Here is a 144,179-nt window from a genome sequence, read left to right on the forward strand (position 1 = left end):
AATCACTCAAAGGAAACGGCTAAAGGGTAAACTATTTTATTTGCCCTGCCATTGCCAACAAAATGCATATTGGCCATCGGCAACGGCAGGGCAAACAAAATAGTTTACCCTTTAGCCGTTTCCCAGAAATTAGAAGGTATCTATGAAAACTGTCACAATTTTTGAACCCCTTGTCAATTATTAGATCTCTTCCCCTGACCCAACATAAATGATGATGCTCACAAAAGAGTTTCTTAGAGTTAATAAAAACTTCAAACTTTGGTGTAAGCTAAAGTTATCCCATATAAATTGAGTGACATGACAACATAAATATTGGCGCAAGTTTCTTGTGTGCAAAGTGGCATCACAGCTGTAGAATGTCAAAACCCTAGCAGATAAGGCCATACTTCGATCAATCTGTATTTGTTTGTAGAGCAATGTTGAAATATCTGATTCTGCAATTGAAAATACAAAAGTAATTAGTTCAACAGCAATTGATGGGGATTTGACGTGTACTTTTTCAGGTGCTGAAAATGGTAGAAAGAAATGTCAGAGTTAATTTATGTCTTATTCCCTGTGATTTAGGCAGTTTGTTCCCTTTCTTTTGAGTTCCTTCCTTTACTAATGACCAGTCCATGAGTCGAGTAAATATGGGCACTTAGGAAAAACCTTGTTTGTCCTTTCATTCACTCTCTGCCAAATGCCAATTAGGTCTGATAGGACAACCAATGTCTTATGATTTTAGCCTGCCAACCACGTGTCCCTGAACACATACAATAAACTCCATTCCTACAGTAAGGGATAACTTAAGCCATTATAGTTGTTGTGAGCATGCAATAAAGAAGAAAAAACCACAAGCTTCAGGGACCCACAAACCCTAAAGAACAAAGTAACAGTGGCTTTCACTACAATCAATGTAGTGAGAATCTTAAACCCAATTCATTTTTATTTGATGCTGTTGAAGCAATCTGGTGATGAAGCTCCATATATATCATATTTTAGGTCCCTGGTCAGTGAGTTAACAGGTTCATTTCTGAGAAAGTAAGTTCTCTGGAGGAGGAAATAACATTGGATTCAGACTGCACAACTTCCCAAATGGTGTTGTCATCAGCTGCAAGTCTTCAACTACCATTGAGATACCACATTTGTCCACTGGGAAAGCTGTCTTCAATCTACAATGCCTCTCAATTCCAATTCTTTTTATTTATTTCTGTGCGTGACAGACACACTTTTTCTTGTGAATCCTTAATATACTATGCAAACAAAATAGAGTTTTTTGTTTATCAAAACCCTTTTCTTGTTCACGTGCCATGGGAAGACCTCATTTATTAGTAGTCTTTAATGTTTTCTCAGTTACAATATTGATAGTCTTTTAACTCTCTCAAGGAGGAGGCGTTCATCATTGGGAACTCACTCGAAGTTAGATGACAAGGTAGGGTAAAAGAGCTAGTAGTTGTTCACGTTAATTTTGGGCACCTACAACTTCTAAAGCTTAAGTTAGATTTTACCGATACCTTCGTAGGTAAGTGAACAACTTAAAGCTAAGGTTTCAACTTTTGGGTATTCACAAATCTCTAGTAGGGATTGTAGAGTGCAAGGTGGTCAAAACATGTCATTTCAAAACACTTGCCCTATACCTAATATGTGCATGCACCAATAGTTCCTCATTCAAAGAACACTAGTGGTTAAATGTCCCTGTAGTCATTATGAAATGTCCCAATAGTGGTACACAAATTGGTCTATCACCAACCAAAAAAGCTAAAAAATGATCGACTATCAGTACATGTGTTTTCATTTTTGGGCTCTTTTAAGAGCAGTAATTGGAGGGTATCTATGACAAAACTATCACAATTATTGGGACCCCTATCGGTTTTACATTATAATATTTTTGTTGTGTCATCGAATTATTAATCTAGGGTGAGGTTGAATAGTTTTTATGAATTAACTTATAATATTCTTCATATGTCTTCAGAATATTAATCTAGGGTGAGGTTGAATGGTTCTTATTAACTTATAATACACTGGTTTGTTACCAGTCTCCACCAAAAAAGTTGTAATTTATCCAATACAAAACATAAAACTCAACAAATATAGACAAATCTAAGCTCGCATACATTATTTTGTTACCAACGAACTTCATTGTACTAAGTCCACTCGAAAAGCCTTGCATGGTGGGAAGTTGTCTTCAATCTATAATGCCTTTTTAAATTTATTTCTAAGCATGACAATCACAATTTTTCTTGTGAGTGCTTAATATAGAATGCAAACAAAATACAAAGTTTTTTGTTTTTTTTTTTTGGGTTTAAAACCCTTTTCTTGTTTGCATGTCATGAGAAGACATATTTGTTTCAGTTATAATGTTGATCTATTCCTAACTCTCTCAACAAGGAGGCATTCACCACTAGGAACGAACTTGATATTACATTGCAAGGTAGTCACATTATAATACTCTTGATGTGTCATTGTGTCATTTGGTTATTAATTTAGAGTGAGGTTGAATGGTTCTTATTGAATTAATTTATAATATTCTTGATGTGTCATCCAATTATTAATCTAGAGTGAGGTTGAATGGTTCATTAGGTTATTAATCTAGGATGAGGTGAATGATTCTTATTGAATTAATTTATATTATTATTAATGTGTTATCATGTGATTAATCTAGGATGAGGTTAAATGGTTCTTATTGAATCTATCTAATTTAACAAATACCTAAAATGAAATAAAAAATCTTTTTTCTAGTAGTAGATAAACATAGGCCTAGTGGGACATTGTATCCCTATATATTTACCTCATTGCATTGTTTGAATAAATAGAATAGGGGTTCTAAATTTTGGGATTTTGGGACAATTTAATTGAATTTGTTTGAATCATTGCCACTTACCCTGTCCTTAATTTCTTTACAAACTATTATCGTTTATGTAAGAAAGATATGGAATACATCATTTGGGTATGGATGTGATTGGAGACACAAATATGTGTTTGGGTGATATGTATGTTATTTGAATATGGATGTGATTAGAGTAACAAATTTTTGATGGAGCAATATTTGTGTTATTCGGGTATGAAAGTGATTTGTGTTATAAATTTGTGATTAGGTAATGTGCATGTTATTCAGGTTTGAATGTGAATAATATGTATGGTATTCAACATGTTTGATTAGTGTACATGGTAGGAATGTGTAATATCAGTTGGAAATTTGGGAAAGTGAGATATTTTGAATGTAATTATCTAAATTTAATACAGTTGTTTGAAAATTGACATTTTAATATTTTATCTTCATTTTCATATAAAATGTATTCACTTTTGTAAAATAGTATCTTCAATATAAAAAAAAAGTTTCATCTCATATTTATCTATATTTGAAAATAAATCAAATAATTTATTTTCATAAATATTTAGAATAATACAAACATTTTTCAACAATAATATAGTGTAACCTAGATAAAAGAGTTTAGATAGTAACACTACAAAACATTTTTTTTAAATCACAAAAAGGAAATAAGGGCCTAGCTTCAAATGCAACAATGGAATAGTTTATTATAAATTATGCTTAGTGGTCCAATTTGGAATGTTTGACTTATATCATTTTGAATTGGGATTTGATTTTTTGTTAGAGTTTTAGATTATTGAATTAGTAGGGGAATTTTTTTACTTTGGGACTGTAAAATAGAGTGGGACTAATGATCTTGCCTACCATCATGGATCTTAGAGCTAGGGTTGGGATTTGTAATGGTTCTAAAAGTGGTGCACACATATTATGTGAGAATGTGATTATTTTAATATTTTATTGTAGTTTGATTTAAACTTTCATTTTGAGATTTTATTTTATTTGGATATTTTGTTTCTCTTTATTTTAAGATCTAATTTATTTTTTCCTTTCATGTATAGATTTATATTATTCTTTGTATTTATTTATTATTAGATTACTATGGTGCTCTTTGGATTCTTTTGAATGCATTGCTTCATATGCACATGCATCTAGTTTATTTTCAAAGTCTTTATGATTACCCCTTATAAATATTATCTCGATATTCTCTGACTTTATCACTATTCCATTATTTGCAAATAGTTCAATATATGTGTGATTTCATTGGGTTTTAATCAAGGATTACATGATAATGAGGTCAAGATTGCTAACAAATATTGTTGTATCACTTAATAGATCTATAGTAGCAAGAACATCATAAAGGATATGGATGAACTTTATTTTGATATCTTCTTCGAGTGAGGTTCCATTAGAAATCATAGAAGTGTCATTGTCATCATTAGGAAACAAGTATCATAGTTCTCAAGTGCCAAGGATTTAATGCATGTGTGTGTGTGTGTGTGTGTGTGTGTGTGTGTGTGTGTGTGTGTGTGTGTCTACACACACACACACACACACACACACACACACACACACACACACACACACACACACACACACACACACACATATATATGTATGTATATATATGTAAGCAAAGAATTATAGTTGGACAAGTAAGGTGTGCACGCGCGCGCACATATACATATATATTTATGTGTGTGTGTGTGTGTGTGTGTGTGTGTGTGTGTGTGTGTGTGTGTGTGTGTGTGTGTGTGTGTGTGTTACTTGTCCAACTATAATTCTTTGCTTTGATAATGCATGGTTATAAATGTTATTTGAGTTTATCAAATTGATTTTTTATCCTTTTAAAATATTTTCATAATTACTTTAGTAATAAGGAACTTTTAATTTGTGCATTTTAAAATGATCTTGTCAAAATTGTTAATGTAATGTACTAGTAAATAGAAGGTTATTTCATGATTTGAGTTGATGATGAACATGTAGATAAATTATATTTTGAGTATGAGCTAAAAAATTCTACTTAGAAGGCTTATCCATCATCTAAGGAAAGATAATAAGTTTTCTCCATTTCATTATCACAAAAAAAAATGGCAAGACACATTTATTTGAACAAAGTATTAGTGTTTAGATAAATCACAATAAAAAATAGCAAGATACAAGAAAAACATGTGGTTGACACAAAAAGTAGTTGTTAAAAAGTAACCTTAAACATCCTACGAGGGAAGGCTAATGCAATGAGTTTGCGCAAATACTAAACACTAAAAAGGATGAAAAAAAGTATAGGTGAAATTGCAAGGGTACATAATGTTTTACTATATAGATGTGATGACAAGTTTGCATCTTGCATTGATTTCTTATCTAAAATTTATGAGATTTTGTGGCTTGGTCATGGTTATAGTGGGATGAATTGATGTGGACTATTTGTATCCATGGGTCTTTTAGTTTTTATCCAAATATATTAGTTGATCTTGTCTTTGGAAACAAATTAATTGTTATATGTACATTGTGGTGAGAGGATGGATAATGAGTTAGAATACATGAATAATCAATTATTGGGAATTGCAATTTGTTGTTTATCACAATTTTGTCTATAGAATTTTTCAAAAAAAACAGTAGGACCTTATAAAAGTGGTGTTAAATGGTTGTGTGGGATTAATTCTTAATATTTTGGTGGTGGTTATACCTTCTTGGTTTGAGTATTTTCGGTCTACTTCTCTAGAGTTGTTGGGGTTATAGTTGAGTGTGTAAGCACCATGAGATATCTTCATTTAAGAGATGGCTTTCACAATATTAAGGAGAGATCATAATCACATTTCATTGGGAGCTTTGGTAGTGGTATGGATTTGAATCATTTGATGATGGATGATCTTTTGTAGTGAGCTTTGGTTTCATAGAGGAGCACTTGGACCTTGTTTGTTATAGTGAGATTTTATTAACGTCTTGGGTTTGACCATGGTTATCTTCATGTGATTAGAGGTGTAAACATCTTGGTATTGTGGATGAATCTTAGAGTCCTTGATTGGGTTTTGGTTATGGTTTTTCAATTTTAACATGTGATCTTTTTTAATAAGATGACTTGGTTGTTTCTTACTCTACTCTTGATTATCAGTTAGAATCCCGATGTGGTATACATGTTCTTGAGAGAAAATTCGTTCTTCATAGCATGTGATCTTATTTTGAGGAGATATTAGATCATGATGTCGTAATGAATTTTTAACTCCCGAGATTGGATCTTTAATACTAGTCCTATTGGTCTTGAGTATGATGGTCATGTATGAGGGAGCTTTGTGAAAATGTTGTGTTGCATTTATAGATTCTCAACTTGTGGATCAATTGGTTATAAGTGTTAATGGATACTTATATATTTCAGTGAGGCCAAGATATCTTTTATTTTTTAGATCATGTGTTGATGTGATTAATGTTTCGTGAGGTTTCAGTAGCATGTCCAGGGGGCTTCACCTTGTATGGATGTGAGTTCATGACATATGGAGGATATTGTTCTTGGAGAGAGTTATTGTGACTTGGTGTAGGATAGAGGAGAATTCTCATTCCACACTCTTAGTTTTCTAGGTAGATTATCTTATGAGAGTTTTTGTTCATTCATTTTTTTAGTTGCATTATATTTTCTACATTGTCTTCTAAAGGATATAGATATTGAGCTATGGTTGTTTATGTTCAGATATTTCATTTGAGGCTTTGTATGATATGTTTTTCTCTTTAATATATATGGTTTCATTTATGATGTATTTCATTAATGAGAATTCCATGAGATATTATTATGATAAATTCTAATTTCGATATGTAATTAAGTTTGATATTCCTTGGTTAGAGAGGTTTACATCCATGTTGGTTATTTAAGATTTGTAAGTTTTGTTTAATCTTATAGATTCAATGGTTGGGTGTTGAATTGAGTTTTCCATTAGGAGTTATGAAGGAGATCTTACTTGACATAGTTTGGTATTTATAAGTTTTGTTGAAGAATATGCTATATCCTTGATTTGTAGATTTTTTATTCGGTCTTTTTCTTCTTCTCACATGTTTACATTTGTGTGACATTGGATTTGAGTTTTGTAAGAAGATACAATAATCAATATGTTTATATTCAAGGGTTTCTCATTATTCTCTAGAGATAGTATAGAGGTTCATTTATCTCTTTCTTTTTCTAAGTGTAAAATTGTTGGGAGAGCTATGGATACTAGTTATAGGAGTATTATTACAATATAAGTTTTTGTAGGTTTTGCATATATTTGTGGATTTTCCTTGGAACTACATAACATTATATACATCTCCTATGTGATGCTACTAGTAGATTTGGATGCCAAGTCATCATTTTTAGACTTGATATTGCTCATGTACTAAGAGTACTTGTATGTGTATGATCTTCATTGACAATTTTGACATGTGCAACTTGCAATTATGCTTTATGGGTTAAACGCATTCTTATTTAAGAGTTATATTAATGTTTGGATACCTTTGAGGTATAGATGATTAGGGCATTAACATTTTTGTGGATTTTATTTCTATTAATGTAATTTTCCTTTTTTGAGAAACCCCTTGGATTTGATGTTTGTTTTCTTTGGGTTGGCACATATTTACCTGGATTTTATTTTCATTAATGTAATTTTCCTTTTTTTGAGAAACCCCTTGGATTTGATGCTTGTGTTATTTGGGTTGGCACATATTTACCTTTCATAGTTCCTTTCCTCCAAAGGTGACATATTTTAGGGTGATAGGTGTATGTGTTTGATATGGTGGATCCCTTGGCCATTTGTGGGTATCTTAATGGAGTATGAAATCGTGCATGAGATTTATGTAGGTTCATGATGGCTACAATTTTGCATTTTTATTGGTCTTCATGTAATATATAATACACCAATTAGGAGGGTTTTTTGAGCATGTATTGTACAATTTACACAACATTATTATTTAAACCATTTGCGATATATCATTAGATGGGTTAAGTCAAAATAAATATTTACTAGGATCCAGTTTTAAATGTGCATGTTAACATTGGATTAAATATTTAAAGTTTAGGTTTCTAATATAAAAATATTATTGTTTTGGAAACTTTAGTGCCACAAGATAAGAATGAGGTCATTGATTTTTCATACTCATGGTTTTACCTTATCACTTAGTTATGTTAATGTGTGCTTGGTTCTATAAGAGAAAGAATACATTTTAGATTGTCTAGTTGGTGTTTTCTCTTGATTGTTATTTATTGTTCTTCTTCTTCTAAAGAGTGCACATGTGAAGAATACCATAAGATGTATAGATACACACTTGGAAACATGGATGATTCATTGGAAAATGTTAATATTTTGGAAGTATTCATAGAAAATATAGTAGAACTATAATATAGTATTTTAATTATTGAATAATACATTGAGTGTGTATTTTTAACAATTGTGATTTCTCCCTCTTGAGGGTTATCCTAGGGTTAAAAATGTGTTATCTTGTGGTGCATCTATCAATCTTTGCATATGGTTATTATGTAAGCTTAACTATATTTTTTTCTTATCCCAACTTGTATAATAATCTTAACACATATAGTCGCAATACAAATATTCAAATTACATAATCAAACACCTCAATAGAACTATTATACCTCAAAAAAAGCTTAATATATGTGTTATATAACAAATGTAGCTCATAATACATTGTCAAAAATATTCAATAGTAGATACATCGTATAGTATATAAATTGAATAACATAAAACACACACGCACTCTCTCTCTCTCTCTCTCTCTCTCTCTCTCTCTCTCTCTCTCTCTCTCTCTCTCTCTCTCTCTCTCTCTCTCTCTCTCTCTCTCTCTCTCTCTCTCTCTCTCTCTAGAGTAAAAATTATATTTATACTATCTAATATTAGTATTGGCATGTTGAAAAGAAAATAAGTGACAGGATAGATGAATCAAATATTTCAAAATACTTTCTCAAAAGTTTATTAATCTGATATATTCAAAAGCCATTCAAATGAATAAACACACACACATGCACATGCACATGCACACACACAAGCACATGTGTGCGTACATACACTTCAAACATTCTTATAACATGAGAAACACAAAACATCAACGCGACGAATATCAACATTTGCACAAAAAATAAAACAAGGAAAAACCATGAAGATACTAATTCTCATCAAATAAACACTAGTTAAAGTGATTTTGTTCAAATGGCTCACTATTAGTTTTCTCAATATAATATGGCTCACTAGTAGTCAAGATAACTACCTGTTGATGTTAGTTTTGTACCACTACATAACATATAGAGATTGAATACTTAATATGGAATATCAAACACTCAATCCCTCTCTTGAAAAGTAAATACTCATGAAGACATGAGAAAAATTCCAATGTTACTTACAGTTGTGGATACTAACTCAGTTATATTAATGTGATTTGCTGGTTAATCACATAGGCGGCCTTACGTTGTTCATTCAAGGATTGTCAAACTCTTGTTGTGATGGTGATGATGTCTGGCTTTGCAAAGTATATGAGCGCCAAATAATGTTGATGGTGATGATGATGGAGGGTATGTCTGCCAATGATGCTTCTCCTTTCTAACTTTCTTCTTCAAAACTCCAACTACTAAACTACTTGTTGCTCTACTCCTACTCCTATGAAAGGAAAGATTAGCAAATGGATAGGGATCAAATCTGATGAAAGCTTACTAGCGGCTCTACCCCCATAGATGCAATGATTCAAGGGAAAAAATACTAGATTACCACACAAGGCTTCCTAACCAGTCGCTAGGATGCTAGTGGCCTAGTTTATAGATCCTTATCAAACATCCACTAATATCACCATGCAACTATCCATCTATTCTTAGTCTTAACAACTTTCTTGAAATAAAATCTACTTTAACAACTTCAATGAAATATAACTTTAACTATTGGAAGTAGAAACCATGCAATAACACCAAATGTTCTTAATCACCATGCAAGTCACAACAATGATAAAGAGATGCAATTTGGGTATTATCTTAAGCAACAATTTTCTTCAACCTTTTCTAATTTTAACTATTGGAAGTAGAAACCATGAAATTACACCAAGTGTTCTTATCACCATGCAAGTCACAACAATGATAAGAGAAGCAATTTTGGTATTATCTTAAGCAACAATTTTCTTCAACCCTTTACAAATGAGAGCAAATGGCCATATATAGGGGCCAAAATTACAACCAACGATAGAGATTAAGAGGAAAAATCAATGATCTAGATTGAATCCCAAAAACCCTAATTAGGGTTTCCACCCCATCGACCAATGAGAAGATGCCACCTCATCAATGGACCAATGAAAAAAAGTTGCAACCAATGAGAAGGCACCAAAATGGTAGCCAATCAAAATCAGACACCTATCCTACCTAAGAAGAAGGAGAATTTGCCACTTGGGCTTACATCAAATGATCTTCTAATATAATTCTACCATTTTCTTTCATCTTTTTAGCCAAGGCAATGAACTTGGCTAGCCCTTCATTGATTTCCTTCATGGGAGGGCAAAGCAGTGTCTTCTCATGATCCTTCTCATATTCTTTCACATATCTAATAAAGGCATTGAGGGAGGCAAGGGTTCCCAAATGTTTCTTCTTGATGGAAACCTTTCCCAACTCATCCAATCTTGATCCAAATTTTGTCTCATTGATGTCCTCCTCTTGCTCTTAACTGCTCTTTATTCCTAGCTATTGCCTTCACCTTTCTATCTGATTAACTCTGCTAGACCTTCCTTTGGTTTCAACTTCTCATAAGTAAGGCACACCTTTTGACTTTGTAATTGCCTTAACTTCTCATTGTACCATGACTCAATTCTAGATAAATTGTCCTTGTAACAGTCTCTAAGGAAGGATCATGATGATCATCCTAATCCACTGGACCCAATTCTATTCTATCCACTATATCATAATCTTCTCTTAGCACTTTTCCATCATCTTCTAGTTAATTGGGAATATCAAGGCCTCTCCATCTGATTGCCCTCATCATGCCCACTAACAATCTTGAGAAAGCTAGCTTTCTCACATGAAAGGTATCATGTGCATTGCCCAGAAATCTTCTATAGTAGGAATATGATTGAATGTGTTTTCGTGAGATGCCTTGATAAGACCATTAGGATCGAATCCTTGTCTTTCTCTATACCATCCTAGATGATACCATTCTAAGTCCTTCTCCCTAGCTGCAAAGGTGACATGATTGGGGCAAGTGTCATTGCTTATTCCAAATGAGAAGGTAATCTTTGTCTCACCTTTAAGTTTCATCATCTTGTCGTAATGCTCAAGTTGCCTAGCCAACTCCATCAAAACTATCTTATTGGGTGGGTACCTTAGAAGTCTCTTGGGACAAATTGTACTTACTGCTACTCTGATATATGCAAATTTGCAAAAATTGGATGAACCAACTTCCATACTTCTTAACTTTTGCTTCTGCTTCCAATGAGAGCCTTCTAGCAGGTGTCCCTTGCAATATCCTTACCATCTTCATGGTAAAGGCATCATAAAACATCTTATAGTCTTTGGTGTTGTGAAAATGAAGCTGTGGATAGCACTATGCACCAAACATTGCCTTGACCCATTGTCAATCACTCCTAAGGCCACAAGTCTAGGATTTTCATATAGTCTCACAATCAAATAGAAAAGATAGGAGCCCATGTAGAATTTCTTTCGATTTTGCACTATCCTAAGTTGCAACTTTAAATTTTGACTTATAATCCTAGCCTAATCAAATTTTCTCTTTCAATGTTCAATTTTATCAATAAAATAATACATCCAATTCTCGAATTGCATACCTTAAGCCACACCCATGATTCAGCTAAGAAGCACAATAAGATCATTTTATTCTGATTTGAAATTGGACCCAGTGAGCTTTGATGACCCAGTGACTCCCTTCTTGCCCTTGCGTAACCAATTTTGCTTTAGATGAATAAATTAAGCCTCCTAATTATCCTAAAATAACTTTGTCGCCTGATCCATCATTACCGCTATCATGCTTTTATACTAGGGAATATTAAATACTTCTTCGACCACTTGTCCACCAATGTTGGCTAACACTCTCTTCCCTTCATAAAAAATGATGGACTTTGTAACAATATAAAACCAGGATGCACATTCCATTACCAACTCTAGACAAGGCAAGGTAGGATAGAAAGTTGCCACGTGTATAATTTCGCTCTTGTAGATCTTATTTACCATGGGGGATCATCCTTCCTTCAATCTATCCTTCAAATGTATCATGTTCACTGTACCGATATTGGTATCACTTATTCGCCTCACTTTCAAGAAGAAGGTGGTCTTAGGCATCATGTCTTCCTTGTCTTTTTGGTATTTGTTCCCTTTAGGTTCTTGCTTGCACTAACATCTACCATTCTAAACACTTATTTTTGCCCCTTCGTTCTAAATGATATGGACTACACTTATCAATCTCCAACCTTCTTTCTATCGATGGAATCTAGCTTATTTCTACCTCTCCAAGTCCTGTCTCTACACTTATCAATCTCCAAACTTCAACCTAGGGTTGGGACTACCACTTATTTCTACCTCTTTGTTACCTTAGGATGGACTACACTTATATCTCCCAACTTCAATCCTAGGTTGGTCTAGCTTATTTTTGCCCTCCAAATGTTCTATCATGAAATCTACACTTATATCTCCCAACTTTAGCCTATCAATGGAATGATGAAGTGGTGGATGATGAGTGTAAGAAGAAAATAAGGGAAACGAACCAAGCAAGAACAAAGAACAAAATCCACCTTTAAAACCAATCTTCACCTCTAAAAATGAATAGAATTTTACCTTAAATCTGTCTTTACTAATAATCGGGCCCTCTACAAATTCGGATCAGATCTTGAAAATTTCAAGCTTCCTTGCAAATAATGATGCACTAGAAAAAATCAAAATTTTGACTTCCTTGAAATTGCCCACACTTGCCAAAAATCAAACCTTGAATCACATAGCGTCTTCACCAAATAAAATCGCCTAAATTTGGAAGGAGAAATCATAGCCAAAGATGGAGAAATCAGACTCAACAAAAATCACCCAAGCTAGAAAAAATTAGATCTGCTCCAAAATCGCCCTAGGGTAGAAATTTGCCTCCCTTAGAAGAAAATTGCACATCCAAGGAGGAGGAAGAAAGAATGAGAAAATAAGCGGAGGGGAAGCCCCTCTTATACCACACTTTTTGCCTTTCCAACTGGGCCGACCTGCCTAGAGGGAAAACAAAATTAAATTAGTCCCTTAATTAATGCATAGATTTAAATGCAACATTAAAATTACTTAGCCCATAGTGAAATTGGCCTATTTAATTGCTAGTTTTGATCAAAAATTGCAAAATAGAAACAAGGTAAGCTTAGGAGATGTCAAAATTTTCATTTAATAATGTTTTGGCAATTAATATATCATTAAAATAGAATTTAACAAGCCAAAATCAATTTTTAATTCCAAATTACCAATTTCGTTTAATATTTCTAAAATCCTCTAGGCTAAATTTCAACCAATTTAATGAGATTTTGCAATTTAATCCAACTTCAATTTTGCAATACACTTTCAATTTATTTATTTTTACAAAAATAATCCTTTTCCTAGCAGTCAAAATTTAAACTCCAATTTCAATTTCACTATCAAAAATTTCCTTTTCCACCAAAAATTTCAAGATTTTTAGAAATGAATAAATCTAACAAATTTATTTTCAAAATGCTCAAGCTAATATAATTATTTCAAATTTTCAAAATCTGTCTAAGTCCAAAAATTTGCAATTTTATCCTGCCAAGAATTGTTCTAACCATCAAAAAAGATATTTTTATTGAATTATGTTTGGCCTAAGGATAAAATTACATGTTTTGAAAAATCAAGTTTCACACTGGGTGAAAAATAAACCAAATCAAATCCCTCCTAGCCCGAAGGCGTCCAAGGTATAAAATTTTCAAATAAAAAACCTTTGGACAACTATAAAATTTTTGCTAAGGCTATTGAAAAAAAAGGGGGTCCCCAAAATTTTTGGGGTGATGGTGTGAAAACCTCACAACACTACCCTTATACAATAGTTGTATAACAACAAAAATGTTCTATAAACAAGATATGAATTGATAAGATTGCATCTAACTATGCATGAAATAGTTTTACTATTTATCTTAATTACCACATTCAATAGTAGGTTCAATTTTTTATCTTCTCATTGTACATCTCTTTTAGATCCATTGTAACTTTGTATGAAAATATTTCCTTGATCTCTCAATAACCTTCCACACTTATCTTCATCTCACATACATCACCTCTAAGTACTTTCTCACAATCTTGCACCATGTCACCTTCAATAGCTCTCTCATATCACTCCATAAAGTCTCATACAATACTATACTATATTTTATATACAAAAAGGTTTTCTTTATTTATATATGTATGTGATCATGCATATGTTGGTCATGTACCAAAGAGAGTATTGGCCATAATTTAAAAAGATATTACGTCAATTGTATTCAATGCACTACCATAGATCCTAAATCTAGGTCATACTTAAGAGTTCTTTATAAAATGTCACCACATGACTTGAATATAAGTCACTCTTAAAATGTACAAAATAGAATTTACACTCAATGTTCAACTATTGGAACAACACAACAAAGTCAAAGAATAGATCCCAAAAAATTGTGAACCCATCAATAGATGGAACTAGATAGAACATAATATAAATGTTCTATCAAAACTATCCAATGAACTACAAGATTATCTAGATATCAAGAACACTTGGAAATACATTGTAAGTGTAGAAGTCAAAAGGTATCGACAAAAACTCTATGCAATTCTAACCACCAAAAGCATGCAAGTGTACCATAAGATGTAATCTATGAGTAGAATCAAATACTCCTACCACCATGCATCAAAATTGCATATACTAAACATGTTCTGAATAAATCAAAATCATTGATATTTTACTAACAACCGACATACATCCAACCAATAATGCCAACAACCAATCTTACCTCCAAGGAGTTGATATGAAGGTTTTGACATTAATGCCAACAACATCTCAATAAGACTAACATAGCAATGCTTATTTGATAATATTCGTAATATACTATAATATTTATAATGTTGTTAATTTTATGAATAATTCTAGAGTAAACTATATATCCTTATACTTGTCACTTCTCATTTTGCACCACTTTTATACCAATGACGTTAATACATAATTTTAGCATATTTAGAGTCTTCTAACACATTGATTAACCTAAGACCTATTTCAACATTGTTTCATGCCACATCACTAGTTTTCTTAGAAATGTGGGTACAAGGATGAAGTCCCATAATTTATTTTACTAGACTATAAAATTCTAGTTAGATTGCCAAACATCAAATTCATCTCTCAAATGCACATGTAGGCATGGCTATAGTAGTAATTTAGTGATACAAGGTATACCATGATAATCCTAACAAATAAAAGTCATCAATTAGATATCAAAGGCCCTTTAGGGCCAAACACATCAGACTTTGTATATCTGCTAATCTCAAAATTAATGGATACATTGTTGCCCTACTAGATAATTTTGGGATAAAAATATGGGTGCAAGGATGAAATCCCATCCTTAATTGTACTAGAATATGAAATTCTAGTTAGATTAGCAGAGATCAAATCCATCTCCCAAATGTATGTGTAGGCATGGCTACAATAGTAATTCAGTGATACAAGGTATACCCATGATAATCCTAACAAATAAAAATCAGCAGTTAGATATCAAAGGCCCTTTAGGGCCAAACACAACAGACTCCATATACCTACTAATCTCAAAACTAATGGACACATTGTTGCCCTACTAGATAATTTTGGGATAAAAATATGGGTGCAAGGATGAAATCCCATCCTTGATTGTACTAGAATATGAAATTCTAGTTAGATTAGCAAACATCAAATCCATCTCCCAAATGTATGTGTAGGCATGACTACAATAGTAATTCAGTGATACAAGGTATACCCATGATAATCCTAACAAATAAAAATCATCAATTAGATATTAAAGGCCCTTTAGGACCAAACACACCAGACTCCATATACCTGCTAATCTCAAAACCAGTGAATACATTGTTGCCCTCCTAGATAATTTTGGAATGAAAATATAGGTACAAGAATGAAATCCCATCCTTGATTGTACTAGAATATGAAATTCTAGTCAAATTAGGAGACATCAAATCCATCTCTAAAATGGGTAATGCAAGGTAACCCCTAATGGTCCTAACAAATAACAATTATTGATTAGATATCAGACTCTTTTAGACCAAACAAACAACTTAAGTTATACCTCTTAATGGTCCTAACAAATAACAATCATCAATTAGATATCAAAGCCCATTTTAAATGAAGCAAACAATTGCAAGTTATGTCCCTTAATGGTCCTAACTAATATCAATCATCATAGATATTAAGGACCATTCTAGACAAGGAGAGTGATGCAAGTTATATCCCTTATGGTCCTAACAATATCAATCATTATAGGTATGAAAGGCCCTCCAAGCCAAGGCTCCATAGACATGCCAATCTCAAAACTAATGGGTACATTGCTGCCTCACATAGGGTTTTGGGGTAAGAAGTCCCAATCCAACAACCTTTCGAAGAGTATGAAGGAATGGCCCTACTAGGCCTTACACCACCAAAAAAAACCAATAATTTTTTTTCACAAGAGTATGTACGACACAAGACATATTTCCACTCAAATAAAACAATGGCAAGAGCGTCCGATGCTTTTGTGCACATGTTTACTTTAGATCCCACGTGGCAAGTTAGGCAACACGTGATTCTCTGCCAGAAGCCACGTGGCAATGGGCCGAGTGAGTTTCTGCCAAAAAAATCTGCCCAGGCCACGTGGCGATTTGCCTGACCCATTTAAAACAAAAAAATGGTACTAAACGGACCGCGTGGCTGGCAAAAGATCACGATGACTCAGCATGCCCAGTTGTCCAGCTGTCGCGTGGCAACTTTTTCTCTGTCCGCTAACAAACAATGGGTAAGAATAGATTGGAATTTCTAGTACAAAGTACTGGTGTAGAATTGACAAACTGTAAGAAAGATAAAATAAAGATTTTTATTCATTTTCTAATTGAATACATTGATAAATATATTAGTGTTGTCCTTATTCCTCATAGTTGGTATATAATTCAAAATGTACTTTGGTTTTGGTTATATTCATTTTAAGGAATCACATCTGCTTCATGTGAAAAAAAAAATACTATTGTTCTTAATCTCTTTTGGTGAATAAAATTGCACTTATCCTTTTTTCCTAATTAGATCTAAAGTTGACCTAATGTTTTTTTTTTTAAGATTTCAATTCCTCTTTCTAGATCATATTCTTTGTAATCAAGAGATGCCAATGGTTTCTATTAATGCTAATTGTTCTGAAAAATCTAATTTTGATTGTGATATTTATGTGATCACATTCAAACGTTGTCATCTTTTAAGATTTTCTTTATAATTTATTGATTGATATACTATTTGATTGTACAATTATTTAGAGATTTAATGTCATCCAATTCTCTCACTCAATCAGAGTCTCAACTTTTTATCTTTCTTATATTGTTTGTACACTCCCTCTACCACTTTCTCCTTACACGTTGTTTTACATCCCCTTCATTATCTTGCATGTCCCTATCACTAGAATTCCTACGACTGCACATGATACACTTATACAATAGTTAGGATAAGGTTGAGATAAAATTTGATTACATATCTAGTGACAAGATTCTATTATATCTAGGAACGTGTTGTGATCCTTTAGTATTTGAGTCTAAGGCATATTCATTACTTGCAGATTTCTCACACCTTTTTTTGAGTTATATTGTGTTCACTTGTAAGCTTTTGAAGTATATTTTTGGATTAAGCTTATGATGATAAAATTTTGGCTTATCTATTCCTTCACACTTATTGGTTATTCCCACTTAGTGGTTTTTCTTATTAGCTCATGTCTTCATCCATTGTTTTGATCTAATAGTTGAAGATTTCTTTTATTTTCAAGTGTACATTTCATTGCAAAGTACCAAAATAGATTTATTTGAGTTTGTATTATAATTTGATGAGAAATTTAATGACTATGTCATGTGATTTTAGGCTCTTTATACTAAAATGAAAGATATCCTTCTTCGTTTTTTATGGAGGTCATCCACAAACAAGTTTTAGGTACCCGATACAGTCCCACACATGCCTAAAACCTCTTCAGCTAAGAGCCAAGGACTAAGGAGCATCCACACTACCAAATTCACCCAGGCCATGATCTTGGTCTCATCCCTTATGATGTCTTCGGGCCTTGCACTCAGCAAGACTTGATCCCTTGTGGGCTCTTTGTGAGCCATTCAACTTCACCAATAGACCAAGGGCCCATTGACAAAGATATCCTTCTTGATAATGGATTGGAACACATTTTTGTCAAAGATTTATTATCTTGAGATTTTTCTTTATGGAAACATCTCAACATACATAGATATCAACATATTTGCCTTTATCCAGTGGATCACAATGTTATGAGTAAGCATATACTTAAACTAGGAGCTTCCTTCGGCCAATGGATCTATGTGCTCATATAAAGAATACAAATGTCAAACCATTTGCTTATAATAGATTGAAATATGAATCTTCTCATTAAAATTCTACATCTTCTATTGACAAAAAAAAGTACAAAACTAAAATTATAGATTATGTCATAAAGTTAACCCAAGTTGACATAATAAGATTAAAACTAAAATGCTTGTACTAGATAAACATATACATAACAAAAAGATTACAAAAGATTTTACATTCTCATATACACCATACTACTATTCTATTCATATATCCACATCATTTGTTCTATTTATAATGTACACTCCATATCACAAACATACAAATATCCATCAAATATGCTTGGACAATATTTTATCTAGATTACATTCATATATATTTTAATTTTTTTTCCTATTTATACTATTTATCCCATCTATTACATATTCCTCTATTTCCCTTGCATTATATTCAGATAATATGTGTCCTATCTTTTTTTAACTTTCTCATCATCTCTCAAAAGATATTGTATACTATCAAATATTATTGTACCGTGTCTAATTTATTATGCAATTCCATAAAGTTTGAACAATAATAGAATGAAGTTTTCTCAAGTTTGAGTGATGCATGAAAGGGTATGGATGACAAAATAATTCCCTGTAGTATATACACATGCAAGCACAAGTTTAGGGAAGTAAAGATAAAATTAAAGGACCATTGAAGAAGTCAGATTTAAGAATTAATTAATCAGCCGTTACGTCTTCATGCGCCCTGCGGTTATCTTGAGATGATTAGATTGTGAGTTAGCTTAACATGCACGCGTAAGGGAGCCAAGTTAGGTTACTATCTTTTTAGACCAGGAGTTATAGACAACTCGCTAAAAGTGACCGACTATAAAGTTTTTTTTAAAAAAAAATTTACTCCACTTTTAACTCTTGTTTTGATATTTATTAATTGTTATCTCCACTTTTAACTATTGTTTTTCTTTTTCTATTTATTTTTTAAAAATGAGTTGTGATCTCACTTCATATTAGCTCATGTTGTGATCTCTATTTATTTAACTTTTGATTTTTAATATTGATTTAGACTTTAATTTTTAAATTATTAAAAAAAAAATTTATTAATTTAGTTTTTCTTTTAAATTTTTTTTTAGTTTCTATAATAGAATATTTGTTGGAGACATCTTTTTTTAATATTATTTTTTTTGTATTTCTCTTATTAATTTTTCATTATAGATTTTTTAATAGGTTTTTTGAAATAATTTTTTTGTATTTCATAAATTGAATTTAAATAAATAATATTTATTAATATATTTAAAAGATTTTGATAAATATTATGTTATTTAAATTGAAAATTATTAATAATCTAATTTGTTCACATAAGATTATATTTTCAATCTCCACTTTTAGCTATTGCTTTTATTTTCTTATTTATTTAAAAAAAAATTACTTTCCACATTAGCTCATGTTGTCATATCTATTTACTTAACTTTTGATTTTTAAAATTGATTTAGGTTTTAGTTTTTAATTATTTTAATATTAGTATAGTTTTTTCTTTAAATGTGGTTTTTTATTTTCTATAATTTATTTAGTCAATAGATTATTTGTTAGAGATGTCATTTTAAAAAAAAATTCTCTTATTAATTTTTCACAATAGATTTTTCGATGAGTTTTTTTAAATGATTTTTTTCATATTTGATAAATTGAATTTAAATAAATAATATTTATTAATCTATTTTTAAAAATTAGTAAATATTGTATTATTTAAATTAAAAATTATTAATAATCTAATTTGTTCACATAAGATTTTTTTAATTTTTTTTTAAAATTATCGAGTAGCTATCAACGTATCGTTGCAAGTACAAAAGTGTACAACTGCTGATTCAAGTTTATTTCAAAATCTAGTATTTATTCCATTTCCTTGCAACAATATTTAAATAAATAATATATTAAGGAAATTAACAATCTCTCGAGATTTATTCCTCCTTATAGATCACCCACAATCTATGAGTGTTTTCCTTTCTTTAGGAAGGAGAATTAGTTCCATTAATCTTGCATACTTGTATTCCAAGTGACAACACTACCAAATCCTCCCATGACCTAAACCATTTTCTTGTCCACAAGACAACTCACTTCTACTGAAATGGATTTTTTGTTGTCAAAACATTTGTGACGGTCTATCCTTTACCATCTATCCCAAAAAAAAATTGCAACATGTAAAGAGATCCTTGATTGGAGTAGTAGATGTCTACGTTTTCTTGGTTTGCTCCTCAAATTAGTGTAGATTTTTTTATTACTTGGAATAATAGATGTCTAAGTGTTCTTGATTTTCTCCTCAAATTAGTATAATTTTTTTATTACAGTGTAGCCATAGTGCAATATTATTGTAGAGTTTTTTTGTAGAGGTAATACATAAAACTTCATATTACATGTGTATGTAAGAATTGAATTTTAGTTGCCATCACCTAAACTCGATGTTTTCACTAAATAAGATCATCCCCTCAAACATTTATTTATTTATTTAATAAAATGTATTTGATTAATTAAGACATGGTGAATAATACTACAAATAGGAACCTCTTCCTACTTATATATGAAAAAAGACTCATTCAAAACATTGACCAGCATTTTTTTTTTCATTTAACTAGATATTCTTTAACATTCAAATTTAGTTCTCCATAATGATAATTAGATTTTAACCAATTAACCTCATTAACCCTTCAAACATTTATTTATTATTTAATAAATTATACTTAAATACAACATAACTAATAGTCTAACCAATAGGAAAGAAACTTTTTAAAACATAAAAACACAATCTATTCAACTACAATTCAAAACCTATAAAAAGACCAAGAGTCATAATTAATTTTTTTAATTTTTTTTTAATATGTATTTAAATTAGAAATAACCAATAATACCACTTTTTCTCATATTAAAAAAAATAAAAAATAAAAAAACTATTCAAAACATTCAATAATTTACAATTTTAAATTTACAAAAAACTAGTAGTAAATTTTTTTTTTATCTCCCCCTCTTTCTCTCTCCCTAAGCCTTACAGAAATGATGCACCCTTATTATTAGTTCCTCCCACACTATCTTAACAAGTGATTAAATTTGTTAGTTTTAGCCAATCGAGGAGTAGTATTTTTGCAATAATATTATATAATAGTATTTTATAAAGTAAAAATATTTAACTTAGTTAGATAGTCCTTATTCTCCTCTTTTTGTTATGTTATACAACTGATACTCTTCTTCCTTAGTGAGACTTGGCCTCCTTGTTGATTTCCGTAGTGATACTTTGGTTGCTTTGTATTTTCTAATACTCTTATATCTAATAGAAAATATTTAAATTTTAAATTTTTTTAAATTACTTTGATTTTGAATCATAAGAGTATATATATATATATATAGCCGATAGATTATTTGTTCCCAAAAAATGAATTTTGGACAGAAAAGTTGGGAGTTGGCCAAAAAAGTTGTCATTGGCTAGAAAATTGTAAATCTTTAATGTATTATAATTATTTACTGGCAGCTTTTATCTCACTCCACATTTAACTCTTGTTTTGATATTTATTAGTTGTTATCTCCACTTTAACTATTATTTTTATTTTTCTATTTTTTTTTAAAATATACTTATGATCTCTATTTATTTAATTTTGATTTTTAAAATTGATTTAGATTTTAGTTTTTTCAAAAGAAAATTATTAGTTTATTTTTTTAACATTATTTTTGAGATTCTATAATTTATTTAGTCAATAGAATATTTGTTAGAGTTTTTTTTTTGTATTTCTTTATTAATTTTTCATAATAGATTTTTTGATTGAATCATTTCAAATGATTATTTTTTTCATATTTGATAAATTAAATTCAAACAAATAATATTTATTAATCTATTTAAAATATTTTAGTAAATACTATTTTATTTAAATTGGAAATTATTAATAATCTAACTCTTCACATAAGGTTATATTTTAGATCTCCACTTTTAACTATTGTTTTTATTTTACTATTTATTTAAAAAATAATTACTTGTGATCATCACATTTAGCTATCTCTATTTATTTAACTTTTGATTTTTAAAATTGATTTAGGTTTTAATTTTAAAATTATTTAAATTTATTTTTTATATTATTTTAGTTTTTCTTTAAAAAATTATTATTTTTAGTTTTTATAATTTATTTAGTCAATAGAATATTTGTTAGAGATAGTTGTTGTTTTTCATATTATTTTTTTATATTTCTCTTATTAATTTTTCATAAAAGATTTTTTTATGAAGTTTTTAAAAATGATTTTCTTTCATATTTGATAAATTGAATTTAAATAAATAATATTTATTAATATATGTAAAAGATTTTAGTTAAATATTGTGTTATCTAAATTGAAAATTATTAATACTCTAATTTATTCACATAAGATTATATTTATTTTTAAAAAATTGGACTTATGACAAGCACAAAAACGTGTAACTCCTAGTTATATTTTATTTTAAACTCAATACATACATTATTTTATTCAAAGTTAAGAGAATAAAAAGATAGTACTAAGTTCTAACCTTTAGTCCACTCATTATTTTCCTTTCACGTAATGCATATTTTAATCTTTTTAGATTATTATAATGTATTTTTTATATATTTATATTTATATAATTTAATACAATTTTTTAATATTATTATATTATGGTAAATTAAATTATACTTATTATAACTAATTATATTCATTTGTGCATTATTCTATTAAAATAATTTATATGTATAATTTATAATACTAAGATTTTCAAAGTTTCTAATTATTTGTTAAGCAAATTACATAGTTTAGCTAATAGGTTATATTGTGGGAACTTTATTCCCGTCAAATTACTCTTTTGACCATAAAATTGTCAACCTTTGACCGAAAAACTGTTAGCCCTTGCGTTAATTTTGTCCTAACTAGTTTTATCTCACTCAAACTTTAACTCTTATTTTTTCCTATTTATTTAATCTAATTAGCTATTATCTACACTATTAACTCTTGATTTTTTCTTATTTATTTATTTATCTCTATTTTTAACTCGTGTATGTAATTTATAAATTAATTTTCTATACTTTTAACTCTTATTTTTTCCATTTATTTAAAAAATTACATAGTTTAGCTAATAGGTTATATTGTGGGAACTTTATTCCCGTCAAATTACTCTTTTGGCCTAAAATTGTCAACCTTTGACCGGAAAACTGTCAACCCTTGCGTTAATTTTGTCCTAACTAGTTTTATCTCACTCAAACTTTAACTCTTATTTTTTCCTATTTATTTAATCTAATTAGCTATTATCTACACTATTAACTCTTGATTTTTTCTTATTTATTTATTTATCTCTATTTTTAACTCTTGTATTTAATTTATAAATTAATTTTCTATACTTTTAGCTCTTATTTTTTCCATTTATTTAAAAAATTAATTAATTGTTGTCTCCACTTTTAACTCATGTTTTTCTTTCCTTCTTATTTAATTTTGATTTTTAAAATTGATTGAAGTTTCAGTTTTTAAATTATTTATATTAGTTTTTATTTTATTTTAAATATTAATTTTTAGTTTAGCCAATAAGATATTTGTTGGAGGAGTTCCTTTTTTACTTTAAAAAAAAAAATATATTTCTCATATTAATTTTATATATTAATTTTTAGAGATTTTTTAAAATAAATAATTTATTTATATATTTAAGCAAATAGACTTTGAATTAGTTAAGTTCTTCATTTTTATAATTATTTTTAAAGTTTTAGTTTTTAATTTATTTTTTAAATTAGTTTAGTTTTACACTTTAAAATTTGATTTTGAGTTTGGCAATTAGGACTAGATTAGGATATTTGTACGATTGAAGTTTTAGTTTTTAAATTGTTTAAACTTATTATTTAAATTAGCATAGTTTTTCATTTAAATATTGATTTTTAGTTTAACTAATATTATATTTGTGGGAGTTGTTATTTTTTAATATATTTTTAAAATATTTCTCATATTAACTTTTCATAATAATTTTTTTTTACAAAGATTGTTTTTAAATGGTTTTTTTTTTTTTCATATATTTAAGTTGATGGATTTTAAATTAGTTTAGCTTCTTCTTTTTTAAATGATTTTATTCATATATTTAAGCTAATAGATTTTAAATTAATAAGAAGTTGATATTTTTTCATAACAAGTTAAATTGTGATATTGTTATTAGGGTTTAACTATGTAGTGTTTGAATCAAACTCATTGACTCGTGTTTAATGAGTGGTAATTTACAAGAATCCATCTCTCATGATAATAAATAGAACACTTAGCAGTCATTGGATCTAGGCGATGCTCACGCGAGGTTTTTTTAATTATTTCTGTTTATACTTTTGCTCCACTTTATGTGTGTTATTTTTTTTTCATATTTTTTTCTTGTTAGTTTTTCATAATAGATTTTTATGAGAATATTTTTTAGATGCTAATTTATTAGTATATAATAAATTAAATAAATAAATATTATCTATTTGATTTATTACAAAATTAAGTTTTATTTTACTTAAAGTAAACACTTATCGACTCATGTTGCAAGCATAAAAGCTTGCAACTACCAATATAATTATGTGTTACTCTTGAAAATTAAAATTAAAATCTAAAAAAATTGAAATCAATTCCAAAATAAAGTTTGAATTTATAACAAGATTTAAAAAATCCCACAATATTTCGATAAGAATTTTGTTGCTTCATAGTCTTGTTATTTTTTTATCTTTCCTTCTAATTGTTGTGTCTTCTCGCTACATCAAAAATACATCAAAGTTAGAAGTGAATTTGAATTGAAAAAATTTGCAAATAGTCTCACAAAAAACAAAGGAATTCCTTAAGATAAAGAAAGTTGAAAATCCAATAGTTACTACTTAAAAGTCTAATTATTTAATAAATTATGGTTTTTAAAACTTATATAAAATCAAGACCTCCAATTAAAAAATATATTTATTTAATAAATTATATTTGATTAAATAAGACATAATTAATCATACATTTTTTATTTATATAATACAATATAACATATATGTAAAAATATCTTAAAAAATAGATACTCTATTTGATCGAATTACAATATTTTAAATATGACAAGTAATAATATAAAAAAGCTACCTATTCAAAGCATTGACCAGACATTATCCGCCCGTAAAGGCAACGCCAACCTGGCAATTCCAAAGCTGACGTGGCAAATCCCAGGCCGAACCGTTTTAACCGTCCACCGAACCCAGGCAGGTTAAATTCCGACCACACATCCAACCCTACAGTTAACCCTAACATTATCTGCTTACCATGTGACCAGCCAACGCTGACCTCAACGGCGCATTGAATTCTGCCGTAGACTTTTCTCTCTTTGCCAAGAAGCGGGACCCACCGAAAGCCTGCACTGCCGTTACGCGGGGGGTCACGTGAGCTGGCCCACGTGACCGACGGCTTAATCTCCCGCGCTAATCTCATTGTCCCCCGTGACACGCGCAGGCCGGCGTGAAGCTAACGCCCAACTGTCCGTCACTACACGTCAAATCGCCGCCGTCAATTCCGCCGTTGACGTGACGGAGGACTCTGGTCTGAGAAATTTTCCCCGTCAATTAATACCGATACGTAGGATAATATATTCATTTTTTGGCAAGACGACACCGAGCGGGTGGTCGTATGGGGGGCGTTTGCATGTGACCGCTGTGGGGGGCCGCTTAGGGGTCGTATACGAACAAGGACGGCTTGCAGTGTACGTTTCAATGGTTGTTTTTTATGATGTTGTGGACTCCTATTGTTGACAACGTTTTTACAATGTTTATTAGTTTCTGCCATGGGCAGGTTGCATTCATGGATGTAATAGTAACTTCTAAATAGTCAATCAAAATCAAGAATTTTTAAAACATGTATCTACTCGCATATATATAAAGTCGAGATATATCCTTTTGAGGTGCCTTTGCACTGAGTGAGATTATGAAAATAGACACCTCGAGAAGGATATCTCTCGACTTATTTTATATATATATACATATATATATATATATATATATATATATATATATATATATATATATATATATATATATAAGCTAATAGCACTCGTGATGCAAAATGAAAGACATAATTTTTTAAAGTATAATTCGTTATAGTTAATATATTATGAAAATTTATAATTAATAAATATTTAATATTATTATGATTTAGTATACATTTTATATATTAATTTTAAAAATTTGCATAGAGAATAAAAAAATAGTAATTTAAAAAGATATTTTAAAATCATATAGATAATTATCTAATGTTATAAAAATTGAAGAAATGTTATACATTCTATTGCTAAACAATTCGAGCACATTGAAGCTTGTTAATCTACTCGAATTAATAATAATTATCAAATATATTTTATAATACATTATATAATTTATATGTTCACTTATAAAATATGCTTAATGTAATAGATTCCCTATGAAAAAAATAAAAAATAAAAAATCACCACATATATAATAATTAGTATGAACAAAATGTATATAGTTTATTCAGGTAATTAGAATTAAACTTTGGATCACCACATTTATAATAATTAGCATGAACAAAATTTATATTTTTTATTCAAGTAATTAGAATTAAACTTTGGATTGAAATTAGAGTTTTCATTTGCATTATGTTAGCATAAGTTTTGTCCTTAAAGCTAGATAATTATTTGCAATAGAGCAAAGGTTGTAGTGGAACTTCTTTAAGGAAATCAAGAGTTAGAAAGTTATTAAGGCTTCAACTTTTATAATACATAGTTTTCTTATTAATCATTAAATTAAAGTCTCAACAACTCTCTCATGTTTCTTTACCTTTCATCCTTCACACTATGTATACCTCACGCCTTACTATCATCCCCTTCTCTCTCTCTCTCTCTCTCTCTCTCTCTCTCTCTCTCTCTCTCTCTCTCTCCCCTGCTCTATTTTCGGCCTAAATTTTCCTCTTTCTATACCTCTCCCCCTCCCCCTTCTACCTTTCTTCCATCTCCCTTTCCCTCTAGCCATTGTTTCCCCCTAAATAGCTGATATATCTTTACATCATGTCTCTTTCTCTCTCACATCTCTCTTTCTTGAACATATACATACATATATCTCCCCCCATAATTACTCTCTTTCCCTCTCTCCCGACCCTCCTCTCAGCATGTGTTCTCCTACTTAACCCCCACCTTCCCTCCCCCCCACACTTATCACTATTATCCTCTCTTCCTTCCTTCATTACCATGTCCATCTATCCTATGCCCTAATTATTATATTAATCCCATCTATGCCCTATTCCCTCTCCTATTCCCTCTTTCTCTTATATCTCTCCCCCTCTCACCATCTATTCCTCTTCATTACCATATATCCCTAGCCCATTTCTCTCACCCTCTGGGCCCTCTTCTCTCTCTTTCTCCCTCATATGTGTCACATGCTAATTACTCTATTACAAAGTATCCTCTCTCTCTCTCTCTCTCTCTCTCTCTCTCTCTCTCTCTCTCTCTCTCTCTCTCTCTCTCTCTCTCATGTTATTACTGTCTACTCTATCTATCTCATTTACCTTTATCTCTTACTCTCTCTCAAAATGTTTACTTCATGTATCACCCACATCCCCCCTCTCTCCCTCTCTCCTTATCACATCTAAATTTATTTTTTGGACCCTAGTTACCTCATCTTTCTCCACCCCTTTTTCCATCTCTCCCTCCTCCTAAAATTGTCATCTCTCTTGTAATGCCCTGCCTAAAGATCCTTGGAAACAAGGATGAAATGCAAGCCAAGAATTTTTTTTTTTTACAAGTATGAATGCACATGACAACATCATACAGGGATCAAAACAATCACAACGGAAGACTTCACCACAATCCCGGCAACCAACGAATCTCCAAACGAAAACTACCAAACTGAGACACACAAACAAGGCCAACAACGACAACGCACATGATGAGGGCCCAAGAAACAACCACTCATCAATAAAACACCAAATTGGGGTAATATGAAAAATCCTAAAATTTGGCTAAGCCATAAATCCTGAAGCCCTAAAAATTGGCTAAGTTTGGATTTTTGAAGCCCTGAAATTTCCTATAATCTTTAACTTACCTTCGAGAGGTCTGAAACCTATCTCAAAAGATTCGTCGCATATATTAAAATATATCTTAAGTATAAGAAATTATTTTAAACCCCAAGAGACGAACTACAGAAACACGAAAAATTGCATTTGAAGGGAAACCACCAGAAAATAAAATGCAACAACATAGGGTCGAACAACGCCCAAAAGGGTATCCGAAACAACTCTCAGAAAGTTCGGATCATGATGACAAGTGCTCGCTGTCGGCCTGCACAAGTTTTTTTTTTTAAAACCATGCAATACTTTAATGCAACATTAAAAGTACCGCACAACATTTCTTACTATAGGAGGGCGACACTTTCAGAAGTTGTGCAATACTTCTCCTTAAGGCGTGCAACACTTCAATAGTGTCGTATGACATTTCTCAAAAGGGCGTGCGATACTGGAAAGTGTCGCGCGACATTTCTCAAGAAGGCGTGGGATACTCTTCCAGTGTTGTACAACATTGTTTGCATGGGCGTGTGATACTTTTTAAATGTTGCACCATGTTGAACAAATATTGCCCAAAGAACAAAATACACTACAAGAAACTCAGAAAGGCCAACAACTAACCCAAACAGAACAAAGAACCTCCACACCAGGAAGTACTGGATCCACATCTCAAGGCATGAACACTTGAGTGCAAGAACAACACAGAATGATGAACATCTATCCATCTAAACTCCAGCAGCAAAGAGCATACTGAAATAAACATCGCAGTAACTAAACAACCAAACTAAGTATTCGGATCCTCCTAACCGTCAATAGCATCATAAGACCATCGTGGGTCCTAGCCATCCTCCCCCCGCGTTAACATCCCAAACTACCAACCAAATCGTCAGTACTGTTGTAATAGGGACGTCACTACTAAAACATGCAACAATATAAGCATAAGGAAATCTAACATGCTAGTAGAAAAGCATAAGATAATCCTACAGTAGATAACATCACTTATCACATGCTAAACATCAATAAGCAATAGATAAGCTACTACAACATTTCACATCATCTAATCATATGCTAAACATCAATATATGGGAATGCGTCAAGTAAACTAACATCATCTAAACATGATATCTGAGCATTCCAATGAAAGCATAAATCACAAGAAAGCATACTCCGAAATCCAAAATACCAAGTGAAAACATCCAGCAACGGTTGCACTAGGACAAAACCGTCTCTCTACATCGGTCCCTAGCAGTGGTGTAGGTAGCTACACCTCCCAATCATGTGGCACCCATAGGTCCACACCCATCGTGCTGATGGAGATAATGATCCAACCACAAACACACAAAAGAACATCCATGACTAACACTCACGCCAAACAGTATGATGGCTGCAACCAAGAACCTAAGACAATGCAAGGAGTACAGGTCTTGGTTAGACACTCAAAAGGCTACTAAGTAGGGGCTGACATCATGGAGAGTCGCTTGGTATCGACAAGCCCAAGTTTGGATCGTGCGTTTCAACTCCTCAACAGAGGGCCCCACACACACATTTTATTATCTTAAGTTTTATTACCAGTCACACATTTTCTTTAATTATCACTTATTTACAACTTCCTATCCTCTGCCAACCCTATGGGACTAACGTCACCAGGGTGCGAGATAGAAGCCCCCTCCATATGCTACCCTACCCTACCAATGCTCATCCTATGACAAGTGCCCATGGGTATGCATACTCCCATCCCAACCCCAATGATCATAACTTTTGGCAAATCCACGAAAGATCAAGCTTCGCAAGTCACCCAACAAATGTACTCGCACGTACTCATGTGTGGCGCACCACCATCACAAAGATCATAACACAAGGACAAGAATGAGAACACAATGCAAAGAAAAACACCCAACTAAAAGAAAAATAGGAAGGACGGATTCTACACAAATCAAAAAGCCAATAAAATCATACATCATGAAATCACTCAACCAGCTTCAATCCGAGAGTATGGATTCTACACGAATCCCAATGATGTAACAAGACCAAGCATCATGAACTCACTCAACTGGTCTCAATCCGAGAGTATGGATTCTACACGAATCCTAGCATTCACAAAACAAAAGCAAAGGTCTAAAAGAAACAATAACACCACGTATAAAATCACTCAACCGAACACAACGTCAAGAGTACAGATGCAACACGCATCCCAATGCAATCATAAAAGTCAAGAAGTGGTCTGACTGATATCCAAATAGATGATCCAAGTCCATGACCCACATTGTGCTAAGAAAACTCGAGAAAATAGGGTGGCACGCAAAATGAGGTAAAATTTCAAATTTTTAAAAAAATTCAAAATTAAAACCCATTTGGCCTTTGGGTTCAAAAATCCCAAAAATCCAAAAATAAATGGAATCGAACACTGTATGCAAAAACGGATAGCATAACGGTGCAAAATCCCAAACCCTCATCCCAAAAAATAGGGAAATGTTTGTACCCACCCAACCGGGTAGAACTAACATTCAGAAATGGAGGGGAACACTAGTTCTTAGCCTCCAAACAAACGGCTACCAAAAACAAAAGCAAAAACGGAGCAGAAACAATAAAACAGGAAAGCCCTACCTCACAGCCAAAAGGGCAAAACGAGAATCTGAACTAGAAAATAAAACGCTCGCAAAAGTGGCTAAAAATCGCAGCAATCCAAGATTTTCCCAAGCTAGATCCAACGAGCCCAACCTCACGACGATCCCACGCTCGTAGCTCCCACAAAGAACAAAACAATAAATCCTCATGAAGAGGATTTTGGGTTTTACTCTCCAACTTTCTAATTCAAAAGTGAGAAGTGAGGAATTAAATTCCTCTTTGGATATTTATTCACTTTTTGAGTGAATAATCAATTAGGGCAAATAACCAGCCAACCTAGTTAAACCCCGAATTGAACCAAATGAAAACAAGCTATTCCTATAAATAGGAATTCATCTATGGCAAAGCTGCCAGAAATTAAAATAAATCAATTAAAAAGCTTGAACACCCAAAAACACATAAATCTCCTTAATGACTTTCGCGACAATGCAAATGTCTAAATGCACAGACACGCTTACTGGTCTAATCACATAATGCAAATGAGTTCGGATTTAATAATCACCGAAAAGTTTAAATTAAATATTTAATTAAGGATACATCGACCATAAAAGGACGATATTGGTAAAATATGAAAGGTTGAATCCCTAACTCCATGTGTCATTGCCAGGGATATAAATCATGCACACTAAACACCATGATCAAGTGCAACTGCATATAATAACATAGCCAAAGCAATAAATGCATTAAATCACCTAATTTAACGATTTATTTAATTATATTACAATAATCTATTTACATCATTCACGTTCGCATAAAGCATAACAACACAGGAATGAAGTAAATAACCATAGCATTAAATCCATCTCCTAACATAATCATAGGTATGTTCAAATACCAGATAACCAGATATTATAAAAAAAAACACTGTCATCTCAAAATGGCATCATCATGCAATATGATCAATTGAACAACATAGTAGTCTAATATATATGATACTGGAATCAAGTTGTAACATCCGACCCTCGGTTCATCTCAAATGTAAACATAACATGAGAACATATATCTCTCTAATAAGAAATATAACAAGGTAAATGTCTGCAGCACAAAACCAAAGGATCCAAGATGAACAATCCATTTCTAATTACTTAAGTGTTTGATAATGATTGATTGCTCTACATTAAAAAGGCATTTAAAACACATAAACAACCATAATCATAAACATGACTAACCACTGCTACAGGAACCTAGTCCAGTGTAGCATGGTAATAGTACATAGTGAAATCTCTGCACACATCTCAAGGTAATCACGAAACAACCTCGTGATACGACATCGATCCTGGTAACCACTGGCACAAACCTCAGTGAACCATAAATCACATCATAATCTCATAGATCAGTCAAAAGCATAATCAAAGTAACTGATACAGAAACATAAATCCAAACACCTTGACGGTGTAGACCACTCAGGGTCACAATCATGATCCATCACAACAAAAGATCAACAAGGTTTCATCCATCAAGATGACTTACAGATGTCAAATGGGAGAGGCACTACATCTCTCTCTCTCTCTCTCTCTCCAAAATTCCTCCCCCCATCATCGTTTACATCCAATTGATGCCCTAATTATTCTCTTTCTCTCTACCTCATATGTCCCTCCTTCGATGTTGTCTCTTTCTACCTTATTCCTTCCCTTCTTTCTCCCTTTCCTCTATTTCCACCTCTACTTACCACATCCTATCCTTTATTACCATTTATCTCTACATCATCTCTCTCCCTCCCTGCATCATTAATCTTTTTAAATCTATCCTCTCCCTCCTCTCACAATCTCTTCCCCCTATTTACCCTCTATATCTACCCCATATCTCTCACTCATGTATCTTTATCTCTTAGCATATTTCCTCTTATCTCACTCTCATGTCCCATCCTCATATCTCTTTATCTCTCACATTCTTTCTATGTCTACCTCGTGACTCTCATGCCCCACCCCCCCACATACCCTCTATCATGTCCACTCTTATTAGTACTATATGCTCTCTTTGTCTTGTGTATCTTTATCTCCCACTCTCTTATATAGTGTTTACTTCATGCCTCAACCTCATCCCCTTGTTACACTCTCTCTCACATGTCCCATTCTATAATTATCCCACCCTTCGCCCCCCTCCCCCCTGTTATAATGTAGACCCTCCCCACTCTCTCTCTCTCTCTCTCTCTCTCTCTCTCTCTCCATCCATAATTACTCTCATTGTCCATCACTATCCATCATACTCTTGCTATCCCCATCATTGTCTACATCTATTTTGGGCCTTATTTATTCTTTTTCTTATTTAGCTCATCTCTTGAGCTACTCCCCTTCTACATATCTACATCTCTTGCCCCCCCCTCTCTCTCTCTCTCACACACACACACACACACGTGCGCGCTTTATGTCGCTTTATCTCTAAAATGTTGTATCTATGCCTACCCTCTCTCTCTCTCTCTCTCACACACACACACACACACACACACACACACACACACACACACACAATCTCTCCATCTCCATCTCCATCTATTTTGGACCCTTCTTATCCTTTTTCTCTCCATGGCTCATCTTTCCCCCTCTCCCCTTTAACCATCTCTCTCTCTCTCTCTCTCTCTCTCTCTCTCTCTCTCTCCTTATTTTTCACTACATCTCTCTATGTCTACCTCATGTCTCACCCTCTTTTCTCTTGTCTCACTCTTTCTTCTATCACATCACCTCGTCTCTCTCATCTCTCTATCTCTCTCTCTCTCTCTCATTCTCAAATAATCCTATTTTTTCTCTACCTCATATCTCTCCCCCTCCATGTTGTCTCTTTCTATGTCCCCACTATTCTGTTTCTCCCATTTTCCACCACATCTTACTCCATCTCCTCCCCCTAATTACCATCTCTCTCTCTCTCTCTCTCTCTCTCTCTCTCTCACACACACACACACACACACACACACACACACACACACACACACACACACACATGCACACATGGCCTCTTCCTCTCCACCATCCCCATCTCCATCTATTTTAGACCCTTCTTATCATTTTTCTCTCCATAGATCATCTCTCCAAGGGCTCTCCCCTTTTCCTTCTCCCCCCTCTAACCATATTTTACCCCTAATCTCTCTCTCTCTCTCTCTCTCTCTCTCTCTCTCTCACACACACACACACACACACACACACACACACACATGCTTGATTTTATTTCAAAGGTTTTAATTCACATGTTAAATTTGACTTCATTTCTAAAGTTTGTCCCAATTTATAAATTTCATTTGTATTTCTAAAATATAAAATCAAGTATATTTAATAGAACTTACTTATCTTTAATAGTTTTTTATATGATTAATAAATTTAGGTAAAATTTTATAATTTTTATATTTGATTTAAGTAACAATTTTATTATATTTTCTTTCTCTAATACAAATATTATGTTAAAATTCATTTGTAAAATCTAAAATACTTTCTAAACTTCAATATTTTACAACCCTAGAATATTATTATTTTAATTATAAAATAAACTTACATATATAAAAATCTTAATTTTTAAGATTTGAAAAAATAATAAACATTCATATAAAAAAGAAAACTACAAGTGAAACAATAACCATAAGATGTACAAAAAAATATTTCCTTTATGCTTTACAATTCATCGCCACATATTCATGTCTCCACCATATAATCTAAACAAATTCTTGATAACATAACACACTTATACCAAGTCCAAAGAAAATTAGAATCAAGCAATGAAGACATGTTTTATGTCATGAAGACATGTTTTATGTCCTGCCATGGGGTACTACAAGATAAATTAAGGAAGTGTGTCAAAATGTAAAGCATGAAAGTGTTGATGTAAGTTGGAAAGAATCTACATGCATCAGAGATTCAAAAATGATTGTTTAGCATATGATCTGTGCATATATAGGTTCATGATCAATATATTATTGAGATCAATGCACTCTAAAACCTGCTCAAGTTGAAAAAATTTCAATGAGAATCAAGAGTGTTGTTAATGATTATAATTCATTCTATCACTATTATAGCAAGTCTTTATGCTAAACTTTAATGCAAATCTCTCAAACTTAAAGAGAAAGCACAATGTCTCTCTAGATCTGACCCAAGCAAATTCTTGATAACAGTTTCCATAAAACCAAGTCCAAAAAATGTAGACGATACCATCATTAGAGCCAATTAACACATTTGGTTTAAATAAACCTAGTTTCATATACGATGCAATATAGATCAAGAGTTCTCTCAATGACTATTATAGCTTATAATCTCACAAATTAAGCAAATGTAAAATATGCACTTTTTTGGAAGTTTTAAACAAAAATAAACAAATCACAATGAATCCCATATAGGCATGTCCATTTTACCACACTACAATTGTTTTCTATTAAATTCTGCAATTAAGAAAGCTTGAGCTAGAAAAAAAAGCTAAGTCCTAGAATGTCTAATTTTTTGGTACCACAAGATCCAGTGATTACAACTGAAGCTATTCCACCAAAGATCCCAAATAAGAATGACATCTATTAAAATTGCACTACAAAAAATCCTCATAAAGATAATATACAAAAAAGAGAATTGAAATCTAATAACTTTCATTGTTCATAACATATAACTGGAATGCAAGTTCCAAAAATGAGAGTATAAGAGATGCGGCTGAAACATAGTGATTCTAGATACACGTTCTAAAAATGTATGTACAAATTATCTCAAATATCTGATATCGCCAAAAACTCTGATATGCATGAAAAGGGAAATCAAATGGGAATTAGCTTACTTGTTTATTGTAACCTATCAAAAGATCAGCCAATTGACGAAATATATCGTATAGAATATCAAGTATGCTTTAGTTAACATGATTACCTCGTCAAACATTTGCAGCAATTTAAAAACATTGAAACTTAAAACAAAGAGATCGCGATACAAAATAATCAAAGGTGATAATAGTGAAATACCTGGATCATAGGTTTTCCTCGAATAGGAACCAAGGGTCTTCCTTTGAAACGAGAAGATCGATAGCAAGTAGGGATAATTCCCACAACTCTGCTATGGCCACGGTTTGACTTGACAACCATGTACAATCCAATTATATGCCACCATTTTAGCACAATTTCCTTTCTATTACCTGCATTCATTTGTATTGCACGTAACCGTCAAATGAAGTGATTTCTTTGTTCTTGTGAATGAACATTTTTTGTCGAGTCAAATTTGTAACTATAGAGATATATAATAATTTTTTAACAATAATGTTAATTTGAACAACCAACTGCATGCCAATTTTTATAAAAAGTTGCAAAAGTTTACATTGATGAATGCTTCCACTGAAGAAAGCCTCTCAACTTAATAAACTATGGTTTTAAATTTTCCATCTATTTAAATGATTTAAACAAAATAATTTATCTCCCCTCTAATTGGCTTAGAAGTAAAATTAATTTTCTTCAATCAAAATTCATATATTTTGTACACTCTATTTTTAATGCATTAATTATAGTTTATGTCATATTTTCTATAAATCTTCTTTTACCATGGAAAATTATTTTTAAAACTATTTTAAAAATAAAGATCAAATAGTAATTATATCAATGACATAACATGTTGACTATTTTCTTTACATAAGAAATAAAACTTAAATCTTAATAATTTTCAATATAGTTTTATTTTATTTTTAGTATTTTATATTATTATGTTCAATTTTCTATTTTACTTTTTCAATTATTATGTCATGTCTCCATTTTGGAGGTAATTTGATTTAATTAATTAAATTAATTAAGTTGTCCAAAATAATGAATATTTTATGAGGATGACTAATTAATTATTTTAATTAAATAAATAAGTGGTGTTAAGTCAATTATTTATAAAGTTATCAAATAAATAAATATTAAAAGATAAATTTATATTTAATTAATTTAATAAAGTGACTTGAATTATAAAATATTTTATAAAGTCACTTAATAGATAAAATAAAATAATGTTTTAAAAGTTTTTGGAGAAAGTGGAGAAAAAGAATATATAGGCATGGAGGGCTCATTGTCTATCATCCAAGTTTATTTTCTCTATTGTGCCTACTTGAGCATTTGTGGAGCTTGAAGGCCTACAAGTATTCAACTTAATCATTGGGATGATACCTCCCAAGTGATTGCATAACTGAGGGGGTGAAAGATCCTCTAAAGGGTTGCCCTTTAGAAATGGCACTTAGCCATTTCAAGTTGAGCTTAATTTGTATACTTAGACTTGAGGGTTTGAGTTTTTGGTTGCAAGAGGAAAAAAAAAATTAAAAAAGTTGATCCAAAAAAGTAGTCTAAAAAAGCAGATTTGAAAAAGCAATCCGAAAAATAAGATCCAAAAAAGTAAAGCAAAAAAGAAGATTCGAAAAAGAAAAGAGAAAAAGCAGATCCGAAAAAGTAAAGTGAAAAGGCAGCATTAGTAAAAATTATTACAACCATCTATAATCAGGTTCCTTTGGATATTTCATGCATTTTTCTTATCATTTAGATGCATATTAGAAGGTAAGGTTGTAGGTGAAAGTTTGTATCAGATTTAAGCATTATTCTTGCAGATGTAAGCCAAGAGTCTTGGCCATTTCATACTAGCATTGTAGTTGACATTATCTGTGCAATAAAGGAGACATAAGTTGCTGGTCTGATATTGTTGTAATTGAATATGTATTTATCATTCATGATCAACTTATTAGTTTGCATGTCAATTGGCTGTAGGTTCTCTTTTTGGCATAAATAATGTTATAATTTTGCATACCAAGTGTTTGTATTAATGCCACTTGGCTATAAGTGCATTAACACCATCATAGGTTGCATCCAAAGTGTTTGTCATAATTACTATTTGTTGTAGCAGCATATTGCAAGTAGTTTTAGTTACATATTTGCATTGAATATTGTCAAAATAAGTTGCACATTCATGTTAGGTCATTGTTTAGTCAATTTTGAGCCTTCTTGCGAAAAATTCTCATTAAAGAAAGAGTCATTAAAGCAAACTGAAATACTATATCAATCACATGACCCTTGTATGTGAAGTGTTTGACAAAATTTCTCAGTTCAACATTAGAGGTTTTTAGTGGCCTATTGGTAGGGGTCATTACAGTGGTATCAAAGCAGTTTCCTGCTAGCCTGACAAGGTTTATGCAGCCACCATTCAATTTAGTTAACAAGAGAAAAAACAAAAAGGCTCTATTTACACAAGGAACCAACATAGCTGAGAACATGGCTGAAAGACATTCTAAAAGCCCACCCAGAATTATGAGAGATGATGAGGCTTTACATCATCAGGATAGGCTTCTACAGCCAATAGAGGCAAGTACATAGGCAATGATGGCTATGGTGGAACATTTGATTGGGGAAACTAGGAGAAATAATCATAATAATGACTAGGATGATAGGCGCATAGTAGGATCACAACATGGGAAAAGGACATAGTCTGGGATAGCTGACAGACCCACACGTCCTACATTAAGGGAAGAATCTCTAGCACTCACACATGATCCTATGGTAATAGATATTGCAGATGAACTTTGACAAGCGAGAAATGAGTGGACTTCATTACCAACATATGTATAGGACAGATGGACATTTGACAGGTACCTGAACTATAGAGCTGCCATGCAGAAGCAGGCAGATAAACATAGTGAGTTGCAACAAGTCACCAACAAGTTGACTAGATTTTATTTGGCAGATCTTCTCATAGGGCAGATGACACAATTACCAAGAACTTGCATGAAGAGTTTGAAAATTTAGCTTACAACCAAGCTGAGGTCTCAAATTCTACTCCACCACAGGAGGAAGTGGTGAAGGATATTACGCAGATTGATAGTAACTATCAACTTGATACTTAAGTGGAGACAGTTGTATACAGGTCGCTAGAGGGTGATATCATAGGTACTCAAGATGGTTTGGTTACGACAAGCAAGGACTACAGTGTAGAGGGTTCAGATGATGATTTTGAGGATGTTTTTGTGCATGATGGTGAGATACCTGGTAGAGATGAGCAGAGATTGAGTATTCATGACTTTGCTAAGAGGGAGTACTAGGCACATTTGGATGCTTCATCACATGAGGTTGAGGCTAGTAGTACTTTGCATGATTTGTCTAGCCAACTGAAGCTGAGCGAAGACAATATTGTGACTTCATTATCTCATCATGATAGGATGTGGGATATGATAGAGGATCACATCTAGGTGATTCAATTATAGGGCATACATAAGGGAGTTCAAGCTGAGTCTTCTTGTGTTGACTTATAGGCGATTAGGGAAGGCATGGGAATGATGAAGTTGAGTTATTTACATCTTCTATTAGATCGTGACCATCTTCTTAGCCTTGCTGAAGACTACTCAGATGCCTTGAGGAGGAAGGAGGAGGAAGTTGATAGGCTTTCTCGTGAGCTTGAGGACACTCGAGCTTCTTTGGTGAATACTACATTGGCATTATAGGACTTGGAGAGACATGGGGATGGGCATGGCATAGAGTTGAGTTTAGTTTCATCTTGCACACCTGATACTCAACTTTCTAGGGCAAGCAAATCATATGTGGTCGTTGATAATGTTGTGAGTTTGTCTTGCATTCACATCCAAGATACAAGGATAGTATCAGACATGTATGTGGAGTTAGTTGGTATTAGTCATATTACTCAAGTGAGGAGTTTGCTTGACTTACCAGCTGATCCAGTTTACAGATATGGACTCGAGATTTTTATATGGCATTTGGGAATCAATTGCCTAGAGATCTTTATCACTTTTTGGTAGTAGTGATTGTTTGCGTGCTATCATGGATTTGATTAGCAAATTGTATGGTGTTGTTTTTTCTTGTGCCAGCAGCTTGTCTGATGTTGGTATTAGTTTTTATACACCGGTGTTGGGGTTTGTTCATATATCTAGTTGACCATTCTTGTTGGAATGTGTTGATGATCTTTCATATTTGGCAATATGTACAGATGAGTCCCAGGATCATATTGGCATTGATGACATCTAGGAGGATGCAATGGGCAATTTTGAGGACTTAGTTTCCTCGACAATTTCTTTTGGTACAAAGGAGTTGGACAACAGTGCTACAGTTTATGATACTTCGTATTTTGATATGAGCTTTGGATTTGATTCGTAGGATATGAATGGTAATACTCTAGAGACCAGTAACTATGAGCATACTCTTTTGGATAGTGCATTAAAGGAGGATTGTAGGAGACAATCTAGCTAGTGCCATCATGTGTCTAGTCAGCTAAGAGTTAGTGAATGAGACATTGCTAGCAGTTGCCAAAATTTCGATGTTACTTGTCAATTGTTAGCATTTTATGGATGGGGTTCTCCTTCTAGTGATGGGAAAGGAGGCAGTTATCTTTCCTTGACAGAGATCCACTCTTTATGGGAGGCTATCCATATTTTGAGACAGAATTATATGCAGTTGGTAGCCGACAAAGATTATCTTATGGAGTGGGGCAATATAGCATATGACACAGTTTTGGTCAAGGAAGATGAGGCAAGTGAGCTTACTCAGCAGCTCATGTGACTTCTGAGATTCTTAAGAGTACACTTTTGGTTCTCGAGGAGTCATAGTTTCATTTGGCTAAGGTGACCACGGAGTTAGAGCGACTGCAATCTTTACCACATTCTATACAATCACAAGTTGTGATGTCTGGCGATTCGAGGATGTCCATGGTCGAGATTGTCAGAGGCAGTAGAGATGGGTATGCATCCATCCTTAATACTAGCATTAGCATATCAGGTTCTCTTCCACAGGGTTCAGGTTCAATTGAATTGGGTGTTGCAGAAGATTGTTGTGGTATGCCTGACATGGTGGTGGTCTCTACTACTGATGGCATGGAGAATGGTAATGTTGTATCAGAGATCATGTGTGATGTTGGTGAGCTAGCAGTTGGCATGGTTCCTGCTAGTGATACTACTCCTTTGGCAGTGTCTTTGGAGGTAGTAGTCAGTGTAGGCTTGGTTAGTGATTGGTTGCAGTTAGGGCCAATAACTAGGATTGGTGCATTCTATCGGCATTACACTATGAGGTATGCTCATCAATTTACCTCTGATGACCATGTTGATGAGATGAAGATATGGAGATGTACTTTGGTTCCTAGTGCTTGTCATTAGTTACGGGATGGTTTGATGCCACGGGATGAGAGTTGCGATGGGCATGACATGGCGATAGGTTCTGTAGTTGACAGCTTGATAGTAAATGACTTAGAGCAAGATTTTGGGAGTGATGCTTCAATGGTTGTTATTAATTCTATTCCTTTGGGTACGTCATCTCCTAACTTAGCTAGTGATTAGTTGTAGTGGGTTGCATCACTTGTGCATGGCAAGTTGTCGCCTAAGGCTGGTTCTTTTAATCAACAATATATTGCACGGTATGTTCATTAGTTTGCATTTAATCCATGTGTTGAGGAGTTGATGGCAGGCTGACTTGGTTTGGATTCTATTTCTTGTTGTTTATCTTGTGATGTATACTCACCATCAGCGGTGCATGGGAGTTATGGTTATGAGAGAATGGCTAGTGATTTGCAAAGTTGTGTTTATTGTAGTAGGTGTATAGTATGTGGATTCTCTGTACTTGGTGCTTTTTATTCGAGAGTGTTCACCATTGTGACAGAGTTGGATGGTACATCCTGCATAGGTCAATGGGATGCATTGACTGTGTTGGCAATTTGGGATGTCCACTCTACTTGGGTTCTGATATTTTGAGAGTTTGTGTTTCATGGGTTCCTAACTATGGCAGTACTGGATTTGAAGTTCAATTGAGCAATGATTCATGCTTCATTCATGGATTCTTCTTGGTTATGTTGCAGAGGATATTGTAGGAGCCTACATTGATTGATAGCAGTATAGTTCATGACTACATTTGGGATCCAGGTAGATTGATTAGTTTATTGTTCAGCCATTGCTTGGGGACAAGCAATTTCAGGAAGGGCGGATTGTTATGTCCCCATTTTGGAGGTAATTTGATTTAATTAATTAAGTTGTCCAAAATAATGAATATTTTATGAGGATGACTAATTAATTATTTTCATTAAATAAATAAGTGGTATTAAGTTAATTATTTATAAAGTTATCAAATAAATAAATATTAAAGGATAACTTTATATTTAATTAATTTAATAAAGTGACTTGAATTATAAAATATTTTATAAAGTCACTTAATAGATAAAATAAAATAATGTTCTAGAAGTTTCTGGAGAAAGTGGAGAAAAAGAATATATAGGCATGGAGGGCTCATTGTCTATCATCCAAGTTTATTTTCTCTATTGTGCCTACTTGAGCATTTGTGGAGCTTGAAGGCCTGCAAGTATTCAACTTAATCATTTGGAATGATACCTCTCAAGTGATTACATAACTGAGTGTGTGAAAGATCCTCTAAAGGGTTGCCCTTTGGAAGTGGCACTCAACCAATTCCAGTTGAGCTTAATTTGTATACTCAAACTTACTTGAGGGTTTGAGTTTTGAGTTGCAAGAGAGAAAAAAAAAAGTAGATCCGAAAAAGCAGTCCAAAAAAGCAAATCCAAAAAAAGAAATGCAAAAAGGCAGCATTAGTAAAAATTATTATAGCCATCTACAATCAAGTTCCTTTGGATATTTCATGCATTTTTCTTATCATTTAGATGCATATTAGAAGGTAATGCTGTAGGTGAAAATTTGTATCAGATTTAAGCATTATTTTTGCGGATGTAAGCCAAGAGTCTTGGCCATTTCATACTAGCATTATCCCTATGTTTTGAGACAGACACCACACAAGAAAAATATATATGCACTTATGATTCCATATGGACAAATAGAGAGACAAGCACCTCTTAGCTCAATATACCAAACAAATGACTTCTTAGATTTCATAAAATAGCAAAAGAATTTTTGTGTTTTAAATTTCTATTAATTAGTAAACATCATTAAAGGTGCATCTTAGTGTTCCATCGATAATTCCAATTGAGACTATTGAAATTGGAAGCAATGAAAGAGATTGTTGGCACCTGGGGGGATTGTTGAGATGACATACATGTTGTATCGATGACCATTGATGTCAATATATGTTACTATTGGAATGTTCAAGGGGAAGAGTAATTTTGAGGGAGGGGGGGGAGTGAATCAGATGTACACAATATTTATCCTTTCAAACCCTTAATAACATATAACAAAACAAAAAAAATTGCATGCATGTAAACATATAAACAAACATGGAATAAAAACATGCATCAACTCATAACACAAGGATTCGATAACCCAGAAACCCTCTAGGAATAAGAAGATCAAACTGGGGTGGGGATGACATCCACAGAAATTACTACAGCAATGAGTTCAACGACTTCTGATGGTTTGCCCTATTAAAGGCTTGCCCTATTAAAGCCTACAACACACTGTTAAATGTGACTTGTTGAAAGTATTTACAACACTTTACATGAAGTGTCACCTTGTTAAAGGATTTACACAAGGTTATTAAACCCACCTAATACATAAGATTTTCTTGACCTTTTCAAAAGGCTTTCCTCCCAGCTGTTAAGCTAATCTATCACCATAGGATTTCAACCTCTAATACAATTATGAGAGAGTATTAGAACTTTTAAACTTGATTAAATACAATCTCAAATTACTAGGTTTAGGTACTTGATCTGCTTGTCTTCTTCTGATCCTTGCTTGATTTGATCTTTGAATATGTCCCCTATTTTGTTCTAATCAACTGGATGTATAAATGTTGTCCTTTCCACTAAGTCTTTTTCTCTTCACACTGAAATTTCACTATAATCTCCCCTTTTACTATTTTCTTTCACTTCATACAATAGTGCATTTGTTCTCCTTATAAAGAGTGTGAAGACTTAGGGTTAGGTATGGATCTATGATCCATATTGAATCTCAAATTCCCACTCATACTTTGCATTTTTCTTATTGGTTGCATGCCTTCACCATTTTTCTAATTGGCTACACACAAATTGCATAGGTAATGTAAATGATTCGTTCTTATCCTTTTTCTCCTTCGAAATTCCTCTAAGTTGATGCCAAAAATGGTTTACGTATGTTGTATCTAATCTGTGATGTCCTTGTATTCCATGTGATTACCAAACTTTTACATCTTTGTTTCACTCCTTTATTCCTCGTCTCCCTTTTTTTGGCTATTTACAATCATTCCACTTTATTCTCAAAATGAATGAAAGAATGGAGTGAAAGAATGTAATCAAAATGATCAAAATTTGTCAAAATGTGGTAACTACCCATAATATCTACATATCTCCTCCTTTGCTTACTTGCTTACTCCCCCTATAATATATCTCCCCCTTTTTAACACTAATGTCAAAGGGTCCTATAGAGTAATACCATGTTTAGCCAAAAATGAGCTATTAACCTCCAAGAGTATCTTCAGAGCTGCATCCCAGTTGTTTAATGCAATATCCAATGACTTGTGTTGGAGTGCAAGCTTTGCTGCTAGGTCTACAATTCCTTCATGTGTTGAAAGATTCAGATCTTTCTTCAAGATTGTCTCTGCATATATCTGCTCCTTGTGAAGTACTTCCAAGTGAGGGGTGATGGAGGATTGAATTTGCATTAGCTTGGCTTTAATGTTAGCCTCCTTTTCTGTTAATACAACCAGTTCCCTTTGAGTGTGAAGCATTTGAGCAAAATGCTTCTCACTTTGAGTTGGATTTGTAGGAAGTTGCATGCTATAAATCTTTAGATTTCTCTCCAAGCTCAATATCTTCTAACTGATCTCTTGTGTGAAATTTGAAAAATCACACAATTTATTGTAAAGGGAGAATATATTTCCAAGTACAATTTTGACTATATCTAATTTCTTAGCTAGGTCAACTTGTCCCAAAATGATATCATTTGATATCTTCTTATTGACCTTACCTTGGAATTTCTTCTCTGACCAATCCATTAGTTTAGCATTGGTGTCACGGTCCTCATTTGTTACTTGATCAACTATATTTGATAGTTGTTCAATAATTGGTCTTGATTCATCTAGAGACTGTAGGCTAAAGACATCCATGAATATGTCCTTGATTTCATTTAAAGCTTGCCTATATTTATAATCCTTTCTAAGTGCCTCTTGTCTCCTTCTTCTATCCAATGCACATTGTATCTCATTCATCTTTTCTTCTGTGAGAGTGTTGGATTCATAATAGGGTATCTTTATTTCTTCATCAATCTCAGGAATTCCATAATGAATTGTCCTGGCTACCCTAGTTGAGCTTAATTCTGGTGTTCTAATTTGTAATTCTAGAGTTCCAGTGCTTAGCTGTTGAAGAGTCTTTGTAGGAGTACCTATTTTGGGTAGTTCAACCAAAGTTTGTATTGTAGATTCCTCCTTATCTTTTGTCTCTTCTTTCTCTTCAATTTGTTTCTCTTCTACTATCATTCTAGTTGGGGGTGTACTTGTTGATTGTACTGATTTGTCTTTATCATCCCCTGTTGCTGCACTCGGCTCCTGAAGTGCTCGTGTGATTGCTTTTGGTGGAGATTGAGGTGGAAGGAGTAGAAGTCTACTAGATTGTTTGGTCATAGGTGGTTCATGTGTTTGCACCTTGACTTCTTTTAATTTCACCATTGCCTTCTACAACTCATCAACACTGACCAATATTGGGCTTGAGCATAGTCTAGCTGCTTGTATTGATTGGTCAAGGATCTTTTCTAGATCCTCTACAGTTAATGGATTGATGTTTTGACTAGAAGTATCAACAACATCATTTATCTTGATTGTTTCTACAGGTGTGATGGTAGAATGAGGAGGGCTAGGAGGTGGCAATTATGTGTCTCGCACACTCTGTTCTTGTTGCTCTTCTATCCCCTTTTCTTCTTCTTTACTCATTTCCTCCTCCTTCTCTTCTTCATCCTTCTTTTCTTCTTCCACTTTCTTCTCTTCTACTTTCTTCTCCTCTACCTTCTTCCTTCTTGCTTCTTTTATTTCCTTTGTTTTGGCACTTGCTTCTACCTTGTTTTCTTCATCAAATACATCATCAATTTTCTTGTAAATAATCTTCCATACTTTTGTGGTTTTTCTCACAACCTCTTCAATTTTAATTTGTAAAATGCTAAATGCCCTATATTTGGGAGTAAATCTACTATTGTGCCTTTTGACAACATTTTTTATTTGACTTTTAGTCAAATCAGGAAACATCCTTGCTAAGGTAGACTCCCTTATTTCCTTCTCAATTTGCAGAAAAAAAATGCCATTTATCCTCTACAATCTTATATAATTCCTTTGGCAATGAGCTATCCAATTCAAGAGGTGTATGTTTATATTCTGCCATCATACTATAGATAGATTTCTCTATTTTATTCCACTCATCCTTTGTGAACTTATTAAAATCTACATTCTTCAAGTCATTCATGTCACCATTCCTAATCTTAGCACATAATTTGTCAATAGAAGACTTAGGTGGATGACTTACCACTTTAAACTAACTATGGTCTTCTAATTCTGTCCTTTCTTCATTTGAATCAGGTTGAGACACAAATTTTCTTCTTTTAGTCTTCTTATTAGATTCCTTCCTCTTTGTTGCCTCTTCCTCTTCCTTTTGTGTAGTAGCTCTAGTAGTAGGCTTCTTAGGTGCAAGCTTTGCCACTTTCTTTGGCTTGGGCTGAGGAGCAGGTGGTGCTTTTGCCTTTCTTTTGGTGACCTTAGTTAGGATGGATGTTTTCTTGGCATGTTCTTCCTTGTCACTCTCATCCTCATCTTCACCTAGGCCTTGAGTTAACTAAAGTGGCCCTTGCTCTGGTTCATCCTCATCTTTCTCATTGTCTTCCTCTTCTTTTTCATCAGTTATTTCTTTTGCTTCTTCTGCAATACCTATCTCTTCAACACCAAATTTCTTCTTAAGTTTCTTTATAATCTTTTCCTTCTTTTTTACTATTGTTGTTGTCTTGAGGTCTATGACCACCCTTTATTTGACAACATCATATATTCCAAAGTGCTTTGCAATTTTATCAGTTTTCTTTGCAAGCAATATTGTAATAGTTGTCGAGGTCTGATCCACATAAAGTTCATAACCCAGTGGTCTAAGCCATCTGACTCTAGCGATGACTTCTTGTATGTAAGTATAATGAATATCTACTAGAAAGAAAATGTCTTTTTCATGATTCTCAACTAGTGAGACTGGTATCCTCATTCTTTGTTTCATGGACTTCTTGAAGTCCTCAAAGTAACTAGTCATTTGGGCATCAAAGTTTTCACCCATTTGATCAATGAATCCATTTATTTGGTCAAAAATAGTCTTATTTGGATCCTATTTCACCTCTAAGGGGAATTCTTTCATAATGTAGAAAAACATGCAAATCAAGATTGAGCCAAACTTGCATTGAGCCCCTTTTGATTTCCTTATTGCTCCCAAGTTTTCATTGATTTGTTGCATCATCAACTCTGCCAGATCATAAGTATGATCATTTTTCACTAGCTTGTAAGCAACATCCACTACTGTGTAGGGTACACTATTTAACCTACTGGATTGGTAAAATTTGTGAGATATAATCCTTACAGAAAAATCTAGTAGGGAGTTTTTGATGGTGTCAATTTTCATACCCCTTTTGTTCCACTTGGCACAAGTGTTTTTCTCAATTGCCTCCCTCTTATCACTCCTTAGGGTCTTGGGCCGATCTAGGGTTGGAATACCAGTAACAGTATGTAAAGTATTCTTTGTGAACTTTACTGGCCCTATTTCTAACCAAAAAGCTCCATCATGGATTCTTCTTAACACAATGCATATCCATTAAATTTTGAAGACAATAGGGAAAACTAGGGTTTTGGTTAAACCCTTCTTCTCAACTATGGAGAATTCATCTGTAAATTTCCCATTTTCACAGAGCTTATCAAATGCATTAAAAATCTCTAAATCTCCTATTGCTCCTATCTTACAGTTGTAACATTTGTGTACATCCTAAACCATTACTACTTTATAGGGAATCACAGATAGGGCACCAGTAGGATCATTTCTATAGGCAACCTCTGGGATTGGTTTAAACTCAGGTTGTTTAACTTCAAGCTAACTAATTGAATCTCCAAACCTTCCTTTCCTTTTGCAGACTTAGAACCAAATGCCATTTCTAACCAAACTAGGGTTTATTATTTAAATAAGTTTTTCAAACTGCGTACCTTGACACTTGAATAAAATACCTGGTAAATCGATAAAATAGAGTTGGGTTGCTGTTGAATTGCTGCAAATTGTCTTGTGATCGTTGGGAAATCCCTCAATTGCTCTGCTCGTCATTGCTCTCTGTTCGAATGAATGAAAAGTGAATAATTTTCACTTTTATTAGGCTTGAAACCTAGCATTTATTGTATTTGTGCTTACAGTTGTACACTAGGCTTCCAAAGGATTTTTCAACTTCGCATCAACTCTATTTCATTCACTCAGCAGCTACTGATCTTGTTAATTTCTTGGTAGCCACTATCATCTCTTTACTCGACATCCACTAAACTGTTCAACTCGGCATGTACTAGAGTTTTACTAAACTTCCAAAGGTAGCTTGGCATCATCTTCCAACTTTTATCTTGACATCTTACCTTAGGCTAATTTCTTCTTTGGAGTGCTCCTATGTTCTTTTGGGTTGATGTATGATACATCTTTATATGTATCAACCCCATGTGCCTTTATAGTGCTTAATTTGATGAAGTGTGATCACTTGAACTCTTGGGTGAAGTGATCTCTCCATTCAATTTGTTGCATTCACTTTTCTTCTACCATGTCTTCTTCATATCTTCCCTGATGTGTTCCACGTTAACTTTTTCTTTGCCCTTGTTAACTTTAGTCTTGGGTGCTTTGACCTTTGTTGGATAGTTCCTGCTAACATCTCCAGTCTTCAAGCAACTAAAACATGTAGTTTGGTTTAGCCATCTATTGTAACTTCCCTTGAAATGTGTCCTTATGGAATTTTTAGGAATGTGTCCATATTCTTGACAATAGTGACAACTATACCTGGTATTGTAATCCCAATTGTAGTGATGTGCATGATTGATTCCTCTTGAAGGATGATTAGGTGTCCACATAGGCTTTGATCTGCATTCAAATGATCTATGCCCATTTTTTTGCATTTTTAGTAGTGACCCTCAAATCTTGTTGTCCTCATGGTCTTGGTTCTACAATCTTGTGTTAAATGTCCTTGTTTTTGCACTTGTGACAAAAATTTGCATTTGTAGGCTTATCATGCTAATGACTATTCTTGCTTCTGCACACATTAGAGGTATGTCCATTTTTACCACATAAATGACAAGTAGGTTTAGTGTTCTTACCTTCGTTGCTTCTTTCTTCTGTAGCCTTGGATGATTCTCCTTGTTCAGTGCTAATGTAGCCAAGTCTTGTAGTCTCATTACTAGCTCTTGGTGATTTCAACAATTGCTCAAAGTACTTAATGGCCTCATTGGGTTTTTTGTAACTTTCTTCTATTTCATTTTCTCTCTTCAATTCATTCTGCAATTGTTCATTATGTATCTTTAAGGTGGAGATCTCAATATCCTTCATGTTTAGCTCATGATGACCATGTTTGAAATCTTTTCAAATTCAATTGTCTTCTCTTCCAGCCTATTGATGAGATTTCTCTTGTCATATTCTACCATGGCCTTGTCTTCATCTTCTTTTGTTCAGTCACTTCACAAAGAATTATGGCTTGTGATTCTTGTTCAAGCTTGAGTAATCAGATGTCTTCAGCTTGTGCTATATTTTTCTCCATTAATTCTGCTATTGCTGCATCAAATTCCTTGGAGTCTCCATTGTAAAACACTTGTGAGGTGTCAATCTCCTTGCAGTGTACGTGATTTTCAGCTATGGCTATCTCCTTTCTTCTTTTCAAAGATTTTCTCAGTTCCTCCCTAGCTTCCTCTACTTTGTGTAGAGCTAGTTGCATATCAATCACTTGATTATCAATGATCTTCCCAAGTTGAAAACTTCGATCATCTGATCTTTTTCTCCAAGTTGTTAGGCTTCTTCTTGAGAGAACCAGAGCTCTAATACCAACTGTTGGAATGTTCAATGGGAAGAGTACTTCAGAGCGCGGGGGGGGGGGTGAATTAGAAGTACACAATATTTATCCCTTCAAACCCTTAAATACATATAATGAAAAAAAATTGCATGCATATAAACATATAAACAAACATGGAATGAAAACATGCATCAACTCATAACACAAGGATTTGGTAACCCAGAAACCCTCCAAGAATAAGAAGGTAAAACTAGGGTGGGGATGACACCCACAAAAATTACTACAACAATGAGTTCAACCACTTCTGATGGTTTTCCCTGTTAAAGGCCTACCCTGTTGAAGACTGCAACACACTATTAAATGTGATTTACAACACTTTACATGAAGTGTCACCCTGTTAAAGAATTTACACAAGGTTGTTAAACCCACCTAAGACATAGGATTTTCTTGACCTTTTCAAAAGGATTTCCTCCTAGCTATTAAGCTAACCTATCACTGTAGGATTTCAACCTCTAATACAATTGTGAGAGGGTATTAGAACTTTTCAACCTAATTAAATACAATCTCAAATTTTTGGGTTCAGGTACTTGATCTGCTTGTCCTCATCTGATCCTTGCTTGATCTGATCTCTGAATATGTCCCCTGTTTTGTTCTAATCAATTGGATGTATAAATGTTGTCCTTTCCACTAGTTCTTTTTCTCTTCACACTGAAATTTTGTTATAATCTCCCCTTTTACTATTTTCTTCCACTTCATACAATAGTGCATTTGTTCTCCTTATAAAGAGTGCAAAGACTTAGGGTTAGGTATGAATCTATGATCCATATTGAATCTCAAATTCTCGCTCATACTTTGCATTTTTCTTATTGGTTTCATGCCTTCACCATTTTTTTGATTGGCTGCATGCATATTGCATAGGGAATGTAAATGATTCATTCAAGTATCCTTTTTCTCCTTCAAAATTCCTCTAAGTCGACTCCAAAAATAGTTTACATCTTAGTTTGTGAGGCCACAAACTCATATGTTGATCCTGTGTTGCTCGACACGTGAAGTATTACTGATGCTTAGCACATACTATTTCTGGATTTCTTAGCATCAACTACATTTTTTGGTTTGCTCGGCATATGTTGTTCTGAGTTGCTCAGCATTTGAATGATTCTATTACTCGACACATGAACAATTCTATATCACTTAGCACATGATTATTTCTTGTATTTCTCAACACATACTACACTGTGATCTACTTGGCACTAACTATGACTCGACACTTATTGAGATTCTAGCTTGGCATCTATTGTGTACTCAACATACATAATGAAAATGGTTAAGTGTGTTGACACTCATTTGTCAATACTATTTATTTGACCAATAGTTATGTGGTTGCAAACATACTTAGACTTTGTATATTGTAGGCTATTGATCAGTAGTGTACATTAAGTGATCGACAATCCTAAGTATGTGAGCATAATTTTTTGTTGCAAGATGTGTGTAGACATTATACCTATGGTCACAATATCTTATATGTTGGTTTGAATGAGTTACAATTGATTTAGTGAGGAGTGGTTGTAGACTAGTGGATAGGGAATTATGCCAGAGGCAGTTGCAGTATTGGATTTAACTTGATGGTGAGATGGACTTAATGTTTACAGAATAGAAGATGTTAGAATAATCTATTGTGCACATATTCTTGGATTTATAGATCATTTGGTTCATGTTGGAATGGTCACTGATGTGTAACATGTAATATTTCTTACCAGTAATTGATTGTACAAAGTAGCATGTTGATCTTTATTGGCAAGAGTTATTATGGATTCTAGCATGTAGATTAATGCTTGTAATGGTTGTATAATTTCTTAAGAAGGTGTGTATTCAATAGTGTGGTCCTATTTATTTATTGTGCATTTTGGAAGTCATAAGAGACTGACTTAATTACTTGTTTATAATTGGTATAAATGAAAGTTATTTCCTTCATTTGTAATAGATGGAATGGATAGGATGTGTGGAATATTGTGTATGTGATCCTTGATGCTTGAATGTTAGAGACAACTGAAATATTTTTAGATGCTTTGAGAAGAGGTATGAGTGGAATCTATCATTCCTAGTGGACTTCAAAGGAACTATATAAAGATAAGTGTGTTATTGTTCAGTCAGTTCAATCTTATTGGATTTTTTATCTAGAAGGTGGTTTAACCGTTCATCTTTTGGGCAGTGTTCTTAGGTAATGAGACTTTTGTTCTTATTGACTAATAATAAGGTTGTGAACCTTTCAATAGGGGATTAAGGTCCTTTAGCATGGACAAATCCTTTAATAAGGATGATTGTACTATTTAATGCATTGTAATTGACTCTTAATAGGATCGGATCCATTAGCATGAAATTTATATATTAGTACAATATCAAGTGGGTGCCACCCCACTAAGGTTTTCCCTTTGATAAAGGGTTTTCCTCAAGAACAAAAATATTTGTGTTATGGTGTTGGCTATCTTTTGTATCTACGTTATTATATTTCTAGTTGGCAATCAATTATATAAGGTTGTATTTTATTGGGATTATCCACAACTGATTAACCCCCTTGTTGTGAGGTGTTAAATTTTCTTATTAACAATTGATATCAAAGCATTATGTCCTCTTTAAGATGGAAGATTAACATCTTCAAGAGAATGAGGATGGATTATAGGAAAGAAAGTCTAGATTTTGATCTAGACAACTATTATAGGTGGAAGAAGAGGATGAAAACTCACTTGATTTTCATGGGCTTTGATTTCTAGATGACTATAAAGACAAAGATTGGTATAAAATCAAAGAATTATCTATCTTCATGTACAAATGATCAAAAGAAGGAATTGTAATGTAATATGATAGCAAGAGAACCACTAAGTAACAAATTATTAGAAGCAAATTTACTGAAATAAAGGACTAGGGCTCAACAAATAAGATACAAATAAAATTGGAAACATTATATGAAGGAGACCAATACACAAAGCAAGTGAAGTTGCATGGTTAGAAATAAAATTTGAAGAATACAAGAATGCAAGAGGATGGGACAATTAGATCCTATTTTAAGAGAGTTATTGTAAATATTTTTACAAGGATAAGGAATATTTTTGGAACAATAACAAAAGATGAAATAGTGCAAAATATTCTTAGATTCTTGACACTAGCCTATGAGAAAGAGATTAATATCATTGAGGAAATGATTCCTCTCATTTCATGATTCAACAAGGAGACACTGATTGGTGAGTTTTAAGGCTTTGAAACTTCTAGATTAAATGATATTTTACTTAAGATTGATATTTATTTTAAGAATACTATTCATAAAGATTTAAAAAAATCTAACAAGGAGTGCGAGCACTAGTAGAGCTTGTAGAAACCTTGGACAACATGCTAAAGATTGGGCGGAGATAGAGGAAGAGAAAAGAAGATGGACTAGCTTGAAGCTTTGATTTCAAAGATAGAACACATAGATAAGGGAAATTACCTATAATCTATTGTTCACATCAAAATATTGGTCACTTTGCATTTAGATGTGCTACCAAAGTACCTAAGTTCAATCCTAATCCTTTTAAGTCAATTTTTTTTAGTGAAGATGAACTTAATATTAACTTTGAGGATAGTGATGATGAAGATGAAATAGGATTTTCTTGTATTAAAGATGAAATTTATGTTAATAAAGATAAATCTTTACTTTCACATGTTCAGAAGAAATTAAAATGGATTATAGATAGTGGATTTTCACATCACATGACATGTGACAAATATAAGTTTTCTTAAGTTACAAAAGTATGATGGTGGTGTAGTTAGATTTGGTGACAATACTCCTTGCTTGATTAATGAAAAGGGTTTTATTACTCTTGATGGTAAAAATAATATTGATGATGTTCTATTTGTTGAAGGGCTCAAACATAACTTATTGTGTGTTTAACAACTTGTTGATAAGGGTTATCATTTGCAATTCAAAGATAGAAGATGTTCGATAAAAATTAAACCAAGAAATATGATTTCCTCTGGTACTAAGACAAGAGGTAATGTTTTTCATTTGAATAATTCTAAGGTGAGTTGTTTTGTTTCCAAGATTGATGATAGTTGGTTATGATATAATGATAACATGGCGAGAATCAATATTTCTAATGCAAAATGATATTTGGCTAAAACCATCAAGCCTATTAACATGATGTGCAAAGAGTTTGTGATGGGTAAATAGTCAAGGAATAAATTTTAGAGAAAGACATTTTCTACTATAGGGAAGTTGGATTTGGTGCATATAGATTTATCTAGTCCTACAAAGACAAGAACATATTATGGTGAGAGATACTTTATTCTTTTTTTTTATTATTGTTCTAGAATGATGTGGGTTTATTAACTAAGGTAAAAATTTGAAGCCTTTGTTAAGTTCAAGATTTATAAAGGTAAGGTAGAGAATGATATTGGATTAATGATAAAATGTTTAGAGTTTGATGAAGGACGAGAATTGACATTTGAATAAATTTAATGTATACTGTGAGGAGAATGGTATTTTTAAACAAACTCCATCTCCTAAGAAAACACAACATAATGATGTAATAGAATTAAGGAATAGAACAATCCTTAATACAGTAAGAACCATAATGCTAGGAGGAAAAGTGTAACATTTCATTGGAGAGAATTAGTAAATACTATAGTGTATACCTTGAATAGAGCTTAGATAAGATATGGAATAAGTAAAACCTTCAATGAACATTAGTTTGGTCGTGTACCTATAGTCAAGTACTTCATAATTTTTGGAATAAAATGCTACATTAGAAGAGATGATGAGATAGGAAAGTTTGATCCTAGAAGTGATGAAGATATATTTATTGGCTATTCTACTATGAGAAAAGCTTACAAATAATGTAACCTAAGATTGAAGAAGATTGTTGACAGTGCAAATCTAAAGATTGATGAAAGATTTTAGGGATAAGAAGGAAAATTTAATTATGAATTAGATGAAGAAGAAAAATAGGAAAGCACAAGGAAAGTAAGAATAGGAATCAAAGTATAGAGCAAGAGCAATCCTTTGAGATTGACAATGGGATGCATGTTAAGATTGAAGAATCAAGGGAAGAGAAGAGAACACCAAGGTATGCATATCTAAATCATTTATGTGATCAAATTATTGGAAATAAAAGTAGTGTTAAAATGACTAGATCAAGAATGAAAAATGAATTATGTTTGATTTCACAAGTTGAAACTAAGGAGAACATATGAACCATGCAAAGATGAATCATGGGTTAATGCAATGGAAGAAGAGTTAGAACATATTGAAAAGAATAACACATGGAAATTGGTTCCTAGAGCTAAAGACAAACATATTCTAGGAATTGAATGGGTGATCGTAAATAAGATGAATGAGCAAGGTGATGTTGTAAGAAACAAGGAAAGATTAGTATGTAAATGTTTTTCTCAAGAGGAAAGTATTTATTTTTAGGAAAATTTTGCTCCTATGGATAAGATATAAGTAATAAGGTTATTTTTGGCATATGAAACTAGCAAGAATTCTAAAGTGTATCATATGGATGCCAAATCTACTTTCTTGAATGGAGAATTGGAAGATGAAGTATACACTAAGAAATCTGATGTGTTTCCTTTGAAAAATTAGGAAGATATGGCATGTAAATTGAAGAAAGAATTGTATGGATTGAAGAAAGCTCCAAGAGTTTGGTATGTGAGGTTAGACGTGTACTTATTACATTTTGGTTTCCAGAAACATCGTGCAAACAGTAAATTATGCTTGAGAATTAATGGTGACGTTATTTTGATCATTAGGGTATTTGTTGATGAGATTATTTGTAATAAATGAGTAATTAATTTTCTAATGAAATGATGTCTGTGTTAGGTGAAATGAAATTCTTAGTTTGCAAATAATTCAGAATGAGGATGATATATTTAGATCTCAAACAAAGTATCTTAAAGATTTTTTTTTCAAGTTTGGAATGGAAAATGGTAAACTGGCTTGAACTCCAATGGTGAATTGATGTAAGTTGAATTCTATTGATGATTCTCATAATACTTTTTAGATAAGGTAAAAATATATTATTAGAGGATTACAAAATCTAGCACACAGTAGATAGTGTAGAAAATGAAGTTGGAATTGTTGCTATATTTAGTAGAACCAAAGGAGTCTCATTTAGAAACTATGAAGAGAACTTTTAGATGCTTGAAATGAGCAATAAAATATGATTTATGGTATGATAAATCTAAGGATTTTATCTTCTATGCTTAAACAAATACAAATTGGGAAGGAAACATTAATAATAGGAAAATAAAAAGTGGAGGAGCATTCTTTCTAGGTGGGAGATTGGTTTCATGGTTAAGTAAGAAGCAAAAATGTATATCTTAGTTTACTACAAAGGTTGAGTATGTTACTACGAAAATTAATTGCACCTAGTTTATTTGGATGAAATAGATGTTCAAGGGCATTAATATATAATTTTATGAACCTATTATTATGTACTATAATAATACATACACTATAAACATGTAAAAGAATCATATTTTAAATTTCAACAAATAAGCATAAACGAACACGTTATAGATATTTTCACTAAGCCTTTTTCTAAGGACACATTTGAGTGTCTTAGAGGTATGTTTGGGGTGATGGACCTATCTTGTGAAGATTAATTAATGTAGGTATATATCGATCCAGTATAAATTAGAGCACACTCATACACTTGGATGTGATGCTTGGTACTGCTCCTAAGGGGTAGTGGTTGAATTGAGATGAGCTAAGTATGAGAGATTATCTGATCAAATATTGTTTTTTGGCACTTGGTTCACCTTTTTAGTTATAGATTAGATTTACCCAAACAACTCTTGTGATCAAAGGTATTGCATACCTTTTTAAGGAAATATATCAATTAGAAGAGATTGTTATTACAAGGGGAGTAATCCCCATTTTAGATGCTTAACTTAATATGGAACCATTTTTCATTAATGCCAAATGGGGAGAGATTCATGTGAAAAAACCTTCATCTAGGAAGGTATTTCTATGGGTAGTTGGGAAGCTATCTATGTTGAGGATATTTAAAAAGTTGTATTCAACAAACTTTTTGAATTGATGGTTTTTCACCATATGTTGACGTCAATGCCAAAGGGGAGATTTTTGAGATTATAAATAATCGAAGAGATTATTAGTAATTGGGGATATTATCAAGATTTTTGAGACAGTAGACATGTTGTATTAATGATAGATTTTTCATTAATGTCAACACTTGTTCCTTGGTTATAGACATACTCAAATTTTGTATGTTAAAGGCTACTAATCAATACAATACAAATAATGATTAGATTTCTTGAGTACAAAAGCATGATTTTTTTGTTCTAGGATGAGTATATACATTATACTAATGGTTGTAGTATTTTATGTATTGGTTTGGATGAGTTGCAATTGATTTAGTCAAGACTACTTGCAGACCAAGGGATAGGGAATTATGCCAGAGGTACTTGCAATATTTTGGATGTAACTTGATGGAAAGATGGACTTAATGTTTTCTAGAATAGAATATGTTAGAAGACTCTATTGTACACTATCTTTGATTTTTTGTATCATTTGGTTCATGGTGGAATGGTTATTGATGTGTAATGTGTAATATGTTTTACTAGTAGCCATCTAGATGGTAAAACATGTTAATATTTATTGGAAATAGCTAATTATGGGTTCTAGCATGTAGATTAATATTTTTAATGGTTGTATAATTTCATTAGAAGGCATGCATGCCTTTGTGTGGCCCTATTTATTTATTTATGCATTGGGGAAATCCTAACATGCCAACCTAATTGCTAATTAGTAATTGGTATAAAGGAAAGCTATTTCCTTCATTTTTAATAGATGGAATGGATGGAATGTATGGGATGTGTGGAATGATTGTGTATGTGATCCTTGATTCTTAAATATCAAAGCTAAGCTAAAATATTATCAAACACTTTGAGAAAGGTATGCATTCCTTATAGAATTCAATGGAATTGTAAAGGAAAGTGTGCTACTATTCAATCGATTCAATCTATTGGATTTTTTCATCTAGAAGGTGATTTAACCTTTCATCCTTTAGGAAGTGTTCTTGGGTATTGATCCCTTTGTTCTCATAAACTCCTAATAGGACTGTGAACCCTTTAACAAGGGTTCAAGGTCCTTTAACAAGAATTGTTCCTTTAACAAGGATAATTATATGAAATATATTGGAATTGAATCCTTTAATAGGGAATTTATATATTAGTACAATATCTAGTGGGTACCATCCCTAGTAGAGTTTTCCCCTCTAGTCAAAAGTTTTCCTCACAAACAAAAACCTTTGTGTTATGGTGTTGGTTATCCTTTTATTGTACATTATTATATTTCTATTTGGTGATTAGTTCTATAAAAAAAATATTTCATCATGATTATCCAAAACTAATTCAACCAATTATGAGGTATGAACCTTTCTTATCAATAGAGACTATGGTTAATATGCAAGCACATCTTTCAACATGATGAAGAGGGATTAGAATTTAGTTCCACGCCCAATTTGGGCAAATTTTTGGTCATAATATTGTGTTTAGTGATTTAACTTTATGTTTTGATTTAATAAATCTTGATTAACATTCAATTGTATAATTTTTTATCCGCAATAGAATATGTGAGTAGAATTAGGATAAATATCTTATTATCTAAATCATTTTCGATCAACACCATGCAATAAACTTTCCATGCACTCATGTTTCCACATGGATAGATGGAGATATAAGCATATGTTAGCTCACTATAAAAAAGAAATGACATTTGAGGTTCCATATTTCACACATTCTAAATTTTAAGTAATTAATAAATATAGTTAAAGGTGCATATAGTGTTGCATAGATGACCATAATTTACATTATGATCAATATGCAAGCATGTATCTCAACATGATAAAAATGAATTAGAATTTAGTTACCTGTATACTTTTGATAATTTTTGGACAAAAGAAAGTCTTTGAAGATTTAAATTTATGTTTTTCTTAACTAAATTGGTGAGTAAAAATATGAGATGAATTTCTCATGGTCCCTATCTATGTAGATAGACTCCATGCAATAAAATTTCCATGCACCATGATTCCACATAGACATGTAGAAAGATAAGCATCACTTAACTCAATATAGAAAATATCCTAGTTGAGACTATGGTTGAAACTAAATCATATTTTCAAAATGATAAAGAAGGATTAGGATTTGGACACAGCTATCCTCCATAAAAAATGTATAGTTCACCAATTTTCAAAAGATCAAAAACATTATGGATTTTTTTTGAAAATTTCAGTGTTTGATCTTCATATCTACATAGTTTGTAACAACAAAAAAATGAGAAAAAAAAGTCACCATGTTTTCATGAATCTGAAATTTTTTTTTTTTTAAAATTGACTTTGTTTTTCTTTGGTACCTTTTTTATGAAGATTAGGTTGTACCTTTGGATTTAGTGTCATGTTTGATTTAAAGCTTTTTTGTTATAATATTGTGTTTAGTGGTTTAAAAATATGTTTTAGAAATAGTTTTGAATTGATAAGTTTTGGCTATTAAAAATTAAGTGCACTATATTATATCTTAGCTTGAATTTTTAAGTGTAACTATGATATAAGTCTATCATGGTCCTTATTCTTTTCTATAGAGAACATTAACAAAATTTACATCCACTTATGATTCCACATGGATGGAAAGAGATACATGCATCTCTTAGCTCAATATATAAAAGAATTGACTTCTTAGACTCCATAGTATAATCAACATGTTATTTCCTTAAGAATTGGGTGATTAGTGGAGAGATCTCGGTAGTTGAGCACCCTAACTTTGCACTTATCTTGCATGGAAAGTTTAAATTACTCTCCTTTTTTTTACTCAAAACCTTTCTTATTACTAAGGTTTGAAGGCCATATCATCAAATATTATGCCAAAATGACATACTTTTTGTCAAGATATTCAAAAGAAAAGATGAAAATGATAATTGTGTACTAAGTTGTGTTTTATTGGTGCACTAATGTTGCATCACACGTGACACAATTTTATTTTTGAGAACCAAGACATATATTTCATTTAATAATAGACATTTATCATCAATACTAACAACTTAAATGTCACAACTGCTGGTGAAATATTCTGAATATTGAGTGTTACATCACAAATGTTATATACCTAGTAGAACATGATTAACTATTGGGCCATTTCTATTAGACACCACAATAGCAAGAATTTCTAAGCTTAGTTTTATGCTTAATCAATTCCACATAGGAATATCCTATTATCCTACAACCAAACAAATAAAAAATAAGAGACCTTACTAAATTTTTTGAGCCTACATACTAAACCTATAGATTAAAAATATAAAAGATAGGCCCCAGGCCCCTTACTTACCACCATACATAAAACATTTATCTCAAACAATCAGATGATTATATTAGGTATGATTTATTGAGATCTTATGTATTACCTTATCCCTTTGCAATGTCGTATATCTCTTTCAAGATCTCAATATAGAAATTTCATTCCTATAAGCAAGACTATCATAGACTTGTTAATTGTTGTATTAGCACAATGCAATGATAGGTATGAGGAGATAAAATTAATTTTTTGAAAGAACAACATGAATCGCTCCCATTATTCTCAATGGTTGGGTCATAGTCACACTAGAATACTAATGAAGACTTTTGTGAAAACACAAGGTAGGCCTTTGTTGGTTTGTTGAGCCAGAGACTCGAAATTGGTAATTCACCTTTTTTGTTGATTTTACGAATATCTAAATATTTGGAAACTTGAAACTTACACAAGAAACAAATCCTAACAATATTTTTTTGCTATCAACTACTCTAGATTTAAAGTTTTAACATATAAAAAATGATGCAAGGTAATGCGAGATTCAAGCAAATAACTAAAATTCAACTCCTATAGATGTTAACTATGGAATAATTTTAACTTGTATAAAAAATTATTAATTTGATCTTTAAAACTTGGAATAACATGAATAATAATTTTATGACTTGAACTCCCCTAGTGCAATCATCTGCCTTCTAAAATAAAAAAACTTCAAGATTCATCAAATTGCACAACCATGCCCTTTTATGTGTGAATCTGACACAAGTCCATTCTTTAGCACAAAATAAATATGATCTAACTACATTGTTCACCACCACAAGAGAATTAATCACAACTAATACTTCTTAAATAAAGGAAAAGAGAAATCTTTAAGAACAGATGTTGCCTCTTGAATTCAAAAAATATTTCAAACTCGTAAAATTAGAAAAGGTTCACATAAAGATTGCAACACCAACTGTATTTTTTGCTCTATTGCAAAAATAGTAACCCTTATTATATGTGAAAGTGAGTTTTTATAGAGTTTACAACTTTGAATTGATAAATTCCATAAATAGAATTTTTGGGCATTTATTACACATGTAATAAATTTAAAATCAAATATCAACAACTAGAATCTACTTGTAAACTATTTTATTACATGTTTCCTCAAAATTTTCATGTTTACAACTCAAAAAGGGCTTGTTTGGACCCAAAAATGTGCCTTATAATTTTGGGAGAACTCAAGTTTTACCATAGCAATAAACTTGGACTCTAATATCTATTTTTTTAGCCAAAAGGATGAGCTAGATCATGAGAGAATTGGTTGTCTTTGTCTTCTCGACACCATGGGCAGCTAAAAATATCCAAAACAAAGTCTTGATGAATATGCAACCTTAAAAAAATGGTCACTTTTAGAGAAAAAAAAAATGTGTCTACATTTTATTTTCATTAGTAACAAAAGGGTGGAAGAATGTAAAATAAATTTCTATAGCATTGGTACCAAATTAGGGAAACATTATTTAAATTTTTTAACTGTTGTATTAACTTTCCCAAATGGGGGAAGTTTTGTGTGCTTCGGGGAAATTTACTATTTTTTCTTGAAACTTTAAAGACACTTTCCTACTTATTGAAACTATTGCATTTCTTTTATGATATCCATCAATTATCTCTTCCCAATCTATACAAAATCTACATCCTCTTGACTGCGCCTCTTCTCCAATCTCAAATTATTTGTTCAGGTGCTTGATGCCTTCTGACATATCTAGCAAGCAAAGGATCCTTCCTTCTAGATTCTGGACTTGTTTCACTAGGTTCACAATGCTCAAAAGTTCTATGAACTTCTAATCTTTTCTTGGGTCCCACTGTCTAAGACTCGGTTCCCTCTATTTGTGACTTGGCTTCCTTTGTTTGAGACTTCGTTTTCTCTAACCATTGCTTAGGTTGTATTGGTTGCAACTTAAGTTGCACAACAGTTTTAGCTGACTTGGGTGGTGTTGATGGCTAGGATGGTGCTATATGTTGTTTCCCAATCACATTTGCTTTTACCTCGGGTGGAGTTTTAGGCTCATAGTAAAAAATGTTTATGTAGTCTTCAGGTTCCTTACTTCTTTTTTCTTCATTCTTTTCTACAAACTCATCAATTTTTACATGTACACTTTCTATAACCTTCTGAGTAGCAAGATTCAAACATTCATATGCTTTGCTCTTGTTGGAGTACCCTAGGAATATGCATTCATCACTTTTATCATCAGAATTTCATTTTCTTTCATCTTTCAAGATATAACATTTGCTTCCAAATAGTTTGAAATAACAGACATTAGGTTTATATCCATACCATCATTCATAAGGTGTTTGATATGTACCTTTCTTTAGTTGAACTTAGTTCAAGGTATGAGTTGTTATATTGATTTCTTCTTTCCAGTATTTGGTTGCAACATTTTTCTCTACCATTAGTGTTCTTGTACAATCCATTATGGATTAGTCTCTTCTTTATGCTATGTCATTCTACTGAGGTGTACTAGGTGTTGATACTTGTCTTTTAATTCCTCTTTCATTGTAGAACTCATTGAATTCATTAGAGATGAATTCTCCTCCTCTGTCTGATCTTGGGCATTTTATATTCTTTCATGTTTTTTTTTCAACTCTAGCTAAATACATCCAAGGGTTTAACTTAGTTAGTTGAAGCAATGATTTCTCATTGTGGACACCCTCATTTAAATCTCAAGAGGGACATCTTTGTGGAAGTCTAGGTTGTGACTCTTGGTCTTCCAATTGTTGTTTCTAGTGTGATTTCTTAAAAGGATCTTGAATAAGTTGTAATTGTTTCTCTTAAGGAGCACCTGATATGTAAATAGTCTTAATATAAAAACTTTAGCTAAATACCATTTGAAGTTTTGAAAAGCTTTAGATTTGCCTTTTAAGTACATCACTGTCATCATCCTAAAATAATCTTTAACAAAAAAATGAAAAATTTATCTCTAGTGTCGCTCTATGTACCTATTGGTCCACAAAGATCTATATGAACTAGTTCCAAGACTTCTTCTATATTGTAATTCTTACTTTTGAAGCTAGTTTTGCCCATTTTTCCAATCTAACATTGTTTGCATATGGCTAGTTCAGGTTTCTTTAGATTTGGAATACCTCTTACTTTTTTGTTCTTACTTATGGTAACTAAATTGTCAAATTTTACATGACACATCCTTTTATGCCACAGCCTACTGTCCTCTACTTGTGCCAAAAACCATGAACTTTTAGTAAGATTTATAGATAGAATAAATTACCTTTAGTCTAATTAGCAGTCCCAACTAGGTTTCCTTTACTATCCAACAATTTATCTTTTTCATTCATGAATTCTACCTTGTATCCAATATTGTTCAGTTGTGCCACACTTGGAAGATTGTCTCATAGTCCTTCAACTGAGTAAGCATTGTCACATTCGAGTCCATAAATTAATGCAATGCATCCTTTTCCTTTTACATAACATGGTTCATTGTTTCCAAATCTAACACTTCCACCATCACAATGTTCCAAGTGTTTAGACTTAGTTTTGTCACCAGTCATGTGATGAGAACAACCACTATTTATTATCCATGTGTCATTATTTATAACATGAGAAATAAGTGGCATCTTTTCATTATCCTCATCATCTAATTCATCTTTAATAGAAATGTATACCATTTCATCTTCATCATCATTGCCAGAATCTTTAGCAATATAACAAGATTTCTTACCTTTTGTTGGAAATATAAGAGGAGTAACTGAGAGGGGAGAAGTGAATCAGTTACTAAAAAAATAAATCCTAGATCCCTTAGATGTCAGTACAAAACAATTCTATAAACACTTAATTATGTTGATGCTTAGTGAATAAAGAAATGTTGTAACTCAATAAAAAATGACATGCAAATCTTAATATGTTATCTGTGATTAATTATTACTTTAACTTAGTTTCAAGCATATAAAATAAAAAGCATGAACACATTTGACAGCAAGATTTAACATGGAAACCCAATTTGGGAAAAACCACCAATTGCAACTAGTTACTATTTTCACTCTTTTGAACTGAGACCTGTTAGGAGCCAACCCTATTAAAGGTTATAAAACACACTATTAGATATGACCCTATTAGAGGATTTAATCACCCTATTATGAGTGGCCTTGTTAGAGGTCTTTAGACAATTCAATAGAACTGCCACCTTGTTAAAGGATTTACAAATAGTTCTTAAGCCAACTCGGTTAAGAGATTTAGATCACTGCTACAATGGTTAGAGAGTAACAATGATATGACCTAATTTGGATACAACTGAATCGTTGATTATAGATCTCAATTTTGGCTTGTACTTCATCCTTCGTGGTCAAATGTATCCTTTCAACTTCACAAGGATATTCTACTTATCCTTCTAATTTGTTTCTTCTCTGCATCATTAGATCTTAAAAATCTTCCATGCATTCATATTCACACTCACACATTCTAATTCTCAACTTGACCTTTATTTATATCTTTCATATTGTTAATTTGGCTCAAATACAATTTATAATAACTAATATTCATCTTCTCAGTCGGCTAGAACCAAAAAATAAAACAATTAAACACAATATGCCAAAATAAAAAAAATCCTTCGTTAGTTGACCCTACTCAGTAGACACTAACACAGAAATGGTTTTCTTGTGTTAACCAATTGAAACTTAGTCAACACTGCATACTAGAATAGTTCCTTTGGTACTGAGTGAGTGTAGTTGACACTGGTTCCATCCAACATTTCCTTCATTAACCGAGTGAGCTTGGTAGACACTGCCTTTTGAACTAGGCAAACTCTAGATTGGTCGGTAGCCATAGAAAACTGTCTTTGATGCCCAAGTGAGCTCGACATACACTGACTGATAATGATATAATATTTGGTGTATCATAAAAGACAATACAAAATTAATCAATTGTTCCAACATCTTTGTCTTTGTAGTTCTTGAAGTCTTTCTTTCCTTTGAACTTGCTGAATTTTTGGTCATCTTTGTTTTCTTTATTTGTACACCTTGCAACAATGTGCCAAATTCTTCACAAGAGAAATTAAAAAAAGGTATTTTACCTTTATATTTACCTTTGCCTTTTGGTAACCTTCTTGTAAGCAGGACCTCAATAGCTTCAAGGTCATCATTTGAATCTTCATCTTCTTCACTATCAATCTATTTTCCTTTTGAGTTTCCTCCCTTTCCACTAAGAGTTAGTTTGGCTTTGAAAGTTTATTCTATGTTGTGAGAGCTAGGAAGATAGTTATCAAGTTATCCAACTCAAAAGTAGTAAATCTTCCCACTAGTGCATTCAAAGTTGTACCACTTTTGGGATCACATCTCATCTCTTGAATAGTTGAAAATCTAATTGCATAAATAGGAAGAAGAGTTCTTAATACCTTTCTGACTGTTGTAACATCATCTAGTTTTCCTCCTACAACTCTTATTGCACTCACACTTGTTTTGATTCTTTCACTGTATTTAGAAATGTTTTCATATTCTCTCATCTTCACCTAATGAAACTAACATCTTAGACTCTCTTCTTTGGCTCTTTTGATATTGTCTACTCCTCCATAGATTTTTTCTAGCTTGTCCCACATGTCATAGGCAATAGGATAATCTTTGACTTCATAAAATTCAGATTAGTTGAGAGAGGTAGCAATATCAATCATTATTGTGTTGTGATTCTTCATGCCTACCATCTAATCCATAGTTAAAGGCTTTGGAGGTGTCACATATCAATTCTCTAAGAAGTGCATACATGTATCTCCAATGGTTCCCAGATGTAGCTTCATGTAATCTTGCAATGTTGCAAAGTCATTTTTTGTTAAGATTAGGGATCTCTCTTCTATAAGAAATCTTGATCTTTAACTTAGGTCTTTGAAACCTTTCCTTCAAGAACTAATAGCTCTGATACTAATTGTTGGAAATATAAAAGGAGTAACTAAGAGGGGAGGGGTGAATCAGTTACCACAAAAATAATTTCAAATCCCTTTAGATATTAATACAAATATATTACTAAGCCAAGTCCTTACACTGCTCAGTTAGAACTAGATATATACTATAACTTGATTAACAAAGCAATCTTGAGATTTTAAAGTGTATTAACCTTTAGTAACTTAGTTGTAGAAACATAAAGCATTAAGAAAATAACATGAATACATGAGACATCGAACTTTAATGTGGAAACCCAATTTGGGAAAACCACCAATGCAACTAGTTACAATTTTTCACTCTTATGAAGTGAGCCCTATTAGGAGCCAACCTTGTTAAAGGTTTAAAAACACATAGTTAAGTCTAACCCTATTAAAGTATTTGAATCACCTTGTTAAGAGTGGCCTTGTTAAAGGTCTTCGGCCACTTCAATCTAGAAATGCCACCTTGTTAGAGGATTTACAAAATGATTATTAAGTCAACTCTATTAAGAGATTTCTTCACTACTACAGTTGTTAGAAAGTAATAATGATTGACTTGATTAATGAAGCAACTGATTTGTAGATTCAAATCATTGTTCCAGTTTATCCTCTGGATCCTTCTTGATCAAAATATTCTTTGCAGCTCCTTGAATTTTCTTCCTTTAATCAAATATCCTTCTTAATTTGCATCGTATTATCATCTTCTACAACTACACACTTCAATCCACAACTTGACCTTCATATATATGAAACCCCATGTCAAGCTAACTTGAATACCCTTTCAAACAAACAATTAACATCCACTAGGTCAACTTGCATTAATTACTAAACTGACATAAATTTTATGTTGTCACTCATCTGACGCTAAAATTGAATCACTTAGTTAGCACTAAGTTTCTTTGGTAACTGAACTGACTCAGTTTACATTGAACTCCTTTGGTAACTGACTTGACTCAATTTATTCTAAACTCCTTCATTGACTGACTTAGATCAGTTACACTAATTCTCTGATCTTGGTTCCTTCTGAATTCTACTTGACTAATACTAGAGTCTTCTTCAGTTCCTAACTAAGCTTGGTTACTACTAGTTGTGCTCGATTAGAGTGTGACATTTTTGTAACATCAATGACAATATATAATTGAATAATTGTTCTCAACATAGAGTTGGGTCTATTTTTACTATAATTTATGTAGTGGCTTCTTATTTCAGATAATAGAAATTTCTCTTTTCTTTTATTTTCATATTTTATCTCAATTTGTGCCCTCATCAATAGGTCACTTATCCAACCTAAAACTATTTTAAATATCTTACTTGTCAGCTTTCCATCTTGTAAATGCTTTACTTATAGTGCTAATGAGTTTCTATCGTAACCATATTGGATTCACTATCTAGTGAACATCATCATGTGGTCACTTCATTTCAATCATCATAGATTTTATAAACTAATCAAATAACCTATTGTTTGTCACTAACTATTCTTGTAGTTGCACTATATATTCATTGATCATCTTAATCTTCTCTTTAGAAACACCAATCAACATATACTATTGAAGAGACAACCCCAATTCTCTCTTGATGATCATAATCATTGATCCATACTGCAACACTCAGTTCACCATAATTATGGTTAGCAACATACTAGGGACACTAGGTCAATAGTTGATATCAATGAAAACACAATAACTAATCATCATGAAATCAAAACATCACTCATCAAACCATCATCACATCATCAGTTATGCAAACACAACTTGTAAAATGCAAGTATATGTATCTACTAGAAAATATATATCATCTTTATATTCCCTAACCATACTAGTAAGATTCCTTTCTCTTTTGAGAATTATAGTATGAAATTCTTTAAAATAACCCCACAAAAAAAATTGAAGTTATCTCCTAACTCTCTAATGAAGTCAATTATTTACACAATCACTAGTTTATCCATAGACCATTGTACTACACCTCTGTCTAGGATTAAATTTTGTTCATAATAGAAGAAGATACATACTAGAATTGCACCATAATTTAATGATTATTTCTTATAATATTTTACCTTGTCTATGTTTACATTAATTGACTCCTTAGCATCTTGCACAAGTTGTATGCCATCTCTTCTTTTGCCATTTTGTATGTCACATGAATAGCTCCACCAGGCACACAATTTGATCTAATGGATTGAAAAAATATCTAACCAATTAAAAAGTTGCATACCTAACTTCTTTATCTTCAACACTATCGATTTTCATGGCTCAATAATCAAGTTTAGATTTGGTTAAGTGTGTAACCAAGTTCTCAACAATCATTCCTAGGGAATTTAACTCACCAATAGCACAAAATATAACTACTAGATGAATGATCTCCTTTTTTATCTTATGTGGTTTTTTCAACCACAATAATTTCTCATCTAACTCTAATCAACACGTATCAAATCCACTCATGGTGAATTTTTTTTTTGATATGGCAAACCCTTGGTTCTCAAATGTGATGCTAGTTCTTCAACATATTATTCTCACATGGTCGTTAAATTTATTTATTTATGGCATAGACACTCTAATCCTCAACTTCACAATGGAAATATGACCAATTTTCTTCAACTTATAACACTTTAGGGGTATCAAATATAGGGATCCCATCATGTTATTCTCACTCTCCTTCATCAGATGTAGCTTGAATATGATTTGAGGCATCTCAATCACATAAAATTAGAATAACAGTATCCACTATTTGTACCATAATTTAATATAGATATGCAATCAAAAATATTATCATAATCCAAAGAAATACCTTGAGCTTCACCATTTAGAGTCTTCTAAAATAATTTTGCTTCTCAATTTGCAAATCATGCCTTATGTAGTACTAATCACTTTATTCATGTTTGATAGCTACATAAGTGTACTCAAGAAATAAAAGTAAAAAATGAACACACTTTACCCATATTTTTTCTTGAAAATAATCATGCACCTTTTATAATAGTAAACAATATTTTTTATCAGTTACTACTATTTAACCATTTATTTTTTCTTCACCAGTTAATGTGTAATCCTTTCAATGTCATCACTTTAACATTGCACATCACCTTGAGAATTCATCATACTTTATTCAAAATACCAAATTACATCTTATTATGAAAATTTATATGAGCACTCATACCTTTAGGCAATCAAAGGAATCTTTTTCTTTAATTGTTCCTCCTAAGTCAAATATTGACTTAGTTTGACAATGAATTTGTCACACCTGTGGGTGATGACTCATCTCTAATGTCTTGAATTCTTCTATATTTCCTTATTTATTTACTTTTTCCTTATTCATCTCACTTCTAATTTCCTCAACATCAAAACCTACATTTCCTCTCATATCTTTGACTATTTGGAAGACTGATTATTGAACTTGAAATTCCTTGCAAGATGGCATGTCTTATGACAGGAAAAACATGACATACCTATAGACATCCAAGGACCAAAATTTCCTCTCTATGTTCTCATCTTATTATTTATAGCCAAATTTCTATCTATTAGACATGTCACATCATATTTTCATTCCCTTCTAAAGGTATTCATTGATTTGACTAGAGATCAGGTAACTTGTAATTTTGACTTGCAATCTTCAACATTGTGACCATACTTTTTGCATGCATAACAATAACCATAAAACCCACTTTTTTTGAATCTACTATTAATATTGGATCTATACTCATATCTAGTATGACTAAACTTTCCACAATTATAGCAATGACCATTGAATGCTTGAGACTTAGTGATTATAGGTCTGCTCATATAGACAATTCTGATGCGACCAACTTTTCCATAATTGAAATAGATAGTTTTTTTGGGCTCGCCATAATTTCTTATTTTTATCTTCATGTATTATTGAGTCTCCTTGAATTTTGATGATTCTCTAGCTTTAAATGTGCTTTGTGTAGTGTATCCAAGACCTGTTGTGTCCTTGTGTCTCCTTCACTTGTTTGGTTGTTCATTAAGCTTTTATGAACTCTCATTGTATCTCTTCAACATTTCATTGGTTTCCTTCTCATTTTTTGATTCATTCTCCACCTTGTCATTTTAATCCCTTGATCTTTTATATTCACTCGCAACATGCATATTTTCATCAATAGGATCCTACACTTTCCTCAATAGTACTTTCATCCCATGTCTTTCTTTATTGAGTTCTTCATCTTTTACCTTTAGTAAATCTTCAGCATATTTTCTTGCATCCTCTATATCTCTCTTTTGTTCAAGACCTTCACATACAATTACTACCTGACCTTCAAATACTCTTTTCAAATTTTCAACCTTCTCTTTGAGTTTATTGTTCTTATCCATCAATTTGGGAATTTATTCCTCAAATTCTTCAGACATTCCATCTTTTGATAGTTATTCAATATAGTCCTGGATTTCATGTAATTTCTAAGTAAGTTCTCTCCTTATGGAGATTAATTTCCTCATATTTTATTCTAGTTCATTGATCATGTGAGATTCTTATTCAAGCCATTTCTCATGCCTATATCAATCCATGTTGATCTTAGGGATGTTTACCTCCATTGGTAAAGATTTATCCTTGAGTACCTATGCTCTGATACTAATTATTGGTATATAAAAGCATGAGAGGTGGGGTGAATCAATGTAAATGGGTAAACCACTAATTAAAAAACTAAGTAGATTATCTTCAAGTATTTTTTGAAACACATATCAAATAATTGTAGAAATGAAAGAAAAGTAAATAACATCAATCAACTACACATGCACACATATAAAATACTAATTTTTTAACATGGAAACTCTCTTGTAAAGGGAGAAAACCAAGGTGGGAATGAATCCTACAAGCATTTTATTGTAGTAAAAAGGTTTTCCCTATTAGGAACTACAAATACCCTTTCTAGAGGTTTTGTTAGCCACAGCTAATCTAATAATTGATGATGAGGATATTGTTAGGTGATGATTGTATTAATGTATGTAAAAGAGTCATATCAGTTATTATATTATCACTAATGTCAAAGTCTTAATTGGTTAGACATTATGCTAACTTAGGAAAGTACCATATCATTTCATTGATGAAGAGGATTTGAAGAAAGTATGATGAAGTCAGAGTTTATATGTAAGGTATTCAATGGGTACTTGAATGAGTTGGACAATGACTATGTAATATTGGTTTGGTTGTTTTACAATCATGTATATTTGAGAAGTATTGAAGATCAAAAGCTTAACCGAGTCACAAGGTTAATGAAGGGAGACTATATTCATAAAGTGAATATAGTATTTCCTAAGTGATTGCATAGGAAGGAAGAACATTAGTGTCTCCCAAGTGAGTCTGTATTAACTGAGTTATATTTTGCCCAAGTAAATGTAATGTTAACTGAGTGATGGCTAGATGAACAAGATTGAGAAATTAGAATCTGAGGCTGACCTTTAATGAAATTTTGAAAAGTTTGAGAAGGTCTATTGTGAGAGTCAAAGTTTTTTTCAAGATCAACAATGGAGAAAAATTAAGAAGGATCTAATGAAGGAAAATGAAGAAGGATAATGATTAATGCAAAGTTCTATTTTTTATGTGTCTAAATTCATTGTATGAGGGAATTTTGTTGTAAACCTAAGATCAACAATACTGATTAAGAGAAAAAAGATGGAAGGATCTGGAAGCATTGAGAAATCTCTTTTAAGGAGGAGAAAATGATAATTTAGGTTGGTGAGATAATTTCAAAAGGTTGTGGAGATGATATCATGTTGCTACCCAAAAGGTGATTATGTTGGAGTATTACAATTTGATGTGAAGAGCAATTTTTTTGAAGGAGAAGAAAGAAGTGTTGATCCAAGTGAACCGATAGATTAGAGAGAAGAGAAGAAGAAGAGTTTGTGGAAAACAAAATCATTCAAGTGAGTAAAAGGTAGAGGAAGAACAAGAAGAGAGATCCAAACAAGAAAATATAGTTGACATTCTTAACATATTACTTTACACTATTATTGTTTAACCATTGTAGCAAAAAATCTTAGAAGTATTCAGTGGACCTAACAAGTCTATGAAATCCTATATAGTAACATCAACTAGTGGTGTTTGTAAGTCCTTTAAATTAGGCCACTCTTTTTAGTCCTAGACAAGGAGTGATAAGGTCTAGATGATCTTTTCGTGAAATCCTCTAACAAGGTCACTTTAACAAAGTGTATGTAACCTTTAACAAGGTAGTATCCTAATAGAGATCACTTCATAAGAGTGAAATCTTTGGGTTGTTGGTCCTAGGTGGTTTTTCCCTTAATAGGGTTTCCATGTTAAATATTGGTGTCAAAATTGTATGAATGTTATTTTCATTGTAAATTTTTTACATGCTTTTACAGTTTACCGCAAATAGGTAATAACTAGATACCACTAGGTACTAACTAAAAATTTACTAATAGTCGATAATGCAAGGAATAGTTTGGAAAGTAGTTGATGTATGAGTTGCATTTTAATTTGGATATGTATACCAAGTGATTGGATGTATCGAATATATTTTTCTTGATGTTTATATTTCTGTGATGGTGATGAAATTTTTGAAGGGACTATGAGATAACTAGACATAACTAATTCACCCCCTCCCCCTCTTAGTTATCGAACAGGTTCACCACGTTAGGAGTGATTTGTACACTGTTATGAGTACAATAAAGATCTTCTAAGATCTACCTCGCTAGAGGATTTAGAACTCTTTCTAACAGTCCACCCTGTTAAAGGATTTATACGAAGAGACCTATTAGAGTCCACCTAATTAAGGGCTTTCACTTGCTACAACTATTAGAAAATAACAAATTGAATGATATGTAAGAGACATTGCTTTCCTGTCAAATCCAATCTTCTCTATTCACTACTCAATCTCTACTTCACACCCTGATCACAACCTCTATAATCATGAAACCTCCTACTATAATCATCACTCTCACCATACATTCTCTTAGAATAGTAGCATACAAATACTTGGTCCTAATACCACTTAATGTTCTCCATCCATTCAAAATTCAAACTTTTCATGCACATACTATATGAAAGGCATATATTTGAATATAGCTAACAATTTTCAATCACTACCTTGATCAACATTAGGATTTTCTTGTGTTATTCCTTAGAATAGTCAAAATGTGTTTGACCTTCTCCAACTTATTTTGGAATTTTCTTATTATCCTTGTTTAAAAAACACAAATTCTAGATCATCACATCCTTAACTAATTTGGACATGTCATCATACCTTTTATTCTCACTCCATTGATCATACCAATCACCAATCAACAATCTATCATTGGTAGCTCAAGAACATAAGTTATGTGTCTTGCAACACCTTATTGCATGGAAAATCTTCCTCGCCTATCATAATTGTGCATTTTAGTTGCATACATAGACTACACCCATTTTATAGAAGCTTCACATATGAGCAATCCATTTGATTTAAACTACATTACGATCACCATTGAAATATCAAAATTATTTTTGCTCCTCCTCCACATTGGTTAAAAATATTTAGTCATTTTATTGCATAGTGATCACTTTCCTTGTCTCACCAACCAATCCATATTTGTGTTGAGATTGTGTTTCCATCAATGACAACCAAATACTTCACTTCTTATGTCTAAACTTTACAACCAATAAATCTCCACCAATTCGCATGTCAACACCAACAAAAAAAGTGTTGGAGATTGAATTTAAGTGTTTAAATCAAATGGGATACTTTGTGATGTCTCTAGATATTGTGTGTTGGATTGCATAGGCTTGAAACATGTCTAGGGAAAGTTATGATCAATTAAAATGTGTCAATGTAATAAGGAGTACAGCCAATGATAGAAGATGAATAAAATGTATTAGTCAATCAAATATATGTGGATTAAAGTTTTGTGGTTTAGTATACATTATATAAAAGAATCTATGTAAATTTTATTGCAATCATGAGATGATCAGTGTATCAGAAGACATAGTTTCATTGGATTAGAGATCATTCAATGAAGAACCGATATATTATTTAGAATAATTGTTGTTAGATCCTAATCGAAATTGATTTTGTCTATAACAATGGCTTTTTTTGTGTTATAGGTGTCATGGTTATGTGGTAGAATGATGTGTATGTTGAAAACAATTGATTAATTGTGTATTACCTTTGATGTTACACAAAAATTCATATCATTACTAGTCAATGTATGTTGAGCTCACTTAGGTGATGAAGACATATTCTTGTGTCTATCGAGCATTCTAGAGTTTTCCAAGTTTAGAAGATATTGTCTATCGAGTTCACTCGGGCAACAAAGGGAAGATTGCAAACGTTGAGAGTTAACTGAGCTCACTCAATTAATGAAGGAAATGTTGGATGGAACTAGTGTTAATTGAGCTCGATTACCAAATAAACTTTGTGAATATGCAGTGTTAACCGAGTTCACTTGGTTAACACAGGAAAATCATTTATGAGTTAGTGTATATCGAGAAGGGTCAGCTAACGAAGGATTTTCTTGTTTTGGCATATTGAGTTCAATTGATTTGTTTGTTGGTTCTAGCCAACTAAGAAGATTAATATTAAGTATTCTAAGTTGTATTCAAGCTAACTTGACAATGTGTAAGATATAAATATAAGGTCAAGTTGAGGATTGAATGTATGGAAGAAAATAAAAGATTTGAAGATGCTTAGAGAAGGCCAGTTAGAAGGATAATAAAAATATCCTTGTTGAGTTTCAAATATACATTCAATCAGAAAGGATCAAGTATACAAGCCATAATTTCTTGGAAATACAATAGGGAAGTAAACTTTGAGAGGGGGGGTGAATTAGCAATTAAAACTTTGAACCTCAAAAACATTCACTACACATCTATCTCACAATCTATGCATATAAACTAAAATACCAAATTAAGCATATACATCCATAGCATGAAAGTAAAACATTCAACACATGTATGAAACAAGATATTTGGTTACTCAGAAACCCTCCAAGGAAAAGGTAAAATTGGGGTGGGGATGACACCCACAAATCTCCACTACTACAGTAATAAAGTGTATCCAATGAAGGTTACAATATTTTGATCATGAAACATGATCTACCTTGAGAAAGATCTACCCTATTAAAGGCTTCCAAGATTGTTAGATCTTAATCTATTAAACAATTTCAACACCTTGTTAGGAGTGTGTCTGGTAAAAGGACTTTAACTTACAATGAAGTAAGCACCTTGTTAAAGGATTTACAACAACTTGTCAAGACTACTTTGTTAAGATATTTTAACTGATTTGCCTATTAGAATGTCTAAGCAATGATCCTTCAGTTAGCACTCTATTTCTTGATGTGAGATCACCTCTTTCTTGATGTGTACTTGATCCTTTCTAATCAGATGTACCTTTGTTGTCCTCTAATTCCTTTCCTCTATTCTCCTCTGACTAATTCTATAATGTATCTCAAATTAAAATTCCTTAGTCACCATGAATTCTATGTTTGTGCATGCAAACTTCTCTCCTTTCTCCTTACACATTCATAAAAAGTTAGGGGTTTGTCCTCCTTAAGAAGACCTAGGTGACTTAGGGTTAGGTATGAATCAACGAGAGTGATTCACCCATATTTTTGCTTAATCCTTCCCTTTTTTTTATTAGATGCATCTAATGCATATGGATTCACAATTAAGATTCGTCCTTATTATCTAAGATCACAAAACAATCCTTAAGTCAGCTCAAAAAAGGTTTACATATAAGTTTGTGCCATTACAAACAACTATTTTAAAAATGTATAACTCAGCATCTGAAGCCCCTAATGCTCAAAATCAAATACAACCTCAATGTTGTAACTCAACCTCTGAATGACCCAATATCCATTGATCACTCGACATCTGAATAGATCAATAGATACTCTTTGCTCAGAACTTGAGTGACTTGACACTTACTAGTTACTTGGAACATACTAAGTATACTTCACTCAGCATATACTATCTGACAACTTATGCTCGGCATGTATTACTTGTTTGGCATGAACTAAGTGAATGACATAAGTGTATTGCCACTCATATGTCAAAACCAGTCTAAGATTAACAATCTTCCCCTTTGACATGAGTGGCAAAAACACTTGGTCATGCATGAATAACTCTAAGAATTTCAAGAATAACTCAAATAATATTCATTTACATACAAAATTTTAAAACTTCAAAATTTTTCAAAACCTTATGACGCATCAGTCATAACTCAAAATTCAATAACTCCCCCTAACTTAATTGTGTTGTTCTATATCCGAACCAAAATTATTCCTCTTGCTGAGTAGATTTACATAGGTTGGTATGTGTACTATGTTTCTATCATTGACTCCCTTTTTCTCAAAAATAGTAGCTCCCCCAAAAAAATTTCTCCTCCATCATCTCCCCCATACTTATTTCTCCCCCTTTTTGACACTTATGTCAAAGGGTTATACACTTATAGTGTGTTTTTTTGAAAATGTTTTATGGACCTCAAGCATAATTTTCAAAGTAGCATCCCAATTGTCACAAGCTACCTCCAATGATTTGATTTGGATGGCCAGCTCAACAACAAGGTGAACTAAGCCTTCATGAGTAGAAAGATGTGGGTCTTTCTTCATAAGTGTTTCAATAAAGGCTAATTCCTTGTGTAATATCTCCATATGTGGAGTCAGGATAGATTAGATGCTGATCAGTTTAGCCTTTATGTTTGCCTCATCTGTATGTAGCATTGCTAACTAACTCTAGGAGTTCAGGAGATTCCTGAAATGCTTCTCACTCTAGGCTAGAGACCTTGGTAGAGTTATGCTAGTTGACTACATATGACTCTCCAAACTCATTATGTGGCATATAAAGAGAAAATTTTCTCTAGTACCTTCTTCACATTGTCAATTTTGGTTGCTAACTCAACCCAAGATAGTGTAATAGCACTTGATATCTTTTCATTAACCTTATTTTGAAACTCTCTTTCAAACCATTCAAGTAATTTCACATTTGAATCCAGGTCTATGTCATTAACCTTCTCAACTAAGCTAGTTAGCTACTCTATGATAGGCTTGGTTTCTTCTTGTGCTAGTAGGTCAAATGCATCAAGAAAAATTTCCTTGATATCTAGAAAATCTTACTTTTGCCTATGCTCCCTTCTAAACAACTTGTTTTCCTTGTTCCTTGCAAGAACATCCTATATTATACCAATATGTTCAATAGTGATGGTTTCAAGATCAAACTTTGGTAACTCAATCACTTTATCTAAGTTCACATCACCAAATGATGTAACTTTAGCTACCTTGTATGTGCTTGGACTTGGCCTTGATGATTGTAAAGGTATAGCTTCTATACTTAGTCTATGAAGAGTTTGACTTGGAGGAGTAGCATTTTCTACTAAAGTCACCAATGTTTGTATTGTAAGTTGCTCCTCATGTTTTGCAGTCAAATGCAGCTCTTTAGTCCTATTTTGTGCTTTCTCTACATTCTCATTTGCACCTTGATCTTGTTTTGTATGTAGGAGTAGCATCCTATCATGTTTGTGCTTGTGTTCATTCTCTTCTATTTCATCTTTTTTCTCTCCATGTGTCTCATCCTTGTTAGCTTCTTTATCTTTTCCATTACCTACGATTGGAGCATTTTGTACCAATGTACTAATAATAGAAGTATTTGTCTCCTTCCTTTAATATACCATAATAGGCAATGTAGTTTGTACCATGGTGAATTGAGGAGGGGTTGTAGATATCTTTTGTGTCTGAATTTTTTCCCCTACAGGTGCCTTGTCTACCTTCTCAATCTCATCAACACTTACTAGTATAGGATTTTCACAAAGTTTAGCCTTGATAGTGGATTCTATTAGTATCTTCTTCAAGGATTCCTCTATAAGGGGATTGATTTTCTGAATGACAGTATCAAAAACATACTTTATCTTTACAGTTTTAGTGTTTGGATTCAACTCATGTTGAGGACTGGCACTTGGCACTAGTGTATCTAGTACACTCTATTCTATTTGCTATTCATCCTTAGTTGGTGCCTATGTGTCTATGTTCATTTTACTGCCTTCCACAACTATGTCTTTTTTAGTGTCTTCTTTGGTAACCTCAATTACTTGTTGTTATTCATCTTTTTCCTAACCTACCTTAATAGGTGTTTGCATTATTGCCTTGGGTGTTGTCAAACCATATAGTGACTTCCACAACTGGGTGGTCTTCTGTACAACATCCTCAATATTATTTTGAAATATGTTGAATGCCCTATATTTAGGTGCGAATTTCCTAGTTTTCTATTAGAATTCTTTAGAATGACTGAGAGGGGGGTGAATCAGTTATTCAAGGTCCAAATGCCCTATTAATACCTTTTTCTCTTTTTAATGAATCCATAAACTTTTCATCCATCCAAACTTAAATCAATCATATAAGCAAGTTACAGTAAATCAACATGCAAAGATAAAACATGCAAGATCAACACATGACACAATGATTTATGTGGAATCTCAATTTGGGAAAAATCACCAGTAACATGCTACTTAATTCTCACTCTTCTGAAGTGATGCCCTATTAAAGGCTTGCCCCGTTAAAGGCTTACAACACACTATTAAATGTGACCCTATTAGAGGATTTCACCAAACTGTTAGGAATGGGCCTGGTTAAAGGTCTTTAGAGCATTCACTTGGAATGTCACCCTGTTAAAGGATTTATCTTATGGCTATTAAACCAACCTAAGTCCATAGGATTTAAACTTACTGTTACAATTGCTAGAAAGTAACGATAATGGTCTTTTGATCTGATATAACTTACAACATACTTTGCAAATTTTAGATCACACTTTCAGTTCAATCTTTATGCTTGGCTTTAATCACTTCAGTTCTGACTGCTTGTCTTCCTCTCAAGCTTCATCTCCTTGAGTCTTCTTACTCATTCTGCCAATGCAATCATCCTTGTGGTTGTCTATCCAAATAGAGTTCTTGTGCTTTCTTCTCCTTAGCACCTTCTTATGTACTTCATGCTTTTATGCTTGACCACCTCTCTCTCTCTCTTTTTTATTAACTTATGTCTTCTTAAATAGAAATCTGATTTGCCTTTGCCGCTCAATTCTCCCTCTCCAATTTTAGGGTTTCAAGATGGATTAGGTAGGATACAATGTATCTACCCCATATCTTGTTCTCTTCTAGAAACTTCACCAATTGTATCCTTAAAAACATTCTACATGGTGTTTTGTGCCCCAGCTCATCATTCTTATCTTCCTTTTAATTCAAAAATTTCTAAATAACAACCTTGTCGGCTTAGATCTGGTGAATCTTCGATTTCCAAAATAATGCAGCAACTCAACATTATTGAGTTACTGGTGCTCGGCACCTCTGTGTTACTCGGCACCTACACCTGCTCGGCACTTGGTTCTGCTCGGCACTTGATTCTGCTTGGCACTTGATAAACTTTGTGTCACTCGACATCTAAACTTGCTCAACATCTGAAGTTTACTCGGCATCTGAAGTTTACTCGACATCAACTAAGAACTTTCTCGGCTCTTACTAGCTTGCTCGGCTCCTTCTCTCTAATGAACTTAGTTGAGCTTTACAAAAGACTTAGCTAAAACCTTAAATCTTTGATATGTTTCAGTGTGCCCATTCTTTGTATCTTATAGTATGTCATCAAATACACTTTTTCATCAATGGCTTAGCTGATCCTTGTACTTCATTACAACATCATAACTTCAACCTTTCTCTAAGTGTTCTAGTTACATCTTATTGATTGCCTCCTCCTTGTTAATCAACTAATTGATAGTATTTGGATCACTAAAGAAATTGTCATTCCTGCAAGTAGAAATTTTGACATCAATGACAAAATAATGATCAAGGACATTCTTTACCAGTTCCATATATTATTCCAACAACTTTACTTATGATCATTTCAATCATTCCCAACAATCTCCCTCTTTGGCATTGATGGCAAACCAAACTGATCAATTAATCAACTTAGTTACCACAAAGATTTTATACATTGTCTTGTTGTACTGATCTCATATATCTCCCTCTTTCATATATATCTCCCTCTTTGACATAAATGCCAAAGATGTAGCATCTTTATCATGCAAAATATAAGCTTTGGCTTCTTGTTGATTTTCTCCCTCTGTCACCATGCTTGTGACTGATTTGGAGTTTCTGCTCCTGATGTCATCCTTTGCATCAACTTGTTAATATTTCAATGATTTATTCTTGTTGATGCAGGGCAGATTCCTTGTTGCCTTAAATTGCTTGAGTTAGGGGTATTACCCCCAACTTGCCTCTTAGATATCCATAGGCATCCTTGGGCAATGGTTTGGTGAAGATATCTGCAGTTTGTTCCTTTGTGTGAATGTATTCCAACTTTACTTGTTTGTCTTCTACCAATTCTCTGACATAATGATACTTGATTGCAATATGCTTAGTTTTTGCATGCATCACTGAATTTTTGGATATGTTTATAGCACTTGTATTATCACAATACAATATCACAGGTTTTGTTACTTCTTTCATTCCATTCAATAGATGTGTGAGCCATACAATGTTTGTGCAATTGACTATAGCTGCCACATATTCTAACTCTGCAATGGATTGGGATGTACATGTTTGTTTCTTACTAGTCCAGTGACCAGCCTTTTGCCTAGAAATAATGCACTTCCACTTGTGCTTTTTCTATCATCAATGTTTCCTCCCCAGTCTGCATCTGTATATGCATTGAGCTAAAAAAATTCATTCTTTTTGTAGTGTAGACAAAAGTTATTAGTTCCTTTAAGATATCTCATTATTCTTTTTACTACTATGAGATGATTTTCTTTAGGATTAGCAGAGAACCTAGCCACTATTCCAACTACTAATGCTATGTCTAGTCTACTATGTACAACATATTGTAGTTTTTCAATCATGGATCTATACATTGTTTGATTGACTTCAGCTGACTCATCATTTTTGGACAGCTTATTTCCTGTTGCCATTGGTGTGCTGACTGGTTTGGATTCCTCCAATCCAAACGTTTTAAGAATTTCTTTGATATATTTTGATTGTGTAACAAATATTCCATGTTTGAGTTGATGTACTTGCAACCCAACAAAAAATTTGATTTCTCCAAACATAGACATCTCAAATTCATGTTTCATTTTGTCAGCAAAGCCTTTGCAAAGTACTTCCTTACCACCAAACACTATGTCATCCACAAAGATTTCAGATACAATAATGTCTTTACCTTCTTCTGCTTTGATGTACATGTTGCTATTATCATCAATTCTTTCAAATTCAATTTGCACTAGATACTTGTGAAGTCTCTCATACCATGCTCTAGGTGCTTGTTTCAAAACATAGAGTGCTTTATGTAGCTTACACACCATATCCCTGTTGTTTTCATCAACAAATCCTTCTAATTGTTCAATGTAGACTTCTTCTTCTAGTATACCATTTAAGAAGGAAAATTTTACATCCATCTGATAGACTTTAAAATCTTTGTAGGTAGCATATGCAAGTAAATTTCTTACTCCTTCCATTCTAGCAACAGGAGAAAATGTTTCCCCATAGTCTATTCCTTCTTCTTGAGCATAACCCTTGCATACTAGTTTAGCTTTGTTTTTGGTAATCTCACCATTCTCATCTAGTTTGTTTCTGAATACCCATTTGGTGCCAATCACATTCTTGTCAGTTGGTCTGGGAACCAAACTCCAGGTTTTGTTTTTTCTTATTTGATCAATTTCTTCTTCCATAGCTTTATACCAGTCATCATCTTGTAATGCACCATATACTGTCTTGGGTTCAAATTTTCTGATCAGACATGAATCTTGTCTTAGTCTGTTCCTTGTCATTGGTCTTGCATCTTTATCACCAATTATCTATTCAGTAGGGTGATGTCTTTTTACATATTTGGATAATCTTGGCTCTGTCCTTGTTTCCATGTTTGATCTTTTAGATTCAGGATCACTATGTACTTCATTGTCAAGTTGTTCTTCATTATGTGTACTGTCTTCATAATCAGATTGTCCATTTCCTTCGTTCTACAACTTGGCTTTTGAATGCAACTCGGCATTCACTGGTTGAGACTCGGTTGAGACTGAAGTTTGTTGTTGAGTTTCAATTTGATTGACATCATCCTTATCAATAGTCATTCCTTCATAAGAATATACAAAGGTTTTGTACTCTTCCATTTTCTTTGGTACTTCAGCTTGGACTTCTATGTGCTCATCAAAATTTACATTTGCACTTTTCACAATTTTATTAGTGTTAATATTCAAACACTTATATGTCTTACTTCTAGTGGAGTAACTAAGAAATATACCTTCATCACTTTTTGCATCAAATTTTCCATTTCTAGCATCTTTAAGGATAAAGCATTTACAACCAAACACTTTGAAATGTTTTACATTGGGTGAGTAACCATACCATAATTCAAAAGGTGTTGTATTTTTACCTTTCTTGATTTGTACTCAGTTCAGTGTATGAATAGCTACACTTACCACTTCTCTCCAGTATTTTAGAGCAACAGTCTTTTCCATCATTAATGTTTTGGCACAGTCAATCACAGATCTATTTCTTCTCTCAGCAATTCCATTCTATGGAGGAGTTCTAGGAGCTGATGTTTGTCTTTTAATTCCTTTATCATTACAGAATATCTCGAATTCATTTGATGTAAATTCACCACCTCTATCTGATCTTAGGCATTTCAAGCTTTTTCTAGTTTCCTTTTAACCTCTAGCCACATACCACTTAAACATTTGAAAAGCATCAGATTTTTGTTTTAAGAACATAACAGTCATCAACAAATAGCATTATGTATTTATCTCCTTTATAGCTTTGTATTTCCATTGGACCACATAAGTCAGTGTGAACTAACTCAAGTATCTCTTTAGATGTATAGTTTTTGCTTTTGAAACTTGACTTTGTCATCTTTCCTAGCTGACATTGTTTGCACATGATATTATCAGGCTTCTTCAATTTTGGTAAACCTCTGACTTTTTTCATTTTACTGATGTTGACTAGATTGTCAAAGTTGACATGACATAATCTTCTATGCCATAACCATTCATCATCAAATTTTGCAAATAGGAAAGAAACATCATCCATATCAAGGTAAAACAAATTACTCTTTGTTTGATCTCCTTTTCCTATCAGTTTACCATCAATATCATAGATTTTTGCAGTTTTGTTTCCAAATTCCACTTTGCAACCTATATTACCTAACTGTGAGACACTCAGTAAATTGTAGTTTAATCCTTCAACATAGTATACATTGTCACATGAAATTTGTTCTGTGAGCTTAATGGAACCTTTTCCTTTGATTTGACATGGAGCATCATTACCAAATCTAACACTATTTCCATCATAATGAGTAAAGTTAACAAACTTACTTTTGTCTCCTGTCATGTGATGTGAGTATCCACTGTCTATGATCCATCTGTCATTCTTGTTTATACATGTTACCAGTGCTGTGGGGTCTTCTTCATCAGATTGGTCCTTCATGGCTACATAAACAACTTCATCATCATTGTCATCAGAATTTTCTTCAACAATCTAGCACTTCTTACCTTTTTCTTTGTAATCTCTCTTGTCATCATCTCTTCTGTACTTGTATTTGTTGCCTTCCTTGGAATCCTTTTTCTGTGGACACCTTGCAGCAATATGACCTACTTCATTGCAATTGAAACAAATGATAGGCATCTTATCTTTGAATTTTCCTTTGCCCCTGCGAAATCTTCTAGGGAACAATGCTTCCAATTGTTCCACATCTTCCTCATCAGTGCTACTATCACTGGATACATACTTTATTTTTCTTCCTTTCTTTGATTTCACCTGTTCAACATATTTCAGTGATAACTTGGCCTTAAAAGAAGATTCAACATTTTCAGGTCTATAGTTGTCAAAGTTAGATAACTCAAATGCATTGAGTCTACCTATTATACCTTCAAAACTTAGATTGTTTTCTGGTATACATCTTAGCTCTTGTATTGCTGATACTCTAATAGCATAGATAGGGAGCAAGGTTCTTAAGAACTTACTATCAATAGTATCTTCATCCAGTTGACCACTCAAGCATCTTATTGCACTTACCACTTCCTTTATTCTTTCACCATATTGAGCAGCATTCTCATTTTCTTCCATTTTCATGTCATCAAACTTTCCTCTAAGACTTTCTCTTTTTGCTCTTTGTACATTCTAATCTCCTCCATAGATGTCTGATAGGGATTTCCCCATTTTGAATGCAGTGTCACATCCTTTGGTATCATCAAATTCAGCATAGCTAAGTGCAGAGGCAATTTCCAGCATTGTCTGATTGTGTTCTTGCTTGTTTTTCATGTCTTTTGCAGTAGGAGCACCTGTTGGATCTACATGTTCAGTGACAATTGAATTTTGTGCATAATCTCCTATGGATCCAAGATGTAACTTCATCAAACTTTTCCATGCAACAAAGTTGTCTTTGTTGAGCTTGGGAATTTCTCTCTTTGACATTTTGATCTTTTCTGCTTGTAGTCCCTTTAAACCGAATCAGCAGTCAGGCTCTGATACCAATTATTAGAATTCCTTAGAATAACTTAGAGGGGGGTGAATCAGTTATTCAAGGTCCAAATGCCCTATTAATACCTTTTTCTCTTTTTAATGAATCCATACACTTTTCATCCATCCAAACTTAAATCAATCATATAAGCAAGTTACAGTAAATCAACATGCAAGATCAACACATGACACAATGATTTACATGGAAACCCAATTTGGAAAAAACCACCAGTAACATGCTACTTGATTCTCACTCTTCTGAAGTGATGCCCTGTTAAAGGCTTGCCCTATAATCTAGTCTAGGTTTGTTTCTGGTAATCTCACCATTCTCATCTAGTTTGTTTCTGAATACCCATTTGGCGCCAATCACATTCTTGTTAGTTGGTCTAGGAACCAAACTCCAGGTTTTGTTTTTTCTTATTTGATCAATTTCTTCTTCCATAGCTTTATACCAGTCATCATCTTGTAATGCACCATATACTGTCTTGGGTTCAGATTTGCTGATCAGACATGATTCTTGTCTTAGTCTATTCCTTGTCATTGGTCTTGCATCTTTGTCACCAATTATCTGTTCAGCAGGGTGATGTCTTTTTACATATTTGGATAATCTTGGCTCTATCCTTGTTTCCATGTTTGATCTTTTAGATTCAGGATCACTATGCACTTTGTTGTCAAGTTGTTCTTCATTATGTGTACTGTCTTCAGAATTAGATTGTCCATTTCCTTCCTTCTACAACTCGGCTTCTGAATGCATTTCGGCATTCAATGGTTGAGACTCGGGAGACTGACATTTTTTGTTGAGTTTCAATTTGATTGACATCATCCTTATCAACAGTCATTCCTTCATAAGAATACACAAAGGTTCTGTACTCTTCCATTTTCTTTGGTACTTCAGCTTGGACTTCTATGTGCTCATCAAAATTTACATTTGCACTTTTCACAATTTTATTAGTGTTAATATTCAAACACTTATATGCCTTACTTCTAGTGGAGTAACCAATAAATATACCTTCACTTTTTGCATCAAATTTTCCATTTCTAGCATCTTTAAGGATAAAGCATTTACAACCAAACACTTTGAAATGTTTTACATTGGGTGAGTAACCATACCATAATTTAGAAGGTGTTGTATTTGTACCTTTCTTGACTTGTACTCGGTTCAGTGTATGAACAGCTACACCTACCGCTTCTCTCCAGTATTTTAGAGCAACAGTCTTTTCCATCATTAATGTTCTGGCACAGTCAATCACAAATCTATTTCTTCTCTCAGCAATTCCATTTTGTGAAGGAGTTCTAGGAGCTGACATTTGTCTTTTGATTCCTTTATCATTAAAGAATATCTTGAGTTCATTTGATATAAATTCACCACCTCTATCTGATCTTAGGCATTTCAAGCTTTTTTCAGTTTTCTTTTCAACTCTAGCCACGTACCACTTAAACATTAGAAAAGCATCAGATTTTTTTTTTAAGAACATAACAATCATCATTCTGGAATAGTCATCAACAAATAGCATTATGTATTTATCTCCTTTATAGCATTGTATTTCCATTGGACCACATAAGTCAGTGTGAACTAACTCAAGTATCTCTTTAGATGTATAGTTTTTGCTTTTGAAACTTGACTTTGTCATCTTTTCTAGCTAACATTGTTTGCACATGATATTATCAGGCTTCTTCAATTTTGGTAAACCTCTAACTTTCTTCATTTTACTGATGTTGACTAGATTGTCAAAGTTGACATGACATAATCTTCTATGCCATAGTCTATCTCAAAGTAGACACCTAAAAACCTTTAAAAAATAAAGTATTTTTATTTTCTGAAAAAGTCCTGATGACATCATCATTTATTAATTAATTAATTATTTAATTAATTAATTAATTTTTATGCCATTAAATCCCTTTATCTTAATTAAAAATATTTAATTAAGGAATCCCTCCCAAAAATGTTTAAATCTTATTTAAACATTATTTCCTTATTTATTAATTATTTAATTAATAAATTGACCAAAAAACCCAAAATAAATAAAAAATTTATTTTTTGCCCAAAACTTAGCCAATTTCCTTAAGACCAATAACCTCTTCCAAAATCTTCTAATCCTTCTTTAATTTTGATTAAAGGCTAATCCCATCATTTCCTACCCCTAATCCCAACTCAAAATATTTAATCAAGATTAAATATTAATCCTCATGTTTATTAAAAATATTTTAATAAATATTTCCTCAACCCAAACCCTTGAAATAAATAAAACTTTATTTATTTCATAAAATCTTATCCTAGGAAGTTCTAGACTCTTCTAGAAAGTCTTCATCCTCATCCAAAGCCTAGACTCTTCTAGAAGATGTCTTTAACCCTAATCCTAATCCCCTCCTAACCTTGTCACATTTCCTAAACATGGGTTAAGACTTGCTAACTCAAGCCAAAGTTAACAAATATCTCCTCCTTCACCCACCCTCATTAATTGCAATCCACTTACCATCCACTTGCCTAGTCCTAAGCCATCTCTAACCCTTCCTCTAATCATTTTTACAACCCTAAGCAAGCTTAAAACCCCCCTAAACCCTCAAATTCAAATTTCATGGTATCTCTCACAAATATCCTCAACCACAAAACTTTATAAAGCCCACAAAGTCATAAATGTTCTTACAAAGCACTTATGAAGGGTCTTTATGAAGATTTTATCCCTTGAGCCTCCTTTGTTGACTCATCCTTCCCCTTTCCTCCATCCTCTCACCATGTGACATGTGTCACTCCTTGATTGGTTGTAAGGAAGCACAATCCATGTGCTCTTCTCTCATGCAATCTAAGCCCTCCATGAGCTTTTTCCCATCCTTGCATCTTAGCCCTCAATTCCTCAAGCCTCTTGCCTATAAATTGGATCCTTCGCCTTTGCAAAATAACACAATCCATGAAGTAAAGTCATAATGCTATTTTGAGAAGCCATTTTACATCAAAACCATACACTCACACCCAAATTCCAACTCCATTTGAAGCGCTTTTTGAAGCATAAGCTTGAGCATACATCCTATCTATTTAGACAAAGCTACTCAACAAGAGAGCTTCTCATTGAGAGAGCCCATTAATGGCTCATATTCTCAATTGAGAGCTCATCTTAGTCTATCTTGAAGTTTATGAATTTTGTTTAGTTTGTAGAAGCTTTATTTAAATTTGGTTTCTATTAGCATACTAACATTGCTCATATACAGACATGACATAATCTTCTATGCCATAACCATTCATCATCAAATTTTGCAAATAGGCAAGAAACATCATCCATATCAAGGTAAAACAAATTACTCTTTGTTTGATCTCCTTTTCCTATCAATTTACCATCAGTATCATAGATTTTTGCAGTTTTGTTTCCAAATTCCACTTTGCAACCTATATTGCCTAACTGTGAGACACTCAATAAATTGTAGTTTAATCCTTCAACATAGTATGCATTGTCACATGAAATTTTTTCTATGAGCTTAATAGAAGCTTTTCCTTTGATTTGACATGGAGCATCATTACCAAATCTAACACTATTTCCATCATACTGAGTAAAGTTAACAAACTTACTTTTGTCTCCTGTCATGTGATGTGAGCATCCACTGTCTATGATCCATCTGTCATTCTTGTTTATACATGTTACCAATGCTGTGGGTTCTTCTTCATCAGATTGGTCCTTCATGGCTACATAAACAACTTCATCATCATTGTCATCAAAATTTTCTTCAACAATATAGCACTTCTTACCTTTTTCTTTGTAATCTCTCTTGTCATCATCTCTTCTGTACTTGTATTTGTTGCCTTCCTTGGAATCCTTTTTCTATGGACACCTTGCAGCAATATGACCTACTTCATTGCAATTGAAACAAATGATAGGCATCTTACCTTTGAATTTTTCTTTGCCCCTGTGAAATCTTCTAGCGAGAAATGCTTCCAATTGTTCCACATCTTCCTCATCAGTGCTACTGTCACTAGATACATACTTCATTTTTCTTCCTTTCTTTGATTTCACCTGTTCAGCATCTTTAAGTGATAACTTGGCCTTAAAAGTAGATTCAACATTTTCAGGTTTGTAGTTGTCAAAGTTAGATAACTCAAATGCAGTGATTCTACCTATTATACCTTCAAAACTTAGATTGTTTCCCGGTATACATCTTAGCTCTTGTATTGTTGATACTCTAATAACATAGATAGGGAGCAAAGTTCTTAAGAACTTACTATTAACAGTATCTTCATCCAGTTGACCACTCAAGCATCTTATTGCACTTACCACTTCCTTTATTCTTGCACCATACTGAGCAGCATTCTCATTTTCTTCCATTTTTATGTCATCAAACTTTCCTCTAAGACTTTCTCTTTTTGCTCTTTGTACATTTTGATCTCCTCCATAGATTTCTGATAGGGCTTTTTGCATTTTGAATGCAGTGTCACATCCTTTGATATCATCAAATTCAGCATAGCTGAGTGCAGAGGAAATTTCCAGCATTGTCTGATTGTGTTCTTGCTTGTTTTTCATGTCTTTTGCAATAGGAGCACATGTTGGATCTACATGTTCAGTGACAATTGAATTTTGGGCACAATCTCCTATGGATCCAAGATGTAACTTCATCAAACTTTGCCATGCAACAAATTTTTCTTTGTTGAGCTTGAGAATTTCTCTTTGACATTTTGATCTTTTCTACTTGTAGTCCCTTTTAACTGAATCAGCAGTCAGGCTTTGATACCAATTGTTAGAATTATTTAGAATAACTAAGAGGGGGGTGAATCATTTATTCAAGGTCCAAATGCCCTATTAATACCTTTTTCTCTTTTTAATGAATCTATACACTTTTCATCCATCCAAACTTAAATCAATCATATAAGCAAGTTACAGTAAATCAACATGCAAAGATAAAACATGCAAGATCAACACATGCCCCAATGATTTACGTGGAAACTCAATTTGGGAAAAACCACCAGTAACATGCTACTTGATTCTCACTCTTCTGAAGTGATGCCCTATTAAAGGCCTGCCCTGTTAAAGGCTTACAACACATTGTTAAATGTGACCCTGTTAGAAGATTTCACCAAACTGTTAGGAATGGGCCTAGTTAAAGGTCTATAGAGCATTCACTTGGAATGTCACCATGTTAAAGGATTTATCTTATGGCTATTAAACCAACCTAAGTCCATAGGATTTAAACTTATTGTTACAATTGCCTGAAAGTAATGATAATGGTCTTTTGATCTGATATAACTTACAACATACTTTGCAGATTTCAGATCAAACTTTTAGTTCAATCCTTATGCTTGGCTTCAATCACTTCAGCTCTGACTGCTTGTCTTCCTCTCAAGCTTCGTCTCCTTGAGTCTTCTTACTCATTCTGCCAATGCAATCATCCTTGTGGTCGTCTATCCAAACAGAGTTCCTGTGCTTTCTGTAGAACCAGAATTAGTATGCAAAGAACATTAACAAATGAAGTAAACATTCACAAACCAAAAACTAAATTCACATATATGCTTAGACTAAGAAAGAAAATAAGAAGTGCAAACCTCACAAGAGAAAACACTCCATGCTTTCTTGATTCTGTAGATGTGTCCTTTTGCTGTGGATGTATGCTCAAGATGCTCAAAAGCTGCTTCAATGGAGATGGGTAATAGCAAATTGGTAGCTTTGTGAGCTCTCAATTTGGCATTATAAGGGTATGATTGATGGCTTTGGTTCTCAAAATAGCATGGTAACTTTAGCTCAAAGATTGTTGATGAAATGGCTTGGGATGGGATTCAATTTATAGGCTAAGGGGTAGAGGGATGGAGGGCTTAGATGCAAGGATGGATGAAGGCTTAAGGAGGGCTAAGATGCACTCAAAGGGGAGCACATGGATTGTGCTTGTTTAGCACCAATGGGAAGGTGACACTTGTCACAAGGAGGCTGAGTGTGAGAGGGTAGGGTTAAGGGTTGGTTAAAGTCATGATGAGTGGGGTTGAGTATGTAAGAGGGATGTAAGAGGAATGAGTGTGGAAGAGGGAAGAGTGTGTAAGATGGATGTAAGAGTCATGAGTGGGCTTGTAAGAGTCTTTATGTTTTGTAAGAGCACTCATGACTTAGTGGTTGGGTTTTTTTGAGGGGAGACTTTGATTTGGATTAGGAAAGTCTTAAACTTGTTTAAGGAATGTGACAACATTAGGGGGTGGATTAGGCTTGGGTTTAGGATTAGATTAGGGATGTTAGAGATGTGCAAGTGGATGGCATTAATGAGGGTGGGTGAGTTAGTGGCTAAGCTTGGTTAGTATGGGTGGATGGGGTGGATTAGGCTAAATGGGGGATTAGAAATAGGTTAGGGGTTTTTGAATTTAAGGATTTTATTTATCAAATAGATTTATTTAATAAATGGGGATTTTTGGAATTAGATAGAAGAATAGGATTTAATTGATAAATAATAGATTATTTGATTTATCAATTAGGACTATAGATGATTAATTAAATTAATCAACTAGGGGATGACAAAGGATTAATTAAATAGAAATTTAATTAATAATGCCTTTTTAGATAACTAAATAGGATTACTAAAATAGTGTAATCAAATTTAGGTGTCTACATTTTGCCCCTCTTTGACATAGTGTTGAGACAACACTATTTCAAAGAAGTTCGAATGAACACGACACGAAGAAGATGTTTTAGCAACAAGGTTGCCCCAGTCTCGGATAAGAAGAGGAGAGACTAGACTTAGATGATGCCCCCTCAAGAAGGCGGCGGGGAGAGAAATGAGGCTCGATGACTTCTTGAAAAGTACAAGAAATTGAGACGAGCTGAGACGCAGGTTGGCAAAGAGAAGGGGTTGAATTAGCTCAAACTCTCACTACGGGAGAATGATAAAGGGAAATCAGAGGCACAATAGTAAAGCAAGCTTAAGACTTTCCAGGATTGGGGGGGGAGATGGAGGAGCGGAGCGCTATAAAAGGAATCCATTGAAGCTTTTTGAGCGGGGGGATACTTCAAAGAGAAGTACCACCATGTAGTTGAGCACTAGATTTGCTATAGGACTGTTGGTTAATTGCCAAGGTTACCAAGAACATCAAGGCCTTTTCACCAACTGTCCAGAGGACTGACGAACTGACTCAAAACAAACACACAAGGATTGCCCCAGTATCACACATGAATCCCAGAGGAAGCAGCGTGGAAACGACACTAGGTAACCCACAAGCAGAAAAAGAAAACAAGCAAAAGACCTGATCAAGACCTTACGCTCTAATTGCCCCATTCGCAGCATACCATGATATGGAAGATCATGGCAACCTTGAGGAGGGAACAAGGAGATTGCTTGGAAAAGATATTTCAAGACCCAAAAGGGAAGATCCCAAATCAAAAGAAAGTGAAAATCCAAAAGAGAACTGTTTGCCAACGAGATGGGTAGGACGAGGTACTAACGGACCAAGATCAGACATGAGGAAAGCTATATCCTGCAAAAATCTATCAGAGAGCACCTAAGCTGATGGATCTGGATGAGTGATGCGTCTGGCAAGCTGAACTAAGAAGGATAACACTTTGGTGATAGGAGATCTAGCTAAAGGATGCATTGTAATATCTAACCAAGGTGTGCAATGTGTGCAAGATGTTGACCAAGGATGAACTAACATGAAAGCCGGATAGATACAATGATACTAAGCTAAAGAGGATGTATAAGCTGACAGACCAAGATATGTTACAAATGTACAAGTTTGTTCATGTTTTGGTTTTTTTGTGAGATGGAAATTTTTGTGAAGGATGGGATGTCTATAATAGTTGATAGGTGGATAGGTAGATGGTTTGTGAAAAGCTTAAGGAAAATGGGATTCTGTGTGTGCATGTGATAGGATACAGGCTAGGATACAAGATTATTTACAAGCTGGAATATGGTACAAGCTTTGGACAAGATTCGAATATATACAAGGTATGGTACAAGATTTACAAGGTATAATACAAGCTTTGGTACAAGATTTACAAGTTGTACAGGAGGTATTGACAAGCTCCATCAGATTTTGGATATTTGATTGGAACACCAAGGGAACAAGCAGGTGTTTTATGGGATGGTGGGTGGATGGATGAGGGATAAGATAGTGATAGATAATGGATTAGTCTTTAGCACACAGGGCGCCTGAATTACCAGGTTTTCACCAAGGTACCTATCCAAGGCGCTTGAATTGCCAAGTTTTCACCATTGGACGCTTATTTCCCTTTACTATTTTTTTTTTGTATTTTTCAAAAGCTGGGTATACCAAGGATCTTCAAGCATAGAACTTCTTGAGATGAATGATGTTAGTGGGATCATTCAAGAGTTCTCCTTCTGGTGTAGATAATTGATAGGCTCCGGAGCCAAAGGAGGTAGTAACCACATAGGGACCAAGCCATGTAGGTTCAAACTTGCCTTTCTTTTCTCGATCTGCTTGGACTTTCATATTTTCTTTGAGGACCATGTCACCTGGCTGAAAGTGTCGTGGGAGCACCTTCTTGTTGAAATTCCTTTTGAGACGAGTTTGATAGACTGTGAGATGGTCATAGGCTTGTTGTCTCTTCTCGTCTAAGAGATCTAGCTGGGTGAGTCGAGCTACTCTGTATTCTTCATCTGAGATTTGCCCTCACAAAGATATGCGTAGTGAGGGAAGTTCAACTTCTATAGGTAATACCGCTTCGGCACCATAGACTAGGGAGTATGGAGTTGTGCTTGTGGATGTACGGAAGGAAGTTCGATAGGCCCATAGAGCTGGGTTTATTTGAAGGTGCCAATCACGGCTGGAATCATTGACAACTTTCTTTAGGATTTTGAGGAGGGTTTTATTAGTTGCCTCTGCCTGGCCGTTACCTTGTGGGAAATATGGGCTAGAAAAGCGGTGATGGATGCGGAGGGAAGTGCATAATTCTTCCATGTTGAGATTTTCAAAATTACCTCCATGGTCAGTGAAGATGGTGGATGGGATGCCGAAGCGGCAAACAATGTGGTACAAGATGAACTTGGAGACTTGAACTCCTGTAGCTGAGACTAGGGGGACTGCTTCCACCCACTTAGTGAAATAGTCTGTAGCTGTTATTATCCATTTATGTCCATCAGATGAGAGAGGGGTGATAGTTCCAACTAGATCAAGGCCCCAACAAGCGAAAGGCCAAGGTGGTGCAATAGGCTGTAGATCCTGTGCTGGAGCGTGCACAAGATTTGCATGCTGCTGACATGGGAGACACTTTCTAACAAAGTCACAAGAGTCTTCTTCAATGGTAGGCCAATAGTAGCCTGCTCTAAGGATTTGTCATGCTAGGACAATACCACTCATGTGGGCACCGCAAAGTCCGGAATGTACTTCTTTTAATGCCATCGCGGCCTCATTTTCATCTAAACATCGAGAGAGAGTATCGTGATAACCCCGACGATATAGGGTATTGGCTATGATAACATAGCGGGATGATTTTCGGATGAGGTTCTGGCGTTGGGTACGTGTGAGGTGAGGGGATATGATACCATCGTTAAGGTAAGCGTGAATTTCATGGTACCAAGGGGATTGGGGACCAACCAAGATACAAACACGATTTGAATCCTCATTCGCATAGGCAGGTGTGAGGAGCTGCTCAACTAAAAACTCATACTGTGTAGCTTCTTGGGGAATTTCCAAGAGCGAGCCGATAGTGGCCATGGCATCTGCTGCCTTGTTCTGCATTCGAGGCACTTGTGTAAACTGAAGCTTTGTAAAATGTTGGGTCAGCTGATCAACTAGCTCTTTGTAGGGTAATAGCTTTTCATCTTTGGTTTGATATTCATTTAAGACTTGTTTGATGATGAGTTGGGAATCACCAAAGACTTGTAACTCGGTGATATTCCATTCTGCAGCTATCTTTAATCCTGCTACAAGAGCTTCATATTCTGCTATATTGTTGGTGCTAGGGAATTGTAGCTTGAAGGCTTTTGGAATGTAATCTCCTTGAGGTGTAACTAATAATATTCCTGCCCCTGATCCATGAGAGGTGTATGAGCCATCAAAATAAAGCTTCCATGGGGGTTGTTCTTCAATTAGGCAAATATGCTCATCTGGAAATTCTGTGAGCAAAGGATATGCATCTACTAGAGGTGCATCAGCTAGGTGATCTGCTATAGCTTGCCCTTTGATTGCCTTTCTGTCCACATACTGGATGTCAAACTCACTTAGTAGCATAACCCATTTGGCCAAACGGCCTGTAAGTGCTGTTCTGGAGAGCATATACTTGAGAGGGTCAATCTTGGAGACTAGTTGGATGGTATGACTTAGCATGTAATGGCGAAGCTTTTGAGTTGAGAAAACAACTGCCAAACAAGCTTTTTCCATAGGAGTGTAATTGATTTCATAACCAACTAGGGTTCTACTGATATAGTAGATGGCTCTCTCTCTGCTATAATCATCATGTTGTGCTAGAAGTGCCCCTAGAGCAGTAGGTGTTGCTGATATATACAAGATCAAGGGACGACCAGGAATTGGTGGAACCAAGATAGGGGGATTGGTGAGATACTGCTTGAGCTGATCGAAGCTGCGCTGACATAAAAGATCCCACTTGAAGTTCTCATTCTTCTTTAGCAAGTGTGAAAATGGTGTACACTTATCTGCAAGTTGGGAGATGAAGCGCCGGACAGGTTGAAGTTTTCCCTGAAGAGAGCGAAGCTGTCGCAGTGTTTGGGGAGGAGGCATGTCTAAGATAGCCTTGACCTTTTTAGGGTCGATCTCTATACCCCGTTTAGAAACTATGAAGCCTAGAAGCTTGCCAGATGTGACCCCAAAGACACACTTCTTGGGATTTAGCATGAGATAATATTGGGCCAACCTATCAAAGACTTTCTCCAGGTCAGCAAGATGATCCATGAAGGTGTGAGATTTGACTAGGATATCGTCCACATAATCCTCCAAAATGCTATGGATAAGATCATGGAAAATGGCTGTCATAGCTCTTTGATAGGTAGCCCCAGCATTCTTTAGGCCAAAAGGCATCATGGTGTAGCAAAAGGTTCCCCAAGGGGTAGTGAATGTTGTCTTATGCTGGTCCTCTTCTGCAATCTTGATCTGATTATACCCAGAAAATCCATCCATAAGGGATAAAATTTCATGTCCAGCTATAAGATCTACAATCATATCTATGTTGGGCAAGGGAAAATCGTCCTTTGGACAAGCTTTGTTAAGATCTCTAAAATCAGTGCAGATTCTGATGTCACCGGAAGGCTTAGTGACAGGGACCATGTTGGAGATCCATTCTGAGTAGTCAATAGGCCGGATAACCTTAGCAGCTAACATTCTTTCTAGTTTAGCTTTGACTAGTAATGCCACCTTGGGGTGCATTTTTCTAAGCTTTTGTCTGACGGGCTTGATCTTTGGATCGACTGCAAGATGATGAACTACAAGCTTTGGATCAAGTCCTGGCATGTCCTGATATGACCATGCAAATCGGCCAATGTTCTCTCGTAAAACCTCAAAGAGGAGGTCAACTTGGTCTTGTGATAGGGATGCAGCAATGTGAACAATTCTAGGGATCTCTGAAGAACCAATGTTGACTTCTTTAGTATCCTCTATTAGAATAGAAGACACCTCTGGTCGATTATCTTGAGGAGGCAATACTAAATCCTCATGTTCTGCTTGTGGCTCTGGATTTTCTTGCTGAGGGGTTCTCTTCGCTGCCTTAGCTAGTCCCAGATTTACCTTAGTTCTAGTTTTGGGTGTATCGAAACTAGGTTGGGGATTTTCTCCAAAATACCCCTTGGGATCTAGCTTGTAGATGTAGGCAAAATCTGGCTTTGTCTTCTTATGAGGAGTTTCAGCTCCCATGAATCTTAGAAGTGCTTCCTCTGATGCGAACTCATCAATATGTATGACACTTGGTTGGTCCCAATCTATGAGTTGTGGATGAGCAAGTGGTAGGTCAATGAGATGGATGGATAGTTCTCGGAGAACAGAGTCTCCTAGGAAGATTTGGTCTGGGATATCGTCGTAGGCTCTCTTTTCAACTTCCTCAGGAATGTCTTCAATTTCGACAAGGTCGCGGTGGATGTTCAAAAAAGCGTGACCATTCTCGTTGGTGCCCCCAGTTGTGGGTATGCCAAAGCCAAGACCTGACTTTATTTCCCAATCATGTGCTTCGATGGGACATTGCATGCCCCTTTCTTCTGGTCCTAGTCCACCTCCTTGATAGTTCCATTTTTCAGTGATGAGCTTATGTTGTTGGGGATACTTCTGGCTAAAGTGATCAAGGCGTGCTTGATTTCTTGGAGGTGCATCCTTATGTAGCCAATTGTTGATATCTGGAGTGAGCTCCTCATGAAGAGGGGTTTTTGAGGACACAAAGGTGGTTGGGCCAAACTGTTTGTATTGAGGAGGTGGAATCTCCTTAGCTTTGTGATATGTTGGCCGTCCATGGGTATGTGGATCAAGTGGGATTGCTCCGACAGCAAATGCATCTGATAGACTATATTCTCCACATCCTTTGTTGTTGATCTTTACAGTAGATAGGGTAGAGGCAAGGATGGTTTCTGCGTCATTACAAGTGTGGGATGAGCTGGCGATGGCTGTGCCGATGTCTATTCCAGGGCAATGGTTTGTAAATGAAGCTTCAACTGCATTGCAGTAAGCAAAGGGTTCTGGATCGGCATGGATGGTTACCTCAGTGCCTTGATGCAGAAATTTGATGCACTGATGGTAGGTGGATGGAACGGCCTTCATAGCATGAATCCATGGGCGACCAAGGAGGATGTTAAATGGTAGGTTTAGATCAACAACATGGCAAACTGTCTCTTGAATGACTGGCCCAACCTTGATTGGTAGCAAAATAGTCCCTTCTGTGGTCCTTTCCAAGTTGTCATAAGCTTTGATGGTGATAACCTCACTGATCATATTTGCCTCAGTATACCCAGCTTGTTTTATGAATTTTAGGGTGCAAATGTTCAAGGCTGATCCATTATCTATCATTACTCTTTTCACGGCAAAATTGGATACCATGATGGCTATGCAAAGTGGAAGGGTGTGATCTGGCTCAACCGCGGGTATGTCGGTGGGTTTGAAAGATAGGGCACATGAGGATGAAAGGTGTCCAACAAGATTATGAAAATCAGTAGCATTGATATCAGAAGGGACACGGGATTCTATGAGAGCACTGTCAAGGATGTCTTTGTACACAGGACTAGTGCGGAGAAGGTCTAAAATGGATATTTGGGCTGGCATGTTCCCAAGGTGTTCCAAGATATTGTACCAGCTTTTTGATGGAGCTGATGGTGTTGATGAAACTGGTGGGCCTGCGATGTTAAATCGCGCTCTTCGAGTGGTGACTGCACACTCATTGTTTGGTCCTCGGATATTGATAACATTGACTGAAGGCTCTTTCTCAGATATACAACCTATAAGGCTACCATAGTCTATATAGGATGAAGTGTGGTCATTGTTCTTCCCATGTTGTTGGTTTGGCTGGCGGTTGTTGGTGTTGTTTTGGATAGGTGCTTTTCCAAGATTTTGGTTGTTGTGTGGAGGAAAAGCATTTTGATAAATTTGTAAGCCTGCATTGGGAGAGTTTTGGGCACCAACAGTGATTTCCTTCTGATCAATGAGGTCTTGCACATAGTCTTTCAGTTTCATGCATCTGAGGGTGGTGTGACCATTTACCCTATGAAACTTGCAATACTCATTGTCCTTGTACCATGCAGCTTTGGATTGGCTTGGATCAATTTGCTGGGTAGGAGGAAATTTGATAAGGTTTTCCTTAGCCAATTTCTCAAAAATAACATCCAATGGCTCACCAAGGGGTGTATAGTTTCTAGGTGCAGGTTGGAATCTGGACTTTTGCCCTGTAGCTACATTGATGGCATTAGCTTGATTGTTAGACCCTTGAAAGTTGGGTCTTGTATTGTGGTTTTGATAGCTTTGGTTATTTCGTTGTTGGTAATTGGTAGCTTGTTGGTTGTTTGTTTGATATGGTGGGTTAGACTAGTTTCGAGAAGGACCAATGATATTCACATGTCTAGTGTCAGTAACCCCATCTGTTGCAACATGCTTGTTTTTGTTCCAATACCTAGACTTGTCATTGGAATGTGATTGATTTTGGTTGGCCTCTTTGTAAATCTTTACCACACCATCTTTGATGAGTCCTTGCTCAAGGATCATTCCTTTCTCTTTGATATCCTTATAGGTCTGCAAACAGTTCATGGTCATGTGGTGAGCCAAGCTGGGATGTGCATTATCAATAAACATTTTCACCACATGGCATTCTGGCAAGGTGCAGGATATGCGGGTGGTAAGGGTTTGCCATCTTTGCAGGTATTCGGCAAGGCTTTCTCCACCTTTTTGCTTGGTGTGGACAAGATCAACTATTGATAGCTCTGTTTCAACAAGATGGGCATATTGGGCTACAAATGCCTCAGATAATTCAGCAAAGTTTTTAATTGTGCCATAGGGGATTCTATAAAACCATTCAAGAGCTGGTCCAGCCAAGCTTTTGGGAAAAAGGCGCAAGAGGAAGACATCATTGTATGCCACATCCTGGCAATGCATGTAAAATTCTTTGATATGTGTGACAGGGTCTCCTTTTCCTCTGAATTTGTCAAATTTAGGTACCTCAAAGTGTTTGGGAAATGGTGTTGTGGTAATGGCTCTGTCAAATGGGTAAGGACACATATTCTCAAACTTGAATGTCTTTGGATCATTCCCTTCTTGGATGGCTTTCAGAGTTGTCTTCATTTGCTCCCACTCTGAATTGATAGGTGATGGTTGGGGTGCCCCCAATGTAGGAGTGCCTTGAGGTAGGTATGTGCTGGATGGGGCCACTGAATATGGAAGGTTGTGAGGGATTTGCTGATAGGGATTGTACATTGTTTGGGCAGCTGCATGGTGGATGACGGGTTGTTGAGGGGGAGGTGGCGCATATTGCTGCATGTGCTGCGAGGCTTGCTGTTGATATGGGATTTGAGGTTGGGATTGAGGAACATAAGCTGGCTGTGGGATAAATGGATTGCTTTGTGGAGGTAAGGTATAAGATGGTTGTGAGGCTTGGGGAAAGGATCGGAGGGCTTGTGGGGTTTGACCAATGTATGTGGGTTGTGCCCCCATTTGGGATGGCATCTGCAAATAATTGGTGGTTGGATGGGGTGGTGGATTACCTCCTAGAAGTGGCATTGAAAAGTAGTTGGTAATTGGAGGTAATGGATTAGTTGGTGGTGGGAATTGAAAGCTTGGGAATGGAATTGATGGGGTTTGATAGCTTGGTGGCTGGATTTGGAAGCTTGGTATAGTGGTGGCGGGAGGTGGGGTCACTTGGGAGCTTGGTAGAAGATTGGCAGTAGCTTGTGGGATTTGATAGCTTTGTGGAGTGAAGGTAGTAGCTTGTGGATTTGTGGCTGGTGGTATTGAGCTCCCAAGACCTAATGGAAATGATGGGATTGTGCTTTGGGCCATGGTGAACAAGCTGGGGGCGATGAAAGGTTGATTACTTGGCCCCATGGGTGGCATCCCTGTTGTATATTGCTGAGGTTGGCCAAAGATGCTAGCACTAATTTGGGAGATGGGTGGATTTGGAAGGCTAGGTGTGGGAGCAGCAGCAATAGTGAAGGGGGTGGACGGTGAGATGTTTTGGGTAAAGGGGGTTTGGAGTGGGGAGGTATGAACCAAGGATGGAGTGGTGGTGGCTGGGTTGGCTTGCGGCATGGAGATTTCAACTTGGGTGGATGATGGTATGTTTGGGTCTGTTGGGTCATATGGATTGGTTGGAGGCTCTTCTTTTGGAATAAATTGAGGATAACTTGGATCATAAGAGCCTATGGGTGGTGGCAGCTGCCCAAACAATGGGTGAGATGGATCTGATAATGGAGGGGGTCTTCCAAAGCCAAAGGTTCCTACATTGTCCCTTCGAAAATTAGCCATGATTGTCTCTTTGTTTTTGTCTATAATGGCGTTTACCAATACTGCATTTCCTGGTTGGTTCATGAAAGCTTCAATGTCAGTAGGTGATGGCATAGCTGGCTCTGGGCTGAAGGATGGCTGAGTGCTCAAGGGGGGTGAGGCTGTTCGATCTAAATGATAGGGCTCCATTGTTTCTTTCTTCTTGGCTAAGCGAGTGACGGGTGGCATGAAAAATGCTCCTAGGGATGAGATGCAATAATGCTGATGGATGCAAAAGGGGGAAGGCTTTTCTATGCAAATGATTTCCTAGGTTGAGGCAAAGTTATATGACAAAACCTAAAGAGGATTGGGTTGGAGATTCTAACTTCAAAGATATGTTGTCAAAGTACAAAAGGTCTGCTTTCCTATGTGCAAGCTTGGTGGTGATTGTGTCAACTTAAGGATAGACTGATGATCCTTTAGGAAGAACACAAGATTGACCACTTGCGAATCCCAACCTTTAGCTCAAGGTGATGAGGGATAACAAGTGACAAAGCTAGATTACCCTAGACAAAGCTCTGTCAAAGGGATAACCTTGGTGAGATTGGTGGATTTGGAAGATTTTAGGAATGGCAAACTTTTAGCAAGGTGACAACAATTTTGAAAGTTTAGATGTGCAGATTTTCAATTACTAGCTAGATGGTATGATTCTAAATGAGATGGATGAGCTAATAATGCTTAAGGGGATAAGCTAAGATGGCTGGCTTTTCTACAAAGATGACTCTAAAGTGAAGCTTATCCAAGAAGATGTGGAGAAACAAGGGTGTCTAATCATAGAAATCATGCCTAGTTGGTAAGGCATAAGCAGGATTAACTCCTGGACGTTGGCTAAATTTGATGGTGCGCTCTAACCAGGCCTCTTGAAGTGCTTCGTCGGTAGCTTTGTCCTCTGCTTTGTGGAGTTTGGAAATTCGTGGGCTTGGTGTTATTGCTTTTCTCTTGGCTGAAAGTTCTTGGTATGCTAGAGATGGCTTGAGTTTGACCTTGTGAAACTTCTGTTTGGGTTTGGGTTGTTCCGACATAAATTCCTGAATCTGCTTGGCTTTGGGAAAAAACTTAGTTGTTTTGCTTCAACTTTTTCAACTTCCAAAATAGGTAGTGACTACGCTAAGTGTGCCCTAGGCTAGGATTGACCAAGTTTGGCAAACATTCATTCAACAAGTAAAATAAAAACAAGCAATAGATAGGAACACCCAGATAGAAGTTTGTGGTTCTCAGAATGTGGTACTTGCGCCAAGGAGTGTGTATGTTCTACAAATGTTTCGATCAGTCACTCCAAACACATTAACATCCTAGATGGTTTTCTGCAAGGCAGACAATTGGTTTAGCTAGGGAGTCCTCGATATACGCAAGGTACGTGAGGCCCAAATCCGTAGATGAGACCAAAAGGATGTCACACAGCCGAGAGGAGCGGTAACCCACTTCTCCTCTTTCACTTCTCAAGGGTATAAAGTTCCTTGAGGCTTAGCCCGAATGACAAAATCTTGATCCCAAGAGAGGTGTCTTTCGATTCACCTCCCGATTCTTATACTCCGCCGGAACGCTGGAGTTGAGGTCGTCCAAGGGGTGATGAAATCCCCAAGCAGGCCTCCTAAAAAAGAAACAAGGTTTTGGATCCTAATCTTATGCACCCAAGATGGCCTCGAAAGACGACAAAGGGAGAGAAGACTCGGATGACCTTGGGCTAAAAAACACGCTTGTTCTTTTACCAACTGACTCTTATGTGTGCTAATCTAGACTTTGCAAGCACTCATGTTTAAGAGACAATGTTCAATTCCAACTTGAAGCGCCAACAAAAGTAAATCGATCGAAGAATGCACACAATGAGAAGAGTTAGGGTCAACAAAAGCAAACTCGCGCGCCCGGAGACCCTCCACGTCAAGTATCGATTAATTTTCTTTAAGGCATTCAAGATTGAGTGTGAGTTTGTTTTAAGCCCAAAGCAAAAGTGTGTGCGATTCGATTTCAAGCGCGCGCCCGGAGGCTCTCCACGTCAGTTGTTGTTCAATTTTAGTGCCCAAACTCAAAGTGTGATCGATTTAATCTAGAGTTTTGACCATTTAAGAATTTTGATAAAGTTAAAGCAAACGTTCAAAGACCAAGTGAGTGAGTTAGATTGTGGAACATTTAACACCTTTTTCAAGTAGACCCATCCCCATAAATGGCGCTGAGATTGCAACCAATGGTTAATGTTTGATGGGTGATTAGAAAAGAGGTGAGTCCAAGGAACTACTCAAATTGATTTTTGTAAATTTGTATTTTAACTTAACAAAGTTTCTTAAATGTCCAAAAATCCAACTTTACCTAGATTGCATGTGAAAAAGAGATTTGTAATGGTTAATTGATTCCTTGGCATTCAAGATTGGATTTTTTTTGTTTTAAGCATGCATTCCAAAGAAAGTTGATTTTAATCCATGACATTCAAGAGTGTGTTTTTGAGCAACATTCATTCAATGAAAAATGTGTTTAACCATTCAAGTTCATTTTTTTTTTTAGCAACATGCATTCAAAGACAAATGGTTAAACATTCAAGTTCATTTTTTAGCAACATGAAAACCTGCAAGAAACATGGTTAGTGGTTCCATATGTGCTCCAACCTGCAATGAGACAAAAAAAAAGCAATTTAGTTAGTTAGCCAAAATTTTCAAAAATGAGAGCTTAACTATGGGAAAAAAATTTTTAACTTTTTTTGTTGTTTTTTCTACGCGTAAAAATGCTTAAAATAGCAGAAATGGAACATAAGCAAGCAGAGAACACAGTCTGCCAAAATACAAAGACGCTGAACTACAGAGGCGCCAAAATACGAAGAGGACAAAATAGAGATGTCGATTTTCGCAGACGCGGATTTTCACAGACGTCGATTTTCGCAAACGCGGATTTTCGCAGAAGTCGATTTTCGCAGACAGAACAGGTTGCAGACGCCAAAACTGCGCCAAAAAAAGCTGAAAATGCAAATTTTTTTTTTTTTTAGATGGTATTTCTTCTTCCTAAGTGCGTTCTTTAACTTGCAAAAACAAGCAAAACACCCTCACAACACACTCAAACAACAGCAAACATTAGATGGTTAGAAAATTGACATATAGATGAAAATAGATGATTAAATGACCCATAGTGGGGTCCCACCGGGCGTGCCAAAATGTAGAACCAGAATCAGTATGCAAAGAACATTAACAAATGAAGTAAACATTCACAAACCAAAAACTAAATTCACATATATGCTTAGACTAAGAAAGAAAATAAGAAGTGCAAACCTCACAAGAGAAAACACTCCATGCTTTCTTGATTCTGTAGATGTGTCCTTTTGATGTGGATGTATGCTCAAGATGCTCAAAAGCTGCTTCAATGGAGATGGGTAATGGCAAATTGGTAGCTTTGTGAGCTCTCAATTTGGCATTATAAGGGTATGATTGATGGCTTTGGTTCTCAAAATAGCATGGTAACTTTAGCTCAAAGATTGTTGATGAAATGGCTTGGGATGGGATTCAATTTATAGGCTAAGGGGTAGAGGGATGGAGGGCTTAGATGCAAGGATGGATGAAGGCTTAAGGAGGGCTAAGATGCACTCAAAGGGGAGCACATGGATTGTGCTTGTTTAGCACCAATGGGAAGGTGACACTTGTCACAAGGAGGCTGAGTGTGAGAGGGTAGGGTTAAGGGTTGGTTAAAGTCATGATGAGTGGGGTTGATTAGTAAGAGGGATGTAAGAGGAATGAGTGTGGAAGAGGGAAGAGTGTGTAAGATGGATGTAAGAGTCATGAGTGGGCTTGTAAGAGTCTTTATGTTTTGTAAGAGCACTCATGACTTAGTGGTTGGGTTTTTTTGAGGGGAGACTTTGATTTGGATTAGGAAAGTCTTAAACTTGTTTAAGGAATGTGACAACATTAGGGGGTGGATTAGGCTTGGGTTTAGGATTAGATTAGGGATGTTAGAGATGTGCAAGTGGATGGCATTAATGAGGGTGGGTGAGTTAGTGGCTAAGCTTGGTTAGTATGGGTGGATGGGGTGGATTAGGCTAAATGGGGGATTAGAAATAGGTTAGGGGTTTTTGAATTTGAGGATTTTATTTATCAAATAGATTTATTTAATAAATGGGGATTTTTGGAATTAGATAGAAGAATAGGATTTAATTGATAAATAATAGATTATTTGATTTATCAATTAGGACTATAGATGATTAATTAAATTAATCAACTAGGGGATGACAAAGGATTAATTAAATAGAAATTTAATTAATAATGCCTTTTTAGATAACTAAATAGGATTACTAAAATAGTGTAATCAAATTTAGGTGTCTACACTTTCTTCTCCTTAGCACCTTCTTCAGTACTTCATGCTTTTATGCTTGACCACCTCTCTCTCTCTTTTTTTTTTATTAACTTATTTCTTCTTAAATAAAAATCTGATTTGCCTTTGCCGCTCAATTCTCCCTCTCTAATTTTAGGGTTTCAAGATAGATTAGGTAGGATACAATGTATCTACCCCATATCTTGTTCTCTTCTAGAAACTTCGCCAATTGTATCCTTAAAAATGTTCTACACGGTGTTCTATGCCACCAGCTCATCATTCTTATCTTCCTTTTAATTCACAAATTTCTAGATAACAACCTTGTCGGCTTAGATCTGGCGAATCTTCGATTTCCAAAATAATGCAGCAACTCGGCATTATTGAGTTACTGGTGCTCGGCACCTTTGTGTTACTCGGCATCTATACCTACTCGGCACTTGGTTCTGCTCGGCACTTGATTCTGCTCAGTACTTGATAAACTCTATGTCACTCGGCATCTAAACTTGCTCTGCATTTGAAGTTTACTCGGCATCTAAAGTTTACTTGGCATCTGAGGTTTACTCGATATCAACTAAGATTTTGCTCGGCTCTTACTAGCTTGCTCGGCTCCTTCTCTCTAATGAACTTAGTTGACCTTTCCAAAAGACTTAGCTAAAACCTTAAATCTTTGATATGTTTCAGTGTGCCCATTCTTTGTATCTTATAGTGTGTCATCAAATACACTTTTTCATCAATGGCTTAGCTGATCTTTGTACTTCATTACAACATCATAACTTCAACCTTTCTCTAGGTGTTCTAGTTACATCTTATTGATTGCCTCCTCCTTGTCAATCAACTAATTGATAGTATTTGGATCACTAAAGAAATCTTCATTCCTACAAGTAGCAAGTTTGACATCAATGACAAAACAATGATTGAGGACATTCTTTACCAATTCCATATATTATTCCAACAACTTTACTTATGATCATTTCAATCATTTCCAAAATTTTCTTCTTTATTTCCTTTTCCATTGTTTCCCTATCCAATTTTGGAATTAGTTGTGCAAGTGTAGTCTCTCTTATTTGTCTTTCTATATTTAGACTATATTGCTACTTTTCCTCAACTTTGTCATATAGATCTTTTGATAATGAGTTGACAATCTCAAACAAAGTTTGTTTGAATGCTTCCATCATGGCATATATTGACTCCTCTACTTGGTTCATCTCAAATTTTTCAAATTTATCAAACTCAATATGTGTGAGACCAGATAAATCAACACATGTTCTCATATATATTATCTAAATCTAAAGAAGGATGGTGACTTGCCACTTTGAATTGGTTGTTGTCATCAAATTTTGTCGTCTCTTCATTAGATTCAGCTAGACCTATATGCTTTCTCTTTGGTCTCTTCTCAAGCTCTTCTTCTTTACTAGTTGATCTAGCCCTCTTCTCTTTTGGCTTTTATACATCTTGAGCCTTTTTAGCATTAGCTCTTGTGCTTGCTCTAGTAGTAGGAACTGTAGGCTTAGGTTTTGCAACCTTCTTTTGCTTGCTCATTGTTGGAGTCTTAGCTTTTCTCTTCTTCTTCTCAGTAGCTATAGGTGCTTCACTGACTTCTTCTCCCTTAGTAACTTCTTTAATTCCTACCTCTTCTTCTTTCTCTTCACCTTGAGCTTGAGTAATGGTCAATGGTGCTTGAGTAGGTACATCTTTATCTTCTTCACTATGACCATTTTGTTCTTCTTTCTAATAACTGAGGCAATCTTCAAATCCATAGTAATTTTAGATTTAGCCACATCATAATTTCCAAAAGTTGCAGCCTTATTATCTATTTCTTCTACAAGTAATGGTGTAATAGTTGTAGAGGCTTCATCGACATTAATTTCATAGCCTTGTGGTCTTAACCATCTTACTTTTGGAACTACAGCTTGTACATATGTGAAATTAGTACCAACTAGAAAGAAAACATCATTGAAATGTTTCTCAACTAGTGAAACTGGTATCCTCATTCTTTTCTTCATTAATTGCTTAAAATTTTCCAAGTAGCTAGTCATTACAGACTCAAAATTCTCTCCAAGTTGCTCAATAAATTCACCTATTTGCACTGCAATAGATCTTTTTTTTTTCCATACAACTTTACTAAAAGTAGGGAATGCATTCTATACATACAAGAATTGAACCAAATTTGCATTCTGCACTCTTAGTCTTCCTTGCTCCCAAATTTTTTGACAATTGTTGAATCAACAACTCAGCAAGGTCATAAGTATGATCCTTCTTAACTGTCTTGTAGCCCATGTCAACAGCAATACAAGGTACACTATTAAGCTTGCTAGATTGATAGAATTTGTGTACTATAATCCTCACTATCAAATCAATTAGGGGATTTGAGATAGTGCCAATTATCATTCCTCTTTTCTTTTACACTACCCCTATATTCTTCTCAATAACTTCTTTTGCTTCACTCCTCATAGTTTTAGGTTGATCAAGGGTTGGATACCTTGTTACTCTATATACAATCTTCTTTGTGATCTTCATCGATCCATTATCCAACCATATAGAATTATCACGAATTTTTCTCAAAACTATCTTTATCCATTCTGTTTTGAACATGTTGGGGAAATCTAGGGCACGAGTTAACCCTTTTCTATCTACAATTTTGAATTCATCTTTCAATACTCTATTTTTGAATAGTTTCCCATAGGTTTCTCTAGTTTCCATATCACCCATGCTACCCACCTTTCATGTGTAGAAACATCTCACATCTTGAATCATTAAAACTTGTGGTGGTATCATTGATAATGCATCAAATGGATCTTGCTTGTAAGCAATATCAGGAATAGCTCTAAAATTTGGTTGTTTGATCTCATTTCTTATCATTTTTACATTCAAAACTTCCTTTCCCTCTTTAACCTTAGGAGCTGAAGAACTAGACACCATTATGAAAACCTAGGATTTGCAAAAATTCAAACTGTGTAGCTCGACACACAATAAATACCTTTGTAAATCTATTGAGATGGTGTCGAGAAATTGTTGAATCATATTTGCAAACACTTGGAATGATCTCTTCAATTTTCCTTTCACTCTTTGTGCTCCTCTTCAAATTTAAATGACGTCAAATGAGTAGAAATCAATCATAGAGACCTTAAAACCCTACATCTAATGCTTAGTGCTTACACAGTTGTAAGCTCAGCTTTAATAGAGATTTCAACTCACTTGACTTCCATGAAGTTTTCTTTACACTTGGCAACCACTACTCACTCGGTCAACACTATCACTTGTGATAGCTTTGCATTAACTAACGATTCACTCAGCAACCATAATGAAACTTTTCATGCTCAGTAGTAACATGAAAACTGAAAAAACTTAAAGATTTCTTCCAAGTTATAATCAACACCTTGCATCTTTCTTCATGCATATATAATCTTTTCATAACTAAATCCTTGGAACTGATGTATAGTACGTCTTTTAAATATAAATCCCATACATACCTCTTGATTACTTAATTAGAGGTGTTGTGATCACCTAACCCATTGGATGAAGTGATCACATCTAAACTCGATGTGTTGCAATCTTTCTTTCTCTTCCATCTCTTATTCAGCTCATATGTGACATTTTAAACATCTGCCTTTCCTTTTCCTTTGTTGAACTCACTACTTGGTGCCCTTGACCTTATTAGACAATTATTGCTTATGTGACTAGTCTTTAAATAGCTAAAACATGTATTTTGACTCAACCATCTTTTGTAGTCACTTTTGAAGTGTGTTCTTATGCAATTTTCAGCAACATGTCCATACTTTTAACAATAGTGACAACTATACCTAGTATTATAATCCAAATTATAAGAGTTTCCATTGTGATTTACCTTTGTTTGCTTGTTTTATGACCATTTAGGCTTGGATCTACACTCATATGCTCTATGTCCAAACTTTTGATAGTTATAGCAATATCCTTCAAATCTTTGTGTGCTTATGTTCTTGGTTCTACATTCATGTCCTTGATTTCCTTATTTGTTTTATTTGTGGTAATGACCCATGAACTTCTGCTTAGGATTCTAATTTGCAGTCTTGCTCCTACAAACATTGGTAGTATGACCTATCTTACCACAATTATGACAAGTAGGTTTGGAGTTATTACCTATGTTACTTCTTTCTTCACCACTTTTGGATTATTCTCCTTCTTTAGTATTAGTGTGACCTAATCTAGAAGTATCATTTTTGGATCTAGGAGATCTCATCAATTGCTCAAAATACTTGATGGCTTCATTAGATTTGTTGAAACTTTCAACAAACTCTTTTTCTCTTTTCAAATTATTTCTCAATTGTTCATTCTGCAAATTTAGTATTGTGATCTCAATATCCTTTGTATTTAGTTCATGATTCGTAATCATCATTTGACTCAATGTTTCCAATTGCTTGTTAGCAATCTTATTTAGCTCTGATACCAGATGTAATGCCCCACTCGAAGATCCTTGGAAACAAGGATGAAAACAAGCTAGAATATTTTTTTTTTACAAGTGTAAGTGCACATGACAACAACATACACAAATCATACAGATCGCAACGGAAGACTTAACGACCATCCTGGCACCAAACGGATCTCCAAACTTCACCACTAACCAAAACACAAACAAGAAAACATAAGAGATCGACCAAGCTAAAAGATCAAAATAGACTCCTGAAAATTGGCTAAGTCTGAATTCTGAAGCCCTGAAATTTCCTAGAATCTTTATCTTAGCCCGTAGAGGTCTGAAACCCATCTCAAATGAATCATCGTATATATTAAAATATATCTTAAGTATAAGAAATTAAATAGCCCATATACATCAACTTATACTTAAACAATATATCTTAAGCCCCTAATGACATCTATAAAGCACTAGGAAGGTACGAAAACCAATGACATCTGTGAAGCACTAGGAAGGTACAAAAACCAAAAAGGTATCTAAAACCAACTTCCAAACTTTATTTTGACAAGCCTAACTAGCCCCTATTTTTTGTACGAAGATAGAGCACCAGTTTTCTTTCTCGTGTGAAGACATTCCCGGCTTGCACAAAGACTTTTCATCCTTGTGCGAAGACTTGAATCCTCGCACGAAGAAATCCATGGCTCACACAAAAATTCTCATCCTTGCGCGAAAATTCTCATCCTCGCGTGAAAGAGATGCATTCTCCCATGAAGATTTGCATCAGCACGCACCCAAAAATCACAAAAACAAGGCTAGAAAAATAACAAAACAAAGTTCCTCACACCGGGGAGTACCAAATCCACTTTTCGAGGCATGGACACTTGAATCTAAGCTAAAAGATGAAAAATTGGAAGCAAAGTCTAACCATCTAAAACAATAGAAAGGGAAGAACAAAAGGAAACATTGCAATAAATTAAAGTAACATCGTAGTGAACATGGAAATAACCACTTACATTAAGCATAAACATCAAAGCAATAAACCAAATAACCAAACCAAGTACGCAGTTCCTCCCAACCATCAATGGCATCATAAGGCCATCATGGGCCCTAGGCATCCCCCACGCATAACATCCCAAGCCACCGATCAGATCATCGGTGCTGTCGTGATAGGGACATCACTACTAAATAGGCTACAATATAAGTAAATAAAATCTAACATGCTAGTAGAAAGCATAAGATAACCCTGTAATCAGATAACATCATCTACCACATGCTAAACATCAAAATCAGGAATGCATTAAAAATTAACATCATCTAAACATGATAACAACATCCCAAGGAAAGCATAAATCACAAGAAATCATAATCCGTGAACTGAAGTGCCAAGTGACCACATCCAGCAATGGTCACACAAGGATACAAGATCATCTCTATACACTAGTCCCTAGTAGTGGTGAAGGTAGCTATGCCTCCCAACTACGTGGCACCCAAAGGTCCGCACCTGTCGTGCTGATGGAGATAATGATCCAACCACAACCACGCAAGCAACATCCGTAGCTAACACACACGCTAATCAGTATGATGACTGAATCCAAGACATAGACAATGCATAACTACAGGTCCTAGTCAGACACCTCAATGGGCTACTATGTAGGGACTGACATTATGGAGAGTCGCTTGGCATCGACAAGCCCAAGCTCGGATCATGCGTTTCAAATCCTCAACGAAGGGCCCCGCATATAATTTTTATTATCTTAAATTTTATTACCACCCAATGTTTTATTTAATTATCACTTACTTAAAATTTCCTCTGCCAACCCTATGGGACTAAGGTCACTAGGCTGTGAGATAGAAGCCCCCTCCATATGCTACCCTACCCTACCCATGCTCATCCAGCGATGAGTGCCCGTAGGCATGCAAACACCCAACCCAACCCCAATGATCACAACTTTCGAAAGTACCACGAAAGATCAGGCCCTGTAGGTCACCAAACAGATGTACATGTGTGTGGCGCACCACCATCACAGAGATCATACACAAGGACAAGAAGAGAATGCAAACAAAAATAAATCAACAAAACCATAATCGGGATGACGGATGCTACACGCATCCCAATGCAACAAAAGATTCAAAAGTGTTTCGACTGGTATCCAAACAGATCATCCAGGTCCACGAACCACAATGTGCCGAGAAAACCCAAGAAAATAGGGTGGCATGCAAAACGAGGTAAAAACCCCAAATTTCAAAAAAATTCCAAAATTAAAACCCATTTGGCCTTTGGGTTCAAAAATCCCAAAAATTCAAAAATAAAAGGAAATGGACACTGTATGTAAAAATGGCTAGCACAACGGCCCAAAAACCCAAACCCTCACTCCAAAAATAGGGAAAACGTTCATACCTGACCAACCGAGCAAAACTAGCAAACAGAAACGGAGGGGAACACTAGTTCTCGGCCTCTTAACATAATGCTACAAGAAATGAAAGTAGAAACAGAGTAAAAATAATAAAACGAGAAGGCCCTACCTGACAGCAAAAGGGGCCAAAACTGAAACTCGTAGAATAAAATAAATACTTCGTCGAAATTGCTGAAACTGATGGCAAAGCAAGAACTCCTCGAGCTGAATCCAACGAGACCAACCTCGCAAAGATCCCACGCTCATAGCTCCCACAATGAACAAAACAAAAATCCTTCAGAAGAGGATTTCCCAATTTTCTCTACAATTCTATTTTTAAAATGTGAGAAGTGAATAATGAATTCACTTTTCCAATACTTATTCACTTTTTGAGTGAATAGTCAATTTTGGAAAATAGCTAGCTAGAGTAGCTAAACTTCGAATCAACCCAAATGAAAACAGGTTATTATCCATAATGGAAATTCACCTAAGGCAAAGCTGCCAGAAATTAAATCCAAAAAGATTTAAAACCCAAAAATCCAAAATCACAGAAAATCACTAAACACTTTCGCAACAAAAGCAAACTTCTAAATGCACAAACATGCTTACTGGTCTAGTTACATAATGCAGATGAGTTTGAATTTACTAATCACTGAAAGGTTTTAATTAAAATAAGTATACGTCCACCATACAAGGACGACATTGGTAAATATGAATAGCTAAATCACTAACTCCATCTGCCACTGCCAGGGATATAATTCCTGCACACTAAAACACACGATCAAGTGCAATTGCATATAATATCATAGCCGAAGCAACATATATTAAAATACCTATTTAATCCATTTACATTACTCAAGTTCACAGAAGTGTAAAGAACATAAATGAAGTAAATAACCATAGCATAGAATTCATCTCATAATATAATCAACAACATGTCCAATACATCATATAACCAAATATCATCATAGATCTACTGTCATCTCAAAGTAGCATCAACATGCAAGTATGATAAATTGAACATCATAGCAATATAGCATCTATGGTATTGAATCAAAGTATAACATCTAACCCTTGGGTCATCATAGGGTACAAAATAAGAGTATCAAGTATCCCTCGAATCAAAAATAGACAAGGTACAAACTGCAAACACGAGAGGCACTACATTTTCTCTTCCAGTCTTTTGGTCAAAATCCTTTTGTCATCTTCAATCATGACTTTGTCCTCTTCAACTTTCTTCTTTTTCTTAGTCACCTCACATAGAACTATTGGAATTTTTGTTCTCTCTTAATATTTCTGACCTCTTTAGTTAGGATTCCATTATTTTCCATTAGATATGCAACTGTTGCATCAAATTCTTTGGTGTTTTCATCTACGAACAATTCAATAGTATTAGTCTCTTGATAATGTGTGTCATTCTCTTCAATAGATATTTCCTTCCTTCTTTTCAATGATCCCTTTAACTCATTTCTTACTTCATTTAGCTAATGTAGGGCAAGTTGTATTTCAATTTTTTGGTTCTTAATAGTCTTTCCCAACTTTTAGACTTCCATCTCCAAGATCTTTCCTCAAAGTTGCAAAGCTTTACTTGCAGAGAACTGTACTCTAATACCAATCGTTGGAAATTAAAGAGGGAAGTAAACTCTAAGAAGAGGGGTGAATCAACACTTGAAACTTTCAACCTAAAAAATATTCACCACACATCCATCTCACAATCTATGCATATAAACTGAAATACCAAATTAACTAATTACATCCATAACATGAAAATAAAATATTCAACACATGTATGACACAAGATATTTGGTTACCCAAAAACCCTCCAAGGAGAAGGTAAAAATAGGGTGGGGATGACACTCAAAAATCTCCACTACTGTAGTAATAAAGTGTATCTAATGAAGGTTACAATGTATTGATCATGAAACATGATCTACCCTATGAAAAGTATGCCTTGTTAAAGGCTTACAAGATTGTTAGATCTTACCCTGTTAAAGGATTTAACACCCTATTAGAAGTGTGCCTAGTAAAAGGACTTTAACTTACAATAAGTAAGCAACCTATTAAAAGATTTACAAAAGCCTGTCAAGACTACTCTATTAAGAGATTTTAGCTAATTTACCTATTTGAATGTCTCAGCAATGATCCTTCAGTTAGCACTCTTTTGTTTGATGTCAAGTCACCTATTTTTTGATATGTACTTGATCCTTTCTGATCAGATGTATCTTTGTTGTCTTTTAATTCTTTTCCTTTGTTCTCCTCTAACTGATTATGCAATGTATCTCAAATTATAACTCCTTAGCCACCATGAATGCTTTGTGTGCAAATGCAAACTTCTCTCCTTTCTCCTTACACATTCATAAAATTTGTAAAGTTTTTCCTCCTTAAGAAGACCTGGCTGACTTAGGGTTAGGTATGAATCAACGATAGTTATTCACCCACATTGTCACTTAATCCTTCCCTTTTTTCTGATTAGATGCATGTAATGCATAGGGATTCACAATTAAGGTTCATCCTTATCATCTAAGATCACAAAAAAATCCTTAAGTCAGCTCAAAATTAGTTTACATACAATTTTGTGTCGTTAAAAACAAATATATCAAAACTATATAACTCACCATCTGAAGTCCCTAATGCTCAGCTCAGTATCTGAATAGCTTGGTACATAATATCTTCTCAGCACTTGAATGACTCAACACTTACTAGTTACTTGGCACATACTAAATATTCTTCACTTGGGATATACTATCTAATAACTTATGCTTGGCATGTATTAGTTGTTCGGCATGAACTAAGTAAATGACTTAAGTATATTGTTACTCATATGTCAAAACCAATCTAAGATTAAAAGAATTGAGATTTGTAATCAAGATTCAATTGCATCAGAAATTAAGTCATCTCATTGTTACTCTCTAACCTTTGTAGCAATGATTTAAATCTCTTAACAGATTAGGTTTAACATCTATTTGTAAATCCTCTAACAAGGTGGCATTTCTAGATTGAAGTGTCTAAAGACCTCTAACAAGGCCACTCCTAATAGGGTGATTAAATCCTCTAATAGGGTCACACCTAATAGTGTGTTTTGTAACTGTTAACAAGGTTGGCTCCTAACATGGCTCACTTTAGAAGAGTGAAAACGGTAACTAGTTGTAATTGGTGGATTTTTCCAAATTGAGTTTCCATGTTAAATCTTGGTGTCACTTGTGTTCATGCTATTTCTTTTATGTGTATGCATCTAAGTTAAATTTAAGGGTAACTACTATCAATCACATTAAGATTAGTATATTCAGTTATTGCCAAGTTACTATTGATTCTCAGTGCTTGTCGAGTTACAATATTTACTAGTGTTAACTAAGTGCCTATGTGTTTGTCAAGTAACAAAAGAATACAGTTTAATCAGAGTTTATGTTTTGATTTGTATAGACATCTAAGGGATCTAGGATTATTTTTGTGATAACAGATTTACCCCTCCCCTCTTAGTTACTCCTCTTATATTTCCAACAATTGGTATCAAAGCTTGTAGAGAAGGTTTCAAGGACTTAAGCTAAAGATCAAAACTTCTTATAGAACAGAGATTCTCAAGTTGAACAAAGATAACTTCAAGGCATGGAAGAAACTTATGAAGTTGCACTTGGTAGCCATCAATGATTCAGGTTTGAAATACTTGGAAAATTCTTACAAGGTTCCTACTGGAACATTGATTGTGGAACAAATTGCTGAAAAGAAAAATCATAACATCATGATAATTGACATTGCATTAGCTCTTAACTATGTTGAGTTTGATGAGGTCAAAGGATGTGCTACTACTCATGACATGTGGACCAAACTAAAGGATATCTATGGAGGTGATGATAACATAAAATGAGCCAAGGCAAAAAGCTTGAGAGGCTAGTTTGATCAAATGAAGATTAGAGAGGATAAAAACATTGCAAAATATGTTGAGTGAATTAAAGCAAGTATGAGTGCAATCAAAGCATCTAGAGGAGACATTGATGACAAAATAGTTGTAAGAAAGGTACTCATAACCCTTCTTCCTATCTATGCAATTGGAGTGTCTTTTATTCAAGAGATGAGATGTGATCCAAATAATAAGATAAATCTAGATGCTCTAGTGGGAAGATTGACATCTTTTGAGTTGGATAACTATGATAACTGTGTCCCTAGTTCCAAAGGTATTGAGTTTGCATTTGAAACCAAGTTTTCACTTGAGAAAAAAGGTGGAAAATCAAAAGGCAAATAATCAAAAAGTGAAGAAGCGGAAGAAATTTTAGACAATGATCTTGAAGTTGTTTTAGCCTCACTTGCAAGGAAATATTCCAAGGCAAAAGAAAGTACAAAGGTAAGATTCCTCTAATCTATTTTTCATGTGAAGAAGTTGGTCACATCATTGCAAGATGTCCCAAAAAAGAAAGCAAAGATGAAAAGAAAATCATAAGTTCAAAGGCAAGAAGGAATTCAAGAGCTACAAGAACAACGGTAAGAAATCTTGTTTTATGGCTAAAGATTCGCTAAAGATTATGATAGCAATGATAATGATGAAATGGTCTATATAGTTGTAAAAGATGAAACTAATGATGAAGGAGATAAAGTGGCACTTATCTCTCATGTTATCAAATATGATACATGGATTATCGGTAGAGATTGCTCTCCTCATATGACTGGTGATAAATCAAATTTTGAACATATGGAACATTATGATGGTGGAAGTGTTAGATTTGGAAATAATGAACCTTGTTGCATAAAGGGAAATGGTTGTATCTCACTAACCAATGAACTTAGATGTGATAATGCTTATTGGGGTGAAGGACTAAAGCATAATCTACTGAGTGTGGCATAGTTGAATAACATTGGATTCAAGGTAGAATTCATAAATGGGAAGGCCAAGTTGCTAGATGGAAAAGGAAATCTGGTTGGGTTTGAAAAACAAACAAGAGGTAACCTATTCTACCTAGATCATAGTGAAAGTTAATATTTTATTGCTCAAGTAGAAGAAAGTTGGTTGTGGCATAAAAGGTTATGTCATGTGAACTTTGATAATCTAATCAAGATAAGAAAGAAGAGAAGAGTTAGAGGTATTCCTAGTCTGAGGAAACTTGATATGGGCCTATGCAAAAATTGTCAAATTGGTAAGATGGGAAAAACAAGTTTCAAAAGCAAGGACTATCATTCTGAAGAAGTCTTGGAGCTAGTTCATACTGACTTATGTGGACCTATTGGAATAGAGAGTTACAGTGGGGATAAGTATTTTATTCTTTTTGTTGATGATTATTCTAGAATGATGACCATAATGTATCTAAAAGAAAAGTCTAAAGCATTTTAAAAATTTAAGTGGTATTTGGAAAGAGTAGAGAAAGAAACTAGAAAGAACTTGGTGTAGGAGCATCTTGCATGGTAAAACATGCAAAGAGAAAGTGACGAAAACTTTTTTTTTATTAAAAAAAAAATTGTGGAGGAGAGAGAAAGTGACAAAAATAGAAGGAAAAAATGTAATTTAAAAAAATAGAAAATAGAAAAAAGAGGCAAAGAGGAATTTCTATTTTCAAGGTGCATAGGTGGCGTAAATAGAAAAATAAAATAAAAATGGTTGTCATTCCATTTATCAAAGTGTGTAGGTGGCATCTTAGAAGCTTGTGGAAAGTTCCTTAAATCATGCATTTAATATTTTTTGTGATCCATAAAGGAAATATAATTTTCTAATTGGGCCACATGGTGGTGCTTAGTTGTAATTCTAGAAGGTTGTGGATATTGTGGAAGGATGTGGATATTGTGTAGGAGGAATTCTAGAAGGTTGTGGATAAATCATGCATTAGGTGGTAAGTGCCTATTTAAGCAAGGCATATGAGCATTTCTAATCAAGCTTTGGAAGGAAAAGCTGGAAGGTGTGAAAGCTTCAAGGTGTGAAGGCTTCAAGGTGTGGTCTCTTCTTAGTAGAAGCTTGGAGAGAAGGAGGAAGTGAAGGGTGAGTTTTCCTAAGTCTGTGGACAGAGCCCCGAATGTGAAGCAATTTACAGCAAGATTGTGGTGGAGTTGTGTGTGAGTAGAGTGTCGAATGTGAGGCAGTTTACACTTGAATCTTGGATAAATTTGGAGAAGAGCTAGTGACTGTGGTTTAGAAACAAGGAGGTTGCTTAGTGGCTTGTGAGCACAAGTTGAGATCTCAGAGGTTTCTACTAGAGTGTGGATCTGGACTAGCTTGGGCTTGGATTAGATTTTGAGGGATCTTGTAGAAATGTTATTATAATTAATATTGAATTTTCAAGTATAATAAAATTGTTTGAAGCATTTTTTCATCTCTTGTCTTCAATTGTGGCATTTTTGGTTATGAGTTGGTAGGGTGGTGTGGCCCTTCATCAAGTGGTACCAGAGCATACCTTCATCATATTTTGAAGCGTTTGAGATCAAATAGAGGTGGTGAATTCATTTCTAATGAGTTCAATGAATTCTACATTCAAAGAGAAATTAAGAGACAAGTATCAGCCCCTGGTACACCTCAGTAGAATGGTATAGCTGAAAGAAGGAATAGATCTATCATGGATTGTGCAAGAACTTTAATGATAGAAAAGAATGTTACAATCAAATAGTGGAAGGAAGCAATCAATATAATAGTTCATACCTTGAACAGAGTATAGTTGAAGAAAGACTCAAATCAAACAAATTATGAACTATGGTATGGCTACAAACCTAATGTAAGTTACTTGAAAGTATTTCATAGAAAATGTTATATCTTGAAAGAATCTACGAAAGGTAAATTTGATGTCAAAGGTGATGAAGGCATATTCCTAGGATACTCTTGCAGAAGCAAAGCATGTAAATATTTAAATTTGTCAACTCATAAGATCATAGAAAATGCACATGTAAGAATTGATGAGTTTGCATAAAAGAGTGAAGAAGAAAGCAGCAAAGAACCTTAGGATTATAGAATGTTTGTCTACTATGAACCTGATACATTGCCAAATCAAATTGGAAGTTAGTAGAATTCACCTCCCAAATCCCAAAAATATCCAAAAGCTATCGAGTTGCAACTAGTACAACCCAAGTCACAGTCTGAAGGACCTAAGTCGCAATCAAAAGCTACCAAGCTATTTCTAGAGAAAACTGAGTCTGATGGACCCAAGTCATAGATAATAGGACCTGAGCTTAATATAGAAGATCATGGCAAGGTTAGTGGAAAAAATTCTAAATCAAAAGTACTTTTGTTAGCAAGATATGTCATAAGGCACCATGCACCTAATTAGATCATTGGAAACAAGTTAGATGGAACAATGACAAGAAACAAATTGCAAGGTACATTTTTGCTTGTTGAATTTGAACCTAGAGTAGTAAAAGATGCTTTGGATAATGAAAGTTGGATTGAAGTTATGAATGAAAAAATGGAACAAATAAAAAGGAATAAAACCTAGACTCTTGTTCCTAGACCCAAGGATAAAAATGTACTTGGTACAAAGTGGGTTTTCAAAAATAAGTTGAATGAAGATAGAGAAATTTCCAGAAATAAAGCAAGGTTAGTATGCAAAGGTTATTCTCAAGAAGAAGATATTGATTATGGTGAAAATTTTTTTTCTATTGCTAGATTGGAAGGTGTTAGAATTTTACTTGCTTATGTTGCACATAAAATATTTAAATTTTATCAAATGGATGTAAAATTTGCATTCTTGAATGGAATTCTTTAAGAGGAAGCTTGCATAGAACAACTTGAAGGTTTTATGGATCCTAGCAAAAAGGATATGGTCTATAAATTGCACAAAGCATTGTATGGCCTCAAGAAAGCTCCCAAAGCATGGTATGAAAGACTTCATAACTACTTGATAAAGATTGGTTTTCAAAGAACAAATGATAATAGCAACATGTATATCAAAAAAGGACCAAGCAAGAAGATTGTATTGGCAGAGATCTTTGTGGATGACACATTTTTTAATGTAAATGATGACTTGTGCAAAGCATTTTCAAAAGAGATGTGTAAAGAATTTGAGATGTCTATATTTAGAGAGATAAAATTCTTTGTTAGATTGTAGATCCAGCAGAAGAAAGATGGTATCTATATTCATCAATCCGAATATATCAAGGAGATACTAAAGAAATTTAGAATGGAAGATTCAAGATTAGTTGGAACACCTATATCTACTAGACATAAGCTTTCCAAAAATGATGATTCAAAAGAAGTAGATCAATCCATGTACAAATGAATTATTACAAAAATGCAATATGTAGTGCACACAAGGCCTGATATTACATTAGTAGTTGGTATGGTGGAAAGATTCTCAAAAAATCCCAAAGAAAATCACATGATGAAAATCAAGAGAATCATGAGGTATCTGAGGGGTACTAAAGACTATGGATTATGGTACAAGAAAGGAGGCAATTTGGACTTGAAAGCTTTCATAGATGATGATTAGGTAGGAAGTGTTCATGAAAAAAAGAGCACCAGTGGTAGAGCATCCTTTCTTGGCAAAAAACTAGTGTCTTGGACAAGAAAAAAGTAAAATTGTATTTCTCAATCCACTACAAAGGCAAAATATGTGGCAGCAGTAGTTAATTGTTCCAATGTTGTTTGGTTCAAGAAACTGTTGGTACATATGAAGATAGAAATCAAAGATCCAGTGGTTATCTTATGTGATAACACCAATGCAATCAACATATCAAAGATTCCAGTGATGCAAACCAAAACTAAGCACATTGCAATAAAATATCACTTTTTGATAGAATTGGTACAAGATAAAGAGGTAAGATTGGAATATGTGAATACTAAAGAACAAATTATAGACATATTCACTAATCCATTACCTAAGTATGCATTTTTTTATTTAGAAGTAAGTTAGGGGTCATTCCCCTATCTGAATCTCACTAAATGAAGTTTAGTGATGCATCAACCAGAGCATGTTGAAGATCAATCAATTGATGCAGCATTGAAAAGGGCACATTGTATATGAATCAATACATAAGGTGAACTGATATTCTCTAAATATTGTCTTTGGCATGAGATATCAAAGAGGGATAGTTTGTTGTCATATGACAAAAAAAATTACAAAGAGGGAGAGTACACACTTGACAGAAATTTTGTTTAAAAATGTTTGAGAAAGGAGATGAACTTGGTCTGATATCATAAAAAGGGAGTTTTCTATCAGAAGATGTTGAAGATAGAGTTTTACTGACAGAGGGAGAAATTGAAGGCAAAGGGAGTTCACACTGATAGAGGGAGCTCCCATGGATGAGAATCAGAATGAAACTAAGGATATGTTTCTTACTTTATTCTTTCTCTAAAATGTTATTGTATTATGGAATGTTGTGTTTCCATCAATTCCAGAGAGGGAGATTGTTCAAAAATTTTGATTAATTATGTATTGTCTTTGATGTTACACAAAATGTCATATCATTGTCAGTCAGTGTATGTTGAGCTCACTCAGGTGATGAAAATTGTTTCTTGTGTCTACTAAGAATTCTAGAGTTTGCCAACTTTAGAAGACAGTGTCTACTGAGTTCACTCAAGTGACAAAGGGAAGATCATAGAAGTTGAGTGTTAACTGAGCTCACTCAATTACCAAAGAAACTTTGTAAATATGTAATGTTAACTGAGTTCACTTGATTAACACAAAAAAAAATTATGAGTTAGTGTCTACTAACCAAGGTCGACTAATGAAGGATTTTCTTGTTTTGGCATATTGAGTTCAATTGATTTGTTTTTTTGTTCTAGCCAACTAAGAAGATCAATATTAAGTATTCTAAGTTGTATTCAACCCGACTTGATAATGTCTAAGATATAAATATAAGTTCAAGTTGAGGATTGAATGAATGGAAGAAAAATAGAAGATTTGAAGATGCTTAGATGAAGCGAATTAAAAGGATAAGCAAAATATCCATGTTGAGTTGCAAAGATACATTCAATTAGAAAGGATCAAGTATACAAGATAGAATTGAGATATGTAATCAGAAATTCAGTTGCATCGTAAATCGGTTCATCTTATTGTTACTCTCTAACCATTGTAGCAGTGATCTAAATCTCTTAACAGAGTTGGCTTAGCAGCTATTTGTATATCCTCTAGCAAGGTGGCATTTCTAGATTGATGTGTCTAAAGACCTCTAACAAGGCCACTCCTAATAGGGTGATTAAATCATCTAACAAGGCCACACCTAATAGTATTTTTTGTAACCTTTAATAGGGTTTTCTCCTAATAGGGCTAACTTTAGAAGAGTGAAAACAATGACTAGTTGCAATTGGTGGTTTTCCCCAAATTGGGTTTCCACGTTAAATCTTGGTGTCACTTGTGTTCATGCTATTTCTTTTATGTGTATGCAACTAAGTTAAACTTAAGGTTAATTATAGTCAATCACATTAAGATCAATATATTCAATTATTTCCAAGTTATAGTTGATTCTCAATGTTTGTCGAGTTATAGTATTTACTAGTGTTAACCAAGTGCCTGTGTGTTTGCCGAGTAACAACAGAATATAGTTTAAACATAGTTTATGTTTTGATTTGTATTGACATTTAAGGGATCTAGGATTTATTTTTGTGGTAACTGATTCACTCGTCCCCTCTCAGTTACTCTTGTATTTCCAATAGTGTAATGGTTAGATGTCCTCATGTTGATTGTGGTGATTGAATTTCTTGAAATTACAGAAACATGTTGGAAAGGGTGAAAAGGTTTGGATGTTCTTGGTTAGATAAATGTGCAATTGTTTTTGGAGGTCAATAGAGATTCTTAAAATGATTGATTAGGGTTTTTTAATGTGTTTTTGAGATTTGGATTAAGTGGGAAGTGAAATTTCAATACAAATACTTTAGGGTCTATTATGATATAATATGTCTCATTTTGTATGAAGAAGCTTTAATAAGTATCATATTACATAGCAACACAAGACTCCTAAACTATTATGTATAAAAGGGTAAATGTCTAATTTTGATATATAATAACCATTAGTTTCGAACATTATACCTATATTTATGTAACAACCATTAGTTTTATGTTATATCACATAATAAGGTCTATTATGAATAATAAGTTATGTGTACAATAAGGTCCATTATACATAATATATTCTATTATGACATAATCTACGATCTTCTCTGACTTAATATGATCCAATTTGATATAATAACCCTTAGTTTTGCATGTTGTGTTCAACTAATGTGTATGTACCACTTCCCTTAAGAAGAACTATCTCTCTATAGACTACCAAAATAATCTCTCTACGTTTTAAGATTCTTTTTAATATACCTAGAACCTCTTAGATGCCCCTCTCACCCCACTTTTAGTAGTTCTTAAACTAATTAATTAAGGTATTCTCTCTCTCTCTCTCATTGTTTATGAGGCAAAGTGTTAAAATCTTCACTCATTGACTTGGGCACAAACTCAATAGCTAATTAGAATACAATCTTTGGAGAAAATGCAATGGATCTTTCAATGTTGTAATAGACAACTCCAAACACTAATGAAGGAACAATATGATGAGTGTCTTGGGGAAGTTACTATTTTCCTTATAATTAGACTATCACACTTCTGGATGTGAATTGACTTCTACTCTAGTGGTTTTTAACAAGGGCATTCATTCATAGCTATCCCCTATACTCCTGCAAATGATATTGAGGCATATAGGCCTACAAGTACTCAAGATAGCATAGTCCTACAAGCAACCTCAATGAGGGCATGATATGATGAGTGTCTTGGGGAAGTTACTATATTTCTTGCACTTATATTATCACACTTTTAGAGGTGAATTGTGTGGCTCCAACTCTATTGGTGTTTAATAAGGTAGTCATTCTTAGCTATCCCATGTAGTCTCGCAAGAAATATTGAGGCATATAGCCCTACAAGTACTCAAAATAAAGTAGTCCTACAAACAGGATTGAGGTTTCTTGACCTTACAAATATCCCAAGCATATATAAAATAGAAATAGCTATGCCTTCTAAGACTTTAATATCAAAGAGGCATTTATATATAATGGGTTGGAAGGGCTAGCGTCTATCTTGTTTCCACTTGGATCATCCTAAGAGATTTTTCCCCACTAGTAGGCCCTCCAAATATAATGCAATTAAATAAAGTGAAGAGTGCCAAAGGTTGAGATTTCTTATTTCCTCATATAATGAAAGATCATACTCTCCTACTTTGACAAATTTCTAAATATATAAAAAATGCATCAATTCCTCGTAACTAATTTTAAAAACAATTTATCAATCATGTTTAGGTTTCTGATTCTCCTAAGAAGGAGAGGAGCATAATCCCCTAGTGTTCAATTAATCACTATCAAAATCAACACAAATTACTAGATGCCTAATAAAATCATTAAGGTAAACACAATGTTTAGGATTTTTGCCTCAAGGCAACCTAGAAAGAAATCACTAGAAGCTTGATATTTAGAGCCTTCAACAATTAAAACTACGATAGCAACTTGTTCGTAGTCTCAATTTTATGTTTTTTTCATGCATTCTTTTTCAAAATATTTGTGCAAATCTTGTCAAAAAATCAAATGACCATCACAACAAAACACACAACTAATAGCTCATGTTAGCAAATCAAATTGAAATTCAAATAAACATCAAATTAGCTCTCTACAGTTGAAGCACTAAGTTATATGATTTATGGAAGCATGTTATACAATTAATCACTAAATAAAACTAATCACCTAACCCCATACAAGTTAATAAACTAGGAAAGATTAATGGTGAAATGTCATAGGATTAATCACCAAATACAATTTATGGATTGAAGAAATAATGCAAGAGCATCCCAGGGTAGTTGAATATCTTGCATGATTAAGGGATTTTAGTGTAGTTGAGTGGACCTATGTGGGTCTTGGTTAATTTTTTTTTATGTATTTAATAAGTATTGTAAGTCTTTAAAGGCATTCAGTATTTAATTTTTGCTAGAGGCTAACGTTTGGCTCTTCAAGTATTTAATGTAAGGGATATTTAATTTGTAGCTTACTGGTCCAACTTGTGGCTTAGGTTGGTATAAGTAGGTGTTGTGGTGAAGTCTTTAGTCACTATTCATCCATTTTGGAGAAGAGGATGTGGTAGAGGAGCGAATTTTGAGGAAGGCTAGTAGTTGAGGCTTGGGAAACAAGGAGATTGCTTGGTGGGCTTGCCAGTACTAGTTGGATCTTTCCTGGAGGTTTCTACCAGAGTGTGGATCTAGAATAGCTAGGGTTTGGATTGGATCTTGAGAGATCTTACAAAACTATTACTTGATTCATATTTGGCTATAATCGGGAAGGCCTTACAGCCTGACACATTGCATGTAATCAGTTATTTTAAAACTAAAGAGTTGTGATTTGGTATTAGATTTTGCTTTGTTGTTTATCTTTCATTGTGTGGTTATTTTCTAGGGGCTAGGACATCTCCTTGGGGATTCTCCTACCTTGTATTGCATCAAGTGGTATCAGAGCGATGGTTGTTCCTGAGTGTGTAGACCAAGCGTTGGAGTTGAGGCAGTTTGCTCCAGGATCTTGGGTTGGAGAAGGCTGATCTTGTGGAGTTGATCGATCTCGAAGGGTTTGCAAAAATCTTGGAAGATGCTTCCAAGAAGATTGGACCCTAGGGCAATTGATGATCTTAGTGAAGTTGTGGAGGAAAGGATCTCAAAGAAGATTAGAGCAAAATTCAGATCTGAGATTGCATTGATGAAGAGTGACATGATTGTTGAAATTGTGAGTTCTTTAGGTGGTGTACCTCAGCATGTGGGTACTAGAGATGGTTATGAGAAAGTTATTGAAGACTTTGAAGTTGCTAGATTGAATAATGAGGACATAATTGATCATGTGGAGAGACCTATAGGAAATAGGGTTGGTCAGTTTGTTAGACTTGGATCTCAGGTGAAGTTGAAGCATAAGATGGAGGTTTCTAATTTCTCAAGTACTTTGAATTTTGAAGACCTAATTGATTGGATTGGTGAATTGGAAGACTACTTTGAGCTTGATGATATTGAGGATCCACTCAGAGTAAGGCTAGCACAAACTAAGTTGAAAGGACATGTTACTCTTTGGTGGAAAGAACTACAAAGAGACAAAGAAGAAGAAGGGGAAATGAAGATCACTAGATGGAGGTTGATGGTAACTAAATTCAAGGCTAAGTTCATTCCTACTTATTATGAACTTGACTTTTTTAAGAGGTTGTAGAATTTGAAGCAAAAAGATATGACTGTGAAGGATTATACCGAGGAGTTCTACAAGTTGACTATTCGATCTTGGCATAGAGAATTGTCAAAGAAAAAGGTAGCTTGATACATTAATGGTTTGAGATTCAATATTTAGGATAATATTGTTATGTTAAATATTTCTTCGGTTGAGTATGCTTATCAGTATGCTTTGAGAGCATAGGAGAAGTTAAAGAGGAAGAATAAAGGTAGTTCTCAAGGGAAGGAGAAGCAAGACTACTCGACAAAGGCTAAACCAAGTGTAGAAGATGAACCAAAACTTGTTGAGCAGAAGAGAAGGACAGGTAGAGGTGAGTTTAAGAGTACTTGTTTAGATGTCATAAAGAAGGACATAGATCTTATGAGTGTTCGTAGAAGGTTGGTGACAGGAGAACTATTGTTGTGAATGAATTTGAAGACCATAAACCTGAGCAAGTAGAGTTTATTGGTTTCACAAGTACTAATTGGTCAGAGGACACTAAAATCTTGTCAGAGGATTAATTTTTTCAGGACTTATTGTAAGTTTGGTGATAAAGTTTGCAATGTGATTATGGATGGTGGCAGTACTGATAACCTTTTTGCTAAGGAGATGGTTCATAAACTTGGTTTGAAGAGAGTGAGACATCCTTATCCTTATAGGATTGGTTGGTTGCAAGGTGAGCATGCTTTGGAAGTAAGGGAGTAGTGCCTTGTTGATTTCCAGATTGGGCAGTATAAGGATCTATAGTGCTTGCCCCTAGTTTACATTTTCCTAGTTTACACTTGTGCTATCATTGCCAAACTCTTTTATGTCAGTTTTATGTTTGATGATTAGTAGCATTATCTTGAGATTATCAGATATTGTTTCAGATTCAATTGATATATGATGAGATTACTTGGTACTCTATACTTCATGTGTGCATGATGATTATTATAGTGTTTTTCAGTTACTGATGATGTTTAGTGAGATAGATTATCATATGTGTTTTCTTATGGATACTTACCCCATACTACATGTGTATGGTGTGTGTTTTTTTTACTTTATGTATGGCATTTCTGATGTGGTTAAGGAAGGGAGTCGTAGTCACCTGCTAGATCTACATATGCACCACTTCCTTCCATTGCTTGTTTAGCTTAGTATATATTGTGTATGTACATGCATGGATTTTATGCAAGTTGCAGGTACCGCATATCAACTTCACTAAATTGCCAAGATGAGAGTACCCTATTGCATTATCTCAATGGTAAGAGAGGGGAGATAAATTCTTAAGTCCAAATCCTAAACCTTTGAGCCATTTGTCCTAATTGACAATTAGGACAAGTATATAAGTCGTGTACCCTCTGAATGTGTCAGATGATGTTGATTTGTGATTATAACCCTTTAGTTTGATTTTGTATGTATTTTACTATGATGGGTTTTCGTATTTTACTTTATGAGTCTTTGGTGAATTTTTTTTTAATTAAATCTAATTAAAAGATTAAAATTAATGATTTAATTTAATGGAAAATTATTATGATATTTTAATATTTAACTATATGTAATTAATTAAGAAATTAATTAAATAAAAGAATTAAATTTGAAGATAAAAGTCATAAGTATAAATTTGGAACGTGATAATATTTATTTAATTTAATAATAATATATTTAGAGATCATTTTACATAAATGCTAAATAATATAATAATATTATTTAAGTTAATAAATAGTTATCAAATTTAATGTTTGAAAATAAATTTATTAAAAAAAGAAATTAATTTATTAAAAAAAGAATTCACAATTGCATGATGCGTGCATGAGATTTAATTTAATAAATTAATCTAAAAAGAGTCAAGTGAAAAAAATTAAATTAAGTAAATTAATTAATTAATGTGCATGGGAAAGATTAAAAAAAGATAAATAAAAGTTAATAACGAGTTAAGAGTTGTGAGCAAGGAGTTCTCTGGGGTGAACACACAATTAGTGCCCCGATTTAAGGAGAGAACTCTTTATCACAATTGGAGGGTTCATTTTTGGGCGAAGCGAATTTTGACCACGAATTTTGGGAGAAAAAAGAAATTTCCAAAAAGGAAGAGGTTCTGAGAGGAGCGGATTTCTCTACAGTTTTTTGGGATGTAGTGATTAGCACTAGTGTCCAGGTAGATGCTTGTGCTTTTCGCATATTTTAATACGCTCTTCCTCTTTCCTGTCTTCATCGTGTCTGTTAATGGTTTTTTGAATAATTATTGCGATGAATGTATCACATTATAAGTTTTCTAGTATGTTTGTCAATTCTTCTATACATGAAAAGTCTTTAATTAATCAATAAAATATTTCTTTATTAGACTTGAATATGGAAAATTAAACGAAGAGGGTTTGAAAGAAATAGAAATTTATATTACAAGTTGTTGATTTTTTTGGAAATTGAACAAGAAGGGGTTTTGTGTGAAATGTGAAATTTCAATTGAAAATTCGACTGGTTGGTTGTACTTCATCTATCAAATTTAGGTTGAAACTTTTTATTAAAAATATATATATTAAAAAAAATTAATAAAGGAGGGGCTTGTGTTTTGTTTTTTTTTTTTTTAATTATATATAAAAATTGTTTTAATTATAAAAAACAAACTTTAAAAAAAAAAATCAATTAAAAAAAATATAATATAAATTAATGGGGAGGGGGTTCCACCACACCCCACCCCACCCCCAACCTTACTATCTACCCTTGGCTTTAATGTTGCGTACCGCAAGTGGCATTGTGATCTATAATAGTAGTACACCTACAGTCGCAGGGCATTAGGGGACAGGACCCGAAACATGAGCATGTATGAATAGTTGTAACGATTGTTAAGAATCTTTGATTCAATAATAATATCAATATGAGTCTATTGATTGATCAAGAAGATATAGATTTTTAACCATTTATTTGTTTGTATTTATATGAAATGAAATCATAAAAAAATTATGATGCATAGATCATTAAATTACTCAAATTCAAACAGTTTCTGGACAAGGTACATTGTTTGTTTACTTCATATCAAACAATATGAAGATTGTGTCTGCATAAATCATATTACATTTTACTAAGTATAGAGAAAGAGTACAAAATATTGTATATAAAATTGTATACTTATTGCTAAATAGTTCTCCAAACACATTGACAAGACATAAAACATTATCTATTCTAGAAGTAATAACAATTGTACACCTGTTCAACTTCCAATGCCATTACAATACAAATAAAGAAACATTTTTGCTATCACTCATCCAATCTGTCATAATTTTTTATAATAAATGTTGATGTTAGAGTCATCGACAAGCAAGATTGGAGACTTTGACAACCCCATCTTAGTACCTGCATCATAAATACAGAGAGGTTTGAGCTCACAAAACCATTCAAATCAAATAATGTTTCATAATATATGCTCAATTTGAGAGTCTGGAAGAAACAAAAATGGAGTGTTTGACAAGCCAAATGAAGTACCTTCATCATAACTATGGAGTGATCTGAACTCACCAATCCATTCAAATCAAACAATAAATGCAAAACAACTCACTATTTGCTCCTTGAACCACTTCAGCATTTATCAGCCAATGAAAACTCAAAGTTTCAAAGCCATGGATCAACCAAATTTGAAAATCTAAATCTAATTGCAGACTTGTAAGGGAAAGCTAGCCAAATACCAATTTGAAATTCAAATTGTTGGAGGGAGAATTTATCTATTAATATGATATAGTGTGAAAGAGTCCTTTTACAATTTCGATTACATTCTCTGTGAGCATAGAATACTAGCATTGATATTATCTGTGTGAGCATAGAATAGTAAGGGTTGCATAGAAGAAAATATCAAAGTACTGTGGATATCAAAAGGCTTAGTCCATGTATTTTTCCATAAAAGTCTACCATCTTTCTGTTATAATCCCTGTAAGACACTCAGAATGTAAAATCTATCATAATTCATACTCTTGTCACAGTATTTCAATTATTGTTAATATAACATGTTGTTGTTTGTTAGTATCAATAGTAGCATTTTATTCTTATTTTTGTTGTTTGTATTACAATCAATAATATAACATGTTGTTATCTATATTACTAATATTATTTTTAATATAACATGTTGTTGTTTGTTAGTATCAATAATAACATTTTATTCTTATTGTTGTTGTCTATATTACAATCAATAATATAACATGTCGTTGTCTGTATTACTAATTTATTTGTATCCCAAGTTAAGAATGGTTCTGATTACATTTAATTGTAGGAAAAATACCAAAGTTCAAGATTGTTTTATGCAGGTTAACATTTGATGTTTCTTTGTTTAGACATTATGACAACAGGAAAGAGAAGAAGCAAATGAACAATCCAAAAATTAAGAACTCATTATCCACATGGTGTTAAGTTGCATGTGGTTGAATCTGATGATGGTGACAATTTAGCTAGCCCTACTACTGATAGCACAAATTGCAATCTTGCTACCAAATCAACCAACCCCACTCCTGATAACATAGATTGCAATCTTAGAGATGATGTTGTAAAACCTTCTGAAGATTAAAAAAAAAAAGAAAATGTTGTTGAAAATGATTGAAATGATCATAAGAAAAGTTGTTGGAATAATTTATGGAACTGGTAAAGAATGTCCTCAATCATTGTTTTGTCATTGATGTCAAACTAGCTATTTGCAGGGATGACAATTGCTTTAGTGATCCAAATACTATCAATTAGTTGATTGTCAAGGTGGAGGCAATCAATAAGATGTAACTAGAACACCTAGAGAAAGGTTGAAGTTATGATGTTGTAATGAAGTACAAGGATCAGCTAAGCCATTGATGAAACAGTGTATTGGATGACATACTAAAAGATACAAAGAATGAGCACACTGAAACATATCAAAGATCTAAGGTTTTAGCTAAGTCTTTTGTAAAGCTCAAACTAAGTTCAAGTGTCGAGCAAGCTAGTAAGTGTCGAGCAAGTTCAAGTGCCGAGTAAGTTCAAGTGTCGAGCAAGTTCAAGTGCCGAGCAAGTTTAAGTGCCAAGCAAAATCAAGTGCCGAGCAGAATCAAGTGCCGAGCAGAATCAAGTGCCGAGCAGAATCAAGTGCCGAGTAGAATCAAGTGTCGAGTAACATAGAGGTGCCGAGCACCAGTAACTCAATAATGCCGAGTTGCTGCATTATTTAGGAAATCAAAGATTCGTCAGATCTAAGCCGACAAAGTTGTTATCTAAAAATCTGTGAATTAAAAGGAAGATAAGAATGATGAGTTGGTGGCACAGAACACCATGTAGAACATTTTTAAGATACAACTGGTGAAGTTTCAAGAAGAGAACAAGATATGTGATAGATACATTGTATCCTACCTAATCCATTTTGAAACCCTAAAATTGGAGAGGGAGAATTGAGTGGCAAAGGCAAATCAAACTTGTATATAAGAAGACATAAGTTAATAAAGAAATAGAGTGGAATAGAGGGGATAGTGAGAAAAAGAGCAATGGTCAAGCATAAAAGCATGAAATGCTGAAGAATGTGCTAAGGAGAAGATTACACAAGAACTCTGTTTGAATTGACGACCATAATGATGATTGCATTGGCAGAATGAGTAAGAAGACTCAAGGAGACAAAGCTTGAGAGGGAAACAAGCAGTCAGAGCTGAAATGATTGAAGCCAAGCATGAGGATTGAACTGAAAGAGTGATCTGAAATCTGCAAAGTATGTTGTAAGTTATATTAGATCAAAAGACCATTATCGTTACTTTTTAGCAATTGTAACAGTAAGATAAATCCTATGGACTTAGGTTGGTTTAACAGCCATTAGATAAATCCTTTAACAGGGTGACATTCCAAGTGAATGTTCTAAAAGACCTTTAACCAGGCCCATTCCTAACAGTTTGGTGAAATTGTCTAACAAGGTCACATTTAACAGTGTGTTGTAAGCCTTTAATAGGGCAGGCTTTTAATAGGGCATCACTTCAAAAGAGTGAGAATCAAGTAGCATGTTATTGGTGGTTTTTCCCAAATTGGGTTTCCACGTAAATCATTGTGTCATGTGTTGATCTTGAATGTTTTATCTTTGCATGTTGATTTACAGTAATTTTCTTATATGACTAATTTAAGTTTGAATTTTAACAAATGTTCCATGTCAACCAGTGGACAGAGGAGGAGATGGAGGGTGCTATTCAAGATGTTGAAGACAATTCTTTTTCCATAAGAGGAGCAGCTAAAAAGTGGGGAATTCCTGCTAGTAGCTTAACATATTGGCTATCAAGACTCACAACAACAAAAACAAAGGGACCACCAACAAGTCTGTCTTTGGAAGAAGAGATAGAGGTTGTTCAATGGTGTAAAGATTTAGCTCAGCTTGGTCTTGGATTAGAGGTAATTCAGCTCAAATCACATGTGGCTCAGATTTGTCAAACAAGGTCATATCCATTCAAGAATGGCTTCCCAGGGAGGTCATGGTGGGTGGGATTCCGCAAACACCATCTAGATTTGACAATAAGGACTATAGAGGGTCTAGAAAAGGATAGAGTAGTGATGTTACGACCAAGTATTGTTGCAAATTTTTATGATAATTTAACATAGTTGTATAATGGTAATCACTGTGAACCAACTCACATATGGAACTGTGATGAAATAGGGGTCCAAGCAGACAAAAATGGTGGGATGTGGGTGATTGCAAAGATGGGTTGTAAAAGTGTGCCCCAAGTCTTATCTAAAATCCATGAATGGATAACCGTATTGTGTTGTGTAAATGTAGCTAGTCACAGCATACCAAGCTTCTATCTTTTCAAAGCAAAAAGAACACTTAAGAATTACATTATTAAATGTGAACCAAGAGCTTACATGGCAGCACAACCACATGTTTGGATGACGAAAGAGTTATTCTCAAATTGGTTGCATCATTTTTCTAGGTTTGTACCAAGTGGTTCTTCATCCAAAAATAGGCATCTCCTCATATTTGATGGGCATGGAAGCCATATTGCCTTTGCAACAATTCAAGAGGCAAGGTCTCTAGGCATAGATCTTATTGCATTGCCTGCTCACACTAGTCATAAACTACAACCATTAGATGTAAGTGTTTTTTCTCCATTCAAGACATATTGCAAATCTAAAAGGTCAAAATGGATGGCCAAACATCTACATATAGAGGTATGGAGAACAAAATTGGCAGAACTTGCAAGCAAAGCTTTCAAACTTTCCCTTGTGTCTGACAACATAAAGGTTGGTTTTCAAAGGACTAGAATTTGGCCTTTGGATAGAGATGCACTTTGTAATGACATGAAGCCAAGTGATGCATTCAATGTAGAAGATGGAAATGATGCTACAAGCATTGCAAGCATCTTAAGGTTAGCTGGTTATGAAGATGATGCTATTGAACAATGTTTGGCATAGATGACAAAAGAACATACAGATGATATAAATGAAAATAGAAATTCACCAACAGATGATGTGTCTTCACCAACACATGCCAGCCAGACACAATATGAAAGTGACTTGCATGATGAAATGGCTTTGTCAACACAATTTGATACACCTAACTGGATTAAAGAAGGAGCAAAGGACTTGGGAGTGCAAATTGATTTCCAAAATGAAGATGTTTCATTGAGCATGTCATCTCCACCTCCACTGCCAACATTAGAAATGATTCATTATTATGCAAAAATAATAGATTGGGACACTTCAAATTTGGAACATATTGCAGATCAAGATGACCAAGTGCAACATAATCTAGATGCAATAAATACATCTGCAGCTTTTGAGAAAGAAGATGAACAAATGTTATGTAGTAAGGGATCATTACGAATTTTTTTGAAGCTACAAGTTCAGAGGGTTACAAAGAGATCCATTCCTTCTGATAATACTACTCTTAGATTGGGTAGGAGATACCAAATACTGACTTCTAGTGAGTACATAATATTGCAAGAGCAACAAGAAGCAAAGAAGTTTGAACTTGGAGAGTTAAAAGAAAGGAAGAAAGAACAATTGGAAGAAAAGAAGATTAATCAAATTGAGATTAGAAAAAGGAAACATGAGCAGAAGCTTTAAAGACAAATAATAAAATAGAGGAAGCAAGAGGAGATGGAGAAACAACAAAAGGAGAAACAATTGAAAATGAAAGAAAGACAAGAATGTAGAAAAGGTAAGATATCAGTCAAGCAGATGAACACAGGACATGGACTTGGAACTATTGGAGCTATTGTTGGAGAGGGGAATACTTTGATAATGCCTTTGCCTGTAAGAGACATGTTGGATAGTATACCCCAAGAGAGTAATCCATTAACACATTTTCTTGAATAGCATCAATTTGCAGGTCTCCATAGCACTCCCACAACCCCCCTACCTAAACATCATCAAATTTTGAGAGATATGTACAACATTTTGACCCCTACCTATGCTACCCTTCAGAACATCCAAGCTACTACTAGCCACAGTCCCCCTCACTCTCCAATCAAACAACTCAAATTTTTTGGATTGTTAGATGAAAACCTATTTGGTCATACAGCTCCTATTACCCCATAGGTTGACTATTGTAGTGCAAACAATCCTATAACAGATAGTCCTATGGAGGCACCTAAACCTTTCCTTGGGTTTATGTTGAACTAAATATTTTCCTTATCCTGTTAGGTATCTAATCTTTCTTAGACCATGCTAATTTTCCAAATCCACAAGCTGGTGATTTTGTAATATCAATGGTTGACTTATCTATTGCGAACAATCATATAACAAGTAGTGCTATGAAGGTGCTAAAACTGTTCCCCGGCTTTATGGTGAGTTGATCATTATATGAGTACAATAGCTAATAAATTTATAATTCTAGCAGCTGACCATACTGATTTTCCAATTCCAACAGCTAGTCATTTTGTAATATCAATGTGTAAAGATACATGGATCTGCATATTGTGATTTAAATGTTATTCCAAATATAAATGTGATGAATTATATGTTGCATACTGCGCTGCCACTAATTCAAATTTACAGTTTTTCTAGATGTCACTTGAATTTTGTATTTTAATTTCTGCTATACAAATGTATAGCTATACATATGTACACACACACACACACACACACACACACACACACACACACACACACACACACACACACACACATATATATATACATATGTGTGTGTGTGTGTGAATATATACATAATGTAATATCAATGTCTTCCCACATACTCTGTTGCATTTTTTCCAGCACAAACTCTACTGCATTATTTCCAAAAACTATGTTCATAAACAAATGCAAACCACAAGCTCTACTATACAAATTTATAGCTATACATATGTATACTGCATACACATAAACACACACCCACACACACACACACACACACATGTGTTTGTGTGTGTGTGTGTGTGTGTGTGTGTGTGTGTGAATATATACATAATGTAATATCAATGTCTTCCCACATACTCTGCTACATTTTTTCCAGCACAAACAATACTGCATTATTTCCAAAAACTATGTTCATAAACAAATGCAAACCATGAGCTTTGTACATTATAATTAAAAACACATTGTTTGAAAAAAGGTCATTGCCCAATAAGGTCCAAGAAAGACCTTACCTGGTCAAGATTTGGCAAATCCCCATAAGAAATGTTGTGTCGATAGACACATTTGAAAAAAAAATTGTCTTCTTTAAAATTCCTCAACCAAAACTTGCAAACATTATCCATAAAAAACCTAGTTTAAAACCCCCTCTCAAAGAAATCTCTTCTCAAAACATTTACCTAGAAAAAAAAAGAAATAACAAAGTAATGTTTACCTATTTTAAAACATAAATTTGAAACGTTGGTATCAGATCACAGAACAACAAGTACCCCCAGGGGGAATCAAAGCAATAGAGGGAATCTCTGTCCGCTAAGGACATTTGTTTTGAACTACAAATATAACCAAAAAAATCCCTAAAGCCACCAAAAATGAGAAGTAAGATGCATTTTATAAGCAATTCAAAACAATTTGTTTTGAGTAAAGATTGAATTAGAAATAGCAATGAAATAGCATGACTACCATTGAGTATGAAACAGAAATGAAAAAGCAATAGAGGGTTTTGATACTCATAGATTCGTCCATGTAAAGGGTCAAAGGGCCGAAGGACTCGGCAAAAGCAACGGCGAGGGGACTCATGGCAACAGCCATCAAACACATCATGGCAGCAGTGAACACATCATCCACCTGCATCTTCAACATTCACCTACGAAAAAGCTATCGAACGAGTCATGGCAACGGCTGACCCAGAAGGCAATGCTCAAAAATGACGAGTGGCTAAAATGCCTTTGGTAAAAAGATGTTAGGGTTAGGTCCACTGCCATAGGGAATTAGGTTGTTAGATATTATTTATTAGTTTTAAAAAGTTAATTTAATATATTATTTGTTTAATAAGTAGATAGGTTGTGATTAAATAACACATATAATCATATAAATATGAATGCTTTAATTTAATATTATTGCATATTATATGTTCATATTAAACATATATATATATATATATATATATATATATATATATATATATATATATATATATATATATAATGTAGCATGACAAAATGTACAAGTATTGGGGCAGAACAATCTAAATACCGGGGATTAGAATTGACTACGATAGGTAGGAGGTTCGAAAAATGAGATTTTGAACACTTTTTAGTATGACACATAGAAATGATACCAATTTGGATGGCAATAAGTTGAAATCTTAGTTATAAGTAATTAACTAGCTGATGAAGATGTTTTAAAAAAAAAAACATTTTTTTGATCATTACGATAGATTTTGAGAGTCTCAAAATTAGGGTGCATGAGTATCGAGTTCTCTCCCCTAAAGGCCGATGGGCCTTTTAAAAATAAACGCTGCCAATGTTAATTGAATTTTATTATTATTTTATTAAAAATAAATTATATTTAATTTAATTTATTAAATATTAACTTTATTAAAATTAAATTGTATTTAAGTTAATAATTATTAAATTTATTAAATTTAAGTTATAATTAATTTAAATTATTAAATATTAATTTTGCTAGTAAATTTTATTAACATTTATTAATTCAATAAATAATTAATGTACGTAATTTTAATAAAAATTAGAAATCATTTAACAAAGTGTTGGATTTGTTTTTATTTATTATTAACTAATTATATTATTTTTAATTAAATTGTAATTAATTTATTTAAAAATCAATAATTATTATTTAATAATTTAAATAAATAATTACCCCTCAATTATTTTGAATGATTGACTTGAAATTGATGAGGGGTAATTGTGCCTTTCTATTTGAATATCAGAATGGGTTAAATTGTAGGGGTAAACGATGATTCTTATCTACTTGAAAACTTACATTGAAAACAAAAATGAAACCTTATATTTAACTCAACAATATATTATCAATCAAACCCAACTGTGAGATTGTCTTGTTTTCTATGTGATATCTATTTTTGGGATTTTGAGGTTTGACCTAGTGTTGACCAGCCTTAGGTTGTTACCAGAGGCTCGGGGGGTTATGTATTTGTAATGTCATGCTGATGTTGATTTCGATCTTGATTATTTTTACTCAACCATGGTATGTGATTATATGCTCTATGTTGAGAGTGTTTATATTATTGGTTACTATGTTTCAGTGTCTTTTTGAGATAGCGAGAGTTATGCTATGAGATATTTGACTTAACCATTTTTGAGTCCTCGATCAGCTATATTTGAATTGCTTTCTAGTCACTTTGATAGCATTGAGGTGTTTGGTATGATCTATTCTTGATGATGTCATGTTATGACGTATTTGGACTTGATCATTTTGGAGTCCTTGATCAGTTTTTGGGATACTTTCTGGTTGCTCGTTGAGAACCGATGGATATTGTGATTTATCTTTGATGCTTTCCAGTTGCTCGCAAAGAACTGGTGTGATTATGATGATTATCTTTTGATGCTTTCCAGTCACTTGTGTATGACTGAGGTGATTTTTATATGATTATTGATTTATACTTTTATGAGCCTAGGGTAGGTTATCTACTTGTAGTGTCGGGAAGTGGCTTGCAATGGGGGTTGGGGCCCTAAGTGGTTGCCAGGGTAACTCATTGTAATTTGTTTAATAAGTGAAAACATTACATTAAATGAGAGTAAAATAAACCTAATAAGAGTCTTGTATGTTCTCGCCCATGCCTCGAGTGCTAGTACAGACTAGGATGGGAGTAGATAGAATGCTTGGTTGCAACCTTGCATTTCATAGTATGTCTTGTCAGTACAAGAGGATACTAGTGGCCACATAGGAATCACTAGGGACCCGGGGGTCCTAAGGGACTGCTCAGGTAACTCCAACATGATTCGTGCAATGACACTTGCCCACTTACATAATAGGTTTCCTACATGTCTTATGTGCCTCTGGAAATTAGATGTTGACCTATCTTAGACCCCTTTGTGTTAGAATACTTTTAGGATTTCGTGGACTTAGAGAGTATCTTTTGATATGTGATTTGATATCCTCTTTGGGACTTGAGACTATCTACTCAGCACGGTGGGAGTGGGCCATTTAGGTTCCACGTGGTCGGGTGGTAGTGTTTTTTCACTCTTACCATTGAGATTCGTCCATAGTCACCATGGCTAGAGCTTCCTTGTCTGCATTTACTTTCATTCTTTCTAAGTATCATTATGATGGATGGTTATATTTCATGATGGATGTTTATATCTTTTCGATGGATGGATGTATCATGTATGGCGGATGGTTTCATTTATTTTATTGTACTTTGTATCATGGATCTAAGGAGGATGATGTATTTCTATATTTACACATGTATATTCTTTTAGCCTTTCATACCTTGTGACATGTACAGTGGATGATTGAGCATTCTGAATTTAATTTGCCAAGACTTTCATATAGATGTGGTAGTTGTTAGAGTTAGTATTAATTAAATTTAAATGTGATTCAACGTCTTGGGATCCTTAAGAAATATAACTTGTTATGTATGTTTTAGTTGATTGTATGTTATTGCTTCCGCTACTATGTGTTTGATGTATATGATTATTCTTTCTTGTTTTTAAAATAAAATGTTTGGAAAATTTAGTAAAACGTTAGGTTATTTCTTTTGGATCCCTTGGCGGGGCGTTACAAGATCAAGTGTTGTGTGATATTGTGGACATGAATAGTTGTCATGTGTTGCTTGGTAGACCTTGGTTGTATGATTGTAGGGTTGTGCATGATTGTGTCAAAAATGTGTTTACAATTGTGAAAGGCGGCAGGAAGCATTCCTTGATTGCTTTGCAAAATGAAAAGGTTGGTAGAAGGAACTTGAGTATTGGTAGCCGAGTTGAGTTGGTAGATTTTGAAAGGGTTAGTGATCGGTGTGGATAGAAAACATGTGGAACACTGAGGATGGAGGTGAAGAAGCAAAAGAAGAGCAAGGGAAAGAGTGTACAAGTTGAAGAGTTGGGGGACATGTATGTGAAGAACCAATTTGGTATTTGTGTGTTGAATACCAAAAGATGTTCTTCTAGCTATTGAGGACATCTTTTTGTGCCCAAGGAGTCTAATGCAGGAGCATCCCAGGGTAGTTGGCTATCCTGCATGATTAGGGGATCTTAGTGGAGTTGAGTGGACCTATTTGATTCTTGCTTAATTGTTTTTTATGTATATAATAAGTATTGTAAGCCTTTAAAGGCATTTGGTATTTAATTTCTATTGGAGGCCGACTTTTGGCTCTTCAAGTATTTAATGTAAGAGATATTTAATTTGTAGCTTACTGGGCTGACATGTCGCTTAGGTTGGTATAAGTAGGGGTTGTGGTGAAGTCTTTAGTCATTATTTATCCATCTTGGAGAAGAGGATGTGGTAGAGGAAAAAAAATTGAGGAAGGCTAGTAGCTGAGGCTTGGGAAACAAGGAGATTGCTTGGTGGGCTTGCGAGTACCAGTTGGATCTTCCTTGGAGGTTTCTGCTAGAGTGTGGATCTGGACTAGCTAGGGTTGGAATTGGATCTTGAGAGATCTTGCATAACTATTATTTGCTTTGTATTTGGCCATAACCGAGAAGGCCTTATAGCCTGACACATTGCATGTAGTCAAGTATTATATGAATAAAGAGTTGTGATTTGGTATCAGATTTTGCATTGTTGTTTATCTTCTATTGCATGTTTATTTGTTGGGGGCTAAGATATCTCCTTTGGGGATTCTCCTACCTTGCGTTGCATCAAGAAATATGGCTCAATTATACCTGGTATGAACTTATAAACCAAGTGCAAGCAATGATGACTCCCATACAAATTTTCACCATGTCTATAAGAAAATGTTAGAGAAAATGGGGCTTAGGGTCCCATAGTGGGTGCCAAAAATGTGTATGTCAAATTGTGTTAACATGATACTCGCAACCAGACACTACACTGCAATAAGTCATTAGCTCCATTAGTTCATCATGAAATACTCAGTTAAATGTATAAAACTAATAGAAATTTACTTATTTCTCTCTAGATAGGATGAGTATAGCCTTAAAGAGTATTTTCTCTCAGATTTAGTCCCAAAACCAGTGTCTTGGTTGTCCTAAAATGAGAGATTCAACGAACATTGCGAATTGTTATGCAATTATGAACTACAATAAGAATTCATAATGAAATTCATTGCAATTAAGCTAGAATGATCAAATTACCTTTGCAAGATTAAAGTTATGAGTATGAATGCAATAAAGCTCTCAAAATGGCAGCATATCGATATAAATGCAATTAACTAGATGAATTGAGCTTAGAATGAAGTTCTTTTATAGATTTTAGAATTGAATGGACAATTTTGATATGTCCATGAAGAGTGGTTGAGATTGATTTTGAGTTGATCCATGTCAGCATCTTTTGATTGGTGGAAATAAAGTCTTTTGTCTCCTAGTGATGAGATGAAATTAAGGAGATTAAATAATTTGATTTAATTAATAACTCTAGCCATGGAATTTAATGGGATTGATTTAATTAATTAGACTTTGAGCATTAATTAATTGTTTTGATCACAATGATTACTGTTTGATGTTTGATTAACTGATTGATTATTTTTTATGAATCATGTTAGCAAATTGATTGAATTACTAATATAACTGAGAGATTGATCACATTTAGGACAATTTGATTAATTTGGTAGACTAGCCTATTTTTAGGTGATTATAGTATGGACTTCAACTTCTTCTATCTTCATTATCTCTAGGGCTTATTTTTTGACATGCTTTGGGGACTTAATTAAAGTGTGGATGGTGTACTATGCAACACAAGGGCTCTAGAGGATTGAATAGTTGAGCATCTTAACTTCATGCTTCTCAAAATTCTATGTGAAATTTCAAATCACTCTCAATTTTTTTCAGTAGTTCACTTGGATAGTCCCCCATGCTTAACCAAGGAATTATCAAATATGTTGCCACGTCAAAAATACTTTTGGCCAAGGTGTCTAGAAAGGCCCAAAGAAAAAAGTGGGACTAGTTGCTCTATGTTGTATTAACGTGGCATCACATGATTTGTTTCTTTTCAGATATAAGAAATACATTTCATTTAATTAGAAGTAGATTTTATTATTTTTATTAACAATAAACAATTTTTTAGTCCAATTAAAGATAAAATATTGTTAAAAATATTAAACATTAAATCAACAAATAGTATAACTATTAACACATTCCTCTACTAAATCTAATCTCAGTTGAACCGCCTAATTCTTGATGTTCTATATTTCTTTGTTCTTGCACAACTGTCACATGTTTTCATCTTTGTTGTATCTTGCTTTTAAAATCAACAATATATTTTTAATCTCTTCAAATAATGATAAAAAACTTAAGGGAAACATCCTGCTTTTACTTATGGTTTGAATGTCCTTTCCGGAGGAGGCGTTGAACAAGCACAAATCCAGGGTTTGCTTTGAAAAGGAAAATTTATTAAACCCCACTCAGGCTCTGCAAGAAAACTTTTAATACAAACCGTGTCCTCCTTGATTATTACCTTTCAAAAGTAATTGTTTGACCTCTTTTGCATGGAATAAAATATAGAAAATATACAGACAATTTATTGTAAGATTCGATAATAGATGCTGCATACATTTCTATCCAGGGAATCCTTAATATGGGGTCACGGCCAAACTAATTTTAGGATTCAGGCAGGCATTTATAATATTAATGGAGACCAATTTATTCGTTGGTTGTCATTTATTAGTTGTAATGCTGCCAATGCTTTTCTGAGAAACAATCATATTCAAGCCTCATTTGCACTCCGAATAACTGTCCCATTGGTACACGTGGTCAGAGACCTGTTTTTTTTCTATTAAATAGAACAAGTACACGGCCATGAAGTTTCTTTCAGAATGTTGTGGGTAATCCATCCATTATGAGGATTTCAAAGTTTGCTCAAATTAAATTTTTTGCTGCACTGCTATATCTAAAAGATCAAAAGAAGATTTCTGATTTGGTAAATTGTATTGTTTTTTATAGAAACATTTCAGGAAAGAGATTCTAATTTGAGGGAAAAAGATTTGGTTGAAATTTTTTTGAATCTGATTATGTGAATCTATTTCATTAACAATTCAGATTTCTCTTTACAATATTATGTCGAGGAGATAGCATGATAAGAGATCTTATTCATCAGCAATTCAGATTCACTTTATGATCTATTTTTGAAAGAAAGCAAGAATCAAACTCAATCATCCATTATCAAAAAGAGATAAGAAATTATCTATTGAGACTCTTACTCTCCCTTTCTGATAATAGATCATAGAGTGTGTGATCTGAATTGTTGATGATCTGTTCTAAAAGAATTTAAACTAAAAATTTCATATATTACATTAATCTCTAAATCAATTAAAAGTATATGCTCCTAAATTTTTTAGACATTAAATTAATATTGTTCTGCAGAAATCTTATTTGATCATTTTAATGATAGATTCGCAGAAGATGAGAGTCATTTTATCATTATGATAGATTCACAGGTCTCATCTTGACAATGATGATTAATAGAGTATGATTAAGAATCATTAATAAAAGAAAAAAATCATAATCTAATTCAAAAATTCTCAATTTTGCCTTATGAATTATTATAAATTTAAAATGTAAGATTCTTTCCATGAGAATTTTGTTGAGAGTAGATAATATTCCTATCTTATATAATTTATTTGTGAAATTGAAAAGATATAGTTTATTGTTATATCTATTTCTTTCCTGTGTATTAATTGACATTTCAAAGGTTACAACTACAGAACCTCAGGTCAATCTCAAATCAAAAGAAAATTGAATACATACATCAAGCACCCAAACGTGATAACTTACCTCACACCATTGCACCTCAAATCAAATATGCCTAAAAATTGACATAAATCCTCATTCTTATGATCCATTTATCTCAGTGTTCCTTGGTTCCCTTATTTTCAAACAACTTAGGCAATGCAATACATTTTATAATTGACTGTACCAGACAAAGCTCTCCGAGTCCCAACCAAATTTGTCAAACATATTGAAAAGTGATGCACAATTGTGTATGAAGCTCCAAAAGATAACTACATTGAAAATAGTTATATGATGTTCACACATACCAAAAAGATTACTAGAGGTCACTACTGATAAACAGTGTTCACATTGACATGAGTCATGGTTGATATGACTCTTATTCAACAACGGACTTTGTATTTCTATACAGGATAAATTGGGAGACACATTGGTCTTAGTCCTTTCAAAAAAATGATCTCTGTCAATTGGCCTTTGGTCTATTCATTAAGTTGAAAGGTCTTGCTGAGTGTAATGCTCTGAGCCGAAAATGGATGTGGTATAAATCATGCCCCAGATGAATTTGGCGGAATGGATACCCCATAGTCTAGTTCATGACTCTTAGCCAAAAAAGTTTGGCCATAAGACTCATGCTCCCCTATCAAGTAGCTAAACAGATTTCATAGAGGGCCTCCATCTTAAAAAATCTCTATATTCTATATCCATAGCTACTGTTGCAGAGAGGTCAGCTACATGTTCCTCTTCTGTAGCAAAACCTAATGGAATTGGAAACTTGAATTTGTAGGTCGGCAAAACTTTTCAGTCCTCTTGATAGCATTTTTACAGTCCTCTAGATGATGATACTCTGAGCCCTACTCCATTTTCACCCAGAATAAGGTTTCTTAGTTTTGCACGGATTTGTATTTAGCATTTACGAGTAACAAATTGAGTAAGTACATATGTTACAATTGCTTAATGCAAGGGTGGGAAGTTCATAACCCCAATTTTACATAGGCTACAATAAATCAAAAAGAGAGTAGCTAATCTAAATCTCTGCTCACACGAAACTATATGTAAATTGATTTCAATTCAATACATGTCACCAACTTCAATATTGCTGCCATTGTTGCTTACAGGAAATCCATCTCCAGAGAAGCTAAAGAAGTAACAGTCTACAAGCATAATCAACTCAACCTAAAAAATAAGAAACTATTCTTTTAACACATTTAGAAGTGAACCACAACGCATACAAAAGCAAAAATGTCAATTGTACAGGATTATGTACAAATTCTACACCAAACAAGTATCAGATATTCATGAATGGATAAAGAATAAATAAAGTCAAATGAAAGGAGCCACTTAGGCTACTGGTGGAGATATATATATTCAGAAGCAAAATGATCTCTGTGTATTCTCATTGGCATATGGTTGTCATTTGACCATAGAAGTATTTTTGGAACACCATAAATTGTTTGCTAATAAAATCAAACTAGAAGTTTCCAGTTTCTTTAATCTTGGCT

General features: G+C 34.0%; 1 protein-coding gene across 1 annotated transcript in view; it reads right to left on the bottom strand.

Annotated features, from left to right (window-relative positions):
- Window positions 1-143,995: 143,995 nt before the first annotated feature.
- Window positions 143,996-144,179, bottom strand: part of LOC149580364 (uncharacterized) — a 2,724-nt gene continuing 2,540 nt past the window's right edge. Inside the window, exon 1 of the mRNA XM_089790482.1 lies at window positions 143,996-144,179. This exon is cut by the window's right edge and continues 2,540 nt beyond it. The gene's annotated coding sequence lies outside the window, so the exon portion shown is untranslated.

The sequence above is a fragment of the Cupressus sempervirens genome, chromosome 1 (genome assembly GCF_028749045.1).
Source record: "Cupressus sempervirens isolate cs-2001-9-10 chromosome 1, ASM2874904v1, whole genome shotgun sequence".
Lineage (NCBI taxonomy): Eukaryota > Viridiplantae > Streptophyta > Pinopsida > Cupressales > Cupressaceae > Cupressus > Cupressus sempervirens.